At 41.0% G+C, this 117822-nt stretch overlaps 5 protein-coding genes and 2 long non-coding RNA genes across 12 annotated transcripts; 4 read left to right on the top strand and 3 right to left on the bottom strand.

Annotated features, from left to right (window-relative positions):
- Positions 1 to 1399: 1399 nt before the first annotated feature.
- Positions 1400 to 6451, bottom strand: LOC103697866 (serine/threonine-protein kinase-like protein At3g51990). 5 transcript variants are annotated; one of them, XR_005506937.1, is made up of 3 exons: positions 4562 to 6451; positions 3713 to 3823; positions 1400 to 1921 (listed from the first exon to the last, which is right to left on the bottom strand). XR_005506937.1 is itself a non-coding variant. In XM_017840765.3 (2 exons), the coding sequence occupies exon 1, from the start codon at positions 6156 to 6158 to the stop codon at positions 4572 to 4574; it is 1587 nt and encodes a 528-aa protein (XP_017696254.2). In that variant the 5' UTR covers positions 6159 to 6451; the 3' UTR covers positions 1400 to 3823; positions 4562 to 4571. The 5 variants fall into 5 exon arrangements, 2 of the variants coding, with proteins under 2 accessions (XP_017696254.2, XP_008778027.2); XR_005506935.1 differs by having other exon boundaries at positions 1400 to 2496; positions 2593 to 6446; XR_005506936.1 differs by having other exon boundaries at positions 1400 to 2496; positions 3713 to 6446.
- A 4790-nt stretch (positions 6452 to 11241) lies between these two features.
- Positions 11242 to 13792, bottom strand: LOC120104558. Its single transcript, XR_005506934.1, has 3 exons — positions 13497 to 13792; positions 12480 to 12579; positions 11242 to 11415 (listed from the first exon to the last, which is right to left on the bottom strand). It is a non-coding gene; the product is annotated as an uncharacterized LOC120104558 (long non-coding RNA).
- A 2087-nt stretch (positions 13793 to 15879) lies between these two features.
- LOC120104563 lies at positions 15880 to 18385 on the bottom strand. Its single transcript, XR_005506950.1, has 3 exons — positions 18149 to 18385; positions 17132 to 17231; positions 15880 to 16067 (listed from the first exon to the last, which is right to left on the bottom strand). It is a non-coding gene; the product is annotated as an uncharacterized LOC120104563 (long non-coding RNA).
- Positions 18386 to 22681: 4296 nt separating this feature from the next.
- On the top strand, positions 22682 to 29314 carry LOC103697865. The gene is made up of 5 exons (XM_017840763.3): positions 22682 to 23063; positions 23154 to 23317; positions 27913 to 28594; positions 28667 to 28758; positions 28856 to 29314. The coding sequence occupies exons 1-5, from the start codon at positions 22761 to 22763 to the stop codon at positions 28974 to 28976; spliced, it is 1362 nt and encodes a 453-aa protein (XP_017696252.2). The 5' UTR covers positions 22682 to 22760; the 3' UTR covers positions 28977 to 29314.
- A 3764-nt stretch (positions 29315 to 33078) lies between these two features.
- On the top strand, positions 33079 to 74126 carry LOC103716940 (kinesin-like protein KIN-14A). The gene is made up of 21 exons (XM_039115870.1): positions 33079 to 33214; positions 33713 to 33870; positions 33978 to 34118; positions 34209 to 34455; positions 45110 to 45210; positions 45301 to 45354; positions 46643 to 46720; positions 50119 to 50193; positions 51856 to 51937; positions 52483 to 52578; positions 52652 to 52822; positions 52902 to 53008; positions 53115 to 53267; positions 53340 to 53554; positions 53635 to 53885; positions 53997 to 54160; positions 54852 to 55178; positions 55258 to 55718; positions 55865 to 56040; positions 56954 to 57046; positions 73895 to 74126. The coding sequence occupies exons 1-20, from the start codon at positions 33148 to 33150 to the stop codon at positions 57025 to 57027; spliced, it is 3198 nt and encodes a 1065-aa protein (XP_038971798.1). The 5' UTR covers positions 33079 to 33147; the 3' UTR covers positions 57028 to 57046; positions 73895 to 74126.
- Positions 74127 to 86211: 12085 nt separating this feature from the next.
- On the top strand, positions 86212 to 88350 carry LOC103716931 (beta-1,2-xylosyltransferase XYXT1-like). 2 transcript variants are annotated; one of them, XM_008805136.4, is made up of 2 exons: positions 86212 to 86617; positions 86703 to 88350. In XM_008805136.4, exons 1-2 carry the CDS (start codon positions 86368 to 86370, stop codon positions 88016 to 88018), a joined length of 1566 nt encoding a protein of 521 aa, XP_008803358.2. In that variant the 5' UTR covers positions 86212 to 86367; the 3' UTR covers positions 88019 to 88350. The 2 variants fall into 2 exon arrangements, with proteins under 2 accessions (XP_008803358.2, XP_026664201.1); XM_026808400.2 differs by having other exon boundaries at positions 86213 to 86465.
- A 5400-nt stretch (positions 88351 to 93750) lies between these two features.
- LOC103716930 (protein transport protein SEC31 homolog B-like) lies at positions 93751 to 115592 on the top strand. Its single transcript, XM_008805134.4, has 22 exons — positions 93751 to 94234; positions 94547 to 94601; positions 94691 to 94813; positions 97120 to 97216; positions 97322 to 97358; positions 97470 to 97575; positions 97917 to 97974; positions 99691 to 99788; positions 99898 to 100017; positions 100881 to 100926; positions 104336 to 104457; positions 104530 to 104657; positions 104739 to 105261; positions 105450 to 105542; positions 108721 to 108906; positions 108986 to 109196; positions 109909 to 110024; positions 110127 to 110330; positions 112100 to 112225; positions 112317 to 112602; positions 114140 to 114378; positions 115209 to 115592. The coding sequence occupies exons 1-22, from the start codon at positions 93918 to 93920 to the stop codon at positions 115299 to 115301; spliced, it is 3384 nt and encodes a 1127-aa protein (XP_008803356.2). The 5' UTR covers positions 93751 to 93917; the 3' UTR covers positions 115302 to 115592.
- Positions 115593 to 117822: the final 2230 nt, after the last annotated feature.

The raw sequence follows: 117822 nt of genomic DNA, 5'->3' as shown, positions 1-117822 counted from the left end.
TCTAAAATGAATCAATCTTTCGCTATCCTATGGATATCCCTGAGCAGTGGGTGGTCATCACCCTTCCACTCCTCATCTCGGATCCACTCAAGCACTGTTGTTGAGTCCCCTTTCAAAAAGATGTTGTCAGCCTCTAGAATACGTCTCGCGAAGATGATGCCCTTTCAAGTTGCCCTGAGCTGAACTCCGCCCCAATGACCGTCATATCATAAGTGTGACGCTGTTCCACAGCAATTAGCCTAGAGTTGTGATCTCTGATCACAAAATCCATACCTCCTTTGTCTCCATCTACCGATACACTACCGTCGAAATTTATCTTAAAATGACCGAGGGGTGGGAGCTCCCAAGAGACATAATAGGATTTTTGTTGGGATTAAACTAGGTTAGCTAGCAATCTTAGCTTACCTAAAATGCCAACCTGAGCTAAGTTGCAGCTAGGGATGCAAATTTGTGGAATAGAACATCTTTTTATCTCTAGATATCTTCATCACAGCAGAAAACAAGGTATACCAATTGTCCAAAAACATAACCCCTTAATCGTGCATAAGATTAAAATGATATTTTTAATTAAACTATTTTATTTTGCAAGGAGTAACACAATGGAGTAGCATACAGAAAGGAGGGAGATGGAAGAAAACTATTATGGCTATCACTAATCAAGAACATTATAATCCTTAAGTTCCTAACATTTCGTGGGAATGTGTGTGCTCGATCGTTCAATTCTTATGACACCTCTAAATATTTCTATTTGTTAAATATCGTCCCACCTCAAATACTTCATAATTCAAGATCTGCTATTACTTAAATTCACTGCCAAACTGTTTAGCAACCTATAACCCTTCGCTTAGGATAACATGCTAAATTTATTTTTTATAATTTAAAATTTAATTAAATTGCCCTGTATTTAGAAGATCTTCATCATCCACAGGCATTATAACTAGTTCAAATATATATATATATATATATATATATATATATATATATATATATATATATATATATATATATATATATATATATATATATATATATATATATATATATATATATATATATATATATATATATATATATATATATAAGTCATGCAAAAATGTGGTCTGTGACTTTCTTTATGACAGTAATTAACCATTTTTTTTTAATCTTATCAATTATATATGGGATACTTGTGTCATATTCAAGCAGACCGCCAAATAGTAGTTTTCCTTTTTAAAAAAAAAAGAATAAAAAAGGAGGAGGACTAAAGGCCCTCCCAAATTTCATCTTACAGAAAGAGATATCCAGAAATTTTCATGGACATTAATAGAGTTGCACATCCAATCCAAAACTGTGAACCTTATAATGTAGACTGACGCTACGGCATTTAAGTGCACCAGATGACTTGCAGTGTTACTGGAGATAGAGATACATTCACTTTACTGGGAGACAAGTCATAGAAGTTCAACAGTGCCAAACAGTAATCACCCATATCTGATGCATTAATGGTCAGGTGTATGAGTGAATTTAGGATCAATTATCCATATTTATACAAGAATTTGTTTAATTGCAAGAAGAAAAAAAGAAAAAGAAAGCAAAATTCAACTTGCTACAATCTTTACATATTAAAACTGCTTCAGATCACCAAGCCTTGCTGCACAGGATTAACCAGCGCAGATAAAGCTATGAACCACGAGGAGCATCAAATGATTTGAGTCCTCCTCAAAATTCCAGTGAAGGCCTTCATTGATGCTTTGAAGGAACCAGTTGGTGGAATCCATTTGACAAGCTGTGGACACTGGCCAAGATGTCATGCTACAGATGAGTGCATCACCAGCAGCTAACTGTTTCCTATCCTTGCCACCAAAAGATGCCCAGCCATGTACTCTGCTGTTAAAAGGTACTTGCACCCACAATATCAAATAACTCCGGAAATATCAGGGACCTGCATTTTGAGCATAAGAGAAACAGTTGCCATCGTAAAAACTACATTCTGACAAGTCAGTATAAATGAGTAGCTTGAGTAAATACTAGCAGATATCACCAAGAAATGAGTTCTGCTCTAATTTTCAGATCAATAGATTGGAGATGTGTGATATGATCACTGGTTGAGTTATCCTTGGCATCAATATGGTTGCAAACTTTTCCACTTATCAAGCATTTTAGGTTATTCAAGCTTAACTTTAATTAATTTATTGACAGCAAATTAATACATACCATTGGGTGTGTCATGATATGAGTCCAAATAAGGTAATCAGGTATAACAATAAAAGCACTGAAAGAATGCAATCATCAAAGCTAGATATCTAAATATACTAAAATTAGTAGAGTGTGCCAACTAGTAATGTTGGCAAAGTCTCGTGTACTGATACAAGAGACCTAGGTTCGATCCTGCCCCCATTCCAGATTTCTGCTGTGCTTCTACCTTACTTCCCAATACATACATACATACATATATTTGCCTCACAAGTTAGCACCACAGAGCTTTGTTAATAAAGCAGTGGACCATTTTGTAAATACCTGTCAACAAGAAATGGAGGATTAATCAAAAGTATATTTTTAGGGTATATATAGTCACAAACTACAGCATAGAGTAAATACTAAACATATACGTACACAAAAAAGTGATGTCTTGAGCAATCAGAGGAGCACTATGACAAACAGATTTGATCTTTAACATGTTGGTATTCAGGATCCTTCAGAACATATTGTACAAAATTATGTTCACCCTAGCTGCAAGTCTGACACCACCTCAGCTTTAAATCCTAAAACATTAATCAGGAGGCACAAATGGTGTTGCCCATTGTTTTCCTTTCCTCCTACGCTAGATCATCTATTGCTATAGATCCACTTCAAGAAGGAAGCAACCACCCACATAAGCAAAGAGCAGCTTACAGGCTTTACATGTCCAACCTGAAAGGACAGGAAGCAGGAATACCCTGTCAAGTTGACACATCCAGAGTTTGGAACGACCAGACGATCACCAAGATCCAGGAATCTCATTCCAAAGTATAAGGACCAACAAACCTTTCAAGCTTGAAATATGTGGCAGGTAAGGGGTAACCAATTCATGAAATGGTTTGTATTTGAAAATGAAACTGTGTTTGACCATCAACATTGCCCCATAACCTACAATGTAGCTAAAGGAGTTGATCATAACAACTGCAATCAAACCTTGTCCCTACTGTTTGAGTCAGCTGTATTTATCATTTTTTTGCCAATCATCATCTTAGGTCTTCCCCTCATATTTCCAGAACCTTCAGCATAGATCTGAGCACTACCTTCATACTAGGATTTACTAAAATCTTCATTCACAAGCCCACTAGTACCATCTTAATTGATTTTCCATTATGTTTTTATTGATTAGTGCAACTCCAACTGCTCTAAAATTCTTGCTCCACTTCCCTTCCTGGTTTGCCAAGCACCTATCTCAACATACTCATCTTTCCCATCCATATTTTGTTTCTTTATGCATCTCTTATTGCCTTACATTCTGGATCATCTTAAGCTGCATTCCTCATTGTGCTTTACAAGATTTTCCTTCAAGATATCAGGCCACGTGTTAGCTACATTAACGCAACAGAGTCACCTCTCAAGTCTCCACTTCACCTAGCTCTAGTTCTACTATTATCTTCATCTCTCTCTCTCCGTTATGTTAGATAACATTTCAATTGCTCAAGCACTCATGGAGATATACTGAAATCAGAATACAATCATATTTAATCCATGTTCATACCAGGAACTGAACAAGGGGCTGGTGACTCGCTTATCTACTATATTCTGACAGGAACTCCTCTGAAAGGCAATTTTCACTCGAGAAAAGAAATTTCCCCTCAGTCTATAAGACCTGAAAAATTAAGATTCGTATTAAAAAGTGAAGATGGAGTTTATTGGCTTAGATAGCTAAATAATATTTCAATGCAGATGCTCTTAAGATTGATAGCTTCCTCTTCAAAAAGGAGTTCATACATCCTTTATTTGACCTGTACTCTAAAATCCAAAATTCACGGGTGGAAGACAGCAGTTGAAGGCTAACTTCGTGTTTAAGTATAAACATTTAGACTCAAAGTGCAGATAGAATATATTCAAGCCAAATTGGAGTCCTTCTGCATGGGGAATAATTTTGCTGGAAACCATATAAATGTTGATGGCATGCTCTTTTGCAAGATGAGGATGAAGAAAAAGAAGAATATCGAAAAGAAAATAGATTCCAATCAAACCAAACAGATGGATGTAAGAACACAATAATATGATTTAAAAGAAATGTAAAGTAAAGACTAATATGAATTCGAGACTATTCATATTTGTATTCAAAAGATATTTCGATGAGCTACCAAATGCAAAAGAATGTAAATTCAGTTGCTAGGACACATCTCTTGATACAAGGAGGTAGAAATGCTAGCGTAGGACTTGCGTGCATGCTTAACTAGATAGCAAAATGGCATGCCCAGATGCACTTGTAAATAAATCATCCCTAAACTCTACAACAATCAGAAATGCCAGAGAGAAGAATTCTCTAGCTCTTTTTCCAGAGAAATGCAAGGATACTGATTCAACAGTAATAATCAATTGGTCTTTGACCAACCAGACTGAGATCAAATTGGATCTCCTGCTTGACCACAAACTTTTTCTTCCAGTTTCCCAAAGCCATCCAATCTTGAAAATGCTTGCAATTGGACTCCCCTCATGCTTTGGTTCCTCCGCAACTGCACTATTGCATCTCTTTCATAAAATTCACGGGCAACATGCACCGTCCTTGCTCTGCCAATGATAGATCTTTGGCTACCACTCCCACCCACCAGCACTCCATTGACAGGTTCACCATGAGTTCGAGCCATGAGCTCCATCAGATTCCTGCTTCCCCTGGTGCTTGCATCCGAGAACACCCTTCTTGCATTCCTCGAAGGATGAGATTCCTTTACTATAGAAGGCAGCTTCTTGACACCAACAGGCATCTCTTCTTCCTCCGCCTGCTCATCATCTTTAGCCCACCTCGACACCAAACTCAAATTCCGATCCAAATTCAGGCTATTCGGATTCAGCTTCAAGAGCGTCCTCTCAGTATCGACCACCGAGCAAGGATTGCCGACCGAGAGCCCATTCCAGGCTCTCAAAGGCACCGTCTTGCTCAGGACCTTGAGCTGCTCCACCACCTCCTGCATCGACGGCCGTTTCTCCTTGCACGACCTGACGCAGCTGGCGGCGAGGGATGCGAGCTGCCGCCGCGCCGCCGGGTCCTTGGGCGGGGCAATTCTGGGGTCGTAGAGCGCCAAGATCTTGCCTTTCTTCAAAAGGGGCACCGCCCATTCGACGACGGACGGCGGCGAGTGGGCGACGTCGATGGCCTTGCGGCCGCTCATGATCTCGAGGAGGAGGATGCCGAAGCTGAAAACGTCGGTCTTGGTGCTGAGGTTCTCCGGGGTGACGTAGGAGGGGTCGAGGTAGCCGAGGGTCCCCGCCGGCGGGGTGGCGCGGGCGGCGGAGAAGAGGGCGGCGGAGTCATCGCGGAGGGCGAGGCCGAAGTCGCCGAGGCGGGCGTTGAAGCGGCGGTCGATGAGGACGTTGGCAGACTTGACGTCGCGGTGGATGACGGGTGGATCGGCGGAGTGAAGGGCGAGGAGGCCCTTGGCGGTCTGGAGGGCCAGCCGGAGGCGGCGCGCCCACCCCTGCGGCCGGGGATTAGAGTGGAGGAGATCATACAGAGTCCCGTTGGGCATAAACTCCACCACCAAAAGCCGTTCCCGGCGGCTCACGGCGGCAGCAGAGGGGGAGGGGGTGAAGCCGATGAGGTTGACGAGGCGGGGGCCGCGGAGGGAGGAGAGGATCTGGATCTCGTTCTCCACCTCGTCGCGGGCGGGGGTCAGGTGGCGGCGGGAGGGGCGCTTGACGGCGACAGGTCGGCCGCCGGGGAGGACGGCCTTGTAGACGGCGCCGTGGCTGCCGCGGCCGAGGAGGGTGGCGTCGGAGAAGTGGCCGGTGGCGGACTCCAGCTCGCGGTAGGTGAAGTGGTGGATGCGCTGGCCGTGGATGGAGGACGTCCCATCGTCGGCGTCATCGCCGCCGTCTTCTTTCTGTTTGTCTTTGGACTTTCTTTGGGTCTTGTGGGTCGGCGTAGGGTTGAGGGAGGAGATGGAACGGCAGGTGATTATAGAGGACTCTGCTCGGCACGAAAGATAGCCCATAGAAACAATTCAAAGAAGAAAAAAATTTGGAGCTTAGAAAACAAGAGACAAATCTCTTGAGGTGGAGATAGAAGAATATAAAGGAAGAAGAAATAGAGAGAGACGAAGCGATCCCAAGAAGATAGTTAATAGAGGAGGCAGATGAGCGAATCAGCGGAAACACCTTTTTATCACTTTTAACGACCGTTGGGCGGTGATAAATAACAGCACAGTTGATGGGAGGTGTTAATAGAAAAATTATAGAATAATCTCAGAAAGTAATTGATGAGCTATTCTGCTATCTAAAGTGCTTAATAATAATCTTTTGGACATGGAATAATTATATAACACTACGCAAGGCATCATGGCTTGGGTGTGGGCCAGTGGGGCAGTCTTTTATTAGCTTTTTTCTTCTTTGTTCTTGCAGGGATTGAATTCCCTGCAGTCTCCTTGAAGATTTCACCATTTGTGACTTGGTGGATGAGAAAGGAAGGTTGGGATAGTTCTTTTAGGATGACAGAGGAGGGGACAAATTAGTAGCTCTCTCTCTCACCTCAAAAATAATCAGTCGTAAATTCCGAAGACAAGGGGGGAAGGCAGACATTGTGCAATTGTCCTGCCTGCTTATCTCTCTGGAATATACTCTAGGCCCATGGAAGGTTAGGACAGAAGTGATCAGTTGTCTTTTTCTGTTGAAATGGAGGTAGCTTAGGGCCTTGGAATAATGTTGATCCCTGCAAAGGGATTCCTGATGGATAATTTGATCATATTGGGTGCTTTCATTGGTGTTTTGTGCCAAAAGAATTCCTTCTAATGCCACATTAAAAAACAAACATGTGAATTTCCATTATATTCTAGCTTGCTTGGCTCTCCATCCTCTCTTTGCTTTCTGGCATATTCTACTGGGCTACCCCTTTCCACTCTGGAACTGGCTTGAAGAAATACCTAAACTCACTTCGCTACCTCTCTTATGATCTAAGTCCTCGCTCTTAGGCAAGAGCTTGAAGAGAGTGATTTTGGAAGTCAACTTCATCTTCCTAAAATTTGATTCGCTGGGAAGCACATAAAAGAAGAATATGAGCACCTTACCCCTTATTCATTTCTTCCCCCGATGCCCTTATCCTTTTCACTCAGAAAGTCCAAAGAAAAATTTGCAAAAAGATAATTCTAGAATATTTTCTATTGCTGCTGAGGAGCAGTTTACATCACAATTTATGTTATCTTGGTGTCCCCATCAACTACTAGTATGCTTATTGTGATTGCAAAGTGTTGTGATATAACCCTTTCCCTTATCAATGCCGACCATGGAAAATAAATTGCATTTAGTTAGTCCAATTCAATCACTACTAGATAACTACTAGATAAGGTTTGCCAAGATTTTTGATCCTCTTCATTTAGTTAGTCCAATTCAATCACTTACCACCAAGTATCTACTTTATTTGTGATAGGGAAATCATTAATTGCATTTCATTAGTTTGGGAGCTAGGCTAGTCCAACATCAAATCCATCTATTACATGTTATCAAGGGCAAAAAACATGATCAAGCATCATATTCTAAATCTAGGAAATTTTATAATCCATTCCAGTTATTATAGTTATATATTTATTTTGCATGCCTATCAATTTCTTGTATGGATTTTGTTAAAATATTTGCAGATGGAGAGAAAAACAAGAGAAAAAGAGAAAGAGAAAAATAATTTTATTTCTCTAATCCATCATATTTGGTACATCTCAAGGGTTATATATATCCGTGTACAGACTTTATATAAAAAAATAATAAAGACTAATATAGAATCATACTAATAAAGAAAAATATTATGGGTGATGCAAGTTGTTACATAATTTTTAAAATTATGTTAACATTCTTCCTCAAATTCAAGATGGTATTGTAGATGCCAACTTGAGTTTGAAAACTAGATCTAGAATGTATCCAAAAATTAATGTACTAGATCAAGGAATGAAGTAGTAGTATAGAGCATGATAGACTAGGAGCTAACATAACGACTCAGAAGCTGATATGGTGGTAGATCAAGAGCTGACATGGCAGTATAGAGCATGATGTGGTAGAATATGAGCTGTTATAGCAGCTTAGAAGCTGATGTAGCAAATTAGGAGTGGACATAGCAACTCAGAAGTTAATATGAGAGACTGATGTGTCAAGTTGATGTGATAATACAGAATTTGATATGGCAGAACAAAAGCTGACATAGCAGCTTGAAACTGATGCAGTAGATCAGGAAGCCAACATAGCAAACTGATATGTTTCGCATTGCTGACGTAGCTAATTGATGCGGCAAACTAATATGTCCACTAATATGGCTGACTAATATAGCAGACTGGTGTATCTATCATGTGTCTGACTGACGTGACAGACTATCATATCTGCTGATATGGCTAATTGACTTGTCTGATGATGTGGCAATTAGAAGACACATAGAAAATGACAGTTGCAGCGAGGACAAGGCTCAGAGAGAAAACAACCGAAGGTTGACAATCCTTGTGGATGGAGGCACCATAGAAAAAGAGCAAGAGACCTCGAATTAAATAGTAAAGGAGCCAGAGGCAACAAATAAAATTAGAGATGGAGAGAAAGGGGCTAAGCAACGGTGAGGAGCGATGACCAAAGATCTGAAGCTGAGAAAACAAAGTAGTGGAGAGGAGCTGTGTATCCGTTAGAAAATAAAGGATATTTGGATATTAATCTACTGAAAATAGAGGATATACAAATATACTAAGGAATATGTGATCTTTGAATATTGATTTACTGCTAAATAGAGGCTCTGCAGAAAAATAAAGGATCTGCAAATCCACCAAAAAATAAAGGATCTTCGAATGTTGATTCATCAGAAAATAGAGATCGATAAATCGACAATAGGGATCTTCAAAGCTTTTAGACATGATAACGACGACTATAGAAAGGCGGAAAAGATGGCGACAATAGATTAAGTGATCGGTACCTCTGATACCATATTAAAATATTTACAAAAGAAGAAAAAACACGAAAAGAAAAAAGATGGTTTTATTTCTCTATTCCATTGCATTTGGTACATCTCAAGGGTTATATATACTCGTGTACAGATTTTGTATAGAAAAAATAATATAGACTAATATAGAATCATGCTAATAAAAAAAAATATTATAAATAATGAAGGTTGCTATGCGATTCTAAAATTATGCTAACAGATTTGACATAATCTAGGATCCTAAAGACAGTGAAATCAAATTAAATAAGTGTTCAGCAATATTTGAATTTTTTTTATGAACATCAAAGGATGGAAAGACGTGCAAGGACAAAATTGCAAAGCTATTATTTTACATGAAGGGCACTTTCAATCATTTTCTATCAATTATTAGCATAATTATAATATTTTATATATTGAGATGTCAATTGATCTTGACTATGCCGTGACCGGCACACCTATCAAATAAAGCGAGATATAATATTAAAAAGATTCAAGTCTTGGAGGCTGAGAAATTATTGATTGCACCAAATCTACCGACTCAGCAGTAGACCAAAAATACATACAAAAATGGATAAAAAAAAAGAGAGGAAAGAAGGGAGCAGATGTATTTGTTTCGTGGTTGGATTGGTTTACTAGCTCAACGATGGATCCAGTCCAACTAAAAATTTCCCCCCCTCTCCCCCCCCCCCCCCCCCCCCCCCCCAAAAAAAAAGAAAAATCAAGAAATAGAAGGAGATAGAAGAATGACTTCCATTCTCAAAGGACCTGCTGAGTTTGTCAACTAATACCTTGAAGGATTTTCTCTTATCATTTTTAATTATTTTTATACCTTCTCCATTACATCTTCTCTACATGTATTTATTTATGGTTTAATGCATGTTAAGTATGGATTTTTGATGATCTATCAAATCCTATTTGCACTCTCATTGCACATGCTCCATCTAAATCCAACACAATCTAATGTACATTTCAGAAAAGAAAAAAAAAATAATCATGAACTGTTGCATCAGAATAAACAGTTATAGATCAAAAACAAATATTTCCCTAATATGATGTGAAGGCCATTAAAGGTACCTTGTGGATTGCAATTGGTTTTCGAATTGAAGTTATGCACAAGCTTGTGTCTAGCTTCTTATGACAGAGAGGGATGCATATGTTTGTTTCCTGCTTCGGTCAACTAAACACTCATATCCTTAGCCCACTGCATTGAATCCATGTGCGATCTTCTTTCCATGAACCCTTACTTCCCTTTTATTATCAATTGTTTATAACCTTAATCTATGCAAATATTAAACAAATGCCTGTAACCATGAGAATATCTTGGGGCTTATCCTAGTGGCCATACCCTTCTACTTAGCTGCTAGTAGTTCTGGGTTTCAATCATGGACGACACATTCAAAGTATTTCAATTTGAATCTGGGTATGTACGTACGTATGTACACTATATATATATATATATATATATATATATATATATATACAAGCCATACGAACATAATCTTTGCAAATGCTAGTTAATTCAAATTATTTAAGCCTAGGTGACTAGTAAAAATTTTGTCATGTCCAAGTCATCCTTTATGCAAGCTTATATGATAAAAAGAGAAGTTATTGGTTCAACCAAATCTATCAGCCCAGCAGTGGACTAATCCAACCATAAACAGACTGACATAGAAGGGTAACGAAGCAATACACACCGCATTTGTGCGTTTGTGGTTGGACCAGTATACCACTAAGCTGGTGGACCTGATTTAACTAAAAATTTTACTAAGCAAAGCCATGCAATGGAGGAAAAAGTAGTACAATAGAAAGCGGTCAAGATCATACAATATCAGCAAGAAAAGCCAAATTCCTTTTAAGAGGTGATTTCAACATTACTTCTTAGGATTTCTCATTTCTAACCTCTTTGATAGCAATAGTATCTGTTTGAATGGATTTGAATCCCTACTCTAGCAAGAATATCAGGACTTAAATAGACGAAGTATGTGAAGATCTGTGCGGGCATATATTAGTCTCATATCAGCTATGTCACGCCCCGAACCCAGCACCCGGGTCCGGTACGCGACCGGCCGCATGAGCCCTAGAGCAGTGCCCTAAAGATCATGCAAGGCCTATGATTAACAAAAATTCTAATAAATCCACAATTAATCTAGTAATTCAAATAGAGCAGTCCGACATGTCCAAAATAAACAAATTAGTTCATTTACAAGCTCTTCAAATGTTCATCGACATCAAAGAAGGATAAACAACTAACTAACTAATGACTCTGGTGCTCGCACTCTGCGCCCATCCCATCCAAAACTATGCATCCTGCAACTCTGGTAAAGAAAAAGAAGAAGGGGGGGTGAGCTTTACAGCCCAGTAAGAATCCCTACACATCCATACCAACACAATAATAATATGAATTCGAAAACCACGATAAATCGATGCACATTTCATGAAATCATAAACCGACTATCAAAAGGCTCAAATAATCAATATAAGTATGCACGTCAAATATCAATGAAAGTCCAACCACGCAAGAATGATATAGCATACGATAGCTCATAAATCTTCATTAATGTTTTCAATGCTTTTTCTTTCCATTCTATATTAACTTGATCCGGATCAATTATCTTTCCGACTTTGGGCCAAATCCCGGTCACGTTTCCAGCCCGTGACAGGGCAAACCAATAGTGTCACACTTAGAGCCTGTGACGGGCAAACCAACATTGTCACACTTAGAGCCTGTGACGGGCAAACCCATAATAACGAAACGGCCCAAAGTCAATGTTCATTTAATCAATTTCACATCCACACCTCCATTCCAAACCGACCGGTATTAGTGAAGGCGCAACTCTATTTCCTTAAACCTCACCAAAGACAGTGCCACGAGTCGACTCCGACCAAGGCCTCGCCCAACCCCGGACTCCGACCTGGCCTCGCCATGGGTTCAGGGACCCTCGGTATGACCCACCTACTAACCAGGCCATCGCCGTTGGCAGGCGGCAGGACATGCTGACAGTGACCCTCCCTGTGCTGCTCAGGGACCCCGCAGGTATGGCCCGCACAGCGGCCGAGTATGTCCAACATTCCCCCCCCCCAACGCGATGCCTGGGTTTCGAACTCGAGACCTCTGGCTCTGATACCAATTGTCAGGATCAAGCGTTACCATTACACCAAAACCGACCGGTGTTAGTCCATACCACCACATCCATAAATTCAATTATGCAGGTATAAGTTATACACATACAAGCATCCATCACACTACCAACCACAAGCCAACACGATCAAAATATAATTAAATATAAAACTATTTTGCTTTGTCTGGATCATAGCATATCAAACATATATAGTGCAAAAATATGTATATCATGTAGGATTGGCGTACAAGGATTCTTACAGAGATTGTAGATTGACTCAAACATGGATCCGAATCACAACCTGCGCGCTGGGATGCTGAGTCCCCTGATCAAAATCTCCTGGCACCACCGACTCTTCCTCTACAACATCAATTATAAATCACAACTAAATTATTTAATATTTAAATATTCTAAACCATAATTCACATCTACTATGGGGTCCATCACCAGGTCCCCAAACATCTCAATCTCTCCAGATCTAGGGCAGTCGGGGTGGCCCGACTCCCACTGTGTACCACCAGCCGTGGCCGCAGCCACGCCGCGACGATGATCGGTCCCGTTGAAGAGACCAAAAGAATGGATGATTCCTCTCTCTTCATGGTTGGGGGTACATCTCCCTTCCTCAAATCTTTTTGATCCAAGGGCAACAGCCATGGTGGCTGTGCCCTCTTCTTCCCCAACCCGACAACACCATTGGCCGAACCATCGCCGGCCGCCATCGTTGCAGCGGCGATGGTGACCGGCCAAGGGAAAAAGAGAAGAGGCTTTTCCTCTTCTTCTCCAAGAACCGGCAGACATCTTTCCTCCCTTCCCTCTCCTCCATCATCAACCGAAGTCCTCCCCTCTTCTTCTCCCTAAAAACCGACCCAGGGTCTCTTTCCTCCCTTCCCCCTCCTCCCACATCAACCGGAGATCCACTGGCAGTGGCTCGGCCCCCACCCGACGGCAACCCCAGTGGCCCTCGACCGCCGTCACCGTCACCGCCGGTGGCCAGCCGACACGAGAGGGAGAGGAGACAATGGATCACGAGGAAGAAGGCCTCGGATCCCCCATCCCCCATCTCAAATAAATCATAAAACTCCTCACACAGACCCGATCAACCCCGCCGCCATGAATCCCGGCCAATCCCCGGCTGCCGACGGCGACGGAATCCGGAAGAGAGGAGCCGAACAGGGGTACCCTGTTTCGAACCTTTCTTCGATGATCTCACCGGCCAAATCTTCACCCATACCACTCAAAATCCAGAACATGAAGCATAAGGAAGGAGATGTACTTACCTCAGCCCGACGAGGTGCTCCGGTGATGTTTCCGGCGAGGAACCGACGGAAGAACTTGTGAGCAACTAGCGGAGGGTTCTCACACCAAAGGAAGGAGGAGGGCTTCACCGCGGCCGGCCGGATCTCCCTCTCCGGCGCTCGATCCCCTCCGGCGAGTCGCCTCCCCCGACGACCGACCTCCCCTCACGCCGCCGCCCCACCCCCCTCTCTCTGTGTTTCCCCTTCCACGATCGTGCCTAGGGCACGATCGTATTTTATAGATGGGCCCGGCTTCTTCGGGCCGGCCCATCAAACCATTTTTTTTTTTTGTTCCGGGTATTACATACTCTCCCCCTTAAAAAAAATTTCGTCCTCGAAATTAACTTACTTAAAGTCTCAAACCTTAAAAAAAAAATATACATCCATCATATCATCCCTGAGATCTCAAATAGTCTCCCTTTCGGAGTACCTACTCACAAGATTTTGACATACAAAAATCACAGCATCTCAAAACTTGATCCTTTCTATTTACCACACGTAGTAAGTTCTTTTGATCTCCTTCAAAAGAATTCCAAACTCCCAACTTTGGATTAAAATGCCATAATTATATCCCAAAGATATTAATTTCTCTTGACTCTACATTGAGATCATAATTGGCTTGACAAAAATAGGAGAAATCTTTAGTATCAAATGCTCTTAATATTCTATAATCATTTTTCTTTTCTTTCTCCCACATCATTCCAACAAATAAGAGATCCATAGAATCAACAACATTCTCCTGAAACTAACTCAAGTATTTCACCATAATGCCTTTTAGATCAAATAGTAATGATCTTAACCAGTTTCAAAATAAGTCAAACCACCACACTTCCGCTGCACACTCTGATTTAATTCATTTAATTCTTTAAAGTCACAAAATGATTTCTGACTAAAGTATCACTTTGCATTGAGACTAAGAAACTCCAAATTTCAAATTTCCAAGTAGAACTAGAGCAAATCCTTTAGATCTTTTTATCCTCAATTTATATAGAGTATACATACCATAACTAACCCCCAATCCTTTAGTCAAGTTTAAGGTCACTACGTGATCTCCACGACCTTTTTAGAATCCAAAATATCTAGGTTTAATTTAAAGGGGGTAATTCTTGTATTCCTTTAGCAATTTAATTAGAAAATCTACATTGATTTTCCTTCCAACAGAATTTACTTCAAATTCAATAGGTTAGAACTGTTGAGCCAATACCACTATGAGTAGGAATTAACTCTATTGATCTCCAGATCTTTCTTCACCAAGATTCTTAACATCCATCAACAATGCTATATATGATAATTCATGTAAGCATCTCATGACCGAAGTCTCTACTCAATATGATATTTATTAGTGGCTTCATCAACAATGACAAAAGATCCCTGCTCAAATCTTAAATCTAGGCTCGAGTTTTAGATTAACACATCCAATAATCTCCAACAATTATAAGAAAATTCAGGAGCCCAATCCAAACATGAGAATTCAAATAATTAGAATTCTCCCATCAATATGCATACTCTATGGCCTCAAAATAATCAAATACATTCATAGGAAATAGACCTATTTGCAATATCCAACATGCCAACACCAAATATAATCCACATACATTTTCAACTTCGAAGAACATTCCTTCCAATATTATGAAATCTTCTTAGCTCACTCCAATACTATGGAAGATCTACGTACAAATCCCACTCTAATAATTAGCAGCAAAACCCAAAAGTACGATCACATCATAACCCATATCAAGTTTGAACTTCCAGGTCATTTAAATAATATCTGAATATGGTATAACCGATATGCCATTGTTGACCTTCATACAGTTATCTTAGGTCAACCCTCTTTTTTTTTTTTTAATCATGATCAAAGACAATTTATACTTTCCTTCCACACTCATCGAAAACCAAACCCGATGCATACATTTTATCACAATGCCCAGTGATCTTACAGCTTAAGCACTGAATTTAATTGTCATGTTCCAAGTGATCATAACCTTAAGCTATGATATATTTCTGTCACAATCCCTAGTGATCTTAAACATATGCTCAGATTCCAACTGGTCACATTTTCCAATAATCTTAAACCTCAAACTTTAATACCACTAAGGTCACAGTCCCTAGTGGTCTTAAATCTTAGATTACAATATCATTTCTGTTACAATCTCATGTGATCATAAACCAAGACTCTGATAGTTTTTCTATCATAATTCTCCACTAATACTCACCTGAACTTAAACCCTAGGATACCTCAACCTTAAGCTCTGATACCACTCTGTCACGCCCCGAACCCAGCACCCGGGTCCGGTACGCGACCGGCCGCATGAGCCCTAGAGCAGTGCCCTAAAGATCATGCAAGGCCTATGATTAACAAAAATTCTAATAAATCCACAATTAATCTAGTAATTCAAATAGAGCAGTCCGACATGTCCAAAATAAACAAATTAGTTCATTTACAAGCTCTTCAAATGTTCATCGACATCAAAGAAGGATAAACAACTAACTAACTAATGACTCTGGTGCTCGCACTCTGCGCCCATCCCATCCAAAACTATGCATCCTGCAACTCTGGTAAAGAAAAAGAAGAAGGGGGGGTGAGCTTTACAGCCCAGTAAGAATCCCTACACATCCATACCAACACAATAATAATATGAATTCGAAAACCACGATAAATCGATGCACATTTCATGAAATCATAAACCGACTATCAAAAGGCTCAAATAATCAATATAAGTATGCACGTCAAATATCAATGAAAGTCCAACCACGCAAGAATGATATAGCATACGATAGCTCATAAATCTTCATTAATGTTTTCAATGCTTTTTCTTTCCATTCTATATTAACTTGATCCGGATCAATTATCTTTCCGACTTTGGGCCAAATCCCGGTCACGTTTCCAGCCCGTGACAGGGCAAACCAATAGTGTCACACTTAGAGCCTGTGACGGGCAAACCAACATTGTCACACTTAGAGCCTGTGACGGGCAAACCCATAATAACGAAACGGCCCAAAGTCAATGTTCATTTAATCAATTTCACATCCACACCTCCATTCCAAACCGACCGGTATTAGTGAAGGCGCAACTCTATTTCCTTAAACCTCACCAAAGACAGTGCCACGAGTCGACTCCGACCAAGGCCTCGCCCAACCCCGGACTCCGACCTGGCCTCGCCATGGGTTCAGGGACCCTCGGTATGACCCACCTACTAACCAGGCCATCGCCGTTGGCAGGCGGCAGGACATGCTGACAGTGACCCTCCCTGTGCTGCTCAGGGACCCCGCAGGTATGGCCCGCACAGCGGCCGAGTATGTCCAACATTTCCCCCCCCCAACGCGATGCCTGGGTTTCGAACTCGAGACCTCTGGCTCTGATACCAATTGTCAGGATCAAGCGTTACCATTACACCAAAACCGACCGGTGTTAGTCCATACCACCACATCCATAAATTCAATTATGCAGGTATAAGTTATACACATACAAGCATCCATCACACTACCAACCACAAGCCAACACGATCAAAATATAATTAAATATAAAACTATTTTGCTTTGTCTGGATCATAGCATATCAAACATATATAGTGCAAAAATATGTATATCATGTAGGATTGGCGTACAAGGATTCTTACAGAGATTGTAGATTGACTCAAACATGGATCCGAATCACAACCTGCGCGCTGGGATGCTGAGTCCCCTGATCAAAATCTCCTGGCACCACCGACTCTTCCTCTACAACATCAATTATAAATCACAACTAAATTATTTAATATTTAAATATTCTAAACCATAATTCACATCTACTATGGGGTCCATCACCAGGTCCCCAAACATCTCAATCTCTCCAGATCTAGGGCAGTCGGGGTGGCCCGACTCCCACTGTGTACCACCAGCCGTGGCCGCAGCCACGCCGCGACGATGATCGGTCCCGTTGAAGAGACCAAAAGAATGGATGATTCCTCTCTCTTCATGGTTGGGGGTACATCTCCCTTCCTCAAATCTTTTTGATCCAAGGGCAACAGCCATGGTGGCTGTGCCCTCTTCTTCCCCAACCCGACAACACCATTGGCCGAACCATCGCCGGCCGCCATCGTTGCAGCGGCGATGGTGACCGGCCAAGGGAAAAAGAGAAGAGGCTTTTCCTCTTCTTCTCCAAGAACCGGCAGACATCTTTCCTCCCTTCCCTCTCCTCCATCATCAACCGAAGTCCTCCCCTCTTCTTCTCCCTAAAAACCGACCCAGGGTCTCTTTCCTCCCTTCCCCCTCCTCCCACATCAACCGGAGATCCACTGGCAGTGGCTCGGCCCCCACCCGACGGCAACCCCAGTGGCCCTCGACCGCCGTCACCGTCACCGCCGGTGGCCAGCCGACACGAGAGGGAGAGGAGACAATGGATCACGAGGAAGAAGGCCTCGGATCCCCCATCCCCCATCTCAAATAAATCATAAAACTCCTCACACAGACCCGATCAACCCCGCCGCCATGAATCCCGGCCAATCCCCGGCTGCCGACGGCGACGGAATCCGGAAGAGAGGAGCCGAACAGGGGTACCCTGTTTCGAACCTTTCTTCGATGATCTCACCGGCCAAATCTTCACCCATACCACTCAAAATCCAGAACATGAAGCATAAGGAAGGAGATGTACTTACCTCAGCCCGACGAGGTGCTCCGGTGATGTTTCCGGCGAGGAACCGACGGAAGAACTTGTGAGCAACTAGCGGAGGGTTCTCACACCAAAGGAAGGAGGAGGGCTTCACCGCGGCCGGCCGGATCTCCCTCTCCGGCGCTCGATCCCCTCCGGCGAGTCGCCTCCCCCGACGACCGACCTCCCCTCACGCCGCCGCCCCACCCCCCTCTCTCTGTGTTTCCCCTTCCACGATCGTGCCTAGGGCACGATCGTATTTTATAGATGGGCCCGGCTTCTTCGGGCCGGCCCATCAAACCATTTTTTTTTTTTGTTCCGGGTATTACAAGCTATGCATTGGATCGATTTTGGATACTTATATAAAATTAAGAAATCCAAATAATACTTTCGGGCTAGCCATTGAATTGTATAGACATCCAAACAAACTCTATTATATTGAGAAACTCTATTATATCAGATGTAATAGGTCGTCTGAGCAAAATAATAATAATAATAATAATAATTTTGCCCGTCTAGGAGCACAATTGACGTGGTGGCAGCTAAATTTGAACTCAACTTATGCCGCTAAAGCACCACTTTCTTTTTTTTTTTTTTTGCTAGATAAAGCACCACCTTTTCTCTCATAAAAAAAAGTTCCACCTTTTTTCCTCCTCTCCTTTTGGGGCTGGGCGGCGTGACTACTAATCAGCCACCACCTTTCGTTTGGTTTGTCTTTTGTGGCCTGCATGTGGAAACAATGAGTGATAAAAGAGAAGGTTAAATTAAATACTCCGAAAAAAGTTACATTGTAGGCCATGATGGTCAAAGGCTTCTGGTCAATAAAGTCTTAAGGCTGTTGGAACCTGTCGCTCGTTTTAGGCAACTGTAAATTGATTCAAATGGTAAATTTTTTCTAGTAAGCCAAACAAAATAATATTAGAGATTTTTATTTTTATAAAACTCCATGGATAATGAACTACATAACGAGATTTAATCCTTTCTTGAAAACCTCTAATCTTTTAAAATTTTGATGAAAATAATATTTAATTCTAGATCATTTGATATAATTGTTAAACATTCTACTAACTTGATATAAAATAACACTTTCAATAAAAAACTTATCTTCTACCGGTTTTCTACCCTTTTTTTTTTTTTCAAACTTCCTTCTAGACTCTTTTGAGAGAGAAATTACTGCTTGCCATGTATGCACCAGTATAGCCGTGTACACAACCAATCATAGTTATTGATTTTTATCATGATGCATCGAGATACGTACTTAATGAATGAGGCTCACAAAAATCAATAGCTATTATTGGTTAGGCATATTTATAGGATATGATATCCTAATCCTAATTCCGGCATAAACCTGATACAAAATTATGCTCGAAATAGAACTCAACAATAAAAGAAAATACTATAATTATTTTATTATAACTATAAAAATTTGGCTAAAATTTGATACCATCTCTAACGAAAAAGTTATAAAAAAATATTTGCTTACTATAGCCTTCATAGGCAAATCTGCCAACTCCTTTGATATTTAGTATGATCTAATAATTCAAAGTATTCATTGACTGCATCTTGTGCTGCATTAAAAGTGAGTTGAAAAAAATTACAAAAATCGTAGAAGAAGCATTACGCCAATTTGGCTTCGGAGCAAGCCTTATATAATCCTATCTGACCCATATTTGAAGCATATCAAAATTTCTCAATGATTCTAATAACTTCCGTAGACACTGGATGCAGCATTTTTGGATCAACTATAATGAAAAAATTATTATATGATTTGGACCTTTTTCTTTTTGGATCATACTTGCACGCTTAGACATCCCATTCTGCCAACCTCACCCTACCAAAATTCTCCTAAAGAAATCAACAAAGTTCCCAAGCCAGCTTTTTGTTTGAAATGTCCTTTCTGTGGAGTTCTGAGTGCTGTTTGACTCAGCAGGCTTACTCATTTCCTTTGGTCCCCATCTCAGGAACAGCCATTCTCTTTTTGCTGTCTCTTTTTCAAATGTTTGGCCCTCTCTCATCAAGCATGGAAACCAGTGACGTCCTTGCCTTTTTCCCTCATTTACTTCACCTTTACTTCGTTGTCTCTTGCCGTAAACCTCTTGATTCCCGGAGATGGCCCGGGCCACCCCACCATCAGAACAATCCCCATGAGAAAATGGGCCTCACTTGCATAAAAAACCAGTACGGATTTGGAGCTGCCATTTGTCCCACAAATGGGAAGGAGGACATGAGATTAAACTACTGGAGAGAAAAATGTGGAGTCCACCTTTGGGCTGGTTGATTGTCTCTATAATTTCTGCTGTCTTGCTTGCAATCATTTACCAGTAATGAACTCAAGTAACAGGAATCATCTATTAAATTAGATTAGATTCGCATTGCAGTGTTTGTTGATGATTTAGAAAAGTACTGCAGAAATTGTTTGTTAGCTTATTGTCTAAGATGACTTAAGCCTATATTCCTTCCAACAAATGACTAGTGATGTTATTTGGTTGTAGGTTGTCATTAACTTCAATTAAGTAAAGAAATTTTTTTCATTGCCAAGGCTCACAAGGCTCTTAAATTATTTCAGCTGGCTTCTCATTGCTATGAGGAGTGTGAATTCCCTGCAGTTGGTCCTCCATTGCATGGGCCAATTAGTAGACAGACAAGGGGAAGGCTACATGAGTTTGGATGGACTCAGGCTACATGGATCCAGTCACAAAGGACTAGTGTGCCAATGAGAAACAATAGTTGTTCAACAATAGTTGTAGCACTGATTTTTTGATCTGTTGCTTGGAGCTCTGTACCTTGTTTACTGTTTCTTACCACCATAATGCTATGGCTTTCTTATTACCACATCTGATGAAAAGTTCCACAAGATCTAGGCTTTGCCCAAGCTGATCTCAGCTCATTGACCTAACTCCGGCATCGACTGACTGCCGAAAAATAGGCCATAATAGAACAGCCTTGCATGAGTATCAAAAAAATATAAGCAATTAGTTAACATTTTTGATCTTATTACAACTATTTAAGCGAGTTTTAAGTATGCAGGTACGTATTACATATTGTATATTGCCCCCCAGATTGGGTTAGCACAATCCAGAATAATTGAGGGTCAAGAATCTTGACCTGGCCCGATAAACCTAAATGTTTAATTCGGCAAGAATTTTCGAGTTTGGATCCTCCATGATGCAAGTTTTGCACCATAGAATCCTTAACCAAATAGCTGCTACATCATCCATGTTGGAGACTGGTGGCTCCATTTATCCCGTGAACTTGTCCATACACTTTTTAGTGCCATACATGGCACGAGGAAAGATGAAGGAGAGTCATTTCATTTCCGAGATGGATGATGTGGTGGCTATCCACGAAGGCCGTTAAAAGACCAACATGCAGTGTTTTGCTTGATACAACACTAGATCTCAATACATCGGAAAGCATTTGGTGGACTGTTGCGATCCCTATTCCCTAATGCAAAAGGCTTGGAGGCTGGCCATGCATAGCTCCACTTGGAATTTTTTGTGTGGACTACTACATATCTTTGTTTACAACTATTCTTAAAACTGTGGGGCCACCAAGTTTCGGATCCACACCCAAGTTGCCTTTTCAAGTCTTGAAGCTTTCCACCTTGGTTTGTTAAGGGCTTATTTTTGCATGAGTGTGGACTTGAGCTAGTGGATTCGGTCATAGTCAAAGGCTGTTCCTACTTAGCTAGACCTCACCACCTAGCCTAACTCACTGCCACTACACAAGTAGATGTTTTCAGAACATCATATATATTGTATGGTATTCCTTGAAGTACTCATATTAGCTCTCTCAAGCCTCTGAATTTTAGTTTGGATGGTATAAGCTTTTGCTTCTTTGACAAGGGGCAAAGTTTGATTCTTTAGGGCATTGGGGACCTCTGAATCATACCCCTCAACTTAGCAACTAGAGACTTTGAGTTTAATTTTTGAGAATGAGAGGGCCTATTTGGAGGGTGCGACTTCCCATGACCCATGCTCATATGGGGCCTATGTGATGCATGGGATCACATACCTTGCATTTCACATGGTCCGCATGATCATGATTTATGAGGCGCCCTTAGTATTCAATATGACCTCTCCGATTCAAGTACAGATCATAAGTTTGACCTTAAAATATAGGTATAGATAATTAAAATTAGGGCTACAATTCCGCCGCATTAGATCGGGTTGAGCACAAACCCTAATCCAACCCAACCTCTAAATCCTTCAGCCCTAATTCAGGTTAGTTGGATTTCATCAGGTTGACAAGTTTGAGTTGTGCTAATTTTCAATAGGATAAATATTTGGGATATTTTCCCTAGATTGATATTTGGTTAATTGAGGCCTCAATTGCTTAAAAATTTTAATATTGCACTAATCTAAAATTTAGAAAGATCAAAACATTTATATATCAAGTCTGATCTTGCTAAATTGGGTTGGGTCGGATTGGATTCGAGGGCTGGGTTGAAGGTCGACCAACCCTAATCCAATCCTCGAGGCATTGCAATTTTTGAGTCCACATCATATGAGCTGCAGCCCTGATTTGGGACTTTATTTTCTTCATTTAGAGCAATAACTGCTACTTATTAATTGCCTTCCTCCGGCCAGCAGCCGACCCGCCGCCGTCCGACGTCGGAAATGGGGGAAGAAGAAGCGACCGGCGGCGAAGCGGACCGCGGCAGCTGCGTGGCTCATCTGCAGCTGCCCCTCAATGACCCAAGCTTCAACCTGGAGAACGCCGTGTGCAGCCACGGGCTCTTCATGATGGCCCCCAACCGCTGGGACCCCGCCTCCAAATCCCTCCTCCGCCCCCTCCGCCTCTCCAACTCCTCCTCCTCCCTTCCCGTCCGCATCTCCCACCCCTCCCCTTCCCACCCCCTCCTCCTCGTCTCCGTCTTCGGCGCCTCCTCCCTCTCCTCCCAAGACCAGCATGCTATCCTCGTATCGTACCAGCTCTCTCTTTCTTGATGCTTCGTTTTCTTTGGGGTTCAATGGTGTCGATGATCGGTTGAATGTGGCTTTTGGTTGCAGGCACAGGTGCGCCGGATGCTTCGGATATCCGATGAGAATGACCGGGTGATGAGGGAGTTCCATGAGCTTCATGCCGGCGCGAAGGAGAGGGGCTTCGGACGAGTTTTCCGGTCGCCAACCCTGTTTGAGGATATGGTCAAGTGCATCCTCCTCTGCAATTGCCAGTGAGTCATCCTTTTTCTTGGCTTACCATTGTTGTTGTGCCGCAGATAATGAATGGAGACGAAGTGTGCAATGCCTTGAATTATTGGGCATGAACATGTGAATTAGTTATTTATGATCGAATGCGTATATTTATCTACAAGTGCATGCTTTGCTTGAGTAATTGAACTGATCTGAGTATGGATGCTAGTTGTTGTTGTGTTATTATAGGGAAAGTTAATATGCATGTAACAACTTGGCTGAATAGTCTCCTGAATGGTTTTTTACTATATGTACTAAGATGATATGCACTTGCAACAGGATGTCTTCTAAAGCATTCAATTTGGTAACAAATGGTGAGCCAATCAATACAGTCTTGATGAAGACTTTCTGCAAACAAAACAACTAATTAATGTTTGTTTTAATCATGCTACTGACCTCTGTTATCCAGGATAAATTTTATTGGGTGCATTTATGGTAATGCCGTACATGTGCAAATCATTCTTCTTATCTCCCATTTGGTAATTTTTCCTATGTCCGACCCTTTATGGTTGGGTGTGATTGAACCAAAATAAGGGCTGCATGACTCCTTTATTAAGGGTGATGAATTCAATTTTGATGCTACACTAATAAGCTTGTACCATACTTGCAAATTAGAAATACTGATAGATTAGGTTATGAATTCAGTGATGGGGTAAATGGGTAAACAGTATGTGTATGTGTCTGTGTCTGTGTACATGTATTCGTCCTTTAACTTTGAGATTTTTGTTGTTATACTGTAACCATCCAGATCTCTGTATTTGACTTGTTATATTCCTTCGAGTTTTCTATATGCCATACCTGCAAAATAGATTGGAGCAAGTGACCATTGTTGCTCTGATGGACCCAAGTCCCCAAACTATCAAATTTACACCATGCTTATTTTGTTAACATGTAAACCTTCTCAAGTAAGCGAACAAACTTGCGACCCATCCATTTGCCAAGACATGACATTCTTATGAATCTTGACCTAATAAAACTTTAACTGAGCCCCTTCCAAGCAATTCCACATGAAATGCCCCTCCGTAGGCATAACCCTAAATAATCTAGAACAAAATAAATCTGCAAACATCGACCAAACTTGAATCCGGCCTATCATCATATTTTATGTCCAACATCATCGATATTTTTTAACTTGTGAAAGATCCCTATCGATTAACGACCTGTAAATCCTTTTAACCTGGATTCTTGGTGAAAATAATCTGATTTTCTATCAAATAAGCCAAAAATCTACAACCCTTTCAACAAATTTCATAGGTCAAAGCCTTACATATCATTTACTGGCTCTACTGTAAAGATCAGAAATATTTGAAACAGTGTCAGAATCTTTATTTAACTTCGTCGATAAGAATGTTTCCATACCATTGCACAAGGTTCACCTTTATTAGCTTTATCTATAAAGTTTGATGACATTGGGTTTAGTGCTCCAGTGGCTGAAAGTTTTCAAAATTGCCATTCAGATCACTTTTAACATCTTTTAGATGGTCGTTGCATGTGTTAAACTGTGACCCTTCATCTTGTGCATGAAGGTTATTGATGACATTGATAGTATTCTTGGTGTTATCATCATCTTCAGCTACATATTTGACTTAAAAAAATTGTATACTTTTGCGATCTTTGATTAAAAAATTCTATTGTTCATTCTTTTCTACTTCATGTGATGCTTTACTCCCTCCATGTTTGTCCGGCTTACTCACAGCTAGTAAGATTGTAAGTAAGGTTGAGGATCTTGAAAATGGCAACCATCTGGTAGAGCTGGTTGACCAAATATTTGTGAAAATAATCCAGACAAGTGAGAATTAGAGCTAAGAGGGACCTACTAGTGATACCATTAACTCATGATGCAATAATTTATATGAAGAGATGGATAACATAGGCCTGCATCTAGTATGTTTCAGGATAGTAAGCTGATGTGAACAGTGTTAAGGGGAAGGATTTTGCTGGAGGTTGATGTGTAATTATTGTAGCATGGACAATGGATAGTGCAATTACAATAACAATTATTTTGTAATTTATGGCTCATTTGCTGGTGAGAATGAAGAGAAGATTGGAGAAAATACATGCTTGAGAAGCAAGTGTTGGAACGACCGCATATCACTTTCGAGCATTTTGCCAACATACAACCAAAATTGGCAAGCCATCACTCAATACATGTGTACATACATACATACATATGTATAGAGTTATTCAAAGAACTCACCACCACATGAGTGAATAACTTAACAAGCAAGATTTGCAATCTTAGTACTGGACCCTGTACTAATACCATGCTGATATGGTGTTGGTACGCTCGGTACGAGGGTTGGTTTAGTATAACCGAGTCCGAGTTTGGTACTGATATAATATAGTCACCCTGTGTGGGGCTGTAGTTGTATCTAAAGGAGTGCATTGCATGAAAGAGATGAGCAACCATTATTTGTCAAACCCAATAACTTAGCTTTTGCCTTTATGTGGAAGAGGAGATCAATGCACAATTAACTGAAGCTAATCTCAAAATTCATGGATGCAGTCATGGGGATGTACCCACAAATCTGAACTTCTTAGTCCAATATTGAGGGTGAACTGATATTCTGAAGCAATAGCATATGAATTTTGAGATGGAGCTGAAAGTAAAGGTTGAGCATACAGCATAGTTTTGTTTAGAAGCCAAACCTGAAGGCAGGACAAAATGGTGTCAATGAGTTAAAACATTCTAAAGAAGGGTAGTTTGAAGCAAAAAAAAAGGTCAATGATGCAATGGAGTGAAATGTACGTATGAAAGGTGTATTGCACTCAAGTTTGTGTGAGGGCTGAAAGAATCAATTGAAGGCCAGCAAAACTCAAACTACAATTTAGGCAAAAACAAATTAAGAAGTGCTTAAGCAAATCATCCAACAAAACAACAAGGGATTCTCACATTGGTCTTTGGATATTGGACCTACCAACTGACACTTAAATAAAGCTTAGGAAAGCCTAAAACTTTGAAGATAAGTAGTAAAGTGACAGCTGTGGACGATTGACTATTAAAGGGTGGTCTTGCTGGCTAGAGCAGATATAAAGGAACCCAATGGCTAGGAGAGGATTGTAGGGCTAAAGGCCAAGTTGGAGAAGCTTGACCATGAATACAAGAGGACGTTGGTGCAAAGGAGGCAGTATGAGCTAATGATGGGACATTTAGATGTGGCTCATAAATTAACAAGGCAGCAGGCCTTGCGACAGGAAAAACAAAGGAAAATATCCTAAATTTACATGCTAATGGTGGAATATCAGGGTGTAGACTGTATTAGCATGCTAATGAGTACCGTGATGTAATGTAATGGAAAAATTTCAGACAATCAATGTGGAAAAGAAAATGAAAGCAAATAATGTTATCCAAAAAAATATAATTGTTTTATGGCGCTTGTTTAAAGGGGCTTTGCTGTTGATAGTTAGTGAATCAATCACCAGAGATAGCAAAGAATATGGTTACATCAAGGGAAAGCCCAGCAAATGAAGGAGTAGAGGATGAATCAAGAGAGCTTTAAGTGAGTGTTGTAAGCATAAGAGTACCAGCTCGGCCTTATCCTATGGGTCCAGGTGGCAATTGGCCATGAAAATATTTCTTGTACATATCTAAGGACTCAAATCTCCCATGTCTACCATTGTCCGGAATAAAATGGTTTCTGTGACTTGCCGACTCTCGTCATGTTGGAATGTCTCTGGCTAGGTAGGCTGGGCCAAGCACAATGAGCTGCTAAGAAGGATTGCTGATTCCGAATTGCCCAAGGACCTAAAAGGTAACTTTTGGAGCATCTTTTAAGTGAACATGTTAATATCATGAGGACATGTAGCTAGCATATTCACTTACAGGACTATGTGTTATAGAATGGAAAAAGGTATCAATTGGTTGTATAATAAACATGCATGATAATGAATGTGTGCAATAAAGCTACTATACCATCTTTAATTACCTAAAATAAATTTAACACAAGTAGTGATATCTCTTTCTCCGTTTTAATCACAAAGGATTCTGTAGCATTTTTCCAAAAGCTTCTAATAGGCTGATATTTCAGCTAAAGTCAATAATTTTGCATGAGACAACCTTCTCTAGTTATCCATGTGGAGCATCTTGTATACCCCTATCTTCTGATCTGGGAAGTTAGGAACTTCGTTTTAAGGAAATCCAAAGGACCACGTTTAAGATTTTAGCCATATCACTAGATTTGTTGTCTTTGAATGATATTACTTGCTATTTTGCTGGATTTAACTACTGTTATGCAATTTTTTAATTGCTTTGACTGATTGAGACCAAAAACATATGACAGTCTTTGTATAATTTCTCAGCATAAATTTCATATCTTTGATATGCAATTGAACATTAACTGGATTCAGAAAATACCTCTTTTAGTTCATATAATGAGAAATTTCTCATGTGATGATCTGAATACAAATGAACAGATAAGGTCAGTTTTATTTATTTATCATCTGTATAAATCATAAATTGGGAAACACAGGGGCATTGTGAAGAGATTTTATATTTTAGTTTCTCTATTAATAATTTTTGCTGAAGTCCTGTATAAGCTAATGTATGTAATGATGCATGGATTCCCTCTTATTGTAGATGGCCTAGAACTCTGTCAATGGCTAGATCACTCTGTGATCTTCAACTGGAGCTGAACCTTCGCACTTCTCGTGAGGATTTTTATCCGAAGACACCTGAACCCAGAGAACTAAAGAGAAAGCGTGGAAAGAAAAAGAAGATAGTTGTGAAACTAGAAACCAAGTTGATAGAGGATGAAGCTGGATTAGCAGAAGATGCAAACTCGGAGATCAACCCTGACAACGAGCCAAAAGATTTACAAGTGAAGGAAACACCTTCAAGCACACCCTCGCGTACGGAAGAAACAAGAAACAGCTTCAACTTGTCTGAACTCTCTACTGTTTCCATCACCCTTCATGACTTGTCAGGAGATATGCCTTGCCCATCCAAACAAATGGGTGATTTTCCTAGTCCAGAAGAATTGGCAACACTTGATGTGGATTACCTGGCCATGCGTTGTAAACTTGGATATCGAGCCCAGCGTATAGTATCACTTGCTCAAAATATCGTGGAACACAACCTACAGCTGAGAAAGCTTGAAGAAGTTTGTGGTGAATTCACATTATCTAGCTATGTTGAACTGGACAAGGAGTTATCTGGTATCTGTGGTTTTGGTCCTTTTACACGTGCCAATGTCCTCATGTGCATGGGATTTTACCATAAAATTCCAGCTGATACAGAAACCATCAGGCATTTGAAAAAGGTCTGTTTCCTTGACTTCCTCACTGTGATTTCATAATGACATTAGAATAATGCTGTTTAACATTATTTGCAGTTTCATGCAATAAGTAGTACCATTCGTTCTGTTGAGAAGGATGTAGAGTCCATCTATGGGAAGTATGCGTCATTCCAATTCCTGGCATATTGGTATGCGATTCGTGTCCCTGTGGCCTTTTCGTTATTCATTTTCATGCACCTTTTTATTAGCAATGCTCCTATTGCTCTGTGTTTTGGTTTTGACTAGGTTCGAGCTGTGGGACGATTATGAGAAAATATTTGGGAAGACAAGTGAAATGCTCCCATCTGATTATCGACTAATTACCGCAACCAATATGAAGAGCAAGGTTTCTAAGAAAAGAAGGTAGAATAGTTGTGTGAGATTCAGATGATCTAAATTGTACTATGTCGGGGTTGCAGAACTTTGTGAAGAAACTTTGGAGCCCATGATGTGATGCTTCTAGCTCAACACAGAATATACTATCCTCGGAAAAAAAAACTTAAGCAATGCATACATTATGCTGATGTATTCATGCCCTTATGAATGCCGGAGTCAAATATCTGCTTTAAGCTTACATAGATGATTTATTGCTGTTCTCTGACAATTTGAAGTAATGGTAATTGCTAGTGATGCAGGTATTATGGATGAAGTAAATGACATCCGTTGTAATTATTTTTGTCATCAATAGAAAATTGTTAAAAGTGACTCCCTCTGGAAGCTTGGTTTGGAAAATATAATCGATCCTCTGATTTCATGGAGAAGGCAAATAAAGCTGAAACATTAAGGTCATGGTCTGTAGGTTATTCTAAGACAAGGCCGGTCAAGTTGGTGATGGTGTCCTGCAATTCCCAATTGCCATCTTAACCAACTAATTGAAAACAAATTGGAGTTTTTAGATATAATGCCTCACTTTTGTCTCTTTGGTCTAAACTAGAAGGCTAACCCCAATACATGGTAGGTGAGGAATCTTCTTCAGTAGATGTCAGAATTTGGCAGGCAACGCATCAAAGGACAGGGTTGGAACTGAGCCTAACTTCATAGAGTCTAGGTCTAATCAATCTCAACTTAAAAATAATGTTCAGCATAGAATTAAGGATCAAGCTTGACTTGTTTCCTACTTGATAGAGCTTCATTTCAACTTAAGCTGAACAGCCTTCACCTCTCTCTCTCTCTCTCTCTCTCTCTCTCTCTCTCTCTCTCTCTCATGCGTGCGAGCACGCACATATGCACAAAAACAAAAAATAGAAAAGAAAAGAGAGGAGGCTGGCTGCTGATTTGAGCTTAAGTTGGCTATGAAGTGGAAACTGAGCATCTGCTTTGAACTTGGCTGGCTTGGTTGCAGCACCCCATGGAAAAAATAAGGATTCCCTAGCCATAATTGCATCCAAACTGCCTTGAGCTATGTTCTTGTGATCTTGAGATAGGTGCAATCCTTAAGTGTAGCCAATAAGCATGTTAAGTTAGTTTCGGCAACATCGGTGGCCAACAAGAATTTACTGTTCTCACTAGGAGACAGCTTACAATCCTCTAAATTTTTGAAGTACAAGAGCAATTTTGCAGAAGTATCATAAAATAAACAAATATGTTGGTAGTCCTTTGTGTTTACTGAATTTCATTAAAATTGACCCTCTAGTCACTTGGCGCATTGAAGTTGTGAATATGAGTTTTGATTTAGAGATGTAGGGCAAAGGGGAGTCCAACATAGTTTTGGAGACTTTGTACAAGTGCAAGTCCCATAGGAAATTCCCAGTGTTGGGACTTGGGGTACATGGAAAACTTTTATTACCCGTGCAACTTTATCTTCTAGAATCTTGACTAGATGGTGAGCCAGAACTCTAGCTGCCCAAATCCAAGGCCCATAGAGGGGTTTCACTGGCTGCGCATCCCCACTGATAGAGCATCCAAAATCTTTCATTGACTTGCCTATTTTACCACAAAGATAGAAAATATCTAGGAGATTCTCATAGATGAATTCTTGTAAGAGTGTATCACCCTTAACCCAGATCTTAGTCCTAGAACAAATGTCCTTTGTGAGATCAATTTGGACACATACTAGCAAATCCCATCCTAGTAGAAAACTCCATCCACTTGTCTAGAAACAGAGGCTTCCCCACCACAAATACAATCTTGAGTATCTTCTCTTGTTCGCAAAAATCTACCGGGAGATATTGTAGCCGAATCCACACTTAGGCATAGTGGATTATATCCCTACTTGGCTTAAAGTTCAGCCTCCAACTTTCTAGGGAAAGTAGTTGTCTAACTAGGGACCAAGGTCCCTTGGACTTTGACTACCTTTGATGGGAGGCTGAAAAGGACCAATCCCTCCAAGAGCGGCAAAACTTGGAACTCATGTTCCATACTCCACCTAGCTCTCATTTCTCATTGAACAAACTCTATAGAAAAACCCTAGTTAGTAGTAAGGGCTGCCTTCTATCGATTACAAGCTTGATTGATTTCCTCATCAGTGAAGGTGACAACTTGTGTGAACCTTTCTTCCAGGGCCACAATATCCTCCATCATGGCTTTAGAGGTCTCTCGTTAGAAGTAGAGATGGGCATTGGGCCGGGCCGCCCATGGCCCGGCACAAAGCGGGCCGTGCCGGGCACGACCCGCTTGCTACAGTAACGGCCCATAAAAGGGGGCCGGGCTGAGTTATCAATTCCTGGCCCGCGGGCCGAGCCCGGCACGGCCCATAAGGGCCTGGGCTGGCACGACTCGTGGGCCAAGCACGGCACGGCCCGCGAGCCAGCCCGGCACGGCCCGCGAGCCAGCCCGGCACGGCCCATAAGGGCCTGGGTCCGGCACGGCCCGCGAGCCAGCCCGGAACAGCCCATAAGGGCCTGAACCGGGCCTGGGCCGGGCCAGGCACGGCCCGTCCCCCAAAATACCCCTCAAATTAGCCGTTTTTGGACTGTTGGGAGGGGTATTTTAGGTAAAAACCAAAAAATAGCCGTTTGGAAACGACTATTTTCTTCCCCCTGCCAAACGGGCCGTGCCAGGCACGACCCATTTCGCGGCCCGTGCTAGGCACGGCCCATCTCGTGCCAGGGCCCGGCACGGCCCGCCACCCCACGGGCCTAGGGCCGGGCCGGGTTTAGCTTTTAGGCTAAGCGGGCCGTGCCCGGCACGGCCCGTTTACGAAGCAGGCTGGGCCAGGCACGACCCATTTATTCTGTGGCCCGGTGGGCCTGGGCCCGGCCCGGCCCGATGCCCATCACTAGTTAGAAGCGTCGACCCCTGGGACCACCTAAGACTAGGAGTAGCCTCCCTCTGCTGACTTGGCCCCATTTTGTTCTAAAAGAGAAGATGAAGAAGTCACCCCCTTCTCAATTCAATTTGAAGATGGTAGATGACTTTGTGGAGAAATCCTTTCTTTCCTCTTTTTTTTTTTTTTTTTTTTTTGATACAACAGCTGCTCACCCTACTGTGGTGTAGGTGCAACCAGCAGAATTAAAAGCTACAAAATGGCATAACTATGGACGAAGGGTCTCCTGATGCGTCTAGAGAACCTCTCCGATGTGCTGCGCTGCATAAGAGACGACTCAGTTAGCAGTTTTGTTCGCCTCCCTATACACGTGTACCGTCTGAATCTCCCTGTAATCTCGCAACATCGTCAATGAGAGAGCGTCCATCCATCCTCCTCCTCTCCTCTCGTATCCAACCGATCATCATGGCTGAATTTCCCTTGAGGATGATGCGAAATTCTTTCTTTATTAGCTAGATTGAGGCTTATATTGGTGCTCATCACTCTCCTTTCCCCTTTCAGAGAGGGGTTGGACTAAACTTTTGCAACGTCTTTCCCTTTGTTGGTGATAGTCTCTCTATAGCAAACTTTTATTGACTATATATATTTAGATTTCATCCTATTAATGAGCGGGAATACTTCCAAATATAATTGTAGGAATTCTGCTAGATTTCAAGCTATGCTAATAGACATATTCCCTAAATCATCAAATACATAACCATTTCAAAGTATCTAGATAAAGAGAGTGAATCATAGTTGCATGGAATACCAAATAGTGAGTATGTGATTTTTTTTTTTTAGTGAGACGAGAAAATTGGACCATTTCTCAATTTGTGTTGTGTCACGGGGCAATGCCAATCTTCTCCGTAACATACCAATTTTATTATGACTGATCTTTTCATTACATGTGAGAGATGGATACACTGAATCTTTCATTACATAAATACTTGAGGTAAAGAGCTCTTCAGAACAGTGAACGAGGTCAACCAAGCAATCAAGATCTAACTTAATCTCTCATAAAAAATCTGGTCCATCCAATGGCAAAATGGACTTATAGATCATGTGATGAAGGGCTCGGATCCAATATGAACGGCCGTCTTCGAAGCGGGTCTACCATTCAAATTCAAACATCCTCCACATCCCTCCCTCCTTTCTTATCGTAAGTTTTTTTTTTTTTTCGCTCCCAAAACCCCTGGCCCAAACCCCTCTGATATATATCTCTCTTTCGCCCCGCCACAACCCAACCCTCTTCCTCTGGTCAAGAATCAGCGGTAGAAGAAGCGAAGGATTTGGAATGGTGGAGCCTTGCCGTGTTTCTTTTCAACATGGTCGTTTAGCAACAAGAAAGGCAGAAGAAGCTGGTTCGCCTCTTCCTCTCTAACTCCGTATCTTTCTTTGTTCTTCTTGCCTATTTTTCGTGTCTGTTGTTTTTTTTTTTTCCTTCTGGTCGTTGTCCATAGGTTTCGTTTTGATAGGGTTTTGTTCTAATTTGCAGTCGTTTCCTGATTTCGTTGTGAAAAGAAGGATCTTTTTGATCGAATCTTGAGCTCGGATCTCTTGGGTTTTGATAAAGTTTTTATCTTTCTGTTATTTTTGGGCTTAAATGCCATTTTCTTGGGTTTTTCTTGATCTTTTTGCTTTGGATTTTGGTTCTGTGGATGGAGACGTTTATTTAGACCACCCGATTGTTGTGCCAAATATTGGCTCTTTGGCACTTTCCAAGTTCTTTCCGAATTCGAGATTTTTTTTTCTTCATACGGTTTCTTTTTTGCTGCTTTCATTCCTGGATTATTGGCGGGAATTTTGGGTTTTTATTGTCTTCCAGTCTCGCTAACCAATTCTTGTTCTTCTTCTGGCAGCCTGCAGACGATTCGAAGCCGCCAACTGGCTTGAGACAATGGCCGGACCTCTCGGATTGCCTCCACAACCCTCCGAGCAAGAATTTATCTCTTGCCTGAGGAATGGTCTTATACTCTGCAACACCATCAACAAGATCCGGCTGGGCGCCGTTCCAAAGGTACCGTGTATAGTTTTTCTTTCGGTTTCTTTCTTTTCTTGCTTGTGCCTTCTAGTTCCTCTTAATATCATGTGATCTAATTGGATTTGATTTTGCATGCCATCAAGGTTGTCGCTAATCCATCGATTGGCACCGCATGGGACATCCAACAATTATCTGCTTATCAGTACTTCGAAAACGTACGCAATTTCCTCGTTGCTGTTGAGGAGCTGAAGCTTCCAAGCTTCGAGGCTTCAGATCTTGAAAGGGTTAGAAAGCAAAACTAAACCTGCTCCTTTTCTTGTTTTCTACTATATCTTCTTCAGTTACCTTCTCATACGTTGGTTTCCTTGCTCCAGGATACCCTGGATGCCAGATCAGTGGCGAAAATTGTTGATTGCATTCTTGCCTTAAAATCTTATCATGAATGGAGGCAGTGTAATGGAGGGGATGGGCTTTTGAAGCATGCTCCAATTGTTCCACAATCTGCTGGAAGGATGCAGTCAAACACCGTCTCATCGAGCTCAGTCTCCTGTAGACATTTAGACATGTTGACCACCTCTGAGAAACAACAACCCTTGAAGAATGAGAATCAAAAAAGTGAAGGTTTGTTTCTGTACAATTATTCTTGGAGGATGCTGTTTTCAAATTTGAATATTTTATTCTTTTTTGGTTTTTCATCTATCATTTGCTTTAGCTTTGGAGTTGGGTTTTAATGAGAACATGTGCAGGGAACAGAAACTTTTGTTTGTAATGAATCTTCAAAATCTCTCTCCCCTAACGTATAAATTGTAACAACCCAGGACCTCACCCAAAATGGCTAGCCGGAAGGTATTGTTTGGATTTCTTGATCCTGTATAAGTACCCAAGATCTACCCAGCGAATAACCGATGTGGGACTAAACAAACGCCCGCACGGATCCTCACATACTCCCCCCGTTCAAGCCCTGACGTCCTCGTCAGGCTAAGGGTTCAAATCCATTCAAATCTAATCACAAACACCATGATTGGTCCGTGGTCAATCCCAATGAATCCGTGCTGCAGTGTCTCTTAGTCCACATAAGTTATGGGCCGGGTCCGCTCTGATACTATTTGTAACAACTCAGGACCTCACCCAAAATGGCTAGCCGGAAGGTATTGTTTGGATTCCTTGATCCTGTATAAGTACCCAAGATCTACCCAGTGAATAACCGATGTGGGACTAAACACATGCCCGCACGGGTCCTCACATAAATAAATGGCCAGTCTAGCGCACGAGGCTCCCCACATTGCAAGGTCTTATGAGGTTCAGATGTATGCAGACTTATTCCTGTATGTAGAAAGGCTGTTTCCGTGTTTCAAACTCGCGACCTCTAGGTCATAATGGAGCAACCTTACCTTTGCACCAAGGCTCACCCTCTTATGTGGAGGACCAATCCATTGCAAATACAAGAGTACCTCCTATGTGGACTTGGTGCCCAAACCATAAGCAGCTGTAACTCATGTGTTGCCCAAGAAGACAACCCAAGAGGGGGGGTGAATTGGGTTTGGATTAAATCTCGACCAATTAAAAACTATGATTAGTAATTAACTAAATCTATTGCAAGTAAACTAGTTAAGTTACTAGATGAAGTGAATGAAGAGAGAGAGAGAGAGGACAGCAGCCAATACAAACACAAACCAATTTATAGTGGTTCGGAGCTAACCCTTGCTCCTACGTCCACTCCCCAAGCTTCACTTGGGAGTTCACTATAATTCCTTGGATTACAGCCGGTTGTTTTATAAGTTCACAACCCAACTTGTTGTTTTCGCGAGATCACAACGAACTCGGTCGGTTTTCACAGGCTCACCGACTAGAACCACCCGATTGTTTTTCCGGGATCACAATCGAACCCTTACACCGTTGGTTTTAACATTGGCTCACCAACAAATCTTACAACCTTGATTCAATCCCCTGATTGAATCAAGTAAGAAAATAGTTTGGGAAAAGTTACAAGGAAAGCTTCTTAATAAGCAAATATTAACCAATATGAATAGAGTAGAGTTAGAAGCCCTCAAACAGATTTTGGAAGAGGAAGAAGGGGCTTCTCGAACTTTGAGTCTCCTCTTTGAGTGCACTGAAGATCTGATGTCAGAGGAAGAGCCTTGAATGCGAAGGAAAGACTTCTAGGAATGTATTGAATGCGTTTCTTCCTTCTTTTGCTTGTCTTTTCTCTCAATAGACTCTTGGTAGATGGAAAACACTTAATGCACAAATGGAGTAACTCTCTTGGTGTCTACTACTGTTCAATCAGGCTATTTAAATAGTTCCACTTGAGAAATAGCCGTTAGACACTGATTTATGGCCGTTCTGCACAGTCTGCACCTCCTGACAATGTATCCGTTGGGGTCGGAGTCGATTCGGCTGTTGCTGGAGTCGACTCTTGCTTTACTGGAGACGACTCGCCCACTGTACAGGATTTGAATTAAGTGCTGTCCCGTTCTGGAGTCAACTCGGCCAAATCTGGAGTTGACTCGCCAATATCCGGAGAGGCACTTTTGGAGACGGCTCGTTCTCAGGGTTCCAGAGATCTATATTTCTGCATTTTTTTCTCGAGTCGACTCGGCTCTCAGAGCCCGAAAACTGATCTTTTGTCTTTGGAGTTGAACTGCCTTGGAGTCGACTCGGATTATCTTGGAGTTGACTCGGCTCTCAGAGTCCGAAAACTGATCCTTTGTCTTTCGAGTTGAACTGCCTTGGAGTCGATTCGTACTTTGTTGGGGTCGACTCGGCTGACTTGGGGTCGACTCTCGTATTCTCGGAGTCGACTCGTTCACAGAGTCACTTTGTTTGGTTTTCTGCCTTTCAGTCTGCTTTCCTCTGAGAGTCGACTCTTGCATGTTTAGGAGTCGACTCGCCAAACTTCGGAGTCGACTCGTAACCTTCTGGAGTCGACTCGGTAACAGGGTCCAAAAAACCATCGTTCTGTCTTTTTGTCTGTTACCCTTTGGAGTCGACTCGAAACTGTCGGGAGTCGACTCGGCAAGCATCAGAGTCGACTCGAAATCGTCGGAGTCGACTCGATGACAGGGTCTGAAATTCATCTTTCTGTCCTTCTGTCTGTTCTCAGTCGGAGTCGACTCGTAGTGTACCGGAGTCGACTCGAGCTTGTGCCAGAACCTCTGAAACAGTTGGAGTCGACTCGCAAGCTTCCGGAGTCGACTCGAGCTTCAGATTTTGGCTTAATTGTGTCAACACTTAGCCAAATAATCTTGAACAAAAGCTCGATGCTCTTAAAGATAAATTCATATATGTTTGCCTGAAACACTAGATTGGATTCATTAGTACAACATGAAATATACTCAAATGCTTTGAGCTCATCAAAATCAAATAGGGGTATAACCAATCACTCCATAATCTTCCTCTTTTTGATGATGACAAAACATTGAGTATTTGTAAAGTAAATTGCTCAACCAAAAGGTGATTTATAGTAAATTTTTGAAATGAATTCAAATGTCTAGTCATTTAATTTATCCAAAATTGAAAGGTATGAATCAGTAAATCCTGAAATTAGAGCTCCCCCTTTCATTTGGAATTATATAAGTCTTCATATCATGCAATCAATTGTTTGGCTTATATGTGTTTAATGAATTTGCTTTCTTAAGATTTCAGATTCTCCCCCTCAACATATGCATTCAATTTTTTTTAGGTTCTCTGAATTTTCTTTTAATGTCATGAAGCTTTTGAGCTTAAATTTTTACTTTCAGAGGAAAAATCTGTCAATTTGTTCTTGAGTATGATTCAACTAATCTCCGAATATCCCTTGAATAGATTCTGGAGATTACTCCTTGAGGAGCCCCAACAGAGAGATAATGAGCCTCTTGGTATCGAATCCACTAAGAACAAATTACTTTTTGCTTTAAAGATTTTCTTTTTAGTGATTCCCTTTACATTTCAATTCATCATATCTTCTCCCCCTTTTTGTCATCATAGCAAAAAGGCACAAAACACAGAAAAATTATAAGAACTCAAATTGCACAGTGTTGAAAGTAAATTTCTACTCATTGTATTAAAGTCAAATTTGAGTACAAGTGTGATTACATAACAGAAAAAGTCCTCAAGGGACTGTACATCAAAAAAAATACACTAGGATTTCTTTGTAGTGGAGGATGTGGCTCCCGTACTCAGTCTAGTATGTTTCATGACCATGCTTAGCCCCTCAGAGACGTTCCCTAGTTGTGCGATGATTTCCGAGGTGGCCCTAGACTGTATCGAAGTGAACTGTGTCAGACTTTCTTGGAGGGTGTCAAGTTTGGAGATCAAGGCATGTGCTAGCCTTTCTGCACCCTGACTTTGGCTACCAAGTTCATTTCTGATGCTATCTCGCATCTTCCTCGTGTCATCCTTTACGTCGCTCATATTCCAATATTGAGCTTGGACAAGGCTCCTGATGTTGTAGATTTCCTTCTTCAGGTCTGCAACCATCTTGGACACGGCTGCTAAGGAGGGAACAACTTCAGAGGAGGGAGTACTGAGTGGATCTCGGAGCTCTCTCAACAAGTCATCTCTCAGCTCCCTCACAATCTCCTGTCTCATCTCCCGGAGTTGCTCAGAGCTGATCCGGACTTCCAGGGGCTGCTGAGGTGGTGGTGCAGTAGAGGGTCCAGCTGAAGTGGATGGGAATGATGGACCAGATGTGGAAGGAAAAGTGGGAGGAGCTATGTAGTGGTCATGGTCATGATCAGGACTAGGTGAGTGATGAGTGGTTGGGTCGGATGGAGTGGATGAAGAAGTTTTCCTAACCCAGACATTGTCGACTTTATGGAACCCCATTCTGTGGAGAGTCCCCTCACCCATGTGATCAGTATTTCTAAGTGAACGAGAGGGTTCTCCCTCAGGAATAGGGACCTCTAACTTCCTAAAGAAGAGTGTGAATAGCATGCCATAAGGGAGACTCAATCTAGGTTTATCTAGGGGTTCACAGATGTATTTGTAGATGAGTTTTGGGAAGTTGATGGGAGTGTCTTGGAGAATGTGGAACATCAATGCTAGGTCTCTCTTGGAGATGAAGTCAAACCTACCTGTTTTGGAAAAGAGAGTCCTAGAAATGATACTTAGGAGGAGCCGCATTTCAGCTGAAAGCTGATTTGCAAACACCTCCTCTATTGGGGATTGAGGTGGGCTCCCTAAGACGGCCGTAAGGGCCTCAGTCCTATCATGGGGATGAGTAGGAAAAATTCCCTCTCGGGAGAGATGGAGGATTCGAGCAATGAAGTCCTCCGAAATAAAAGCAGGGATACCTGCTACGGTTCTCTGGATACCACCACTACCTCGGGCTACAGTCCCATAAAATTCCCTAACCAATCCTGGGTAGGTAGGGAGGTCTAAAGAACAGAATAACTCTAACCCTTGAGCCCTAAGATGATGCCCTAGGGTGAACCCTTCACGGGAGAGGAAGTCAAAGTTGACTTTCCTCCCGGTAGAGACTGCCCTCCCGGCGCACGGACGCGAGGGAACCGGCCTAGGTGGGGAAGGAACCGGAGGTGGTGGCCTTACGGGTTCATTCCGTGCCTTGGACCGTCGCTCGGCACCGCTCGCGGAGAGAGGTCTCTTCCGGCTCGGGACAACGACTTTCCTAGGCATTTTGACCTACAAACCGAGGGATGGACAAGAGAAATGGAAGAAAACTCGAGGGAGAGGACCTAGAACGGGTCGGAGACGAGGTTGGAGACGACTCTAGGGTTTTGGAATAGTGGCGGCCGAGAATAGAAGTGAGGAATAAACGTTTCGATTAGGGTTAAAAATCGGATTTCCGACCTCGAGTCGACTCCGATAAGTCGCGAGTCGACTCGACCTCGAGTCGACTCCTAAATATGAGCGAGTCGACTCGCCCACGAGCCGACTCTAAAATCTATTCGAGTCGACTCGAACTCTGGCACATAACCAACAAACTTGTTATTACCGTGCCAAAGGAGAGAGCTATGGACATATGTAAGATTTAAGAACTGATTTGATGACCATAGATAAGAAATCCTATGTCTAACATAAGCTAATCATCAAAATCAATCAATTAGAGGGGAGTATCATAAGAATGGATCAATCATCCCTAACCCTCTTCTAAGAATACAAAATCGATCTTCACATAAGGGTTTAGTGAAGATATCAGCAAGTTGATCATCAGTGCAAACAAATTCAAGCACTACATCACCATTTAACACATGATCTCTTATGAAGTGATGTCTTATCTCAATATGTTTAGTTCTTGAGTGTTGAATTGGATTTTTAGTTAGATTTATGGCACTTGTATTATCACAATTTATGGGAATCTTATCTTGTTTAATGCCATAATCTTCAAGTTGTTGCTTGATCCATAAAATTTGAGCACAACAACTTCCGGCAGCAACATATTCGGCTTCAGCCATAGATAATGCAACCGAGTTTTGTTTCTTGCTAAACCATGAAATTAAGTTTTCTCCTAAAAATTGACAAGATCCGCTGGTGCTTTTTCTATCAAGTTTACAACCAGCGAAGTCTGAATCAATGTACCCTATTAAATTTATACTTGATTCTTTAGAGTACCATAGACCTATGTTTTTTGTTCCTATGAGATATTTAAAAATTCTCTTAACTGCAATTAGGTGTGATTCTTTAGGATTAGATTGATATCTAGCACACATGCATACACTAAACATAATATCAGGTCTACTTGCTGTAAGATATAGTAAAGATCCTATCATACCTCTATACAGCTTTTGATCAACTGATTTACCTGATTCATCTTTGTCTAGTTTGCATGATGAGCTCATGGGGGTGCCAATTGACTTATTTCCATCCATATCAAACTTCTTTAGCATTTTCTTGATGTATTTAGCTTGATTGATGAAAATCCCTTCCTTGGATTGTTTGATTTGAAGTCCGAGGAAGTAGTTCAATTCTCCCATCATGCTCATTTCAAATTCACTCTGCATTAACTCAGCAAACTTTTCGCAAAGGCGATTGTTAGTAGCACCGAAAATAATATCATCTACATAAATCTGCACTAGCAACATATTTTTGTTTTCCTTTTTCAAAAATAGAGTTGTATCAACATTTTCTCTAGAAAATTCATGGTCTAATAGAAATTTGCTAAGTCTTTCATACCATGCTCTAGGGGCTTGTTTTAGACCATAAAGTGCTTTGTTTAGTCTATAAACATGATTGGGGTATTGATGATTCTCAAAACCAGGAGGTTGTTCTACATAAACTTCCTCATTAATATACCCATTCAAGAAGGCACTTTTTACATCCATTTGGAATAATTTGAAATCTTTATTGCATGCAAATGCTAGTAACAATCTAATTGCCTCAAGTCTAGCTACAGGAGCAAAAGTCACATCAAAATCTATACCTTTTTCTTGATTATAGCCCTTTGCTACTAGTCTAGCCTTGTTCCTAATAACAATTTCATTTTCATCAAGTTTGTTTTTGTATATCCATTTGTTCCTATTATTGAGTATTCAGTGGGTCTTTCAACTAAGTTCCACACTTTATTTCTTGTAAATTGGTTAAGTTCCTCTTGCATAGCATTTATCCAATTTACATCACTCTCAGCTTCTTCTATGTTTTTAGGTTCCAAATGTGAAACAAATGCAAGATGATTATTTAAGTTCCTAAGAGAGGCTCTAGTTCTAACAGGTTGAGATGGATCATCTAAGATTAATTCTTTAGGGTGACCATGAGCATACCTCCAAGCCTTAATAAGCCCATGTTCAACAATTGCCTCTTGGTTTGTTGATGTATCTCCAATCTGTTTCGGTTCATTTTCTTGTAATGTCATGTCATTCATTTTTTCCTCAAGTATCCCTGCATCATCATCAAAAGCTACTCTCTTGCTAGAAGAGACATCATTAGTATCATCAAAAACAACATGTATAGACTCTTCAATAACAAGGGTTCTTTTGTTGAAGACTTTATAAGCTTTACTTGATGTAGAATATCCCAAAAAGATACCTTCATCAGATTTGGAATCAAATTTGCCTAAGTTATCTTTGCCATTATTATGAATGAAACACCTACACCCAAAAACATGAAAATAGTTTACTTTGGGCTTTCTATCTCTCCAAAGTTCATAAGGTGTTTTCTTTATAATTGGTCTCAATAAAACTCTATTTAATATATGACATGATGTGTTAATGGCTTCTTCCCAAAAATACTTAGGGAGGTTACTTTCACACAACATGGTTCTAGCCATTTCCTCTAAGGTTCTATTCTTTTTTTCCACAACTTCATTTTGTTGTGGTGTCCTAGGTGTAGAGAAATTATGAGTTATTCCCTTTTTACTACAGAATTCATCAAATAGATGATTTTCAAATTCTGTTCCATGATCACTCCTAATAGCTATAACTGAAGTATTTCTTGAGTTGGTTACTTTCTTATGAAATTTCTTAAATACAGAAAATACTTCATCTTTATGAGCTAAAAACATGACCCATGTGTATCTAGAAAAATCATCTACAATGACAAGACCATACTTGTTTCCACCAAGGCTTGTGGTTCTAGTTGGTCCAAAAAGATCCATGTGAAGTAGTTCAAGGGGTCTTGCAGTAGAGACACAATTTATGGATTTAAAGGAACTTCTAGATTGTTTGTCATATTGACATGTTTCACAAATTTTATTTTTCTCAAATTTTAGCTTTGACAAACCAATCTCGGAATCTCTTTTAACTAATTTAGATATTGTATCCATACTTGCATGACCTAATTTACGGTGCCATAACCAACTTGCATCACTAACCTTAGTATCATTAGCTACTAAGCAAGGACTATTTTTAGCAAGATCTTCAAGATCTACTACATAGACGTTACCACGTCTAATTCCTTTAAATACTAAGCCATTGTCAATTGAGTTGGTTATGATGCATAAAGATAGCTTAAACAAAACATCAAAATCTCTATCACATAATTGACTAACGCTAAGTAAGTTATGCTTAAGACTATCTACAAATCGTACATTATCAACGAAGGTTGAAGAGGTGATTTGTACTTTACCTATACCAACAATCTGACCTTGGTTATTGTCTCCAAAAGTCACAGCACCTCCCTTTTTAGGCTCTAGGATGAATAATTGCTCCTTATCACCTGTCATGTGTCTTGAGCAGCCACTATCCAAGTACCAATAGTTTTTGTCGACCTTGGCTGCAAGACACTTATACACATGGAAATCATACAATTTTAGGTACCCAAGTTTTCTTGGATCCTTCAAGGTTAGTAATGTTGGTTCCTTTTGGAACCCAAATCTTTTTAATCTTTCTTTTAATTTCAGGATTTTTGTGGTTACATACATTGGCTATATGTCCTACTTTACCACAACGAAAACAAGTTGCATTTCTGGTTTTACTTTCTACGGGTTTTACAAAGAAGTTTTTAAGAAATTTTTGTTTGTTGTTAGGTTTATACCCTAAGCCGGCTTTACTAAATATAGCTCTTTGACTATTAAGTATCATGTCTAGTTTTTCAGAACTAAAGATAAACTTCTCAACTATAGGTTTATACTTTTCAAGTTCTTTTGTTAAGTTTAGTTTTTCTGTTTTTAGTAAATTTAGATCTTTTGTAAAGTTATCTTTTAGAGTTCGGTTACTGTTTTTAAGTTCTGAAACTTTCTCAGTTAGTCTTTCGTTATCTTTATTTAATGTATTAGTTTTTTGAGTTAGCATTTGGTTGCTTGTTTTAAATTCTAAGTTTTCTTTGATGATAGAATCCTTGTCCTTAATTAATTTATCGTAATTATGAGTGTGAGATAGATTAGTTAGTTTTAATTCTTTATTTTTAAGGTTTATTGTCTTATATTTATCCATTAGTTCATTAAAGGTATCATACAATTCATTAAAGGTAAAATCTAAATGTGTTTCAGATATTACCTTATTATCATTTGCCATGAAGCAAAAATTTGCTTTTTCCTCTTGTTCCTCATCCGATGATGATGAAGATTGATCGGAGTCTGTCAAGGTGGAGACAAGAGCTTTCTTTTTCTTGTATTTGCTGCACTTCTTTAGCAAGGGACAGTCGATTCTGAAATGTCCCGGCTTCTTACATTCATAGCAACCGATTCCCTCACTTTCCCTTTTCTTACCTTTGTCCTTGTTGTAGGAACTTGAGGAACCTCTCTTCTGATGAAAGGAGTTCTTTCGGTTGATGAATCTTCTGAACTTTCGTACAAGAAGTGCCTCATCTTCATCTCCCTCATTGTCTTCTTCTTCACTGCTGCTACTGCAAGAGGGATTCTTGTTAGAAGAAGTAGACTTAAGGGCAATTACCTTTTTCTTGTGGGAGGACTCTTCTTCACTGTGTTGTTTCATTGTGAGCTCATGTGTCATCAAAGATCCAAGGAGCTCTTCGAGTGCCAGCTTGTTCAAGTCTTTGGCTTCTTGGATCGCCATTACCTTGGCTTCTCATGACCTTGGTAAAGATCGAAGAACTTTTCTGACAAGGTCACTGTTAGTATAACTTTTGCCAAGGCTTTTTAGGCCATTGACAATATCAGTAAATCTAGTAAACATGCAAGTGATAGTTTCATTAGATTCCATTTTGAATAGTTCATACTTATGAACTAGCATGTTTATTTTGGATTTCTTGACTTGATTCGTGCCCTCGTAGGTCACTTCAAGTCTATCCCATATCTCTTTTGCAAAATTGCAAGTAGAGATTCTATTGAATTCATTAGGGTCTAAGGCACAAAATAGCACATTCATTGCTTTGGCATTTAGTTGTGCCTTCCTTCTATCACTATCATCTCAATCTTTTTCGAGCTTGGGTATAGAAATGTTATCTACACAGATAGAAGGAATATATGGTCCATTAACTATGATACTCCAAACATCATAGTCTTGGGCTTGGATAAATATTCTCATTCTAGCCTTCCAATATGTGTAGTTAGTTCCTTTGAAGAATGGAGACCTATTGGTGGATTGCCCCTCACTAAGAGAAGATCCAAAAGGGGTTGTCATTTTGATCTTTTACTCTTTTAATATAAGAGCTCCGGCTCTGATACCATCATGACCTGCATACAGAAGGCCTAAGTTCAAAGCATTAGTATTGTCTGGAACATTAGTATAAATTTTTTTTAAAAAGATGTCCGAAACCTTTACATTATACATCATCCCTATTGCGGTTGAATCAAGAGAACTTTGCACAGTATGCTAGGTTTGATAGAATGGGCTCTATAATGGAGTGAGATGTACTTTAAGTTATTCACAAATATCATAGATAGTGCTCTGATCTTCTTTTTTCTTGCTTGATATTATATTTATTCCATGTGTTTCTTCAGATGCAATGGATTCACTTGTGAGAGTTCTATCTAAGCATATGTTCAATTCAAAGGAGAACAGTGATCAATACCTTCTAAAATCATGGAATCAGGGAGGAAAGGTAATACTTCACGCTGAGTATATCATCTAATTTAGTTGCATCTGAAAAATTAACAGCTTATATTTATTTATTTTTTTGTTATGCTTGCAGGATCCAATCAAGCTATTCATTAAAATCATGTCAAGCAGTCTGGAAGAGCCACAGGTACATGCAGATAATGCTTTGATTAGCAGTTCCTTTTTACATAAGTTCTACCTTTGTGAAACCAATAAAGTATTTCATTGAGTGTTATCAAACCAAAGGAGTTAGACATGCACGAAGATATCTCATGAAAATGGATAATGTCCTAGTCTATTGTCTTAATTTAGTTTTACATGTAGTGACATCAGCGGAATCCTCGGGGTGCGCAGTTAACAACTATATGAAAATTTGAAATTATCTCCTGTGTTTTGCTTGCATTGCATGAAATGGTTTCATCAAGCCTCTATCTTTTGTTATGGCATTGCAGAAAGGAAAAGAAGAAAATTTGCCCCCATCATTCTAGCATCTGGATTGTTTTTTCCTTTATTTTTTTTTATTTTTAATGAGAGGTATGCAGAGATTGAGCAGTTTTTATTTCTTTAGGAAGCAAAATTATAATAATGCAATAAGGGCAATATCTGGCACAGGATTTGAGTCACTCTTTTTATTGATTCGTACATGTTATGCTTTTTATGTTGTTATTAAAAAGTTCTGAGTTATCATTTTTGTGGCAAAATATGGAATTGCAGGTTGGAGGCCATTAACTATTGGTTTCATGCAATGTGTTTTTCTGGATGAATGGGAAAAATGAAATTCTACTTTACAGTGAATACTTAAGAGATCCAAATCACCTTAAAATACTGCTAGCTTATTTTTCAGTGCGTACAATGGGTACCTTGACAGTATTCAAAATAATCAAAACAATCATCTTCTTTGGCAGTTTACAGCTGACATTGTTAGGAAAAATAAGATTTGATGCATGGGTTCCCATGATAATGCTGAGACTTCAGTTTAGGCCTATCCTGGTTATAAATGTGCATGATGAGGAGTCTAATACCTGCTCCATGGGACAATAAAGTATTCCAATCTGCTCATTTCACTGGATGAATTAACTGTAAACAAGCAAAATGTGACCAGAATTACAGTAAACTGTCCAGTTGAGTTAAGAAAGAAAAATTCATTGGATGAATAATGCCGCAGAAGCCCAAAAGATGTGTTTCTGTCACTCAGCATTTCCATTTTAACATAATGCATGTTTATTTTTTATTCATCACTTCAGCTTCTCCTAACATTTATGTGCGGCTCAAGCATATCTCGAGATTTTCATTTTCCCTTTACTAGATACATATCATTGAATTTGTAAATAGTTGGCTTTTGGGATTTTTTATTGCAATTTTTATATTTGTTTCTTGACCTTGACAAAAATTGGAAATTCTAATCCAAAGCCTCTTCAATGCAATTTTAAACATAGTTGAAATCAATTCTTGAAGATCTCATGTTGGAAGGGGCTATGCCGATCAATGATCCAACAACAAGTCGAGATCACAAGGTACTTCATTGACCATTTCCCTTCTATGGACCTTCCATTTTGGAATTGTTGCATGAAGGTAATGTCATTTGGCAAATAGTTTCAGATTTGGGTAATCATATAGGCCTCACTGTTTATTTCTCCAAATGGCTTAAGTTGCTTTATATCAGGTCTGTGCTTATTTTGGTCCATAGTTTTGAGGGGTTTTAAGACTTTTGAGATTTTTTTTTAAATTGTTTGAACCATGTATCAGTTTTTCTTCTCTTTAGGACAACAATAACCTCAAGTTATTTGTAATCATAAATTCATATGCCAATTGCATATTTAGCTTGTGTCAATGCTTATCATAGGCTACAATTTTTTTACAAATCTAACTTGAATTGGAATGCTTGAAATGTTAGGGCTTACCCAACCCTTCTTATATGGAAAGAAACTTGTTAATATTTTGAACTGCGTAAGGTGAAGAAGATAGGAAAAAGCATAAAGGAAATTTTTTTCATTTTTTTTCATCTAGTTCGGCAAACGAAGAAAACACTGTAGCTTGACTTTATTTAGAGCCTATTTTTGAAATAAAATCAATTATTTGGTGTATGCTTGTAATTCATATGAGGCCAATCAAAATTTTAGGATTACAATTCCCGAACTAACATTTTCTAGCCATATTGGGTGCTATGTTTTGTTATGGGTATAGATGAATAATGAAAGGGAGCATTTGCATCTTTTCCTTGGTATGCATTTTGTGCACTAATTAGACTATTTTTTTCATTGTATGTGATGCAACAATAGAAAAGATCAAAATGCCTAGGCGTGAGACCCATGGAAATATATAAACGGAGGCATTCTAATACATTTTAAGTAGGAAAGATTTGTTAAATGAGAGGTCAATGTAACTTTAGAGGGCTAGCCTTGGCATAATAGTAAGGTTGCTTTATTGTGACCTGAGTGTCATGTGTTCAAAATATGGAAATAGCTTCTCTAGATATGGGTTTAAAATTGTGTACATTTGACCCCTCCTCAAACACTGTAGTGACAACAGGAGCCTCGTGCACTAGGCCACCATTTTTTAGAGTTTAGTCCAACTTTGTCATTTGTAGGAGGGTTTTAAATAATGGTGCTATAACCATTATAACTGCTGTTATAAAGCTTTCAGCATAGATAACAACTAGTATTTTCTTTTGTACCATTTCAAAATAAAATTCTATCTTCAAATTTCAAATCTTTTGCATTAAGGTTTCCTGCAAATTTGATTGTATGGTCCAAAAAATAATATTTTTTATATAATGAAAGTGAATGGAAAGAAAATGCTATTATTTTTTGTTATTGACAATGTCATTATTTTCTATTATTGCTCAATATTGTCTGTTATAATGCCATTATAACAGTGACTATTTTACTATAGACATTTTAAAAGCTACCGAGGCATTGTAATTTTAAAAGCTTCTATAGACATTATTTTCTGTTATAACCATAATAACAGTCAGTACTAGTTTGGAATGGGGCCGTTGTAATGGCATAATGCTTTATCTAAAATCTTGATTTACATGCAGACAGACGTGCACACACTGATAAAAAAATGCACAACATTTAGAATCTGGCCATTGAAAGACCGTGGAAACTTATGTGAGGACATTTTCATTAATTGATCTACAATGCTTTGATTGGGAGATTTGGTCAACTGTTATACAGTATATCACTTCTAACTCTTACATTACAAATTAAGTTGGTCATGGTAAGAGACATACTGAAGACACAGAAACATGTTATTTGCATGTGCAATGAATATTGAAGGGCCGTGGCGGTCTTGCTAGGAGCGGGGCACATACTTGTATTGAAAAGTTAGGAAATGTGAAGCAAAGGTAACATAGATGAAAATTCTACGGAGAAGTTTGTTAACAATCAATGTGTTCCTCCAGTGATATTGATGGTGAAGAAAGACCAAAAATGTTGACTTCTAATAGTTGGGCAAGTTTTTTTTGGGTTATATTTAAAGTATAGATTAGCTCTTATCACAATCTACATATAATATACTGTGCTTAAACGAAGCAACTAGTTAATACATGATAGCTGAAATGTGATACAGAAATTAGACACAGATGACACAATAATCATATGGATTGCGAAAATCAGCTTTGGTAAAAGTGTTGATTTTTAAGATTGGTCGGAGAAAGAAGATGCATTATGCAGCAACAGGGCAATGCTCAACCATCAAATGGCCTTTATGATCAGTTCAACTTTTATTAGCATGTAACTGCAATGGTGGAACTACGATTTTCCCTTAGGGAGGATGAATGCTAGCCACAAGCCAACGCTAAAAGAAGAAATTTACAAGCCAGAAGGACCATGGTGAAATCTTCTAGGGCTTAGAGAAAGGAAAAAAGGATTTGATTATTGGTTCTCTAGTCAAAAGAAAATACTTCAAAAGGATAGCAAAACCTATGCATATGACAGGTTTGGAAAACCACCAAAGGTACGAAAAACTTTAAGAGATGATCGACTGTTTGGTATTCTTATTGCTTTGATCTTGCAAATAAAAAGCTTGTTCATTGAAGAACTATAGCTGCAGTGGTGATAGGAATAAAGTCTGCATACAAACTTGAAAAGTATTATAATGTAAGGCTTCTTTGCCACACCATCAGTTTTGGGGATCTGATCCTCCTTGTGTCGAAAAACAAAGCATATGGTTCTTGATTATGTAACACCTAAGTTCTAAATGGCTACACAAGAAATATTTTTCACTATTTATGTTGAACAAATATAAGTGTGAAACTCTATCTTTTGTAACACTTTTGGTCTCATTGTACAATATAATTTACTCATCAACGTATAACTCTAGCCAACTCTGGATAAGGATTAATCTGAAGTTTATCATTACATTGTTCAAAGATATTGAACGAGCTTCATGTATATTTATTGAGCTTCATGCACATCTTATCTTGAATGTTCATGGACATAATAAACAATATAATGAGACGACATTTTGGAGGAGTTTTGAACGTTGGGGGTTGTTGTCCCTAATGGATGATGTAGGCCTTAAGATTTTAATTACACTTTTAAATACTCCTAGAGTGTATGCATGCACATACTTTATTCCTATTAAGCTTATTAAGTATTGATTATTTAATAGATTAAATGCCACTCATGGCATCTCAGTTTCATATCAGCAGTAAAACATGATAAGCATAAGCTGCTTAAGATGTCAAAAATGAGATTTAGATAAAATGTGCTTCATTAAAAGAAAGAAACTGATTTTCATTATGGCAGCAAAATAATCTATGTTCTTTTCTTTGTTCTTTCATGTAAATATTGTTGCAAAAGTTGATCTATTAATTTTTTTGTAGCAAAAAATTGAATTTATGCTCCTCAAAAGTTTGTGTCTATACTTGCTCATTCATTCAGTAAAGGTTATTGATTTTTTTCAGCATTATAAATTGTGCTTGGGGAAAAGTGATTGCTATCATTGGGATCTCTTGGAAGCACAAGAAAACAAACTGAGGGTAAGCTACCTGAGAACTTATGAATGTTCTAGGTGGAAGTTATCAACATTTATGATGCTTCTCCAAAATGTATTCTAAAGGACAAATAACCAAAAATAATTTCTGTCTTCCACATAATGTGTGTACTTATGGACATATTAAGTTATGCCACTAGTTAATCTTATGTGAAATGTATTGTAGATTTCCTTTTGGTTAATCTTCTATTATGGAAGTCTTGTAGTTAGTTTTAGCCTTGAGTCAATTGGAACAATTTGATACAAGGTTGGCTTGATATGGCCTAATTGTAGTGTCGTCAGCTTTACAATGATGATATCAGATACATTTCAAAGGTGGGGTAAGCTAGTTTCTAGCTTGGAAGCTTGTTAAGGCAATTTTCCATCTTCCAAAATTATACCCATGAGAGAGGGTCTTGTAGATCCAGATATTGGCATTGAAAATCAAATTAGTCATGCTATCTACTCCTAGTGAAAAAAAGAAAGAAAAGAAAAGAATAGAAGAGGGGAAGAAGGAAATGGATTGCATTTGGTCAAAAGGGGCATAAGTTATGTGCTCCTTGTATGTACATTTCATATATCTCTTGACAACATGAAAGAGACAATAGAAAATAAAGAAGAGTCTTTAAGTCCTGTACAGTTGTGTATCAATTGATATATGTATATGTAAGTTAAGAATGTATAATATGATCTTTTAGTCTTGAGCTCATCCTAGATTGGCCTGGGAGTGGTCTGCATCTGGCCAAGAATGCCTTTATTATGCTTGCTCAACCCAGACACAATTTTTTTTTTTTTTTTTAAGTTAAATCCAACTCAAACAAAGCATGATCGTCAATGCCCTAGGTTCTTGACCAATTGGAGTGCCTTTAGGTGATTCCACAAAAGTTTTCTCCATGTCTCCTACTATGTGGTGCAGGCTTACTTTTCAATGTTTTTGTGGCATGAAAGGAGAAAACCAATTTTTCAGGTGGGAAAGATGCCATCTATGAGTTAATACATTTGTGGTCGCCGGTATATGATATAAGCACTTGTTGAAGGTCTTTTTGACGATAAAATTGTGCCTTCAAATAGAGTGGATAGGAGTCAGCAATTCTTGATCTGATAACAATTTTATCTACAGCTTCTTCTTTTTTCCTGAAAGTCTAGGAGGTCCTTTTTCACATAGTATTATTGTGTATTGAAGCTCAAACTCATCATTACATCATCTATATATATGTCCAAAAATGTATGGGAAATATGGTTCTTACAGTTTTATATGCATAAGGACTGTCTTCATTGAGGCTCCAGAATAAACAAGTTCTCAAGCAAAAATGACATTTTATTAGGATATAGAAAGAAGACTTCTTTTATTAATTGTCAAAGGCCAAAGAATAAAACTCTCCATCTGAACAACTTGTTCCTCCTTTTAGGTCTTTCATTTCTTTCTCAATTATGCTATGCAGCTAACTTAAGTCGATCTTTTCATGTCTGAAAAAGTTTGTTCATCAGACAATGAGAAGAAAATATTGTTGCCACTTTCTGATCTTCTGTTCTTCAAGGTCCTAATACCCGTTTCTTGATTGTTTGCTTTGAGCACGATGAACTTAATATCATTTGTCATCATCATTCTTTCACTTGCATGACTGAATATTAGATCGAATGTCACTGAAGTTTTTCACTGACTTTGCAGGAGCTCAGGACTTTGCTATTGAACATCAGGGTTGAATTCACAACTTTGCAGACCCAATTACAAAATGATTTTGTACAACTAGGTAAGCAACAAACAATTTGACATTGAACTGCTTCCAGTTTTTAAAACTTATGAAATCATGAATACTGGATTTCAATGTATCTAAGGGACATCAATTTTCAGGGTTTGCCCGAGTTTCCTAAAGTTTATGCTCCACAGACCGTGCCTAAACCATAGGTTGTGTTTGGTCGCTGTGTAAGCTAACCCAGATCAAATGGGTTAACTTACTCCTAAATCCTAACCCCCTCTAATCCAGAGTAACATTAAATGCTATAGGGTGGAATAGCTTACTCTGGAAGAAGTAGCTCTGTCAACTTTTTCAAAATGTCCGATTTGTCCTCGGAATAAAATGTCTACTTTTCTTTTTATGTGGTAAAAGTGGAATAAATGAGTTGTAGGGGTCTTATTACTCTTTAGACCCCCTTTAACCTTGAAACAGATGAAACCTTGGAGAATCAATGAGAAGCAAATTTGGATTCATTCGAAGATGTTGCAGTATGTATAATCTCAAGATGTTCCAGTTTTTATAGTCTCACATTGAAAAAGTTTTTCTTCTCTTTGGTTTAGGAATCCAGATTCAAGGGATATCTGCTGCTGCTCATGGGTATCATCAAGCTGTCAAAGAAAACCGGCATCTTTATAACATTCTTCAAGAATTAAGAGGTATGTTTGCATCATAGACTGACATATTTTACTTTGTGACATTTAACGAAGATTTCTCACTCTATTTTTTTAGGAAATATCCGAGTATTTTGCAGGATCAGGCCAATGTTCAATGAGGAAGCGAAATGTACCATAGACTACATTGGAAGTGATGGTTCATTAATGGTTATTGATCCAGCTAAACCACAAAATGCAGGCAAAATATTTCAGTTTAACAAAGTTTTTGGCCCAACTGCTACACAGGGTAATCTCTTCACCATTTTATAGTTATCTTGGAAGGTTCTAACAATGCATGAATATCATTTCTGACCTTAATTGTGCAGATGAAGTATACAGGGACACCCAAGATCTAATAAGATCTGTCATGGATGGCTATAATGTATGCATACTTGCCTATGGTCAAACAGGATCTGGTAAAACGCATACCATGGTACGTTCTTTTATAGATGCCTTTTCCTAGTGCTCATATTACATGATTCTTGGAAGTTCTGATTTAACTGGACTTACTAGTCTTGCGCGTACTTTTTGCTTGTCAGTGTGGCCCGTTAAACAGATCAAATAAGGACACAGGAATCAATTACATGGCGCTGAATGATGTATTTCAAATATCCAGTATCAGGAAGGATGTAACATATGAGATTTGCGTTCAGATGGTTGTAATTTATAATGAGCAAGTTCATGACCTTCTAGTAGAAGATGCATCAAACACAAAATATCCTTTCGTGCTGTATTATTTATTTATTTTTGCTTCTCTTGTTTAGCAAATCTTTGGTTCTCTTACTGGGCTGTTAATTTTTAACTACAAGAGTACATTAGAAATTAGGAGTTGTTCGAGCAATGGGGGGCTGAGCCTTCCAGATGCTAGCATGCACCTTGTGCAGTCTAGTGCTGATGTTCTTGATCTGATGAAATTGGGCGAGAAGAATCGTGCATTTTTCTCAACAGCAATGAACCACAGAAGCAGCCGCTCTCACAGGTGCTAAATTTATACTTCACCTGGCAGATACCAACTTTTGGATTTCTCCTTGTAGTGACCATAAAAATTTTGGTGTGCAGCGTGTTGACAGTACATGTGCATGGTAAAGACATTTTAGACAGCACTACTTGTAGTTGCCTGCATTTGGTGGACCTTGCTGGCAGTGAGAGGATGGATAAATCTGAAACCACAGGAGACCGACTGAATGAGGCACAGCATATCAACAAATCTCTTTCCTGTTTGGAAGATGTCATTACAGCCTTAGCTCAGAAGAATCCTCACATTCCATATGGAACTAGCAAGCTCACCCAATTGCTACAAAACTCACTAGGTTCTAGTTCAACTCTTTTTCTTTTTGCTTTTTTTTAAAAAAATAACTTCTGTTCAGGGTTTTAAAATGGATGGGATGTGCTGCTCATTTATTTTGTTGAAATGTCTGTAGGTGGAAATGCAAAGATGTTAATGTTTGCTCATGTGAGCCCAGAAGCTGATTCTTACAGGGAAACAATCAATACGCTGAAATTTGCCCAAAGGGCTTCCACTGTGGAACTTGGTGCTGCTCATTTGAACAAAGAAAGCAGTGAGATCAGGGAACTTAAAGAACAGGTATAGTTGGCTATACAATTTTTGGTTCTATACAGTGCCTTGCTAATTCTGCACCTTGTGGTTTTTCATGCTTGCAAGTACATAATCTTCCATGTATAAGCAACATAGCAATATGACAGTGTCCTGCAGTGTTTTGAAGAAGAATTGGCAGTTAAGTTAGGGCCTGTTCAGATGTCCGGTCGTGGTAGGTGGTAACTGCAAGATATCTCAAGGCTTCCACATGGTCCGGACATAAGGTAGAGGTGAGGAGAGAAAAGTGCGCTCTAGTAGGGGTTGTCAAGATCTCATGATCCTTAGAAAATGCACAGGAAACCAGCAACACCCGGTTGCACCATTGCTTACTCTCTTTAGTTCTGTTCTACACTCCTTGTCTTCTGCTCTTGTGCGATATTTCGCATGGGGACCACATGCAGACATATCAATATGAAAAATGTAATGGGATATAAGATAATGCAATCAGCTCAATGTTCAATGGGCTAAAGTTATGAAAATATGTAGGATTTTACCATAGTTTGTACACAGTACCGACGATTGATTTTGTCATGACAGGCATGCATACTCGCATTATTTGTAAAATTTAAATTGTGTTATTTTCGCATGTTTTCTGCTAGATTTGAAAGTCATGTTCTTTGTACATGCATGATGATCCTACCTGATGTGGATAATAACTATAGTAACTATACTTTTGCAGAGAGATAGTCTCAAGATGGCATTGGCAATCAAGGAAGATGAGAAGGCCATGTCTTCACAAAAAATGAAAGAAAATGCTCCAAACTTGGACAGATTGAAACAAATCACAGGGCGTAACCATCCACGTCCACGAAGGTTGAGCATTGAGAATCCTACTGCTCTGAAGAATGGAACAGTGAACAACCCAGATGAAACAAAGTTGCTGAAGTCCCCTAAATCAGGACTTAAACTTCCTACAGACTATGCCCCAATTTATAACCGGAGGTTGAGCTCAGACAGTTCCATGCGTGAAGAGAAAAAGCAAGAATTTAAAACTGCAGTTTCACAAGTAGCCATCACCATTTATAGAATTTAATTACTGATTTATTGCTTACAGTTTTTTGATTGCTGCAATTTTGGGATGGCAGATTTATTCAAAATTCTCTGAAGAAGAGTCACTTAAAGAGAACATACTTTGGCGTCAACTGGAAATTCAAGACTCTGCAGATGCAAAAGCAAGCTTGGATAATGAGAAGTGTTGCAGCATTGTTGCTACAGAGGCCTTCCATCAATGCTCTCCTGGTACTTGCACTTCTTCTTGTTGCAGTCAGCTGCCAAAGATGGAGAGCAGATCTCAAATGCATCTCCATCAGAAAACCTCGGATCCTGCAGTAAAATTGGATGAGCTGAGCAGATCTCGAATACATGTCCATCAGAAAACCTCTGATCCAGCAGCAAAATTGGATGAGATAGTGACAACTTCAGATGAGATTAGTTTTGTTACAAAATCTCAGACAAGGAGCTCCAATATTAATGCTAGCAGAAGAGGATCTCATATGAGGAAATCTCCACAGGGCACTGGAAAATTTGTTCATGGCTCCGAAAGAAGGTATTTGCTGAGATGTTTGAATATCTTTAAATGATTCCACCTGTTTTGCTAAGCAGAATGGAGGCAACCTATTAGTAAATCGTATCACCTTTTTTCTAAGAAAAAATTCGTATCAGAATTCATGATTTTCTTCTTTCAAATTACAGGAGCATCCAGTATCCCTCAGAAACATCTTCAAAATTTGCTAAAAGCAACAGTATTGACGTGAAGTCACCAATTACTGCTGATGCCAGGTCAAAAAGGAGGCAATCATTTCCCAATGTTCAGAGGAATTTGAATGTTCCACGGAGATCTTCGCTTGGTGGGATATCAGTGAATTCATGTGAGTAGAATTCTAGATAGCTAAATGCTCTCTGCAAAGCTTGCCGATTGCTGATTCATCCTCCAATCGGAGGAAATTCACCCACACATCAAATAACCTATGAATTGATAATAGGATAATATGGAAACACAAAGAATGATGTATATTAGTACATGATATTATAGCATTATATCCACTTCTAGGGTCCTTTTAACGTTTTGAGGTGTTTACTTGTTTTGAAATTATATTAATAGCTCAGTTGTCTTTAGTTCCAAAAGAGTCATGTACACTTTGTCTAGCTCGTCATACTACAAGCAAAAACCCCCTTGAATGTCTTTTCTGGTCCTCCAATTTTACCCACTGCCAGTTTCTACTTCTTTTCTGGTATCCTTCTGTCACAAGTCAGGGCTGCCATGTCTGGCTGATCCAATGGCAAGGCTATAATTTTTGCAGGATTTCTTTTTGTCTTCAGTCTTCATGATTAGCTTGTCTATCTTTTTTCCATATCGATGTAAATATGTTGTCGTTAGGTGTGCATATATGCGCACATGTGCTTGTGCATGCATGTTTCACAAATAGCAGAAATATATATTTTTGTTTTAAATTTTGAGAACTAGGATGGGTGGATTATATGGCAGTCAAGTTAATATTCAGAGAACTCTGCATTGTCACCATTGTCATTTGTATAGCTATTTAGATGCAGATATGATGGTAAGTTTACAAATTTTGCTGTTTCATTTCCTCTCCCTTTTGGTTCATTTATACTGCTTACTGCTGCTATATGATGGTATATTCATAGCTCTATGCAGTATCATCATGGATGAGGAATCCCATATTAAATTTTATTTCATATACCATGTCTAAAATGTAGTAAGGAAAATGCGATGTTCTAATGGTAGGATTTCCATGTAATGATAGTTCTGTTTCATGACAGCTTCAAGTGATACCCAAAGTGCAAGAACTCAATCAATACAGTCCTCTATGAAGGCCAAAAAAAGATGGTTATGAATCTAATGCTGCTGAAAAGGTGAGCTCCTAATTTGCTTGATGCTCTGTTATATATACATTGCACAAGTGATTGCTTCTTCTTGAAACTTTTGGAGGAAGATTTTTGGAAGCGTAATTTTGTTGATTAAAGAAGCATATAATATTCTCAATTATTACAGAGAAGCCACTGTCTGTTCTAACTGTAACTTTCATCAATTGATCCTTTTTTTCTTTGTCAAGAATATTGGTTCGCTTATATTTTTCATGCAATGCATTCTGGATATATAATTAGTTGACTTGACTCAAAGGGATTGCACTTGAAGCTACATTAATAAATTTGTAGTTTTTTAAATACAAGCTTCCTGATAAAAATAAAGTCACAGCATTTTTGTTCTTCTGAGGTAGAGAAATTAGTTTGTATGCATAAGAATCCTCTTCAGGATATTATTTTGGTTATGTGGATTATTGGCTTTACATGTTGTGAGAAACAATCTTTTTAAAAAGCAAAATATATACAGAGAATCTATAACAAGAAACATAGCATGAGGCAAGTTTTTCCAAATTAGAAGCAAATGCTGGACACATATAATTTCTACTGCTTTAGAACATGCTTGTTTAAATCCTGACCAAACTTTGCCATTACATGCAGACCAACATATGCAACGTGATTGATGGATTTTTTTTTAATATATTTTGTACTCAATTCCAAATCTGACCTGGTTCACTTAATATATGATCAAGCATGTATCAACCTAATTTTGAACTAGGCAGAACATTAGTGATTAGCTTATTACAAATAGATTATTGCCCTTAAATTGCTCCAGACTGAAATCTAGATTCGTTTGGAAAAGTACAACACCAAGATCCATCAAGACAATTTTCACTTCTATTCTTAGGCTTTGGCTTCACTTGTTGGTAGTTGATTATGTGCATGCCATTTCTGTAACCAGGAGCAAACTTAAAGGCATAGTTTGTATTGGTTAGAAAAAACTAAAAGACCTAGATTATGCATTTTCCTTGTCTTCTTATAAAGTAGACACTACACCAATACAAACTTAAGGGTCTCTTGTTTCATCCCACAATTTGGTAGACCAACCAGCATTGCCATCAATCCATCTCAAATGTCACCTTTTCCAATTTCCCTGAAAAAAAAATCAAGTGTGTGACATTAAGTACCTAAATTCTTGATTGTCTAGTAAAGGGGAATTCGCAAACTGCCATATGTAATCCTTGAACATTGAATTTTGCAGACCAGAGATAAGTTATAATTCTTTAGACTTCAATATATTAATTACTTGGTGAAAGTTACTTAAAATGAGAACTAGAAGAGTTGAGTGTAGTTTCTGAATCTATTAAGGATTCTCTATCTTACATATAAAGTTCCCTTTCTTTTGTAGTTAGTTTAGGAGTTATGAGTCATTTTATCTTTTTTTATTTTGAATTTTTGCATGTACGCTCTTATAAATTATTCTTTTTGCATGTATATTTTTATAAAAATCTAAAATTGCATGTACACCCTTGCAAATTTGGCACTTGCATGTGTATCCTTATAAATTATTTCTTTCTACGTAAGTACCTTTATAAATTATTTCTTTTTATTTATTTATCCTCATAATTTATTTTAGATGTATATCCTTATAAATTATTCCTTTTGTGTCTATACCTTAGCACAATAAAAGTAGATATGCAAAAGAAAATAATTTATAAGGGTATACATGTAAATAGAAAATTTGCAAGGATCTATGTGAACTTTCAGATATTAACAAGGGTATACATGCAAAAAGACTAATTGATAAGGGTATATGCACAAATAATAAATTTATGACGGGGTCCACACAATTTCAAATATAATAAGGGTATATATGTAAAAAATTCTTTTATTTTTCTTTTAATTCTCTTTTATTTTCTTTGTTAGATTTGTATCATTGTTAGTAGAACTTTCAAATCCAGTCATCTTGATATCAAAAGATCATAGTTGGAGCATGGCTTTCATTAATATTCAAAAGCAAATTGATGTAATGTACCCAAAATAAAAAAAAGTAAATGCTTGTATTCTTTGTGAGAGTCGGCCTAATTTGGCCCATCCCAGATTGAAGTTGGCAAGCCCACCGACTTCTATCGGCAAAAATTCAAAATTTTAGGATCGGAATAGAGGAATTGTGTTCGTTTGCCCGATCCCCTATTCGTCGGAAATAAGGTTGCTGAGGATGGCTAGCGCCACTTCTGTAGGGTTGGTGCCAACGACAATCAGCCGTTAGGGTAACGACTGACATTATTGCTGTTAGGTTGAGCTTATCTTCTCTCCCAAAACCTCTATTTAAACCCTTCTTCTCCTCGATTGACCCACTGCCGCTTACCTCCCTACCTCCTTCCTCCTTTCTTCTTCTCTGGTGGCCGGTGTACCACCTTGGTCGAGCATTGCCGCCCAAAACTCCCCACTTTGTCTTTAGTTTTTGAGTGCCTTGTCTCCGACTGCTCCTCCGGCCGTAGCCGATGTCGAGTTGGAAGCTTTCTCCTCCCCTCTCCTGTCTTTCGGTAGGGTGGGTTCTCGCCCCCCACCCCTGCTTTGCAATGAAGGCAGGAGAGCGATAGAGAAGAAAATAAAAAGAAGAAAAGAAAAAAAAGAGAGACAAAAAAAAAGAGAAAATAAAAGAGAGAGAGAGAAAAATTAAATAAATAAATAAATAAATCTACAGAGAGATTTCATTCTTAGTTCAACCTTTCTCTTTCTACTTGATTTGTATATCCTAGACTGATTTATCTAGTTGGGACTTGAGCTTGTTGAAGTCTATTTCAGGTTGCTCAGAGCTTTTTAATTTATATTTAGATTTTTAAAAAGTGAATAGCAAGTAATTTATTTTTCTTAAATGGTTTTCATAGGCATAACGGATTTGTCCAATTGAACCTAGTGATCTTTATCTTTGGGCAAACAAAGGTAAGTGATCCTGGTACGAACCTTATTAATTTTAAATTACTGATCAATTTTAAGTATGAAATTATGAATTACATTTGACATGTTGATCCCGCATTTTCTTAAAAAAATTAGGATCAAGCATATGATTGTAAATATTCTATATTTTTGGCTAAATAGCATTATTACTAAATACTTTATTGTAAATGATTTACGTATGAATTATAATTATGAAAAATTGCATATTACTTTGAAAATGATATATATGGCATGATTGTATATGTTAAACTTTTGTGATGTCATTTAGTATTTCTAATCTAATTATGAAGGTATGATTTATGAAAAGTATGAAATATTTTACGAGCTCTTAGATAGCTATGACCATCTCTACTAATAGAGGCCAATCGACACTTTAAATCTAGAATCCAATAAAAATAGTTCTTTGTCAATGGGTTAAAATTGGTAATGAATATAAACTGTGATATCTTGTCGATTACAAAGATGACCCTATCACGAGTTATAGTGACTGTAGCGTGAAAAAAATCTATCAGCACTGTTACGGGGGAACTTAGCCACCATGCCCCACGTGACCGGCACACGCGCCCAGGAAGACTACGGCAACCCGGACATCTTCGTCTCCGCAGCCCGACCCCGAGTCGGCTGCCCCTTGATCCAGCAATCCGACCCCGAGTCGGACATCTTCGTCTCCGCAGCCCGACCCCGAGTCGGCAGCCCCTTGATCCAGCAATCCGACCCCGAGTCGGACATCTTCGTCTCCGCAGTCCGACCCCGAGTCGGCAGCCCCTTGATCCAGCAATCCGACCCCGAGTCGGATATCTTCGTCTCCGCAGCCCGACCCCGAGTCGGACATCTCTCGATAACGACAGGCTATTCCCCAGAGGCACGCCGCAGCCTCCTGCTCCACTACTCCCTGCAACGGTTGTATCTGGCGCTGCTCCACGATCCCCTGTAACAGCCGTACAAGGCGGAGCTCCACTACGCCCTGTCATGGCCGTACCCAGCGCTGCCCCACGACGCCCTGTAACGGCCGTGTCAGTGACAGCTCCATCGTGCCCCACGATGACGAACCCCCCTGAAAGACCCCCCAGCCTGGTATATATGCGGCTAGGGGGAGGAGGGGGGGGGGTAAGCAAGAACTTCCAGTGCATTCTCTTACTTGCTACTATTATCTCTCCTTCTCCTCCAATCTCCTCTGACTTGATCGTCGGAGGGCCCCCACTACCCCAGTGGTGGTGCGAGGCTTGTTTGCAGGTTTCCCGGTGGAAGGTGGAGCGCAATCAATACCAACCAAGGCAACTCAAACGGAACCCCGTTCACACCGCCGTGCCAATCGTTCTCGGTTTGGACCACCAGCAACAGTTGGCGCTAGAAGGAGGGCACCGAATCTCAGAGCGATCGTAATGGCACGGCGAGGTGGTCGTGGAGCTTCCAATGCCTCCGGTCGCGGGGCCTCTCGCGCCTCCGGCCGGGAGGCCGCTGCGTCTCCAACACATTCTCAGCAACACTCCACCGCTCCACCTCCCATTCAGATGGTCGAAGCCGCTCAGTTCGACCAGTTAGCCCAGCAGGTTCGCACCCTCGTGGAGGCAGTGCAGAACCTGCAGGGTGTGATGTCTCGGGCGCCGCAGCGGGCCCAGGAGCCGCTGCTCCCTGAGCGCTCACCTGTCCTCCTCAACCCGCGCTCCTTCCTCTTCCATGGGGAGGAGCGCCGGCGCGAGGAAGATTCTCGAGCACGGTCCATTCTGCCGGGACCTTCCCATCGGAGCTGCGCGGGGTACGAGAGGCGGGCCCGGGCGCGTTCCCAGACCCCCCAGTCCTCAAGGAACCCGCGCTCCAGTCGGTCCCCCTCTCGGTGCTCCTTGTCTCCCACCCATCGGTCGCGCTCCCTGGACCGGCGGGTGGACGATCTCCACCGACAACTCCAGGTCCTGAAGGGCCACTCCAAAGATCCCTTCGCCGACTTGGAGATCTCCTCCCAGCCGGCGCTTGCCTCGAGGATCCTGCGGACCCCGAATCCGCCGGGGCTTAAAATGCCGGCGATCGAGCCCTATGACGGGGCGGCGGACCCGCGGGATCACGTCGAGAGTTTCAGGACCCTTATGCTCCTCCACGGAGCATCAGATCCTCTCCTCTGCAAGGCCTTCCCGGCGACCCTCCGTGGCCCGGCAAGGGCGTGGTTCGCCGGCTTGGAGGCTAACTCAATCCAGTCCTTCGACCAGTTTACTCGCCTCTTCATCACCCATTTCGCCGTCAGTAGCCGGCGGCGACTGGTCTCCGACTCCCTCTTTGATGTCCGGCAAAACGAGGGAGAAAGCTTGCGGGATTATCTTACCCGCTTCAACAAGGCTACGCTGGAAGTCCGGAACCTGAGCCAGGAGGTGGCTCTTTCAGCCCTGAAGCGTGGCTTCCGAAAGGGCAGACTCACCTTCTCCCTGGACAAACGCCTGCCGCGGAGCTTCCCGGAGCTGTTGTCCCGGGCGAACCAGTATGCGGACGCCGAGGAGGCGGCCGCCCACCGGAGCAACGAGGCCGCCGAGATCCCTCCAAAGCTTGGGAAGAAAAGGCGAAAAGAGGCACGCCAGAGGAGGAGCCCGACGCCTCAACGTCGGCGCAGAAGCCTGTCGCCGGCGAGGAACCACGGCGCCCTACGCCCTCGTTCTCCGCCCCGACGTTTCAACCGGTACACTCCTCTCCTGACTCCCCGGGCCCAGATCCTCATGGAAATCAAGGGGCGGGAGGACCTCCCGGTCCCGAGACAGATGAAGAAGATTCCTGGGAGGAGGCCCTCTCGGGCGTACTGTGAGTACCACCGGGACCACGGCCACGACACCGAAGACTGCTTCCAGCTTCGGGACGAGATCGAGGCTCTCATCCGCCGAGGGCGTCTCGGTCGATATGTGAACGACCGACGTCCCCCCGCAGACTCGCGTCCGGCCGACCCGGCCCCTCAGGAGCCTCGGGAGCAGAATCGACCCGTCGCGGGCGTGATCCACACTATCACTGGGGGCTGCCCCCGGCCCGAGAGGAACGCAGGGGGCTCGACTGAAGCGTCAGGGGCAGCCGTCGCGAAGAGGCAGAGGGTCGGTAATGTAATCACTTTTTGTGATGAAGATGTAAAGGGGGTTCAGACCCCCCACGATGACGCCATGGTGATCTCCCTCACTATGGCAAACTATGATGTAAGGCGTGTTCTTGTGGATAGTGGAAGCTCAGCTGATATTTTGTTTTACGAGGCCTTCCAAAAGATGAGCTTGTCCAGACAATTGTTGCACAAAACATCCACCCCCCTCATAGGATTCACTGGTGACGCTATCTCGGCCGAAGGTGTCGTTGAGCTGCCTGTGACTGCGGGCATTGCACCCGCAGAAGCCACGGTGCGGCTCGGGTTCTTGGTCGTCCGTGTTTCCTCGGCCTACAACGCTATCCTCGGACGACCCGGACTGAACGCCCTTCGCGCGGTGGTCTCTACGTACCACTTGCTCATGCGGTTCCCCACGGCGGCCGGGATTGGAGAGGTCCGAGGTGACCAACCGACCGCAAGGCAATGTTTCCTAGCAACTCTCAAAGGGAAGAAGCCCGTAGAAGCCTTAAGCGTCGAGTCCCTGGACGCCAGAGACGAGGTGGCCTTGCGGCACGGGGAGCCGGCCGAGGGTGTGATCGAAGTTCCCCTCGAGGAAGGTCGCCCGGACAGGACGATCCGGGTCGGCGCCAATCTCGACCTGGGAGCTCGGGCCCGGTTGGTGGAATTCCTCCGAGCCAATGTCGATGTGTTTGCCTGGTCGGCGGCCGATGTACCTGGGATCGACCCGGAGGTCATTTCTCACGCCCTCAACGTCGACCCGACCCATCGACCGGTAAAACAGAAGAAGAGACACTGTGCCCCGGATCGGATCCGAGTGGTCGACCAGGAGGTAGACAAGCTCTTGGAGGCAGGATTCATAAGGGAGGTCAGCTACCCCGAATGGCTGGCAAATGTCGTACTTGTCCGGAAGGCGAGCGGAAAGTGGAGGATGTGCGTCGACTACACCGACCTGAACAAGGCATGCCCCAAGGATAGCTTTCCGTTTCCGCGGATAGACCAACTGGTCGACGCGACTTCCGGATATCAGCTGCTGTCTTTCATGGACGCCTTCTCCGGCTACAACCAGATAATGATGGCTCCACAGGACGAGGAGAAAACTGCCTTTATAACAGACCGGGGGCTGTACTGTTACAAGGTAATGCCCTTCGGTCTGAAGAATGCTGGCGCCACTTACCAGCGCCTCGTCAACAAAATCTTCAAAGAGCAAATCGGCCGGAACATGGAGGTGTACGTGGACGATATGCTGGTGAAGAGCCGCCATGCAGACCAGCACATCGCGGATCTGGAGGAGACTTTCGCCACCCTGCGGAAGTTTCGCATGAAGCTGAACCCAGCGAAGTGCGCCTTTGGCGCTTCGGCCGGGAGGTTCCTCGGTTTCATTGTCAACCAGCGGGGGATCGAAGCCAACCCGGACAAAATCAAGGCCATCCAAGATATGTCCCCTCCGACCAAAGTGAAGGAGGTTCAGGAGCTCGCTGGGAGGGTCGCCGCGCTCGGACGATTTGTGGCAAAATCGGCCGAACGCTGCCAACCTTTCTTCAAGGTGTTGAAACGCCCGAAAGACTTCCTCTGGACGGCCGAATGTCAAGCAGCATTCGACCAGCTCAAGGAATACTTGGCGTCTCCTCCCCTGCTGTCCAAGCCGCAAGAAGGGGAGATGCTCTACCTCTATCTGGCGGTCTCCCCAACCGCAGTCAGTGCGGTACTGGTTCGGGAAGAGGCAAAGCTCCAGAAGCCTGTGTACTACATCAGCCGGGTCCTACGGGATGCCGAGACGCGGTATACGAAGGCTGAAAAGATTGCCTTCGCGCTGCTGACCGCGACCAGGAGGCTTCGCCCCTATTTTCAGGCCCATTCTGTCACCCTCTTGACTGATCAACCGCTGCGGCAGATCCTCAGCAATCCTGAGAATGCGGGACGGCTGGTGAAGTGGGCAGTAGAACTTGGTGAGTTCGACATCCGCTACCAGCCCCGTCCCGCCATCAAGGCCCAGGCGCTCGCGGATTTCCTCGCTGAGTGCACGGTGCAGGAGGCGGAACCTAGGTCGTCGGAAACACCCAGCCTCGACCTCCCGATTTGGACGCTTCACATCGATGGGTCGTCGAACCCCGAAGGTGGAGGGGCCGGGCTGGTCCTTACCAGTCCTGATGGAGTGATAGCTGAGTATGCCTTGAGGTTCGGATTTCCAGTGACCAACAACGAGGCGGAGTACGAGGCCCTAGTCACGGGACTCAAACTCACCAAGGAGCTCGGCATCCGGCGCCTGAAGGTCTTCACCGACTCCCAGCTGGTGGTCGGGCAGGTCCGTGGGGAGTTCGAAGCCCGGAACCCGACCATGCAGAATTACGTCCGGAAGGTGCAAGCACTCATTCCCGACCTCGGCAGTGTCGACATCCAGCAGGTCCCAAGAAGTGAAAATGCCAGGGCCGACAGGTTGTCCCGCTTAGTGGGCGCAGACGCGCACAACTTGTCGAGGGCGATCTACCTGGAGACCCTGGATGCCCCGAGCATCGGCGAGGCTGGAGCGGTGATGGCGATTGATCCGGAGCCGTCTTGGATGGACCCGCTTGTCGCCTACCTCGCCGAAGGGATCCTCCCTGAAGACGAAGATCAAGCTCGGCGACTTGTTATGAAGTCCGCCCACTACGTACTCTATGAAGGGAGGCTGTATCGGACCTCGTTCACCGCCCCCCTCTTAAAGTGCCTCTGCCCCTCGGAAGCGGCCTACGTCCTCGGCGAAGTCCACGAAGGCGTTTGCGGATCACACTTGGGGGCTAGGTCCTTGGCGCACAAGATCATGAGGCAAGGCTATTATTGGCCTACCTTGTTGGAGGACTCAAAGGATCATGTACGGAAATGCGACGCCTGCCAGCGCCACGCCAACGTCCAGAGAGTCCCTTCTGTCCCCTTGGCACCAATCACTGCACCCTGGCCCTTCGCCCAGTGGGAAATGGATATCCTCGGACCATTCCCCGTCGCTTCAGCTCAGCGGAAATTTTTGATTGTTGCAATCGACTACTTCACCAAGTGGGTGGAGGCAGAGCCGCTGGCCACTATCACGGAGGCGCAAGTCCGGAAGTTCGTGAAGAAGAACATCATTGTCCGATTTGGGGTACCTCGGGTCCTCATCTCGGATAATGGCCGACAGTTCGACAACAAGCATTTCCGTGACTTCTGCGAGGAGTTCGGAATCGAGCATCGGTTCTGTGTCGCATCCCCAAACCAACGGCGAGGCCGAGGTCACAAATCGGACAATCCTCCAAGGAATCAAAGCGCGAATCGGTCGGACGGGGCAAGCTTGGGTCGAAGAACTCGAGAATGTCCTTTGGGCGTATCGGACCACGCATCGGACCCCTACCGGGGAGACGCCTTTCAGCCTAACCTATGGCACGGAAGCCGTTGTCCCTGTGGAGCTCGGACTCCCCTCACCTCGGGTGGCCGCGCACCGACCCGAGGCCAATTCGGAGCAACTCCGAGGGAACCTGGATCTCTTGGAAGAAGCGAGGGAAATGGCGCAGGTTCGGATGGCGATGTATCAGCGGAGGGTGGCCCGATATTACAACTCCAAGGTCCGACCGAAGCTTTTCAGAATCGGAGATCTGGTGCTAAGGCGAGCTAAAGCATCTCAACCTGCGGAAGGTGGGAAGCTAGCGCCAAATTGGGAAGGCCCGTATAGGGTTCGCTGGGTAAATCGACCTGGCTCCTACCAGTTGGAGGCCCTAGATGGTCGAGAAATTCCAAGGAGCTGGAATTCCGCTAACCTGCGGATGTATTACCAGTAGAACGACAATGCCAGAAAGACAGTTCAAAAATGTATAACACTTTTCATTTCAATAATTTCTGGTTACAACGGCGTGCTCGTGTGATTACAAGGAATTCCCAGAGGGGAATTAGGGTGTAAAGAAAGTAAAAAAGAGGTGGAGACTCCGAGGAGCTGGAGATCTGGGATCCCGAAATCTCCATCCGAAGCGGCTGCAATCCTACCGGAAGTGGGTGCCTCCAACCGGAGGCGCCATCGACGTCTCACGAAAAAGACGAAGAGCCAGCGCGGATGAAGAAGAAGTGGACGAAGGAGAAGTCCACACTGCTCCTACCCAGAGGCGCCATCCACGCCTCACGAAAAAGACGAGGAGCCGCCGCAGACGAAGCTCCCGCTGCCTCCAGGGGAACGCCACCTCCAAGGGATATTCCGGTCCTCCCCAGTGTTAGGGGAGAGAAGGAATACAAGGGAGAAGAGCATATGGAGGTGCGGTCCCGGATCAAGCGCCTGGTGCGGAGCTCAATCGGGAGGCCGAACTTCAAGGAGGGGAGACGTGATCCCGGATGAAACGCCTAGAGCGGAGTTCCGCCGGGGAGAACCTCCTTGTTGATCCCAGATGAAACGGCTAGTTGGCGGAAGTCGCGAAGGGCGCGCCTCCCGTTCCTTCGGTAGGGGTCTCTCAACCATGCGCCGGAGAGGAGGCCCACGATCCATGGCAACCTGAACAGCTCCGGCTTGGCAGGCTCCATCGCACCTGCACCTATATTTATAGCCAAACTGCGGCCCCCCGGTCGTTCCGATGCGGGTGGCTCCAATAAATGCGGGCGCATTGAATCCAGAGCCGATCCGGCTCTCGAGGCGTATCTTCCCGCGATTTCCTAAGCGTTATTCTCCTTAATCGCATTCTTTATGTAGGACACTCCGGGTGGCCTGTACCCCTAGGTCCACATATCTCCGCTCGCGCCCAGGCCGCATCCGCCTCGAAGAACGCGCGTATCGCGGCCGCTTAACTGACACTCCTCGCAAGCAGCAACTGGCGATCCGATTTTCCAGGTAACCCCTTAATTAGCATTTAATGCCCATCTGGTGTTCCCCAGGCGACGCTTGGAGAGGAGGAGAAACACGATCGCAGCTGGCCACGGAGAAATCCCGTCGGGCGGCAAGCGACAGGCGCACGACCAGCGAGCGGAATTTTCCGAGGCTCGGCCCTCGGATGCCAGGCTAACCCGATGATCATCCCGGGAGCAGACTAGCCTGAAGCCCCGACCGGTCGCCTCGGCTTGCGCCAGCCTTGGCCGACCAACGAGCGGAATTTCCCGAGGCTCGGCCCTCGGATGCCAGGCTAACCCGATGATCATCCCGGGAGCAGACTAGCCTGAAGCCCCGACCGGTCGCCTCGGCTTGCGCCAGCCTTGGCCGACCAACGAGCGGAATTTTCCGAGGCTCGGCCCTCGGATGCCAGGCTAACCCGATGATCATCCCGGGAGCAGACTAGCCTGAAGCCCCGACCGGTCGCCTCGGCTTGCGCCAGCCTTGGCCGACCAACGAGCGGAATTTTCCGAGGCTCGGCCCTCGGATGCCAGGCTAACCCGATGATCATCCCGGGAGCAGACTAGCCTGAAGCCCCGACCGGTCGCCTCGGCTTGCGCCAGCCTTGGCCGACCAACGAGCGGAATTTCCTGAGGCCTGACAACCCTCAGATGCCAGGCTAACCCGATGATCATCCCGGGAGCAGACTAGCCTGAAGCCCCGACCGGTCGCCTCGGCTTGCGCCAGCCTTGGCCGACCAACGAGCGGAATTTTCCGAGGCTCGGCCCTCGGATGCCAGGCTAACCCGATGATCATCCCGGGAGCAGACTAGCCTGAAGCCCCGACCGGTCGCCTCGGCTTGCGCCAGCCTTGGCCGACCAACGAGCGGAATTTCTCGAGGCTCGGCCCTCGGATGCCAGGCTAACCCGATGATCATCCCGGGAGCAGACTAGCCTGAAGCCCCGACCGGTCGCCTCGGCTTGTGCCAGCCTTGGCCGACCAACGAGCGGAATCTCCCGAGGCTTGGCCCTCGGATGCCAGGCTAACCCGATGATCATCCTGGGAGCAAACTAGCCTGAAGCCCCGACCGGTCGCCTCGGCTTGCGCCAGCCTTGGCCGACCAACGAGCAGAATCTCCCGAGGCTTGGCCCTCGGATGCCAGGCTAACCCGATGATCATCCCGGGAGCAAACTAGCCTGAAGCCCCGACCGGTCGCCTCGGCTTGCGCCAGCCTTGGCCGACCAACGAGCGGAATTTCCTGAGGCCTAACCCTCGGATGCATGGCTTAGCGCCGGAAGAAGTTCCTGAGGCCTAACCCTCGGATGCCTGGCTTAGCGCCGGAAAAAGTTCCTGAGGCCTAACCCTCGGATGCCTGGCTTAGCGCCGGAAGAATTTCCTGAGGCCTAACCCTCGGATGCCTGGCTTAGCGCCGGAAGAATTCCCTGAGGCCTAACCCTCGGATGCCTGGCCTAGCGCCGGAAGAAGTTCCTGAGGCCTAACCCTCGGATGCCTGGCTTAGCGCCGGAAGAAGTTCCTGAGGCCTAACCCTCGGATGCCTGGCTTAGCGCCGGAAGAAGTTCCTGAGGCCTAACCCTCGGATGCCTGGCTTAGCGCCGGAAAAAGTTCCTGAGGCCTAACCCTCGGATGCCTGGCTTAGCGCCGGAAGAATTTCCTGAGGCCTAACCCTCGGATGCCTGGCCTAGCGCCAGAAGAATTTTCTGAGGCCTAACCCTCGGATGCCTGGCTTAGCGCCGGAAGAAGTTCCTGAGGCCTAACCCTCGGATGCCTGGCTTAGCGCCGGAAGAAGTTCCTGAGGCCTAACCCTCGGATACCTGGCTTAGCGCCGGAAGAATTCCCTGAGGCCTAACCCTCAGATACCTGGCCTAGCGCCAGAAGAATTTCAAGAGTCGGGAGTCAGCGAGACGCTACCAAGAGTTAAAAAGAAGAAGGACGAAAGTGAAATGAAGAAGCTCTATTTGCATTAACTTTCATTGTTTCAGGGCCGAGACCCATACAACTTGGCAAAACGCCAACACACAAAGAAAAGAACAAAAATACAGAAGGTCAGCTCGGAGGAACCCCCGGGTCGGGAACGCCGGGCACGTCCGCAGGGGGTAGGGAGACGGTTGGAGAATCAGCAGGCAATGGCGCCGGAGGGGAGTCGAGAAGGGAGATCCCACTCAGGTCAATTTCGGGGTACTTAGCCGACACCCTTGCCAGGCCTTCCTCGAAGCCTAAGACAAAGGAGTCGGACCCCGCGTCCGACATGTCACGGACGAACTCGTCAGACTGACGATAGGCCTGTACCGCCTCCGACATATCACGGGTGAACTCGGTGGACTGACGATGAGCCTGTACCGCCTGACGCCCGATCTCCGCACTCTTCTCGGCCAGCGCCGCCTCTGCCCGCTCCATAATCTGAGCCTTCGCCTCCAAGACCTTCGCCACAATCCGGTCATCCGCCTCGGAGGAGACCCTTAGCAGATCAGCCTGAGCCTCCTTGTGCTTCGCCTCGGCAGCAATGCGAGCAGCCTCAGCCTCCTCCAGGCGCGAATGAAGCTCCTGGTCGCTCGCGCGGAACTTCTCCAAGGCCGACTCCAATTCGCCCAGCTTGGCTTCAAGAGACCGGGTTCGGTTGCGGGCGTTGTCGGCTGACCGCTGGGCCTTCTCCCACCTCTCCCGGTAGTCGGCAGCCTTCCGGGACTGCTTCTCGGCCCGCTCCTCCGCCTTCTTGATCTCGCCCTCGAGACCCGAGGCAACCTTGAGTTGCTCCTGAGCCTCCAACAGTTGCTTCTCGAGGGTGACGAAGCCGAGTGCCCGCTCTTCGGCCACCTGGAGCCTCGTCTCGAGGTCCCTGGTCGTCCTCCCTGCCGCAGCCTGACCTCCCTCCTCTACTGCCTTCAGTTGGCTCTCGGCCCTCGCCAGAAGCCTCGCCTGTTCCTCGTAGCACTCCTCCAGGCGGATCATGTACTGGGCGAGCTAAGAGATAAGAAAAACGAGGGCGTCAGGCGGGGATCAACAGAGCCTATAAATGATGAAAGCGACCAAAAGAACACTCACCGACATGAGACAGACGCAGCTGGCAGCCCCAACGTCAGGGACCCTCATCTCCCGGACCCGCCTGCGGTCCTTCTCCAGCAGCACCGTCTCGATGAGGTTTCGGGCGCCGGCGAAAGTGAAGGCCGACCCCGACTTCTCCCCGGAGTCGGATGGTGGTTCTGCAGCCTTACCCTTACCCATCGCTTGGGGAAGAGTCATGCTGACCATGCTCGGGGCGGGGACCGCCCGTGGAATTGACAGGGTCCCGCTCGGCCGGGGCCTCGGCGCGTCCCTCCTCGTATCATCCGGAGCCGACCGAGTCGAAGGCTGGGCTGGTGACCGATCACGTCCGACCCGTCCATCTCGGGCGCGCCCGGGTGATGCCTCCGGAGAAACGGTAGTCTCGGCATCGGAGGGCTGATACAGCGTCAACTGCCGGTCCGCACCCGCGGCATCCCCCTGATCGGTGGGTCCGGACCCGTCTGTCGGCGTCGGAGTCACCTGCCGGCGGGACTTCTTCGCCGGTGGGGCCCCGCTCGGAGGAGCTCGTTTCTTCCTCCGGACTGCTTCCAGTAGGGACGTCCTACCAACAGCCGTTGCCTTGTCCGACCGCATGACGTCGTCGATCTCTGCAAAAAGGACGAGGTGGTCGGAGGTTGAGAAACTGAAGGAGAGAACGAGACGAAAGAGGAGAAAAGAGCTAAAAAAGAAATGGTGGCGGGCTCACGGTCAGCGGGGACCGAGCTCAGACCGACGTTCACCAAGGTATCCTCGGAAATAAGGCGAGCCACCGGGGGGAGCCGGCCCTCGGCAACCAACCCCTTCAAGACGGCGACGCCATCGGATTCCTCCCTCGACAACCTCGATAGGCCAATCGGGGACTTCATCGGCGTCTCCCAGGTTGTCCTGATTCCCCAAGAGGGATCTACGTCAATGAAAAAGAAACGCTCCTTCCAGCCGTGAATGGAGGAAGGAGCCTCCTTGACGAGGCCGCACCCTCGCCGCGCCGCAAAGCACCACCACCCTCTGTCCTGGGGGTGGCCGTTCAGGCCGTAGCATTCCCAAAAGACATTCAGGGTGGCGGGAACCTCGTGCATGCGGCAGAGAACCTGGAAGGCCGTCAGGGCGCGCCATGAGTTCGGCACCAGTTGCGTCGGCGCCACTCTTAAACCCCGAAGCACCTGCACAACTAAGTCCGAGGGAGGAAAGCGGAACCCGGCCTGAAGAATGCCCTCATTGATGGCAACCTTCCCTGGAGGAGGATGGGACATCCTCTCCTCAGGCCCCGGGAGCGTAACATTGCAGGCCTCGGGAAGGTGGTATCGAGCCACGAACCTATCTAGGTCTTCGGCGACCAGCTCCGACTTAATGCGGTTTGCTCTCACTTCGCCCATCCCTAATGGCCAGTGAATCTACGGTCAGGACGGGGTCAAGAAGGGGGAAAGGACCGGAACGACTGGAGTACACTAATACAGAAGGAGAAAGTATGGAGAGCCTTAAATTGAAGAATGGGGCAACTCACCGGAAGAGAAGGAAGAACGGCTCCGAGAGCATCAAAGGAGGAGCAAGCGAACAGTCCGACGGCAATGACGGCAGCGCAAAGGAGAAACTCGAAGATGTCTGTAAAGAGAAAGGCGGACGGAGGAGGGCCTCCGGTTAAATAGGCGGAAAGGTGGGTGACGCCTCGGTGACGCCAGAGGACGCCTGGCTGCCGAAGGGTCGCTCGCGCCCCAAAGGCGAATCGACGCCATTAAGGAAGGATGTCCGCCGAAATCCTCAGACTGCCAGGTCAGCAACAACCGCCATACGCCATAAAGAAGGCGGGGAGCTCGAAGCGCGCGCGCCTCTCCGAGGGATGGCGGCAATCTCGAAGCATCACTCCCTTCACCCGTTCCCCTTCTGGTTCCGGGCTCGGAAGTGGGGGGCTATTGTTACGGGGGAACTTAGCCACCATGCCCCACGTGACCGGCACGCGCGCCCAGGAAGACTACGGCAGCCCCTTGATCCAGCAATCCGACCCCGAGTCGGACATCTTCGTCTCCGCAGCCCGACCCCGAGTCGGCTGCCCCTTGATCCAGCAATCCGACCCCGAGTCGGACATCTTCGTCTCCGCAGCCCGACCCCGAGTCGGCAGCCCCTTGATCCAGCAATCCGACCCCGAGTTGGACATCTTCGTCTCCGCAGCCCGACCCCGAGTCGGCAGCCCCTTGATCCAGCAATCCGACCCCGAGTCGGATATCTTCGTCTCCGCAGCCCGACCCCGAGTCGGACATCTCTCGATAACGACAGGCTATTCCCCAGAGGCACGCCGCAGCCTCCTGCTCCACTACTCCCTGCAACGGTTGTATCTGGCGCTGCTCCACGATCCCCTGTAACAGCCGTACAAGGCGGAGCTCCACTACGCCCTGTCATGGCCGTACCCAGCGCTGCCCCACGACGCCCTGTAACGGCCGTGTCAGTGACAGCTCCATCGTGCCCCACGATGACGAACCCCCCTGAAAGACCCCCCAGCCTGGTATATATGCGGCTAGGGGGAGGAGGGGGGGTAAGCAAGAACTTCCAGTGCATTCTCTTACTTGCTACTATTATCTCTCCTTCTCCTCCAATCTCCTCTGACTTGATCGTCGGAGGGCCCCCACTACCCCAGTGGTGGTGCGAGGCTTGTTTGCAGGTTTCCCGGTAGAAGGTGGAGCGCAATCAACACCAACCAAGGCAACTCAAACGGAACCCCGTTCACACCGCCGTGCCAATCGTTCTCGGTTTGGACCACCAGCAACAAGCACTATTTTAATTAAAAGTGTAGATAAATGACAAATATTTGATGATTATTAATATTTTAAATTGCATTTTCAGCTTTAGGAACTTGCATGATTTGTGCATACATGTTCGGTTTGCTACGACACCATTTATGAAATATTTTACTTTATAGTATAATTTTACTTTTCAAATGATGCATTGAATTATGTAAAAATTTATGCTTAGTCCGATAAGGTAGTGCACCACTTACTGAGCTGCAAAGCTCATTTGTCTTTTTATGTTTTTTCAGATAATAAAGATTGCGAGGAGCAAGGAAAAATAAATGAATAAAGGATGAAAGAATAAAGCTCAAAGCACAGTTGCAAGTTATCAATAAATTTAATTATAATTATAAAGTTTGAGTTATGTAGTTTTGAATATTCAAATATTGAATTTAGATATTTTGCTTCTCTTTGTGTAGCAAATAGAATTGAACTAACATTATTATTCTATATATTTTTTATAAAATATTTTTTTTATTCTGTTCTCCGTGTTATTATCGGCAATATCCTACGATAGCACGACTATTTCATGCTCTAGATCTAGGGCGTGGCATTCTCAAATTTAGAAAAATGTCTATGCTCTCAATGGAATTATTCCTACAAATTCTGAAGTGAGGCTCTGCTGTAGTTTGGTCAAAAACTTGATCGCGTAAGTCCCTTTCATCAACTCTAATAGTCTCTTTTTCCAATTCTTTATGTCATTATTTCTTAAGCCTTGGAGCACTTCTAAGAGCCGAATGAATTGATAATAGATGATATTCAATTCGTATGCTCTCATTCGTATGAACAAGTGGAAGGTAAAGTTTTATATTATAATAGGATTAGTCTTTGTCAGGTGAAGGTGGAGCTTCCTGGAGTTGAAGGTAAACTTTTTGGGTGTGTGTTGGATGGTGGTAGGAAGGATGGTGTAGGCTTTGTGATTAGAGACTCAAACTCCAGAATGGTAGCACTTAGTGGGAGTCTAATCTTCGACACTTCAATTTTGAAGCAGAGATGAGAGCTGCATGGGCTATTCTCAGCTATGTCTGTTGTGTTTTGAAAGCTGATGTTATTCAATTGAAAGGTGACTTGGCTACAGTGGTCAATTGAATACAGAGACGTGCGAGGGAGATTCGGATCTATCCGCTACTTTGGGATATCAGGAGCTTACATATTGCAGGCATCACAAGAAAATGGCATTTCCACTTCTATCATATTGCAGACAGTTCAGAAGTCTAAATCACATTCGTCAAGCTTTTTCTACCATATGATCGATGGTATAGGATAGATTTAGTACGAGGGCCTCTAGCACATAACTTTTGTGCAGCCTATGCAAGGGGAGCATTAAGAAAGAACATCAAAGGCATTAACTAGTACCATGATAGAAGTGGCATAAGGGACATTGTTAAGTAGAAGTTTTTTATTGAGCATGTAAGCTAATATTTTTACAAGGTGAGCTAGATGACCATGATAGAGATAGCAGACCACCATATCTCTCTCTCTCTATCTATTTATCTATCTATCTATCTATATATCCTCCTCTCTCTCCTCTCCCTAATGCCATCTCCATTAGATTTCCCATGATGACCCACCTACTGGTCGATCGTCATCTAGCCTCAATAGGATTGGGCCATCAACGACGATGATCAAATTGTCATTGCTCATATCAGGCCCCTAATCTTGATCTGGTTGGTTGCCAGTCCAATTTGAATAGGTTTGGGATCTCAGGTGTCGTTGCTTGGTGAGTCTTGGCGCTTCTCCTTCTTTCATATTTTATTTCTTCTTAGTCTAGTGATAATACTTTTGTAGAGATGCAGTCATCTGGATAGAAAGCAGTCTAGCATGGATCCTAGACTCAAACCCTCAACTTTTTTGTAAAATTATGATTCTCATTAATTAATTTTGGTTAAATTAATTTGAATTAATGAAGGACAGGGAAAACTTAGGGGTTAGGGTCAATTTCATTGGATGGTGCGACACATTAATTATGGTAATAATCGATATCAAATTTATTGGATATTGTTTGGTGTACTTTTGGATTGATTGGCTTATCTTCTTGGACTTTGCTGTCAATAGAAGTAAGAATTTTCTTTGCATGTTTCCTTGTATGAATGTACATATTGTTATGCATTTATTTATTATGGAGGGTAAATAAACTTGATTATATTTTGTTTGCTATAGTGCAAGCATGATGGATATATGAAATTAATATATATAAGTCTTGCATAATTGATGGTTGGTGGTGGTGATAGACTACTCACATTTATCGTTGCTTCATCATAGACTAGAAATGTAGTATTATCGTTGTCTCAGTGCAGGCTAGAAATGTAGCATTATTGTTGCCCGATTATGAGCTAAAAATATGACTATGGATAGTTCAAAGTCGAAACTAACTTTAAAATACTTGATATGAACTCCTGATAAGTATGGGAGGATGTGGACTATGGGTTAGTCTCCTTAATATCATTGCCCCATCATAGGCTAAAAATTTAATCATGATTAGCCTAAAGCCAAACTCAAATTAAATTACAATTGTAATTCGATGTATGCTGAATTGGATCCCTGACAAATGACTATAAACATGAATGAACAGCTTAATAAATGTATGGAGTTATTTTACTCTCTTAATTATTTTTATTTATTATCCCCTATAGACTATAGTGGAAGATAGAGGAATTCAAGTACTAGTTATTTTGAATATTTATTTCATAACTAATATATGGTAGAAATTCCTATCGTGCAGTTAGCTCATACCATTCTTTTATTTCTCCTTTTAGAGCTATAGGATGCTTAAAACTCGGCTAAGTTTAGGGTAACGAGTGAGAGATGGAATAATTAGAGCATCTCTGATACTGCTCAAATGCTTGGACTTATAGTTCCACATTTCAATGATTTGTTAATCATGAAAATGATTTATTTTGTTTAAGAGTAATGAACATGGATTATATATCATCCAATCTTATTGAGATTTTGTAATGTTCTAAAGGCTTTACATATTCTCTGAGTTATGCCTGTGGAATATACAACCATGCCACATGCCCAGCTTGAGTTTTAGGTTTTTTTTTTTTTTTTTGAAGCCGGTGCATTATACCTGGCGGGTACGAATACACCCAAAAAAATCAAAAACAATAGGGCTTGGAGTGCTCCGGGTAGGTCCTCCGCTCTCAGCCATAAAGTCTTGCCAGAATGGTTAGCCATATATGAGGCTACCTAGTTGGCTGCCCCCTTGGCCTTTCGGTACACATGAAAATTTTTCTGGAGAAAGAATCTCACTAGAATATCTTATAATCCGTTGAACATGGAACCTTTTTTTTGTTTTTTTGTACTTGTAGAAAGGAATTCTAACCACCAAATGTACGTGTCATTGGCAAGGTTTTGGGTCTGGTTTTAAAACACAATTTAACCGTGTAACAAAGTGTCTGTCTGTATCCTCTCTAGTTTGGTATTGAACTGGAGAAAACTAGTTGATCAATCAAAACTATCCGTCCATGATAGGATGACAGATGATTATATGGGTAATCATAAACATCCCACCATACACATACAGATGACCATGATTAATCAACCAAGTCTCTTCATTTTAGTGCCAAATTGGAGAGGATCCAAAGTCTGTAATGTACAATTTTCATTCAAGCATGGGAATCTATCATTAACCTGTGCATGTGGATACATGATTAAAGAGTTTCATTTCCCAGTATCATTCATTTCTCCGTGCATATAACTAGTTCTAGAATCGGGTTGTATTTTTCATGAAAGAGGATTCCCCTTCCTTCGTGCGGATCCATTATTGGATTATCTACCACACAAATTTCAAAGCACTTCAAACTCCATCATTCATCTATTTGCATAATTTATCAAAATAACAAATGCTAAATTCGCATGAACGAAGGTGAATCTTTCTTTTGCGTGAAAGATACACCCTCAAGCTCTAGTTCCTCATAGGACCGGTGAGATAAGAGGTCATGTGTACCGGCCCATCTCTCACCTTGCAGTAGTGAGCATGAGGTGGAATGGTGCAGTGAAGCATTTTTCTCCTGAAAATATTCGACAACTAGAGATTTGATAGGAGACAAAATGGATCGTCCTGCTCAGGATAAGGGACCACCCTGTTCCGGCCAAGCAGATCTCAACGCTGACCAGGCCGACCTTGGCCAGATCTCTCTGCTGCTACAACATGCAGCAACTTTTTCTAGAGTCTACAACGATGACGTGCCCTGGCCGGAGGTCAGGGCGTCCTATAGTGCTGACCAAGAGCCGAAGAGGCTCCATTGACCGCAGGCAATGATGCCCCGACTTGAGCTCGGGGCACCCTACTAAGCTGACTTCAAAGTTAAGGAGGCTAGGCTAATCTCAAAACCTGTCAAGTCAACCTCACCGAACATATATCGTGGCCCTCAAGCCGGCCTGACCTCAGCACCCTGCCAAGTGGGCAAGGCCGACCTCGGCCCCCGTCGAAGGTCGAGCTGACCTCGATCCCCGCCAATGGCCGAGCTAACCTTGCCTAGTACGCGTCGCAGCCATGCTTTGCGGCAACCTCACCGCACCATGCTTTGCTTGATGGCCACGCCAAGACACATCGACAAAGGACTACACCTTACAGCCCCAACCATACCTACTGACAAGGGCCATACCCTGCAGCATACACCTGCGCCATACCGCGCGCAGGGACAGCTCAAATCGTGTGCCTTAAGTAAGCCATAGCCGTGCGCCACCTAGCCAGTGCTGCTGACTCAAAGATTGATTTTGATGATCACAAAACCTTGAAGTATAATTACTAATGTTTGTATTGCAAGAAGATATATATTTGTTTTGCAAGGAACACAACAAGTTGGAAAAATACAAGAAGGTCTCAAAAGTTCTTAAAAAAAGTTGGAAGAAAGCCACACTTCATTGGCCCAAGATTCAAATTCAAAGGATTCAAGTTGGAGGAGCAAATTAAAAAAAAAAATTCAAAAGAACAGTTCTCGAGTCGACTCCTGTAAGTTCAGAGTCGACTCTGGCACTCTGGAGTTTCAAGGAACAGTGCTCGAGTCGACTCCTACTGTTCACGAGCCGACTCCCGCAGAAAAAGACAGAGAGTTGATTTTCAATGAACAGTGATTGAGCCGACTCCTACTGCTCACGAACCGACTCCAGGAGAAAAGTGCTACAGTGCTCGAGCCGACTCCTACTATTCAAGAGTCGACTCCAGCTTCAGCCGAGTCGACTCCAAACCTGCAAGAGCCGACTCCACTGCGACTGGGATGCATAACGGCTAGTTTTTCACGGCTCCAACGGCTAGTTTTTCACTCCCAATGGTTCTATTTCTTCTCTAACGACTAGGAGAAGCTTTCCACATGTTCTTAAGGTATATATTCATGGAAACACCAAAAGACAATAAGAGAAAGAGCTCCACAAGATCAAATCCTTCAAGAATCCAAAAAGAGAGAGCATAACGCCAAATCCACAAAAAGGGGCCAAACGTTTGAGCAAGAAGTGAGCTATTCAAGTTAGGATCAATCAGAGCATATACCAAGAGCCTCAAGATCACATCCTCAATCTCAACCAATTGGTGAAGAGCTTCAAAGATCAACAACTTCACCAATCCGAGTTTTGCTCTTTTTTCATTTATGTTTTATATTTTGAGCTTAACTCTAGTGTGCTTTAATTTCTTCAACTCTTACACTTGTAAAGGTTCTTCCAAACCTAAATTGGAAGTTGTTGAATTAGGGGGATTCAACAAGGAAAAAGATTTTGGTTGGTGAGCCTTTGGGAAAACCAACTGGGTTGTTTGTGAGCCCGAAAAACAAACCGTGTAAAGATTTTGGTTGGTGAGCCTTTGGGAAAACCAACTGGGTTGTTTGTGAGCCGGAAAAATAAACCGTGTAAAGGATTTGGTTGGTGAACCTTTCGAAAAACCAACTGGATTCGTTGTGATCCCGGAAAAACAACGAGTTGGATTGTGAACTCGCAAAACAACCACACTGTAATAAGGAAGATTATAGTGAAAATCTCAAGAAGGCTTGGGGAGTGGACGTAGGTGCAGTTGGCACCGAACCACTATACTTTTGTTGTGTTTGTGATGCTTCTTTGTTGTCTAACTTCCTCACTTACATACTTAGATAAATTGCTTGCTTAACTCTTATCCGCGCATCCTTTAGTTGCAAGCATATTCAATTTGTTTAATCAAGTCTCATTTAATAAAACTGTATTAAGATTCATTGTATTGAATTGCATGCTTGGGCAAACTTAGACTAATCTTTTATTGAATCCGCTGCTTAATAGTTTTAATCTTGATTAGATTAGAATCAAACTGTTGCTAAGTTTAAATTTCACTGAGCATCCATACAACTTTAGCTTAATTAACTCTAAAGTTTAGAAGTAGTTGAAAAGTTTTTAAAAGACCCAATTCACCCCTCCTCTTAGGCTATATCTACTGGGCAACAAGTGCCATCTCCTTCCATGATGAAAACGGCCCATGTCTCCGCCATCTGGGCACCTCTGCGGGGACTATAAATAGCTCAATCAAGTAACGCCTGAGGACCTTTTGGCTAACAAATACTCCACGCTAACTTAAGCATCGGAGAGCCCTCACCGGAAACACCGGTGAAGCTTTGTGTAGGTACACCGGCGCACGGAAGGTGGCATCCTTTTTTCCGTCTCGACCGGCAGCTCTCTCGACTCCTCCGGCGTAGTCACCCTCGGGCTAAATTTGAACCACAACAAGATTCATACACACCCCTGCAGATTTCTAGAGGCATGGAATGCCATGGATTTTCTATAGCCCAAGTTTAAAAAAATTCTTATGCCTATAAAGAATCTAGTTATATGCTCTTTCCATTTATCAAATTTCCCAACAAATTGGAATTTTTCTATATACCCAATTTTAGAAATTTTATTATTTCATACTATCAAGAATGTGGGGAATTCCTGCTTCATGTTTTGGCACCATAAATGCATGTACTTCCAACTATGTTCTTTGCTATCCCACTTCGGATTGCTGTGTTGAATTAAATTAAATATTTTAATTTTTTTTTGAAAATCGCACCACATCTAATTCCTACTCTTTTTTTTTTCCCCGATTTCTTTCCTTCCTTCGCGATTTCTTCCGCATTCGGCCCGCATCTGCTTCTTTTGATGCGCATGTTTCTATTTTTGGCTAGATTCTACTTCTTTTGGCTCGCATCTACTTCTTTGACATGCATGTTACCTTTTTTTGGAAGGCCCACGAGCCTATATAAAGAGCTTTAGAGATTATTTTAAACGGACGAAAAATTTCTCTTCTCTCTCTTGTCCCACGAGCCTATATAAAGAGCTCTAGGGATCATTTCAGAGGGACGAAAAATTTCTTTTCTCCCTCTTGTTCTTATTCCCTTCTCTTCATAATTTTAATTATTTTTTTGAATTTTTTTTGAACTATTTGCAAGCGTGAACGTGCTCAGAAAATCTGTGCCAACGGATCCGTGTGTGGGGGCATAAACTTTTCTAGGATAGCGCATCAGCGTGCTTCGAACCACATGCCATCTTCTTTCATTTCTTCATTTTATTATTCTATTGTCAAGTAAATAATTTACTAGTTTATTCTTCTTATTTACTATTTATGAATTTAAAAAATATTAAATTATTAATTTATCAATTATACTTGTGCAACTAGGCTAACATGTTGCAGAACAAATTCTAGCACCACTGCCACATGATATGCCCCATCGATTAGGCAATCAAGAAGGATTTGTCAAATGTCTGAAATGTCAATATCTTTGGATGCTGAATAATTGGACTGCATTTCTCTCCTCGTCTTTCTTTTATATTATCTCATTATCATTGTAGTTTTTGTCATTTCTATCGATAGAAACTTCATATCCTATGACTTGACTTAAGATTCGCATAGTCCAATTCCATCACAATCTAATCACACCAAAACAATACACGAAAAATCAGTAGCAGCAGCCTCTAACATTCCTCTCATATGCATGGTCAAAATTATACAATAGTTCCACTGGAACATCCACAACTTTTTATTCTACTCTAACTCAAACTTCAAATATGTATATTTGTACAATTTATACGTATATCCAAGCTGATTAATTGCTAATTTTTCTAGTAAGGAAGTAGGAGAGTGAAAAATCACAGCAAGCAGCATTTTTTTTTTTTTAGAACTCATTTGATTTGTAGAAAATTATTTCTCTCAATAAAATATTTTTTCTAAAAAATTAATGTCTAGATATATGATATCTAAAAAAATAGTTTTTATATATTTAGTTGATCATAAAAAAATTAATATATTCTAGAGCGGCTTCTATTTGGTTAAGCATTCTTTTTTTTTGAAAAACTTATGTAAAATATATGTTACACCTTTAATAAAGAAAAGATCTTATTATATTATAACTAAATCTTTCCACAAAATATAGGAATCTTAATTTTTTTAAAAAAAATCTAATCAAACATAAAATATTTTTTTATTTTTTATTATTTTTTTTTTCTTCATATGAATCAAATAATTTTTTTAGTAGGTAGAAAAAGCAGCATATACTTGACCATGATGCCAAGCAACCGTTGTTAAAGGCCATTCAAAGGACTGACATGAAGGCAGCAAAGAGTGAAGAAAATGGTATATAAATGGGTGTTCAAGGGAGGGGAGTCAGGCTCTGGCAGCTGAATCCTGACTCGGTTCCCAAATGCTGAATTAGGAAGTAGGAGAGTGAAAAATCACAGCAAGGAGAACAAGAATTAGTAAAAACATGTTTGGTTCGTAGAAAAAATTTCTCTCAATAAAATATTTTTTCTAAATGCTGATGTTTAATATGCAGAAAAATAGTTCTGTATATATAGTTGATTATAAAAAAAAATAACGTATTCTACAGCGGCTTATATTTGATTAAGCATTTTTTTCTGAAAAAATTATGTAAAATATATGTTACATCTTTAATAAAAATAAGATCTCATTCTATTATAACTAGGGCTTAAGAGTATTTTTGAAAAAAAAAATTATCCCTATTTTTAGTGGGAATTGAACTTTTTCATATCCTTTCCACAAAATGTAGAAATCTAAATTTTTATTTTTTATTTTTATTGAATTTTTTTTTCTCCCCTCCGTGGGAACCAAATAAGGCTTTTTAGATATCATATATCAATGTCTAGATATATGATATCTAAAAAAATAGTTTTTATATATTTAGTTGATCATAAAAAAATTAATATATTCTAGAGCGGCTTCTATTTGGTTAAGCATTCTTTTTTTTTGAAAAACTTATGTAAAATATATGTTACACCTTTAATAAAGAAAAGATCTTATTATATTATAACTAAATCTTTCCACAAAATATAGGAATCTTAATTTTTTTAAAAAAAATCTAATCAAACATAAAATATTTTTTTATTTTTTATTATTTTTTTTTCTTCATATGAATCAAATAATTTTTTTAGTAGGTAGAAAAAGCAGCATATACTTGACCATGATGCCAAGCAACCGTTGTTAAAGGCCATTCAAAGGACTGACATGAAGGCAGCAAAGAGTGAAGAAAATGGTATATAAATGGGTGTTCAAGGGAAGGGAGTCAGGCTCTGGCAGCTGAATCCTGACTCGGTTCCCAAATGCTGAATTAGGAAGTAGGAGAGTGAAAAATCACAGCAAGGAGAACAAGAATTAGTAAAAACATGTTTGGTTCGTTGAAAAAATTTCTCTCAATAAAATATTTTTTCTAAATGCTGATGTTTAATATGCAGCCTAGTGGTACTGGGCAGCAATTCTAACCACAAGGTCCCAAGTTCGAATCGCTGCGGCGACGATTAAATTGTGGACCGGAGCTCACTACTTTGGCCACTGCTTGGACTTGTGGTGTAGGACCGCTCTTGAACCGCTAGTAGCCGGGGTGGTGCCGGGTGTGACGTACTCACACGTGGGACTCGAGCCAGAGCTCAGAGGAGTAGCTGAGCCGGGCCCACGGGTGGGGAGGGTATGAGTAAAACCGGTCGGGGTGCCCAACACACGGCCATTTCTGCCCGCATCGAACATTCTCCTGGCGGGGCGGGGGCCCAGTGGGGGCTGCTACGCGGGAATGGGCTTGTCCCTTCCTCTCCCCTACCCCTTTTCTTTAGAAAAAAAAAAAAAGGACTGACATGAAGGCAGCAAAGAGTGAAGAAAATGGTATATAAATGGGTGTTCAAGGGAGGGGAGTCAGGCTCTGGCAGCTGAATCCTGACTCGGTTCCCAAATGCTGAATTAGGAAGTAGGAGAGTGAAAAATCACAGCAAGGAGAACAAGAATTAGTAAAAACATGTTTGGTTCGTAGAAAAAATTTCTCTCAATAAAATATTTTTTCTAAATGCTGATGTTTAATATGCAGAAAAATAGTTCTGTATATATAGTTGATTATAAAAAAAAATAACGTATTCTACAGCGGCTTATATTTGATTAAGCATTTTTTTCTGAAAAAATTATGTAAAATATATGTTACATCTTTAATAAAAATAAGATCTCATTCTATTATAACTAGGGCTTAAGAGTATTTTTGAAAAAAAAAATTATCTCTATTTTTAGTGGGAATTGAACTTTTTCATATCCTTTCCACAAAATGTAGAAATCTAAATTTTTATTTTTTATTTTTATTGAATTTTTTTTTCTCCCCTCCGTGGGAACCAAATAAGGCTTTTAGTACATAGGAAGAGCAGCATAATAACCATGATGCCAAGCAACCGCTGTTAAAGGCCATTCAAAGGACTGACATGAAGGCAGCAAAGAGTGAAGAAAATGGTATGTATATAAGTGGGTGTTCAAGGGAGGGGAGTCAGGCTCTGGCAGCTGAATCCTGACTCGGTTCCCAAGATTTCTGTCCAAGTTTCCAAGTCTCGATCCATTAAAGTCCACCGGGGCCATTCCCCGACTTTTTCCATCTCGATCAAACCATCAAAGAACTGACCAAAGGCATGATGCATTAAATCTAGGCGAAATCCCGCGATTTATCGCTTACCAAAGTTCTTGGGTGCTTTCCTCCAGCCTCCTCGATCAACGACAAAAGAAACCCATGAATACAAGCACAAAGTCATGGAAAGCTCAATTGGCATCAAAAGACGTCCCAAAGTAGCCGTTAGAGCATTACAATAGCCGTTAGATCAATTTCTAAAATTTCTGATGTTATAGTATATAAATAAAAATTTAAAGTCATAATTGTTATTTACATTCTTTGTGTTCTAAGTTGATTGACTTGAACATATAATATCATTTTTTAATGATAAACAATGTTTATTGCAACAGGCATTATTTTTTTTTTTTGAACAAATTTAAAAATTGGTTGAACTTAGCAGTGTTACTAAATATTGTTTATTTTTATATGTGAATGACGATGACAATTCATCAGCCTGATGATGTGTTTTCATGCTGCCGGAAGCTGCCAACTTAGATTTATTCATATTTCGAGGCTAACCCTTTCAGATTTAGCCATAGGAATCCTATTCCCTTCTTTTAAATATTCCGGCTTTAACCTATAATAATCCTGGATACGTAATAGACATGAAGACGCTGTTTTCCAGCCGGCCACCAAACCTATCCTAGCACTAACTAATTGCCCTCGCTAACAACCAAATAGCATGTTTGTTTTCCTTCATTAAACTAGTTTATGCAACGATGGACCAACTACCCTAAGGGAAAGGTAGTTGTGCTCTAATCCTTCATTAAACAGTGGACGAACTATTCATGCCGTTTGGCTGGGAAAATTTTATGCCCGTTTAGATTTTAGAAAGGAATGAAAATGCTCTAATCCTTTAAAATCCAATTCCGACTCTCCTTCAGCATTCAAATTCTATTTTGATTCAGATTTCAGTCACAAACCAAATGTGTCTGAAAATATGACCATTCCAATTTCCATCCTAGTTCATTCAGTTTCGAATTTCGATTACGAACCAAATATACCTTAAGGGGTGCATTTGGTCCGCGACCGGTATCAAAATCGAAATGGATCGGAATAGAAATTAGAATGGTCATATTCTTCAATGTGTTTGATTCGTAAATAGATTTAGAATTGAAATTGGAATCGAAATAAAATTTCGATAATAAAAGAGATTAAATTTTGAGAGATTGGGGCATTTCTACTTTCTTTCTAAAATTGGAATATGAATGAAACTCCCTCCTATCAAATAGTTGAAATGGAAATCACTCATTCTCATTTCCATTTCAGAGATCAACTTTTTTTTCCAATCAAACATGTTCCAAATGAATTTACTTAATCTAATGGACATCTCCAACCTTCTGTTGTCATTAGCCCCAATTAAGCTCCATTCCCCTAACACTAACTAAAACCCAAGTATTTCACCCACCTCAATTTAGCAATCCAAAATACTATCGTATCTCGCACGAAATAATGTTCTTCTTCCACAATATTGACCATTGGATCGCCTTTGCACAGCTCACAAAGCACCCATCTCTGTTCATCCATCTGCACAGATCCGGAAGCCACCAATTCCGCCATCCAACGGTAGATTCGCGCGAAGGAAGGTGAGTCGTTCTTTCTTTGGCGCAAGAGATACAACCCTGTCCCTGTACGAAGGACTCTCACATCCCTTTCTCTGACCTTTTCTTTCCGTCTCGCCCTTTCTTAGCTCCCTTCCTTCACTTCAAACCAAAACTAAAAACCTCAATCTCTCCCTCTCGCCATACCTTTCTTATCACTCTTTCTTAGCTCCCTCCCTCCTTTCAAACCAAAACTGAAACCTTTTTCTCTCTCTCTCTCACCCTCTTGGTTTCAGGGAAGGAGGAGGCTAACAAGTACTAATGGGGCAGCAGCATCACAGAGTCTACTATTTCCTTCAGCTAAGAAGAGGAGAAGGAGAGTCACAACTAAAGGAGAGCTGCAAGCTCCCTTCTCAGATGTACTTCTCTGACTCCCCCCCTAAGAAGCCCAAACGCTTTCTCCTTCGCCTCATCTTCCTTTTTATCCTCGCCTCTTGTAGCCTATTCTTCTTCCCTCGCCTCCTCTTCTGCTCCTCCTCTTCCTCCACCTCCCCTCTTTGCCCTCTCTTTTGTAAGTCTCCCTCCCTCCTCTCAAAGTCTTATTTCCTGACCCAAAGTCTTTAGTTTTTGACTCAAAGTTGGTGTTTTTATTGCAGACTCTTTTGGAGCTGAAGAGAAGAAGCTACAAGTCCTCCAAGTTGGAACAAGGGTCCCCTGTTCTTCTCCTATCCCGAATAACACTGTCTGCTGCGACCGCACCGCGTTCCGCACCGATGTTTGCTTCATGAGAGGCGACGTCCGGACCCAGTCTTATTCCAAGACTATTCTACTTTATCCCGGGAATAACGCGTCTATCCCCGCCCCGGCGACGGAGGAAAGGATCAGGCCTTACACTCGGAAGTGGGAGACCAGCGTCATGGCCACCATCGACGAGCTCCGCCTGACCACCGGCGGCGCCCGCGGCGGCGGCTGCGACGTCCGGCATGCGGTCCCGGCGGTGGTGTTCTCTGCCGGGGGTTATACCGGCAACGTGTACCATGAGTTCAACGACGGGATTGTTCCACTGTTCATCACTTCCCAGAAGTTTAACAAGCGGGTGGTGTTTGTTGTTCTTGATTACCGTAACTGGTGGTTCACCAAGTACAGGGAAGTGCTATCCCGCCTGTCGGATTATCCGCCGCTCGATTTCTCCGGCGACTCGAGGACTCATTGCTTCCCGGAAACCATTGTTGGACTGAGAATTCATGATGAATTGACGGTGGATGCAGCACGAATGGAGAACAACAAGACAATTTTCGACTTCCGCCGGCTTCTCGATGACGCCTACCGGCCTCGAATTCAATCACTCGAGCATGATGAACAGCAAGCAAGCCCCCAGTCATCAATGGTCATTGCCAGGCGGCATAATTCACTGAGTACCTGCAAACCGAAACTCGTGATCGTGTCAAGAACTGGATCGAGAGCGATCGAAAACGAGCTGGAGCTGGTGAAATTAGGCCAAGAGATTGGTTTCATCGTCAAGGTATTGAGGCCGGACCGGACGACGGAGCTGGCGAAGATATACCGAGCATTAAATTCGAGCGACGCCATGATTGGAGTCCATGGAGCAGCCATGACTCATCTGTTGTTCATGAGGCCGGGTTCGGTGTTCATTCAAATTGTGCCTTTGGGGACTGACTGGGCTGCCAAGACCTACTACGGCGAGCCGGCGGTGAGAATGGGGTTGTGGTATGTGGGATATAAGATTCTACAGAGGGAGAGCTCGTTGTTCAGAGAGTATGACAAAACTGATCCAGTGCTAAAGGACCCCAGAAGTGTGGCCAAGAAAGGGTGGCAGGTGACCAAGAGAGTCTATTTGGATCGCCAGAATGTGAACTTGGATTTGGATCGGTTTAGAAAGCATCTGATTCGAGCTCATAAGTATCTGGTTTCAAAGAAAAGAATCAATCATGACAAGGAGAAAGTAGCATGAGGAGAGGTGAGTGGATTTCTCTTAACTGTGATTAGAGATTGTTTGGATTATTTCTTACACGCTCTGTTTTCCGGCTATAAGTGTACAAAGAAAAGAATAATTGTCCCACTGCTGTGGTTTTTCAGTTTCTTGCATACATAAATAAAACAGTAGTTGAGCTATCGAGTGGAAATGGAGGCAGTACTTCATGTGTTTCTTATCTCTGAATACTTCCTTAGTCTTTGCATGTGGTTTGCTTTGCGCTGTTACTTGTTCTGTTGTTGTTTTGGGATGTAATTGATTCTTATCTGCTCGATGGAATTCATTAATCTATTGTTATGCAATTGGATCAATTAATCTATTGTTTTGGGTAGTACTTTGTGTGATTCTTATCTCTGAAAAGCTATGCTCTGACTATGGTCGTAGTTAACTCTTTTTCAGTCAATTGGATTGATTAATCTATTCCAATGTAGAATTATAGTTCTTGAATGTTGAAGAGAGGTGATGGAGATTGTTTGGATTATTTCCCACACGTAATGTTTTTGGGCTACATGTGAAATGAATAGATTGGCTGCCCTGTTAGGAAATTTTTAATTTCTTGGGTTGGTGAAGGGCGATAGCACTTCATGTGTCCCTTCTCTCTGATTACATCTTGGATCTTTCTATTTATTTTTGTTTTATTAATTGTTCTGTTATTCATGTAATCATCGACTGTAATACATTGCATCAAACCTGCTAAACTATTCTAAACAATTAAAACTACAGATTGTCAAAGTTAGGTGAGATTCTTGATTGAGTAGAAATGACTTGGATCATTTCTTACACGTTCTGCTCTCCGGTTAAATGAAGAAAAGAAAAGAATGGTTAATCTATGTGGTTTTAATTTCTTGTGAAGGTAATAAAACATTGGGAATGAGCTTAGTACTTCTTTTGCCTCCTTTTCTTGAATTATGCTCTCTTTATTGCTTTCCTTAGTATTTGACATACGCCGTCTCCTATTTATGAAATTGGATTTAATATGTTTTAGCAAATATCTGAGACTCTGGAGATTTTCTTTTCCCTATCTGTGGGTTATGATGATTGAATCTATGTTTTTCCCCCTCCAAAACAATGATGAATAGCATTATTCCAAACTTAAACTAAAATAGTCAAGACTTCTGCAGGTGCCAAAAATTAGTAGCATATGTTTTGCTCCTGCTATAATTTTCTCCTTTCACTTACCAGCTAATAAAGCCAGTGGCAGAAGAAAATAACTGATTCATATCTGTTCAAATGAATTCTGCAATCTAGTAGAGTGAGAAGGGTTATCCTTCACTGTGATCCGAGGTTATTTGCACTATGTTATATATTATATATATCGTTTTTCTGGCTAAATATGGATGTAGAAGAATGTTCCCTCATTGGGGGTCTAGTTTCTTGCGCACATATCAAACACAAAGTGGGGCTAAGGGTTGGAGAGTGGGTATAGTACTTCACGCAACCTTCTCTGTGGTGACTTCCTGAATCTTTGTATTTGCTTCATTCAATTATTTCTTCTAAAATTTTGGTTATCATCGAATCTTCTCTCCTGTTACTTCCTGGATCTTTATATATGTTTTGTTCGATAACTTGTTCCATCATTTGGGTTATGATTGACTCTTTTTTAATCGATGATTGGATTCGATTTTTTCTTTTGAGAGGGAATTAATTAATGTTCGATGGTGTGTTATTTGGATAAAATAATGCTTGATGATGCAAGAAAGAATTGGTCATTTGTGTGGTCCCATGGAGTAGGTTTGGTGGGGACATGAGGGAAGGGAAGACTTGAGTTCACAGGAGTAATAGTTTGAGAAGATTTTTCATTATTGTTGTCTGATTGAACCCATGGAGTCTTTGAGAATGATGGGGAAACGGATTCAACTACCAATGAGCTTTCACTTTCAGACTGCCAATGCAATGCAAGTAGAAAACCTATGGCAGGAGAATGTATCATGTGGAAGGAGTTCTTTATGGGTTTTAGAAGTGATTTTTGTATCTGTGGACATTCTTTTCCAAAGTTTCAATATGGCCTTGAAGTACATCTGAGCAGATCACATGCATGGGAGCATGGAGTATGTGGATAACTTCTTGGGGATAATGAGCAGAGCATGTGAAATATTCGAGGTTCGGGTTGTATCTTTCGCACGAAAGAATGATTCATCTTCTTTCACAACATCGACCGATAGATTGTATCCTACACAGATCTCAATGTATTCTGAACTTTTTCATTCATTTATCTGCATAGATCTCGAAGTGACTGTTGCACAATATAACAGAGGATTTGTGTGAAGGAAAGTGAATCCTTCTTTTGTGCGAAAGATACAACCCCTGTCCAAATGTCTGAGCCTTTGGGGCATGGGTCAAAACATGTTTGCCGATCACCACCGGGGTGCGACGGAGAAGATCAAATGGCTTAATTGCTTCGTGGGCTTGAAGGAGTGTAAAGAATGGTACCTTATGGTTTCTTTTTGGTCCATTGTTTTATACTGTGGTAGCAGCCTCTTTGGATACCCATTGTAACCTTGATGGATTTGGAAAAGATGATAGCAAGTTGCAACTAGAAAAACATTTATCAAGCAATATATTATGAGAAATGACATGGCAACAAGTAGGAAGAATCCCAATAGAAAAGCCATGACAGAGAAGTGAAGGAATGACACATATTTGGGATGTGCTTGGGTGGTGGACATCACTTTATTCAGAGTTTTCATTGGCGTGGTGGAGGAGGGAAGCCAAGGATCTCTGAAGATGTGGATCATTTATTGCTCCATCAAAGATATCTGAAGTGTAAACTCAAAGCTCAATTCTAGCCCTTTTCAGTACATTCTGGGCACTTTAGCCAGGTTTGGTAGGCATTAAGGGCCAAGTTCACAAATAAAATATTGAACTTAACCCAAGAAGAAGCTCGACTGCCAATATCCAATCCAATTCCAAAATTTTCAACTTCGGATGCATCTGGTTAGATCTGCCCAAGTTGGACTGGTTTAGGCAAGGTTAATGTCAGGCTAGCTTAAAAGCTCTTAATGCAAGTTTGGATTGCTCTTTCACAAAGTTGATGATGAGTTTTGAATATATGAGGTTGGGACTTGGACTTGCTGAATATAAGATAGGTAATGATCTAGAATCTTATTTAAAAAAGCTAGCTAGAATGTATTATTTGAATTTCTCGGCGCTATATAATTATCCAGAATGTCCAATGCACGGTTACTATGGAACTAAATACACGCCAACATGAGCTCTTACATACTATCTGTTATCAGGCTAAGAATTCAAATCTAGTTAAAGCTAATCACAAATACCATGATCAACCCTTGGTCAACCTTACAAAGGCTCATACTGCAGTATTTCCTAGTCTATATGAACAATGGGCCGGATCATCCAGTAGTCAACCCCAAAAGAGCTTGTGTTGTAGGGTTACCTAATCCAATGGGTCATAGGCCTATTTTGCTCGAATACCATTTCTAACGGCCTATCCAAAAAGACCAGTTAGAATGTAGTATTTGACCTCTTTGGCTCTATATAAGTGCCAAGATTTCTCTAGCTCACAAATGATATGTGATTAAACACATACTAACATGGGCTCCCACAAGATGCTTGTGAATGGTGTAGGTCAAGGGTCATATTGCACAAAGTTGGATTGCATTTGTAAGTTAAGCCATGTTTCCAACTTAAGACCCAACCAAATTTTGAATTCATTTGATAATTTCCAACCCTAACGCAAACCAAATAATTAGGGTGGTAATTTTGATTGAAATCTATTTACTTGGCCTAATCTAGTTTGGATATGAGCCGGCAAAATCAACCCATTGATCATAGCAAGCGGGCCACAAAATTTTTGAAAACCCTTTATATATCTACATCATCGCCCCCTAAAAATTTGTTAAGGAAAGAAATGCCTAGTCCCATAACCCCCAACCCGCTGTCCCTAACGGTTAGGTAAAGTTTCAAATTTTCCCTCAATGAGATAAATTAAAGAAGTTGGAAAAGTAGGTGATGTTTTTTTTTTTTTTGAAAATTGATTCCTCAAATTTCTCCTTCTTCCACATCTCTCTCCTCCCTTCTTTCTTATTTCTTTCAAAATTTAAACAATTATAATATATATATATATATATATATATACATGTTGAGTTGAAATTTGGTCTGAGGGTGACCACGCCGGAGGAATCTAAGAAGCCGCCGGTCGGGACAGAGAAAGAGAGCCGACCTCCTGTGCACTAGTGTATCTGCACGAAGCTTTGGCCGGGGATTCCGGCGAAGGTCCTCCGATGGCTAAGTTATAGTTGATCCAGAGTTTAGGAAAAGTTTTTGAGTGCCTTCCAATGGTCTCTTATCGCTTCTTATGGCTTCTTATGGCTTATCGAAAGTCTTTCCGTACCTCTTTTTTATAGGATGAGGGTCTTGACCATTACATGAAATTTCAGACCGAGCTGTGATCAGCTGACCATTAGCCGTTACTTAAAATCTCGGGCCGAGCTGTGATCAGCTGGCCATTAGCTGGAGGCGGCGCGAATCACGGAGATCAAGGTTGACAAGGCCGAGGTTGGCCTGGCCTCTAGCCGGGGTCGGCTCGGCCTTCAGTAGGGTCCGAGGCCGACCTGGCTCTTAGCGGGACTGAGGTTTAGCCTGCTTGGCTCTGTCGTCTGTTCGGCCAAAATTGGGTGGCTCCACGCTGGAATAGGACGATCCATTTTGCCTCCCATCAAAACATATTATGAAATACATAATAGATGGGTAAATATTCAAGAAAGGCCTAGATAAAATAATTAACTTTGTTCATATTCAAATCTAAGAGTAGAAAATAATTTATTAAATTATGTTAAATATAAAATAGAAATAAATATAATAATATAAATGAATATTGAAAAGTATAACAAATAAAAATATAATAGAAAATACAAGTATAATAGTATACCATATTTAAATACCAAAAAGTGTAAACAAAAAAAAGGAGAACATGTTAACTGGAAAAAAAAGATAAAGGATAAAACATACGGCATATAACAACAAAAAGGTCATAGAGAAAAATGAGAATATCCAAAATAAGAGATCCCTAATTGGTGTTTGGATCTCTGAATTGACAACATCACGTGAAGAATCATGGTGGACAAGGAGATGATTGTTGAGTCAAGGCATCAAAAAGAAAATAGTAACAGAACCATTGTTGTAGCAGGGAGAAAGTAAAAAAAGACAAGGGCAGAAGGAACTAACTTCACCCGTGTGGTAGTTTTTACTGGGCTCCCTTTCCATCAGAAAATGTTCGATATGGATAGAAAAGCTTAATACCCTCCCCACCAGCCCAGACAAACCCGAGTGTGAATACGTCACCCCAGCACCATCTTAATACCGGCAGATCAAATAGCGATTCCATCAGATAAATCAGGCGGAGGGCATCCGGTTCCCATATTTAATCAACATCCGCGCGTTTCGAACCTGTACCACTCCAGTAGAATCAAAGCTCCGTTCCCACCATGTTACCACCTCGGTGGTATGCTATTTTTTTCTTCAATGAATCTCATGCACCATATTTGATTAGATCACATTTTTCTCTTATATCTTGTATATATATAGATTATTAGCCATATGATGACGTATACTAGTCTTTGGGCGCTGAGATCATTTAATAGTATCACAGCCGTCCATCAAAAAATAAGCGTGAAATTGGAGCCCATTCCCTGCAGGTGTGAAATGTGCGCAAATTTTGTGATATAACCGAAGTTAGAGTGACAAATTTCCTTCACGATTTCCTGCAAAATCCCCCAGTCCAGAACAGCTTCCCAGCAAAACGCAGAAAGCTTTAGTAGCGGAGAAGCAATAAAGAGACCCCCTCCTCGCCATCGCCATTTCCTCTCTCTCTTTCTCTAACCCTAGATCTGAGGCGAGGTAGGGTTTCTCCGGCCCTCCCATGGCCTGCATCAAGAGCGCGCCGCGATCGGCCCTCGCCGCATTCGCCCCCGACGCGCCGTACCTGGCGGCGGGAACCATGGCCGGCGCGGTCGATCTGTCCTTCAGCTCCGCCGCCAATCTTGAGATCTTCAAGCTGGATTTCCAATCCGACGCTCACGAGCTCCCTGTCGTCGGCGCCTGCCCCAGCGCCGAGCGCTTCAACCGCCTATCCTGGGGGCGGCCGGGATCCGCCTCCGAGGATAACTCCCTGGGCCTCGTCGCCGGTGGCCTCGGTGATGGCAGCATCAACGTCTGGAATCCCCTGAAGCTGATGTGGTATTTCTGATGAGAATTCTCTAGTTCAATTCGCTGCTCTTTAGATTTAATCGAGAATGGATTTGATTTCACAACTCTACAACATGACGATACTAAAGATCTCACTTCTAATCAATTTTGAATCTTTTTGAAAATTTTTTGATGTTTGTCAATTTTGGCAGTGCCTTTTGATTTGTTATCTCAATGTAAACTACTCTCATGACATGATTTTCTTTCACATGTCTCGATCTTACTGGCCTGGAGTGTTCCTAGCACTAGGGTTAATTATCACTACTGTCAATTCTTACGAGAAAGATAACAATTGAATTGCAGCTCGGAGAATCCAGATGGTGCTTTTGTTGCACGGCTTGAGAAGCACACAGGGCCGGTAAAATCATATTTTTATCCCTGCAGATGCGTAATTGTAAGTTTTTTCGGATTATATTCGTATTTGTTTGCGGGTCTTTTTGACTGCAGGTTCGCGGTTTGGAGTTCAATACACATTCACCAAACCTGCTTGCTTCTGGGGCTGATGAAGGGGAGCTCTGCATCTGGGATCTGGCAAACCCACCAGAGCCTAATCTCTTCCCACCTCTCAAGGTATGTCAGAGAGTAGTTTATGTAATCTAGTACAGTGCCATTGAGAAAGCAGTTTATACAGGTAAACACTTATAACTGTATGGGAAACAATTCAAACAAACTACTTATACAATTTGGAGTTTTAAGATTTCCAAAAGAGGACAATTAATGTTGTTGTCCAACATGTGGGGACTTGGGATTGGTGTTAAGTAAGAAATGTGTTAAATCAGAGAGAAATGTTCCTCGCAATTTTTTGTTTGACATACATGTAAAAAATGAACTGGTGTTACTCCTCATGACAAGTTTTCATCTTCTGAAATAAGGAATTAAAAAAAAACCTAGGCAGGCAGGAAAACCAACTCCTAGTTATTGTTACTTCTTCTTTTCCTCCTCTTTTTCCTATAATTTAATATTATAAGATTGAATATTAAGATATGAACTACACAGATCTTAAAAAGAAAAAATAAAAGAAAACTAATAAAAAATATTTGCATATCTGAAAAGCAAGACTTTTTAAGGGATGTCCTACCATTCTTATCCTCCTCCTATTGCAATAGGACAGTGATAAGACAGAGAAAAAGGAAGATGGGTTAGTCGAGCAATTGAGATGCCTCTTGTTATGCTCTGAGTCTACTTTTTTTCCTTTTCTCCTTCATAGGACTGCTTTAGAACACAAATAAAGGATTAGTACAGAAAGAAAACCAGGAAAAAGAAAAGCAGAGAATTTTGGGTAAATGTACATGCCGGGTGATGTGGACTTCTGTGGGCTTTGAGAAAGCTTCCTCCTCTTTCTTATTTTTCTATGAATTAGAATATAATAACCTTGCAATCCAATTGGTGTTCCTCTTCTTCTTTGGCTTTGTTAAAAGAAAGGGTTTTAGGTTTGAGATGAATTCATTCAAATCTTCATTGTGCATAATTGTAGGGGGAAAGTCTTAAAGTGTCTCTTATAATCTTAGCCATCCAGCCAAAAAAAATGTGTAAAATAAAAAAAATTGACAACTTCAGACAACAACCCACCATCCATGCGATCCTTTAAAATGGTAATCCCAGAACTTTAGGAGATGGATGGGACAAAGTTACCAAATTTCAGCTTGAAATTTATCATATCTGGAAATGCACCAGACTTGATCAAGTTTGGATGTGACAGGGTGCATATCAGATAATCCATTAAATGGTCTAATCCTCTTTTCAAAAATATGATTTTCTTTGTGGGCCAATCTTCTAGTTGTTGATATTTGAATGCAGGCTGCACTAGGCATCAGCATCCTACTCTTTGCCATGCTGCCACTCTTAGCACAATTCTGCTGTATAATATCTGCATCAGATTGATGTGTTGAAGCTATATTCTATGGTGTTGTTTGGATATTATTAATTTTGATTTTGAGGATGGGTGGCCCTAGGAAATATGCATAACTATTTTAGGGTGTCTCTGATAAATGACCTATCATGCCCTCGTCGAGGTAAATGGATTTTTCCTGCTCTGAATGGTACCTTCAATTGTTTGCGAATCACTAGAAACATCCTTATTGCCAGTCAAGTATATGGGCACATGCTTGTGAATGTGATGTACGTATACATGCTTTTTTTCTAGCTCTTGGACTCATGTAGATTGTTTAAAAACTTGGTTAAACTTTTGTATAGATTGATGGCAGCAGGAGAACACCGTTGTCTTGTGTCTCTGCATGTGCATTCTTTTTATATGCATTTCTAATTTGAGAGTAGCATTTGGACACATGCAACATGCTTAATTTGGTCAACACTATCTCTGTTGGGGGGTTCAAGTTTGAAACCTCAGCAATATACTGGGAAATGTGAGATGCAGGTCAGTGCCAAGTTCATAAAATTGAACAAATTAAGGGAATCCTGAACCCAGGGGCTTTCTCCAGAGACATAGATGCCACTGGGAAGCTATGACACATCAATACCAACAAAAAAAAGGTGCATCTAAGTAAAATGAATTACAGGAATGTGTCATCCATCGGTATTAAATGTTGACATTTCTTGAAGATTGCCTTTATGCAGAAAAAATAAAAGTTCATTTAAATGTTTGGCCTGAAATGTAATCTCAATTCCAAGCATGCAACTAGGAGCCTCACCACGCATTTACAATGCATTAAAGGCACATCCTTCTGACCTCACCATATGTCTTCACAAAATGTGGTAGTTATTCATTACTCTTTTCTTAAGGTGGCACTGTATTAATGTGATGTCGATTTATAAACTCTTTTTAATAGTTAAAACTCAAGCTTATATTTGGCTGAGCAACTGTAGCTCGGCATGTTCTGTGAAAACATTAGACTTAGTCTGTCATGTTTTGTTTGCAGAGTGTTGGTTCTGCTTCTCAAACTGAAGTTTCTTTTGTGTCGTGGAATCCCAAATTTCAACATATATTGGCATCCTCTTCATATAATGGGATGACGGGTATGGGAAGTATCTATTTTCTTTGTTTTTGTCATTGTTTTTATCCTTTTGGGTACACAAGCAACTCATAAGGTTTCCTTTTTTTTCATTTACACATATTTTCAGTTGTTTGGGATTTAAGACAGCAGAAACCAGTGACAAGGCAGGTTCTTTGTGCATAAGTTAGATATATTCTGGTCATCTTCAATATTTTCAAAGAGTCCTAGTGCTCCATGCCACTATTAACTAACTGCTGTTTTTATGCTTTTAACAGCTTTTCAGATTCGAATAGAAGGAGGTGTTCTGTTTTGCAATGGAATCCTGATATTTCTACCCAGCTAATTATCGCATCAGATGATGACAGTTCACCTTCTCTTAGAGTAATGTTTTTCATTGGTGGTCACTGCAATCGTTTCAATATTTTAATGAGTTAAAGCTTGAAATTTTGGTTCATGGCATCAGTGTTGAAATGTTTTAGCCTAAATCTCTGAAATCAGCTGGTTTGGTAGGTGTCTATTACTGTTTTATCTTACAATTTTTCAAATTCACTTCTGGCTTTGGACAACTGTTGCTTTTTATAGAGAAATGGCTGAAACAAGTTTGAGACAGAATCAAACCTGTTCTTTTATCCTTTACTTTTCAGTAGACATCCTAGATTCTGAACATTTCAACCAATTCTACATGCATTTAATTTGCTTTTTCATTTTTATTTTTTTCACAGGTTTGGGATGTGAGGAAAACAATATCTCCATTAAGAGAGTTTGTAGGCCATACAAAAGGTTCAGTTGCTAATCTTTATAACTTGTGACATTTTGCTTGTCTTTTGTATTTTTTGTTTTTGTCAATTTAGTATGCATATAAGTTTGATGTTTTCTTGCATTATTGCTTGCACATTTTCACATTATATTTGAATCTTGCATTTTATGCAACATCTTTAGTCTTGAAATTCAAGTGTACTATCTATTGCCTTTTTTAAGTACTTTACGAATACTTCACTCTTAGAAAAACAATTAATATTTTACAGATTTTTGAACTTTGGAGGCGGAGTATGACTAACAATTTCTAGGTGACTTTTGAACTAAAATAGAAAATTGTTTCAATTTATTTAATTAACTTATTTTTAGATTTTTGAAGTGTCCATACACCAAAAATCAATTTTGTTTTGGCGAGAATGTGCAAAGTTAGGTGTCCCATATCAGTGATGTGTGCTATAATTTAGCCTGTGTGCTGAGAAATGTGTTAGGATATGAGTTTCTCAAGCAAGATGTTGCGTTATCACCCAATTGTAGCAATGAAAAGAAGGGCATCTACACTAGATGAAGCAACAACTAGTGAAAATTTGGCCCTACAATTCCTTTAGCTACTTGGAACCATAGAGCGATGAATAAAATGGTTAGGATTTAAAAGTAGGTGATAAAATATCTATGCAGAAGGTTTTTCATGCTGACGTGTACCATCTAGTACCCATCGTACTGGATCGGTGCCGAACCACCACTCGGGTATTTCTTTGTCGGTATGCTAAACTGATCCATCTCTATACTGTACCAACATGTTACTGATACAAGTATCAAAATTGGTATGCGAACTTAGTATTTGCATTACGCAGTGTAGTTCCAAATTAGATATATAGATCAAATGTTGCATAATGAAGTCTGGGTAATATGATTTTGGTGATTGATGGAAGGTTATTGAAAGATGAGAATGTTAACTCATGAAACTATTGAATAGGGACTTGATCAAATTAACTTGTATAGAAGGGTCACATTTGGAATTTGCCATGGAAACTAATATCAAGAGATCATCAAAAGGATGCTAAATCTTAACGGCTTTGAGCAAGATAAATTTATCTTGACATTTAGAAAATCTTAGGATAAATTCTGTAAGTTTGGTTAGATAGCTTGTTTAGTAAGTCCTGATAACGAAAAAATGCCAATTTATCAAGGAAGTAAATAATACCTGTTTAATCATCAAGCGCTGTCCCTGCTATTTATGTTTGTCTTTATGGATCCTCCTTTGCTGAGGGGGACACCCCAATATTTATGAATATAGAATTCATATCCATTTCATATTTTGACATGCTTTTTACAACAGGCTATCAACCTAATGTGAACCCTCCACCTTTTTTACTCAGGCCTGGGAACAAAGGAGGTGTACCAAAGTGCATTAGCTATAGTTGAATTAAACTTACTAGCCATATTATGCAAGCATTGTGGTGCCTGTTAGTATCTTAAAATGTTCATGATATGTGCAATGCATATAAGTTATCAGCAAGGTTGAACGGTGTTTGACTTTATACTGTTAGTGCCACTTGTGTTGTTACTTGTTGGCTGTTATTGCTTTTCTTTTATTTTTTAGATGTTTCCTGCCAATTATCTTGGTGTGTTTCATTTTGTTTTTTCTTTTAATCTGACCTAAAACATGCATGAAACCAGACATCTGTAGAAGGAAATCAAACTTGTTTCCTTTTTTCATTTTGACTTTCCTGTGTGAACCAGGTGTGATTGCCATGTCATGGTGCCCTTATGACAGCTCATTTTTGCTTACTTGTGCCAAAGATAATAGAACTATTTGCTGGGATACAGTTACTGGAGAGGTATGCAAGCAATTTGATGCATCAAGTGCTTCTCTAAATAGACACTGTTGTGAACACTGAAGTGACTGTTTGAGGTCACCTTTTGCTTACCATTTGTTATGTTATGCAGATAGTGTGGGAATTACCAGCTAGCATGAATTGGAATTTTGATATTCACTGGTACCCTAAAATGCCAGGGGTCATATCAGCATCTTCATTTGATGTAAAAATTGGAATATACAATATTGAGGTAAAACCATGTCACACCTCATAATAATTCATAATCTGCTCAAAGTTACAATGCTCAAGCACTTGGAGTCCTGATTGCACTCCTATTCTAGGATCATTTTATTTTTCTAGCATCTGGTGCTGTCATTGTTGTGGATAGCCTTATGTGCAAGAGTAGAAAATTACATGAATGGTAGAGTGAGATATGACCAACGAATTGGGAGTCCCACATGTAGATGTTGTTGTTGCTAGTATTATAGCTGATGCTGTTTCTTATAAATTTGTTTTCTGGACAATTTATCAGGATTGTGAAAGAGATTATTCTGCTTCCTAGAAAGATATAATCTAAGTAATGCAAGATATACTTCTTTTTTTGGTGGAATGCCCGAGATGCTCATTATGTTACCAGTCCAAGCTTCTAACAAGTAACTGAATAACTGTAAATTAAAATTGGAGATAGTAATGCGTCATGTTTTCAGTAAGTGTGCTAGTTGGGTTTCTTGGATGCTTAACTAAAGTTATCACATTCAGTTATTCTTTTGGCTCAGCCTCTTCAGAATTTATAGTGACCTTTGGTTAGCCCAGATATCATCTTAAGTTCGCTCTTTATGTAACCCGTTATGCTTTTAAGTTGTCTTCATATGAGAATGGACTGACACTGATTCCTTGCTTTCCAAAGAGCTGCTTGGTGAAGCAGTGCATTCGGATTTCACTTCAGAGCTTAGGTTTATTTTTCATGCAGAGTCAAATTTCATATATACAAACAGAAATGAGATGTCATGTGTCTGATTACTAGGAGATACCAATGTGTATGGTATCAAGATTTTTGGTTCTCTTTCAATTTAGGTTATTATATAAGAATGCTAAATGTTTGTTCTGACGCAGGCTTGCAGTAGGTATGGTGCTGGTGAGGGTGAATTTGGTGCTCCAGGTAGATAATTTTGCCCATTTGTATTGTAGTTCATTTTGAATGCATATTCCGACACCTGGACAGCTCTCTATAGATAATATATTTCAGATGATTGCTTTAGTGAGTGCATCTTACCCATAGTTAACTGGAATATGTGCCCCCTCACAGTGTAGAGTTTCCTAGGAAATGCTATCTGGAAACAGACTTGATTTGGTCACCTGAAACAGAAAAATGAATGGGCACTGTGTACATGTCAGAAGGGAAACTCATGCTTAAATGGGTGAAATTAGTGGGATACCATTATATATTAGCTTGTCAGCTGTTCTCTCTATTTCTTAGCAGTTTCCTGGTTTATTATTTTAGTGAAAGTCACCTGTTTTTTAATATTTTCTAACGATTATATTTGACCTAGTTCTCACAGTCAGAGAATTTTACAACACTGATTTCAGTAGTTTTGGTAGGCTTTCTAAACTTTGCTTTCTGTTTCTTTAGTTGATATGTAACCTCTATATTGCAAATCTAAACAGATCCAATCAAGGTAGATGCTTTATTTCGGACTTTGTATGTTGCTATATGTTGAAGCTCTGGTAACACCCTTGTTTGTAAATGGCAGCCATATGTCACTGGTTTAGTTATTTGTCTATGTTGATACCTGTGCTACACAGATATTAGCTCACTCATGTACTGGTGGATGTTTCCCTTTCACTTAAGTCTAGAGCAAATTCCTTTTTCTCAAAATATAAAGGTTCCAGGTTCATTGTGCTTCTTTGGATTTAGATGCTTTGAAATGACAAATGAGGACTTCTTCCCTTTACTTGCCTTCTACTTACCTCCTTCTATCTGCAAAACTTTATTTTGCACTATATTGGTGCAATATTTATATTTGCAACATGTTGATGAGGGCCACAGAATTCTGCCATTGGACAAAGTCTCAGGAATTCTGTAACCTTCTATTCTTCAGGAAATCACGTGAAGTCTTTGCCTTGCCATTTTCTCTTCTAGTCTTCTTGGTATTCTTTGTTTGCTTGCCTCTGGGAAATCCTCACACTGCTTCATCATTGTGCATGCGATTGGTGCACCCCTGGTAGAAGCCAAGTCCATCACTTTGTCAGGCAGGGCCCAAAACTGATTGGATCATAGTAACAGCTTGTCACGAAGCTTTCAATTTTGATAAAATTCATTTCTTAGAATATTTATTCCTAAATTCTTCTATCTTGTTGACATCAATGTGACTCGATTAATTCTAAATGATATTGAAATTTGAAACTAACAAATCCTTCATGGTGGTTGTTTTACACACAAACATGTTGAGCTATAATGTTTTGAGATTGGGAATGAGCGATAAATCGTAAAGGGGGGTTAGATCAGACTAGATCATGGCTTGGGTTGTATATTGTAATCTTTTTCTGGTTTCTTCCAAAACCTTTCCAAATATAAGAGAAATGTGAAAATTGAAATATGAGTCAATTGTAAAGTAGATGAATAAATAATTAAAGGCCTATGTATAGGAATTCTAGTTTCCACCAACATAAGCCTATATTCAGCATCTCTAGTAAACATTGTAGTTGGGTATTGAAGACATTTAATACTACATATCAATTATATTATCCTCTTAGCTAGGATGCTTTTAAAAAGGCAAGGCTAAGACTTCAGAGTATGGTTATATAAATCCTCTTGCTTAACTCCATGAACTCCAATAATAGTCTCACTATTTTCAGTAGTTTACCAATTTAAATCCATATTGTTAAATATATTATAGAGATGGATTTACACATGATTTAACAAGTAAATAGCCTGATTTAATTAGTTGCATCTTATAATCAAAGGTGCTATTTAATCCATTTTATAGATTCTAGATCCTATAATCCTAATTGATCTTGATCCAAGTATGAGATCCATGTAGTCTGGGGCCATTTTGATCTGGATCATAATCCTAAGATTTTGACAACAATATTATGCTCACCGTGCACTTGTGAGGCTTGAGGGTTCAAAATGTTTGCCTTTTCTTTCACATAGTATCCTTTTGGATGTACTTTGATAAATGCACTTGTCCATTTTTTGTCTTGCTCTAGATTAATTAGTGACCTGACCCAGTTCTAACATGGACAAGCTTGGCTTGACTTGATTAAGCAGCACTGCTGTTAGGCCTGGGTATGAAGTCACATATTTTAAATATTGCGTGTGGTCTGGATTGCGTTATTTTATAAAATTGACCTTATATTTTTCTCGTATTATTTGGGTCTACAGCAGGTCAGCGGTTGTCTGGCCTAATCCAGTGATTTTCCTTTCATCTCTGGCATCCCCTCCACTGTAACTGATCAACTTTACTGAATCCTCTTCTGATTTTTTGACATACTGCTCGGGCCTGGATAAAAGGAAGGCATATTGAAAAGATTTTCACACCTCTATTATTCTTAAATTATTTTTATAATCAGCAAACAGTGACAAAAAAGAGGCAGTTGGAGATGTTAAAGAGAAGGTCAGAAGGTCAGCCAATTCATTTAAAATAGCTCATAAATTGTGCATAATTCATCAGTCCTCTTGGACGCTGCACCTATCTTTAGACACTTGACTCCAATATATATATATATATATATATATATATCTATATATATATATATATCTATATATATATATATCTATATATATATATATATATTGATCCAAAAAGAGATTCCCAACGTGCCTGTAACTAGAGTTTGGCATGTCTGGTGCTGGTGCCTGTGTAGTTTGAGTTTCACTCAGGTAGAACTGACGAGAAATGCAAAGTTATTCTTGAGGGTAGTCTGGGAATATATAATGGTGGTGCCACACACTTGGTGGCAGAGTCGCATAGCAAGCATTATTATTATTCATAGAGAACATGAACTCAGGACTGATAATATTCAAGTCCTAAACTCCTAAATAAATGGGACTCCGTATTAAGCCTTTCCTAAACCAATCCAAATCTTCAGTAAAGCTTTTAGATGATAATTTTGTGCATAATAGGACTCAAAACCCACTATTTGCCTGCTGGAAGTTAGTATGAAAATTTGAGAATATAAAATACACAACCTATTCCCAGGATATTTAAATGGAAAACAGTTAGGACACAATAAAAGAACTTATTAACTGAAAATTAAAAAAAAAAGCTTAACTCATTGGCTCTCTTCCTGCAGTTGCACTGTGGCTTCTTCTTCTTCTTCTTCTTCTTCTTCTTCTTCTTCTTTATATTTGTGATAATCTCAAAATAATTATCACACTGTCATCTTTTTAACCAATGAAATCATATTCTTTTTCCATTTCCATGACAACATGCAAATTAGCAACATGGGTGCATGCTCATGTTGCTTGTTCAGCTGTTTCAGTATCTTCTCTTTTATATGGCTAAAGATTTTGCTAATTTACTGAATGATTCTTCTTCTGGGTTTCACAACTCTTGTTTTTTCAGTATGCTTGAGAGCTCCAAAGTGGTTGAAACGTCCAACTGGTGTATCTTTTGGTTTTGGAGGCAAGCTTGTTTCATTTCAAGCAAGCCCACCGGCAGCAGGAACTCCATCTAGTGGTTCTGAGGTAAAGTAACACTTCTGCCACTTCTTTTTTCTGTCTTCTATCTTCTATATTATAATCTACCATTTGGTTCAGGTGCATGTGCATAGTTTGGTTACTGAACCTAGTTTGGTGAGCCGCTCAACTGAATTTGAAGCTGCAATTCAAAATGGGGAAAAAACTTCATTACGAACTTTATGTGATAAGAAATCACAGGATTCTGTGTACGTGATATCTGTAAAGTAATACACTTCTGGAGACATATTAGACTTTCATTCATCAATTGATTTTTAATTTTTCAACAGATCTGAATATGAGAAAGAAACTTGGGGCATTTTGAAAGTTATGTTTGAGGAAGAGGGAACAGCTAGGACAAAGTTACTTGCTCATCTTGGTTTCAATGTACCAGATGACAGAAGTGAAAATGCACCTGATGATCTTGGAAAAAGATTAACAAGTGCACTTAGTTTTGATAATAATGCATTGGCTGAAAGTGGAGAAGGCAGCGCATTCCCTATTGACAATGGAGAAGAGTTCTTTAACAATCTTCAACTTTCCAATGATAACTTGATCTCTGATGACCACAACGTGTCTAATGGAAAGCAAATACAGAAAGAACCTGAAGAACATGTGGAGACTACTGATCCATCAATTGATGATAATATTCAACATGCTTTGGTTGTTGGAGACTATAAGGGGGCAGTTTTACAATGCGTTGCAGCAAATAGGATGGCTGATGCACTGGTTATTGCACATGTTAGTGGTCCTTCATTGTGGGAAAGCACCCGTGATCAGTATCTTAAGAACAGCCTCTCACCTTATTTAAAGGTTTGCCTGATTATGTTCTATTTACTTATATTTCTAATGTTGTCTTTAATCCAGTTCATGTTTCTATGTGGCATTAAAATGGAATCCTTATGGGCTAAATTCCGAAGATCTACTTTGTCTGGAAAAGATGTTAGTAGCATTTTGTAAATAAAGTTTACATCCTGATGTTGATTTTGTTGACCACTCAGGTTGTCTCGGCAATGGTGACTAATGATCTTATGGGCCTCATTAATATCAGACCACTGAATTCATGGAAGGAAACACTTGCTCTTCTTTGCACAGTAAGTTTTCTGATTTTCATTTAATGTATGAAATAAACTACCTTAATTTTCTGGAATTGTTGGTTGTACCTTTTGTTGTGAACAGAAATATAGAATTTTGTATAGAATGACTCATGTCATTCAGAAAATGGAAGATTGAGCTGCCTGTAGACACAGATCCATCTACACAAAGTAATATTTAGTTGTTCTGCCTCTATTTTCTGATCCTTTGTAGCTGGAATCTTCTAAGGTAAGGCACCCACTTAAGAATCTTCCTGGAATATCGAATCTATGCCCACTTTCTAAGTGCTTCCTTACTAAAAGTATTTCTGAAATATCCACTTCTCACACCTGCACTTGTACCTGCTCCTCAACCTGCAGTCCTGCACCCAGTTCTCGAAACTAAGTTCTAACCAGTGAAAAGGTTTTGTTGGCACTAGTAATATTTTTTAATCAGGTACTCTAAACACCTATCATCATTTACCTGATATTCTTATTAATGTTGCTAGACTTCCCTGGCTTGGTTTTTTTAGCTTGGCCTCTGCTCTTGGCTAAATTAGAAAATCAATCTGCACTGCTGAGCATGATGATTTTTATCTTGCCAACGGCCAAATTTTTGAAGTGTGCCTGAGCTTCTACCCTCTGTTGATCCTTCGCTTGTTTGGCTTCTGAAAATGCAAACAATACTTCATTGGTGCTTATTTGGGATATTTTAGTAAATACCCGCATTAAAGTCTAGGCAAGTATGATCCATCAAATTGCAGCTTCATAACTTGTTCTCTGATGGATTCCATAAAATTGGCTCAGTGCCAAGCACAAAGCACGATAATGCCAATGATTTAAGTGCTGCTGCACAAGGCTCGCTGACCCATGGCCAGCAAGTGAGGAGAAACAGGAGATGACTTCTTGGCTTGGTGCCCAGCTGTATTGACCCATACCAATTGGGCACAGATCGCAATATGTAGGTTTTTGTTCTGAGTTTTATTGACCATACGGAGCAGGCATAGGTCGGGATACATAGGGTCATGCCGCACATATGCATGCCCTTTTCCAGCATAAGCTGGCACATTCTAGCATCTAATTTCATAGTTCCAAAGGCCTGTCTTTTGGAGACCATTTACTTTTCCTTTCCTATATGGCATCCCCTTTTATCAATCTCTTTAGTCTTTATTGCTCAAGGCTAAGTCCAGCTAGTCATTGATTGCTTTAGGGTGCAAATGAACTAAACTGTTCATGAATAGTACACGCCTGGCTTGATAATGACCTTGCCTGAGCTCATTCGAGTAAGAAACAACCCAAGCTCGAGCTTCATTTAAAGCTTAACTCATAACTAGCCAACCCTAAATACTCTGGGCCCATAAAAATACATAGAAGCGGGAGCTTGGCTTGATATTAGGTTCATGCAAGATTATTCTATTAAGAGTTGAACCAAGCTTAAATATTTGTAGAAACTTTGTCTGAGCTCCTATCAAGTTTAATTCCTGCTTTCATATAAAAAGCAAAACCGGAGCTGCCCAAAAGATTGGCTTGGATCGGCTTGTTTGTAGCCCTAGTTAATTTCTCTTAGTCTTAGGAAAGACGAGAAAGTCTTTTAGTTTCTTTGGTGCTATGTCTGAATTCCCCCCATAGTACCTTTGCAATTTCACTCTTACACGCACGTGTGTACACTTCACCGGTTTTTTGGTATCCGTATAATTTGACATTCCTAAATCAATAAAAAGGATCTAGCGTTGCTGAGATTGTATATAGTTCTCACAAGATTTGTACTCTGTTTTGATCCATGGTTGGGAAGTGTATCCAAAGCACTTATATTTTGGTTCGCTTATTTAGACATGTAGAATATGATGCCACTCTGTCTACCAGATGGTCATTGGACTGACTAGAATATATAAATAACACTTCAGGTCAGATTGTATTTTTGATTCACTTCTGCTAATTGGAGCAGTCAAAGAATGTGAAATCTAGGAAGAAAAAGAATTGAACCATGAAAATTTTGGCAGATAAGGGTAGAAGCATCCAGTTAGGTACTGGAAGTAGAGGAAGACGATATAAGAAAAACAAAGGAAAATGTTTGGGACTGCAGTGTGAATGCTTTTAAGATAAATAAAGAAAATGAGTTATCAAGCATAGAAAAAGAAGAAGAGGGTAGAGGGAGGAGGGGCTCTGCGTGAAAGATGAAAAGAGAGAGGAAAGAGGGAAAAGGAAACACTGTAGTCTTTGTGGCCTGAATATGAAACAACTAACAAAAAGATTAACAGAGTCAAATGAATTAGAATAAAAAAGATGAAGCGTTAGCGGATGAAGAGGAAAACTCAGAAATGAGAATGAAACTACTTACCTTGTTTTTGTGACTGTAGCTGCCGGTATTAGGTGGCTTCCTTTCTACCTACTGTTTGTTAAAAATTTCTAATTTGTTGACATATGAGAATATGAAAAATACAAGGTGAAATTCTGCAAACTATATAAATTAACTGAAATATTAAATTCTTCTCATGAAAATACCATAGATTGTTTACTATAAGAATTTCACTCAGGCTTATCTTTAAGTTATACATGACTATTTATTTAGAATTATTACAGAAGTATAACCTATTATTGACCAAGGTGTCATGGTGGGATGATGGGGCTTCCCATCATCCTGAGTGTCAGGATGGGGCACCATCTAGAGTGTCAGGATAGGATGAGTTGGGAAATGGGCAGGGACAAGATGGGACATTTGTTGTGCCAAGAGTTGAGATGCAGGGTGTCCCAATCCGTGGAAAAATCAGGACTGTTGTGTCCCCCAATATGTAAATCCTTGTTATTGACTATTTTTATCTATGGGTTGGTGGCTGGCTGCTACCTATGCCCAAGGTAGTGTTTAAGTGGCCAGGAACCTATATGACCATTAGGCTATGGGTTCATTCATAGGAAGGTTTTTGTTTTATCTTCCTGGATGGTGTGCTAGAGGATTGTCCATTGACCTATAACGACTTCATACACGCTGACAAACTGAATGACAGATCATGTTTCCATAAAATTACCTTATTGGGTTACACTTGTAATTGTAGCGAAGTTTACTCCAGCCAAGGCTGGATGCCTTATCTAATTTTAGTCTTGTTACTCATTAAATCTGAATCATATATGTGTGTGTGTGTGTGTGTGTGATTCATTTACTTCCCCTGATCACGAGCTGTTGTCTGTGTTGGTTGTGCAACAGTTTGCACAGAAGGAGGAATGGACTGTCCTGTGTGACACTTTGGCTTCAAGACTTATGACTATTGGCAACACACTCGCTGCAACTTTATGCTACATTTGTGCTGGAAATATTGACAAAACTGTGGAAATTTGGTCACGCAGCTTGAAGTCCGGATATGAAGGGAGGGCTTCCGTCGACCTTCTTCAGGTGATCTTCTATCATCATAACCTGTCATGTATGATCATGAAATAAGCAGCAGAATAATAATTCTTTTGCTTCAATATAGGATCTCATGGAAAAGACTATAGTCCTTGCCCTTGCAACTGGGCGTAAGCAGTTTAGTGCATCTTTGTCTAAGCTCGTGGAGAACTATGCTGAACTACTAGCCAGCCAAGGGCTTCTTACAACTGCAATGGAGTATCTAAAACTATTGGGATCAGAGGAACCTTCCCATGAACTTGCTATCTTACGGGACCGAATTGCTCTCTCAGCTGAAGGTAGTAAAACATAAATTAGGTACTTTTTTCTACTGTCTGATTTTGGGTGTTTATTTTATAGGTTTGGTTTACTAGAGTTTTTTTGTATTGAACAAACTTTTCACAAGTGATGAAAATTTATGAATAACTATAGTTGCAGTATTTGTTGATAATAGAATATGTTGTCTGTGGTATCATTTTACTGTTCTGATGGGGCAATAGATACCCAAAGTTTGTGGCAATAGATACGCCAAGGATTTATCATGGTTACTGTCATGTTGGTTTGTTCTCTAATCAAAATGTTGTTTCTTTTTTTTATATTATGTAAGTGCGATCAATTTCTTTTCTTGTTATCAATTCATTCTGTTTTCATGATTTCAAAAATAATATATGTCTCTATTTTGTTCCAATTATTCTGATAGTAGATTATGTCTGTGCTTTTGAGAACCTTCACCACTTATCCAGTATGAATTCTTCGAACACTTTTATCTTCCCTTTGGTTCTACCACTTATTTGCTTTAGATACATGCTGTCTGTGTATTATGATGGATCACCTTCAAATGAAAATTGCAAAGTTGCTGATTTTCTATGCAATATACACATTTTAATTTTCCCATGTACTAAAACATGCTGAAGTATGATAAGTTCCAAAAAAGATTGCACTTTTTTTCCTGAGTTACAATAAACACATGGTGAAGTATTTTAATTTTGATGCCTCTTTTTTTTTTTGCAGGGAGAGAAGCACCCGAAAGTTCACCTTACGAAACCAGTGTACCGCATGCTGGGTCTGTATATGGTGCAGATCGGTCTGGCTTTAATGTTGTTGACCATTCTCAACAATATTATCAGGTTTTTCTTTATAGATTTTTTTTATTATTTTTAATTACATCGTAATTCAGATAAGGTCCAATTTCATCTTTTATGTTGTGTCTTTCTTGTGTTCTAAATTAGGATAAAGCACATTCCCTACCACCTCAGAGCATTCCTGCCAGTTCATATGTTGAAGGCTATCAGCCATCATTTGGCTCTTCTTATGGAGGATATCAACCTGTGCAACAGAAAACACAGTTCCAAGAGTACAGCAATCCTGTGCCATTTCAGCAAGCACAGCCATCCCAGATGTTTGTTCCATCACAGACACCCCAAGTTCCACAGGTAGTTTTTTGTTATTTTATTTTTTTTTTCTTTTCCAGGATGAATTGTACCAGAATTCTCCTTTGTTGCTTTTATAATTAGTTTACTATGCACATTAAGCAACTGAGACAGGATCCGGTGGGACAAGGGTTCATATCCGTGATATTTGGCAAAGAATGTAGGAAAACACAATGCGAAATTGCTTTGCGTGCTGTTTAGAATTCAAAGGATAGAATTCAAGTTCCATCAAAAAGAAGAGATTATAGAAAAGTTCAATGGTTTGTTAATGAGAGTTGCATTTTGAGTTAAGGAGCAATACGGAAACTAAATGCTTGCTAAGTAATTTTAGAATTAAAAGAAGGCTTTAAAAGATCAGTTGATTTTAGAATTAAGCTGGGTTTATAGGCATCATAGTAAATTATTAGAGAGATAATGTGGGCTACATGTTGAAATCAGATCAGGTTTGGCTCAGATCTGATTTACAGTGTAATAGGCGAATAATAAAAGAGGAAAACAACTGATGAGAGTAATGTAATAGGAAGGAGGAGAAATAAGAATGAATAAAAGACATCACATTCCACTTGATTTTTGTCTCAGAAATTGCTTACTAGGATTCAAGTTCTGATGGGACGTCACGTCGGACATCGGGATGGGGCACTGTCCTACCGTCATTGCAACATCCCATTCAGCATGTCCCAGGACATCCCTTGTCCCAAGTGGTGGCATGGGTTGAAACAGCGGCGCATCCTGTCCACAAAAATTAAGACAGCCTTGACCCATTGGATTTGGGTCATTGATTACTCAGAATACTGAAATTCATTGATCTATGCAAATCCTATTTAATGAGGACCCAAACAAGTGGAAAGCAGTATGTCGTAGCGACTTTAAGGACTTCAAACGTACCTATTATAATATCATAAGACTTCAATAAGCATAGTTTGACTTAAAAAAGAACATTTAACCAACCTAATATCCTATTACAAGAAAAAATATTTATTACTTTCTTACATAAATATTTGAATCCTAAGCTTAACTAGAAAGAAACAATCCTAGGATTTGTTCAGCCATCCAAATTTCACTTGAAAGTAAATGCCAAAATATAATTAAAAGTAAACTAAAATTGTTTTCTCCATTCCTGTCACTAATATAAGTATCCTTGTTGCTACTTTCTGAGTTTGTCCTTTTGGTTTAAATTTGCTTTTTCCATACTATTCAGTACAATTTTCTTTCTTTTATTCCGAAGTTGCATTAAAGCAGCTTTATGCCACTGGATTTGATTGATTGATAGTAAATGTCTTGCAGAGCCCATGCTGTTGTATTCAATATGAACCAGCAGTAAACCTGGCTCATGATCTGACATCTAGAACCACACTTAATTTGACCTTGCTCTTCGAGTCTTCTTAGAGTAGGTTTTGTATGGTTGGGCCAGAGGGCATGACTTTTTCGTGCTAGAATCTTTGGAGCATGAGAAAGAGGGCATTTTGATGATCTCTGAATGTCCTTTCCTTTCAAAGATTTGATGATTGTTAGCTTAAACTGACTTCCAAATCTCTTTCAGTATATTTTGAACCATAAATCCTGTCCATGTGGATGGTTACTCAATGTTAAGCAAGCTCTACAGATTCAAATCTTTTTTCCCTTTCTTTCCCATAGTATGGTTTACTTCTAAGTTGATTACTTGTACTATTTAAAAGTTTTGTTCACGATTACTTGTTTAAATACTCTGCTATTATAGTTATAACTATCAGTTATACCAGTTTATCTGCCTTTAACAATTTTGTCTGTAACAGCCAAATTTTGCTCCACCTCCTGCTGCATCACAGCCTGCAGTGAGGCCCTTTGTTCCTGCAACCCCACCTACCCTTAGAAATGTGGAACAATATCAGCAGCCCAGCTTGGCTTCTCAGCTGTACCCAGTCTGTACACTATAAATTCTTGGAACTTTACCACGAGAAGATATTTACTATTTTCTAATTAACTAACTTTTTCTCTTCATGTTTGTGACAGGGAGTAGCTAATCCTACATATCAATCTGGACAAGCTTTACCCACTTCCCATGGTTTTAGTGCTTCTCAACCTGGATATGTTACTGGTCACAAGTTTCCACCAGCTGTGGCACCTACCCCTGCACCTAGAGGTTTTATGCCAGTTACCAATCCAAGTTTTGTCCAGAGTTCTAGTGTCAGTCCTGCACAACCATCTACTCCAACTCACTTATCACATGTGCAACCAGTTGCTGCTCCTCCAGCTCCTCCTCCTACGGTGCAAACAGTGGATACTTCAAATGTTCCTGGTAATTTCAATTCATATTACTCAAAATCAATGGCACTACTAATTATCTGAAAATGTTATCTTTGGAGCATCTCTTACACCCTCAGCTTCATACATATAATGGCCTGAAGACCGCATATCTATTTTTAGAAATCTCATATTCACCTGTATCTGGCTCAGCTAACTTTGCTCTGCTGTACATATGTAGCCAGGCCTGCCAAAACCAGGCTTAGAAAATGATGTTAATATCATTTTGTTTATCAGTGAAGTTACCCTCGCAGCCATATTTACTCATCAATCTATGTTGTAGGGACCCAGGAGCATGTCGGACCAATGCTTCTACTTCCTGTCCATGTCCTGCCTAAATCTCAACCATGCACATAATTCTGGAATGTCTAAATATCCTGATCAGTGATGGACCTTAGCATGCATATCAAAGAAAAAGTGTGAGAAAACATATATCACCGTTGTATGCCAAATATTCGAATCCAAGTTTAAAGTTCATTTGAATCTATATTTCGGCCAATTGCAAGTCGGTGCACTTTGGCTGAAAATGTTGAAGAATAAAGCATGTTGGCTGTTTTGCTCAAAACAGTGACATTTGGATGAAATGGCACCGTCTTGAGAAATATGTTACTTTTTTTTGCCCCAGGTGCCCGAACCACCCTGAGATGGTCCGCTCCTGTTTCCATGATCTGATCATTTCGGGCACTAGTTTGAAACATTTTTTTATTAGCTATGTATACATAATGATCATTGATTACTTGAAATCAAAAATGAATTTATCTCAATATATTTAAACATTGAAATTTATGAATCATTCAAGGATAAAGAAACTGTCTCTAGTTTGCTTATAATAGATCAAATTCAAAGAACTAATAATTCACAGGTGCAATATGCCCAAAAATATATGTATACATGTATGTTTTTGTACATGCATATGCATATATATGTATTATGAGAAATTATTTTTTTTGTATGATTCAAATTATCGCATAAACCAAGAGAAGTAGTGCTTGTCCATATTTTCATGATTGAGGAACATTCATTTTTTTTAATTACATTTGAATATTATAATTTCTCTGTAGGTATGTATGGACAATTTTTAGATTCTGCTGACTATTATGGTTTTCCTTGTGATGTAGCTTCAGCCTTTGTATGCTTCAAATTTTAATGCAAGTAAGAAGGAACAAGCATTACAAACTTTTTTTTGAATTCTTTAGTAATTGATTATTCTATTGTTCACATCCAGAACCTATCATCATTGAGCAGCATAGGAGTGAGCAATAATTCCGATAGAAACTAATGAAAATTTATTGTGACCAGTATCAAATTGTTTGCATATGATAATATTGGTCCTCTTTTTTATTGTCTTCGTTCTTGCTCTTGTTGTATCAATGCTTGTGGGCATTTCTTTTATCTCCAGGGCAAGGTAATTGTGGAGATTTGTGTCAGTATCTGTCCATAGATGTGGGCCACTGGTTCTAACTCTATGATGCATCTTCAGTATGTATAGACTTGTATATGCAGTGCTAACGTGCATTTGCTTGGACTTGCAGCTGAGCTGAGGCCTGTTATCACAACATTGACCAGACTCTACCATGAGACATCAGAAGCTCTTGGAGGATCTCGTGCAAATCCATCTAAAAAACGAGAAATTGAGGATAACTCAAGGAAAATTGGATCCTTGTTTGCGAAGCTTAATAGTGGGGATATATCTCCAAATGCTGCATCTAAGCTTGGTCAACTCTGCCAAGCTTTAGATGCTGGGGACTATGCTAGCGCACTGCACATCCAGGTACCCTGATTAGTTGCAGGAATTATCACTGTGACACTAATTACAAAGAACCAGATTATTTTTAGAACATAAAATTGCAAAAGAGAAATCTTAAGTGGTTGATTTGGTACTTAGAGTTATACAGCTTTTTCTGTCATTATTTCACGTAGGCTGCTTGCACTATTCTGCGGCTATGAGAGCTTTTCGTCACTGTGCCGCCTCCTGACATGATTGTATATGAAGGCTTATACTAAAAAACAATAGTGAAGTTTCATTACTTCAAACAGATCCAATTTTGTTTGAGGTCATAAGCAACTGGCATTGTAATCTTTATGACTTTTCAGAACTACTTTGTGGACTGCATATCTGGCTTCTCTGATCAAGTATTTATGATTCTTTTCTCATAACAAGATGGGCTACTGAAACTTTTTTCTTTTTCCGTTTTGTGTCTGGAAGTTCAGAGGGCTGAGCCTTGTTGCAATGGTAGGGTTGTTCTTTTCTAACCTGGGTATCATGGGTTCAAAATATGAAAACAATCTCTCGATATGTGGGAGTAAGGCTGCGTACGTCTGATCCTCCTTTGACCCTATAATGGTGGGAGCCTCATGTATTCGGGCATCTTTTTTTTTTTTTTTTCTTTCTTTTATCTGGCAGTTTGGTCTAGTAGATCTTCTGTCACATGTTTAATTTTTAGATCTGCTTTAGAAATTTTAATTCTAAAATTTACTGTGTTTTGAAACTAGATTGTCTTCTGATAACCTGTTATTCCTGTCTATACTGTTAGATTTGCTAGTCCTTGCAGTTCATTATCTTTCCTGGGTGCTTCAATCAACTAATATTGAACGTGACAGGTTCTCCTAACAACGAGTGACTGGGATGAATGCAACTTCTGGCTTGCAGCACTTAAGCGAATGATAAAGACAAGGCAGAGCATGAGACTGTAACGTATACCTTGCAGAGCATTCTTTGGCCAGAGCTAGTCCATGTACACATTGCATGCTTCTTTTTTTTTTTTAGTTTTTTAATCATAATTTTTTCAGTGTTGGCTTCATTTATAGATCTTTAATAACCTATCCTCCACTATGCTCCTTAATGAGAGCATTGGAGGTCTCTTGCCATAAAAAAACTAGCTATTTTGAGTGAATCAGGCTCCTGGGTTGCTGACTGTTTACAATTTTTGTTGTAAGATGATAGTTTGTTCATTTTATTTCTAACTTTGGTTTTGCTTTGTGATCTCCCAAGTCTCAGACACTTTAGCTGTTCTTATTTTAGATTACAAAGGCAAAAGTGATTACGAGGACCTCGGCTATCTTCTCCCCTAAGTTATCTGTATATTTGGATAGATAATTCCGCAGGGTCATTTAAACTTGTTCTATTAGTGTATAATCAAATCTATGGTGGCGGTGTACCTCGGTGGACTTATTCCGCAAAATTACCGTTTTTATTGAAGTTTATGATGTTCAGTTGTTTCCAGTTTTATTGCTATTCTGGAGATAAAAGATAGGGAAGGATGGTTATGTGGGTATTGAGTCGTTTTTCGCTTGGAGCAAGAAAAAAGATTCAGGTCAACCTCTTGTGCTACGCTTGGTAAGCCATGGGCTTATTCTATTCTAAATGCCCAATCTTTGCCCAAATGCACGTTTTATATTCACAGTTAGATAATTATAAAAATATATTAATTAATATTAATGGTAAAGTCAGGTCAGGGACAGCATACAAGACCTCTAGACCCTTACAGACCCGTGGGTTCGGTCACCCATTCAGCTGTAGCATAATGTGCTGCATGGCTCAACCCCAAAATATTTAACGTGTTAAATCCAATTCTTTTAATTGATATTATTTTTTTAAAGTGTAACAATCCAGAACCTCACCCAAAATTGCTAGCTGGAATGTATTGTTTGGGTTCCTTAATCTTGTATAAGTATCCAAGATCTGCCCAGCGAATAATCGATGTAGGACTAAACACATGCTCGCACGGATTCTCATATACTTCCCTCGTTCAAGCCCTGACGTTCTCGTCAGGCTAAGGGTTCAAATCCATTCAAATCTAATCACAAACATCACGATCGGTCCGTGGTCAACCTCAATGGATTCGTGCTGCAGAGTTTCCTAGTCCACATAAGTTATGGGTCGGGTCCGCTTTGATACCATTTGTAACAACGCAGGACCTTACCCAAAATGGCTAGCCGGAAGTTACTATTTGGGTTCCTTGATCCTGTATAAGTATCCAAGATCTACGCAGCGAATAACCGATGTAGGACTAAACACACGCCCGCACGGATCCTCATATAAAATGATTTAAATGATTAGTATTTAGAAAGATAATCATTTAAAATTCTTGTTCAAGATACTGATCCAAACCAATTTTAGTTGTTTCGATCCAGACATCGTCACCATCATCACCTGAAGCAGGTCGAAGTTTTCAATTCTACTCGTTTAGATTTCGAGTCAAAAAAGTATCAAGATTAATGTAAACCTTATCCTTCCAACATTTGGTTGGGGCCTGCTTTGGGTAGGATTTTATTTGGGTTATGTATGGGTAGTAATGAGGTTTGAGTCAGGTGGATTACAATTTGGATTTGATCTAATATGTGCAAGATCAGGTATAGGTCTCAAGCGGCTACACTTATTTGCAAAGCTCAATATCCTCTATGCTCGAAACTATCTACTAGTAACTCAGATTCAAGTATAATTGATAAGCTTCATAAGAAATGTGAGGGACATAAGGGTAAAACCATATATATTAGCTAAAATAATTGGATCTAAATTGGGGTTAGCTCTTAGTGAATTTGGATTAATAAAATTTAAGCCCATATCCTGACATATCATATGATCAAGTCCAGCTTGATCTTAATTGGATGAAGTGCAGATATCGAAACTTTTATGGATTTATGTTTGGATGCCCTAGACCAACTTTATGTGGCTGACCTCCAAAAAGTTGAAGTTTTCATCCTGCTAGAAGATTCAATAACAACTAATACCTCACCTAAAAAACTAGCTAGAAGTCATTTTTGGATTCCTTGACTATGTATTGCTAAAGCGCACACACCTGCATGGGTTCTTACGTGCTTCATTTGTTCTTAAACACAATCTGATCAGCTCCTGATCAATCCAAAAGGACCTCTACTACAGTATCCCTAGTCTGCATGCCTCTACTACAATATCCCTAGTCTGCATTTAAGATGAGTCCATTCAAATACCACATGTAGTGATTTAGGATTTCAACCAAGCAAATTAGATAAAATGTGTTATTTGGATTACTTGATTCTATATAACTATTTAAAATTTTTCTAGTATATAACTTGTATGGGGCAAAACACATGCCTTCATGGTTCTTGCAAAAGAAAAATATTTAATTGATTTCCATATTTTCTTAAAATGAGCAGATACTTATGGCAAGGTTTTTTTTTTTTGGCTAAGGCGGATAGATCATACCTGACGAGTACGGATATACCCAATAAAATC

The sequence above is a fragment of the Phoenix dactylifera genome, unplaced genomic scaffold (genome assembly GCF_009389715.1).
Source record: "Phoenix dactylifera cultivar Barhee BC4 unplaced genomic scaffold, palm_55x_up_171113_PBpolish2nd_filt_p 000026F, whole genome shotgun sequence".
NCBI classification, from domain to species: Eukaryota; Viridiplantae; Streptophyta; class Magnoliopsida; order Arecales; family Arecaceae; genus Phoenix; species Phoenix dactylifera.
The sequence above is the reverse complement of the archived record's forward strand: the minus strand, read 5'-3'. Positions and strand labels throughout refer to the sequence as shown.

Coding starts and splice junctions, on each gene's coding strand:
- LOC103697866 (XM_017840765.3), bottom strand. CDS start 6,158: ATGGGCTATCTTTCGTGCCGAGCAGAGTCCTCTATAATCACCTGCCGT.
- LOC103697865 (XM_017840763.3), top strand. CDS start 22,761: ATGGGGGAAGAAGAAGCGACCGGCGGCGAAGCGGACCGCGGCAGCTGC. Junction 23,064..23,153: donor AAGACCAGCATGCTATCCTC/GTATCGTACCAG, acceptor TTTTGGTTGCAG/GCACAGGTGCGCCGGATGCT. Junction 28,759..28,855: donor TTCCAATTCCTGGCATATTG/GTATGCGATTCG, acceptor GGTTTTGACTAG/GTTCGAGCTGTGGGACGATT.
- LOC103716940 (XM_039115870.1), top strand. CDS start 33,148: ATGGTGGAGCCTTGCCGTGTTTCTTTTCAACATGGTCGTTTAGCAACA. Junction 45,211..45,300: donor CATGGAATCAGGGAGGAAAG/GTAATACTTCAC, acceptor TTATGCTTGCAG/GATCCAATCAAGCTATTCAT. Junction 55,179..55,257: donor TTAAAACTGCAGTTTCACAA/GTAGCCATCACC, acceptor TTGGGATGGCAG/ATTTATTCAAAATTCTCTGA.
- LOC103716931 (XM_008805136.4), top strand. CDS start 86,368: ATGGGGCAGCAGCATCACAGAGTCTACTATTTCCTTCAGCTAAGAAGA. Junction 86,618..86,702: donor CCCTCTTTGCCCTCTCTTTT/GTAAGTCTCCCT, acceptor TTTTTATTGCAG/ACTCTTTTGGAGCTGAAGAG.
- LOC103716930 (XM_008805134.4), top strand. CDS start 93,918: ATGGCCTGCATCAAGAGCGCGCCGCGATCGGCCCTCGCCGCATTCGCC. Junction 97,359..97,469: donor CAGCAGAAACCAGTGACAAG/GCAGGTTCTTTG, acceptor TGCTTTTAACAG/CTTTTCAGATTCGAATAGAA. Junction 110,025..110,126: donor ATTCTCAACAATATTATCAG/GTTTTTCTTTAT, acceptor GTTCTAAATTAG/GATAAAGCACATTCCCTACC.